The sequence below is a fragment of the Uranotaenia lowii genome, chromosome 1 (genome assembly GCF_029784155.1).
Source record: "Uranotaenia lowii strain MFRU-FL chromosome 1, ASM2978415v1, whole genome shotgun sequence".
In the NCBI taxonomy this organism is placed as follows: Eukaryota; Metazoa; Arthropoda; class Insecta; order Diptera; family Culicidae; genus Uranotaenia; species Uranotaenia lowii.
The window spans coordinates 168442487-168567943 of record NC_073691.1 but is presented as its reverse complement, the minus strand read 5'-3'; the positions used below and the strand labels follow the sequence as shown (position 1 = coordinate 168567943).

Sequence of the window (125457 nt, the reverse complement as noted above, 5' to 3'; positions counted from 1 at the left end):
TTTACTCTTTTACTCTTTTACTCTTTTACTCTTTTACTCTTTTACTCTTTTACTCTTTTACTCTTTTACTCTTTTACTCTTTTACTCTTTTACTCTTTTACTCTTTTACTCTTTTACTCTTTTACTCTTTTACTCTTTTACTCTTTTACTCTTTTACTCTTTTACTCTTTTACTCTTTTACTCTTTTACTCTTTTACTCTTTTACTCTTTTACTCTTTTACTCTTTTACTCTTTTACTCTTTTACTCTTTTACTCTTTTACTCTTTTACTCTTTTACTCTTTTACTCTTTTACTCTTTTACTCTTTTACTCTTTTACTCTTTTACTCTTTTACTCTTTTACTCTTTTACTCTTTTACTCTTTTACTCTTTTACTCTTTTACTCTTTTACTCTTTTACTCTTTTACTCTTTTACTCTTTTACTCTTTTACTCTTTTACTCTTTTACTCTTTTACTCTTTTACTCTTTTACTCTTTTACTCTTTTACTCTTTTACTCTTTTACTCTTTTACTCTTTTACTCTTTTACTCTTTTACTCTTTTACTCTTTTACTCTTTTACTCTTTTACTCTTTTACTCTTTTACTCTTTTACTCTTTTACTCTTTTACTCTTTTACTCTTTTACTCTTTTACTCTTTTACTCTTTTACTCTTTTACTCTTTTACTCTTTTACTCTTTTACTCTTTTACTCTTATACTCTTATACTCTTATACTCTTTTACTCTTTTACTCTTTTACTCTTTTACTCTTTTACTCTTTTACTCTTTTACTCTTTTACTCTTTTACTCTTTTACTCTTTTACTCTTTTACTCTTTTACTCTTTTACTCTTTTACTCTTTTACTCTTTTACTCTTTTACTCTTTTACTCTTTTACTCTTTTACTCTTTTACTCTTTTACTCTTTTACTCTTTTACTCTTTTACTCTTTTACTCTTTTACTCTTTTACTCTTTTACTCTTTTACTCTTTTACTCTTTTACTCTTTTACTCTTTTACTCTTTTACTCTTTTACTCTTTTACTCTTTTACTCTTTTACTCTTTTACTCTTTTACTCTTTTACTCTTTTACTCTTTTACTCTTTTACTCTTTTACTCTTTTACTCTTTTACTCTTTTACTCTTTTACTCTTTTACTCTTTTACTCTTTTACTCTTTTACTCTTTTACTCTTTTACTCTTTTACTCTTTTACTCTTTTACTCTTTTACTCTTTTACTCTTTTACTCTTTTACTCTTTTACTCTTTTACTCTTTTACTCTTTTACTCTTTTACTCTTTTACTCTTTTACTCTTTTACTCTTTTACTCTTTTACTCTTTTACTCTTTTACTCTTTTACTCTTTTACTCTTTTACTCTTTTACTCTTTTACTCTTTTACTCTTTTACTCTTTTACTCTTTTACTCTTTTACTCTTTTACTCTTTTACTCTTTTACTCTTTTACTCTTTTACTCTTTTACTCTTTTACTCTTTTACTCTTTTACTCTTTTACTCTTTTACTCTTTTACTCTTTTACTCTTTTACTCTTTTACTCTTTTACTCTTTTACTCTTTAAATTTTTTTAAATTTGAAATTTAAAAGTTTCTTCATTTCTCATTTTTTGAAATTTGTCATTTGAAATTACAAATTTGCAATTTGCAATTTGAAATTTGAAATTTGAAGTTTGAAATTTGAAATTTCTCAAGAATTATCGCTGATTTCTTTATTCTGATTTCGCATTTCTCATTTCTCATTTCCCATTTCCCATTTCTCATTTTTAATTTCTCATTTCTCATTTCTCATTTCTCATGTCTCATTTCTCATTTCTCATGGCTCATTTCTCATGGCTCATTTCTCATTTTCCATTACTCATTTCTCATTTCTAATCTCTCATATCTAATCTCTCATATTCCAGTCCTTATTTCTCATTCTTCGTATTTCATTTCCTAATGTCTCATTTTTTATATCTCATCTTCATTTCTTTTTATAACTCATTTCTTATTTCCTGTAGAATGTTACTTTTAATAGCTTTAAGAAGTGTGCTAAATAAGCATGTTTCCAAAAAAAAGTTCTCATTTCCTAATTTCTTATGTTCTAATTTCCCATTTTTTATTTTTTTATTTCTGATTCCTCATTTCTTATTTCTCAAATCTTATTTCTCATTTGTCAATCTCATTTTGCATTTCACGTCTCTGATGTGTCAATCTCTTTTCCTATTCCTCATTTTTTCTTGCTCGTTTCTGGCTTTCTGATCGTTTCTGGCTTCTGAATCTACGGTCATCATCTTCAAGCGTAGCTAAATTTTTATATGATTGGCTTTAAATGTCTTAATTGCAGGGTGGCCACTCAAAAGCAATTTTCAATTGCCCGCATTTCTCCCGCATGGTCTCACGAAATTCCCGGTTTTATTCAACACAAAATTCCGAATATTCATTTTTGAAACCTTTTAAACGAATATCGATAAGGCTTTCTTTTAGTGGTAAATGATCTTTAAATGGTTTTTGTTTCAGTTAGTTCACCAATTAACCTACAAGTCATTAGATTGATACGCAGATTTATTTTTAATTTCTAAAACTATGTCACTCGATTCGAAAATGTTGAGCACTTAAGTGATGCTTGTCAACAAGTTCTTCTACACACAGGTCTAAACGAATTTTTTTCGCAATATTTGGATAGTCTGCAATCACATCGGGATTGTCGCCCGATAAATACCGAGTGATGGGATAAGACAAAGGAGATCGTATAGCCATTTTATTCAAAAATATGTCTGCTATTTCTGAATACAAGGATATCCTTGTCGGAAACATGCCTAGACCCTTTTGCTTCCTTAATTGCCGATTTAGTTGAGAATCCAATTTCCACGCTTCTAGGAGGTGAAAGATTTATTTCTGAGAGTTCAATCCAATAAGTGTTTTTGATTTTATGTTTAGTCGTTTAGGCTTTACAACTTTCTCCATCAATGCTCTTACAAGCCCGGTAAAATCATCGAAGAGAAACGGAACCATCGGTGCTTCTGTCTGATACTCGCGTAAAAAGGACTCAACAGTCGAAGCGGTCGTAACAAAAAAACTCAATTTTGGTCCCAGCAAATTATCATCTACAGCTTTAGCAACAATGTCGATCCTTCGACCGGGAAATCGATGGAAAACTCCGCCTAAAATTTTGATGGTTTTCCTTAATATTTTTCTCCTCTTGTTTTTTTACTTCGTCGACAAACCGTTTGAGATGCGGTAGCATTTTGGCAGCTCGTTCTGCAATGCGTTCATTTTCCACCCAGCGAACGTCACAAAATTTTAACGGAAATGTAGTTGAATCCGTTGCTGTAGTATAATCTGCCCTCAAAAATTCTTCCAAATTCCATTCACTTTTCCTCAGTCCCTCCTTGAACGAGTTATGTACAGTGTGAAGTCCACAGCTCCCAATGGTGAGAATATCGTACGCAGGATTAGAAGCAAGTTCTTGAACCTTGCTAGTGACCATCCATGGAACACTGGATCACTCGTTTCAGTAGATCAGGATTTTTCGAAAAACATAGTTCCACGCCATTCAGAAGGTCATTCGAGCGCGTCGACGAAAAGAATGTAGAACCAACATACCTTGCTTCAACTAGATTTGTGCTTTGATTCCAGAAACGCACACCAATATCCATTTGTTGCTTCTGCACAATCTTTTTTAACGTTTCGTCAAACCCTTATACGAACTCGCTGCACTTTCAACTTCATTGAAAAAATAGGGAATGTGTGGAATCAAATAGCTTATTTGTGTTCTTCCCATTTCCATTCGATTAGCAATCTGGCTGTCCGGGAACATCCTTTTGTTGTTCATTGAACCAAGTTGAAACTAATCGAAACTGATCCAGCTCGTCAAGAGGATTCGTTTCGACCTGGTAGAAATCGGTCAAAGTCAGTTGGTGATCAACTGTCAATCCATTTCCACTTGTTTCGAGCTATTTCGACAAAACTTCATTGAACAGACTTTCAGTGAGCCAAAAATTCCCGACTTTTCGAAAAAATTCCCGGCTTTTTCCCGCTTTTTTCCCGTTGGATTTCAAATCCCGTCTTTTTCCCGCTTTTCCCGAATGGGTGGCCACCCTGTAATTATTATAACTCTGTACTATGCTAACACCCAATTTTTACTTTTTTTGCAACCAAGATTCAAAAATAAGAATTGATTTTTCAAATATCCGACGTTTCACCCAGTTTTTATGGACTTTCTTAAGTTAAGTAGTTTGTTGATTTTTGAACGGGTAAAACGGATTTACTTTTACCCTCGTTCGATATCCGATAGAAAACCTAACCTAGACTTAAACCTAACCTCAAATGAGAAGAGAGAAAAATAACTTACCGATAACATCGGACACGGTTGCATCGGACGCCACCCGGATGCATTTGGTAGCGACCTTCTGTCCTTCGTCCTGAAAGTAAAACCGCATCACCCCATGGAACTCCAGGTTCTGCAAAAGACAGGAATACAAATGTTGGAAAAAAGTATTGTAAATCTAAAAACAAACAACCGCCACCTACCTCGTTGGGTTCCGATAGGGCGAAGATATCCAGCCGGACCGTGTTCCATTGCTGGATGATGGAACGGAGCGTTTCTCGATCGAACATTCGTTTTTCGCTCCCGGACATTACGTCCGGCTCCCTGGATGCTTCCGGGGCCAGGAACAATCCGGCCCACTATTTGACAAGGCTGCTGATTGCCGGCTCAGGTACTGCAAGACCGGAGCCCCACTGGTATGCCGAAAACGGGGGGCATTTGGGCCCACAATTTGGAGCAGTCGTTCACGGAATGGAGCTGTTCTTTTTTATCTGAAAAAAATAGTAAAAGAAAATAAAAATTAATGAAACCGTTGTTGAGATAATGACATCGATCCAATACAGAAAAAGTTAAACTTATTTTGGTAAAATCAAGTAAAAGCGGATCCAAAAGATTCAACGTTTCTTCAATGAATTTCTCTTTACTCTACATTGACCGTGTTTTTTTTTGTCAAAGTGCTTCCCAGAAGGTTTGCTTCGATAGAAAAAAAACCTGCAAATAGAAGTGTGGAAAACCCCTTTTCGCTAGAATGTCTACCCAACAAGTTTCGGAATGATTGAAATTTATCGCTGGAAAGCAATATCCATAAAGTTCTTTTTCCGTTTTTTTCCGGTAAGATTTCGGTGGTGGAAAACGTCAATCCAAGAACCGCAGAATGGAAAGGTTCACATGGTGATCCGGAACGTACGCATTCGTCGAGAACAAGGTCGATAAACAAAGCAATTTGCTCAGGTAGTTGGTACATATTAATCCAATAAAAGAAACCCCAAATATGGAGCTTGAAGATGTAGGAAAGCAGAATAAAAAAGCCGCAGCTCCAAACCAGTGGAAGTCGATGTGTTTGCCATCGGAACACGATGAATGCAAAATTTATGTTCCAAACAAACTGTTTGCCCAGATTGGACGTGGGTGCTGCTGCACATAATATGTCACATCATGAGTGAGTTGAATATTGAATATTATTGATTGGTTTATTTAAGGACAAATCTTATCAGAAAAATTTTCTTTTTTTTTTAAATTTTATATGATCCATAAGAGTTTCGGTTCGAAAAACATAACACATCTCCTAAAAAATAAAAAGTAAACTGTCAAATAAGGACAAAACATCTGTTACTATGATTTATTTCTGACTTCGGACATTGTTTTTCATTCTAGATGCGCAAATCCGCATAACTTTTCCAGTTATGTGCTGCTTATCCTGGTCGGATTCGAGCCCGATGACGATGTCTTTTATGTCTTTTATGTCTTTTATGTCTTTTATGTCTTTTATGTCTTTTATGTCTTTTATGTCTTTTATGTCTTTTATGTCTTTTATGTCTTTTATGTCTTTTAGGTCTTTTAGGTCTTTTATGTCTTTTGTGTCTTTTATGTCTTTTATGTCTTTTATGTCTTTTATGTCTTTTATGTCTTTTATGTCTTTTATGTCTTTTATGTCTTTTATGTCTTTTATGTCTTTTATGTCTTTTATGTCTTTTATGTCTTTTATGTCTTTTATGTCTTTTATGTCTTTTATGTCTTTTATGTCTTTTATGTCTTTTATGTCTTTTATGTCTTTTATGTCTTTTATGTCTTTTATGTCTTTTATGTCTTTTATGTCTTTTATGTCTTTTATGTCTTTTATGTCTTTTATGTCTTTTATGTCTTTTATGTCTTTTATGTCTTTTATGTCTTTTATGTCTTTTATGTCTTTTATGTCTTTTATGTCTTTTATGTCTTTTATGTCTTTTATGTCTTTTGTGTCTTTTATGTCGTTTATGTCTTTTATGTCTTTTATGTCTTTTATGTCTTTTATGTCTTTTATGTCTTTTATGTCTTTTATGTCTTTTATGTCTTTTATGTCTTTTATGTCTTTTATGTCTTTTATGTCTTTAATGTCTTTTATGTCTTTAATGTCTTTTATGTCTTTTATGTCTTTAATGTCTTTTATGTCTTTAATGTCTTTTATGTCTTTTATGTCTTTTATGTCTTTTATGTCTTTTATGTCTTTTATGTCTTTTATGTCTTTTATGTCTTTCATGTCTTTTATGTCTTTTATGTCTTTTATGTCTTTTATGTCTTTTATGTCTTTTATGTCTTTTATGTCTTTTATGTCTTTTATGTCTTTTATGTCTTTTATGTCTTTTATGTCTTTTATGTCTTTTATGTCTTTTATGTCTTTTATGTCTTTTATGTCTTTTATGTCTTTTATGTCTTTTATGTCTTTTATGTCTTTTATGTCTTTTATGTCTTTTATGTCTTTTATGTCTTTTATGTCTTTTATGTCTTTTATGTCTTTTATGTCTTTTATGTCTTTTATGTCTTTTATGTCTTTTATGTCTTTTATGTCTTTTATGTCTTTTATGTCTTTTATGTCTTTTATGTCTTTTATGTCTTTTATGTCTTTTATGTCTTTTATGTCTTTTATGTCTTTTATGTCTTTTATGTCTTTTATGTCTTTTATGTCTTTTATGTCTTTTATGTCTTTTATGTCTTTTATGTCTTTTATGTCTTTTATGTCTTTTATGTCTTTTATGTCTTTTATGTCTTTTATGTCTTTTATGTCTTTTATGTCTTTTATGTCTTTTATGTCTTTTATGTCTTTTATGTCTTTTATGTCTTTTATGTCTTTTATGTCTTTTATGTCTTTTATGTCTTTTATGTCTTTTATGTCTTTTATGTCTTTTATGTCTTTTATGTCTTTTATGTCTTTTATGTCTTTTATGTCTTTTATGTCTTTTATGTCTTTTATGTCTTTTATGTCTTTTATGTCTTTTATGTCTTTTATGTCTTTTATGTCTTTTATGTCTTTTATGTCTTTTATGTCTTTTATGTCTTTTATGTCTTTTATGTCTTTTATGTCTTTTATGTCTTTTATGTCTTTTATGTCTTTTATGTCTTTTATGTCTTTTATGTCTTTTATGTCTTTTATGTCTTTTATGTCTTTTATGTCTTTTATGTCTTTTATGTCTTTTATGTCTTTTATGTCTTTTATGTCTTTTATGTCTTTTATGTCTTTTATGTCTTTTATGTCTTTTATGTCTTTTATGTCTTTTATGTCTTTTATGTCTTTTATGTCTTTTATGTCTTTTATGTCTTTTATGTCTTTTATGTCTTTTATGTCTTTTATGTCTTTTATGTCTTTTATGTCTTTTATGTCTTTTATGTCTTTTATGTCTTTTATGTCTTTTATGTCTTTTATGTCTTTTATGTCTTTTATGTCTTTTATGTCTTTTATGTCTTTTATGTCTTTTATGTCTTTTATGTCTTTTATGTCTTTTATGTCTTTTATGTCTTTTATGTCTTTTATGTCTTTTATGTCTTTTATGTCTTTTATGTCTTTTATGTCTTTTATGTCTTTTATGTCTTTTATGTCTTTTATGTCTTTTATGTCTTTTATGTCTTTTATGTCTTTTATGTCTTTTATGTCTTTTATGTCTTTTATGTCTTTTATGTCTTTTATGTCTTTTATGTCTTTTATGTCTTTTATGTCTTTTATGTCTTTTATGTCTTTTATGTCTTTTATGTCTTTTATGTCTTTTATGTCTTTTATGTCTTTTATGTCTTTTATGTCTTTTATGTCTTTTATGTCTTTTATGTCTTTTATGTCTTTTATGTCTTTTATGTCTTTTATGTCTTTTATGTCTTTTATGTCTTTTATGTCTTTTATGTCTTTTATGTCTTTTATGTCTTTTATGTCTTTTATGTCTTTTATGTCTTTTATGTCTTTTATGTCTTTTATGTCTTTTATGTCTTTTATGTCTTTTATGTCTTTTATGTCTTTTATGTCTTTTATGTCTTTTATGTCTTTTATGTCTTTTATGTCTTTTATGTCTTTTATGTCTTTTATGTCTTTTATGTCTTTTATGTCTTTTATGTCTTTTATGTCTTTTATGTCTTTTATGTCTTTTATGTCTTTTATGTCTTTTATGTCTTTTATGTCTTTTATGTCTTTTATGTCTTTTATGTCTTTTATGTCTTTTATGTCTTTTATGTCTTTTATGTCTTTTATGTCTTTTATGTCTTTTATGTCTTTTATGTCTTTTATGTCTTTTATGTCTTTTATGTCTTTTATGTCTTTTATGTCTTTTATGTCTTTTATGTCTTTTATGTCTTTTATGTCTTTTATGTCTTTTATGTCTTTTATGTCTTTTATGTCTTTTATGTCTTTTATGTCTTTTATGTCTTTTATGTCTTTTATGTCTTTTATGTCTTTTATGTCTTTTATGTCTTTTATGTCTTTTATGTCTTTTATGTCTTTTATGTCTTTTATGTCTTTTATGTCTTTTATGTCTTTTATGTCTTTTATGTCTTTTATGTCTTTTATGTCTTTTATGTCTTTTATGTCTTTTATGTCTTTTATGTCTTTTATGTCTTTTATGTCTTTTATGTCTTTTATGTCTTTTATGTCTTTTATGTCTTTTATGTCTTTTATGTCTTTTATGTCTTTTATGTCTTTTATGTCTTTTATGTCTTTTATGTCTTTTATGTCTTTTATGTCTTTTATGTCTTTTATGTCTTTTATGTCTTTTATGTCTTTTATGTCTTTTATGTCTTTTATGTCTTTTATGTCTTTTATGTCTTTTATGTCTTTTATGTCTTTTATGTCTTTTATGTCTTTTATGTCTTTTATGTCTTTTATGTCTTTTATGTCTTTTATGTCTTTTATGTCTTTTATGTCTTTTATGTCTTTTATGTCTTTTATGTCTTTTATGTCTTTTATGTCTTTTATGTCTTTTATGTCTTTTATGTCTTTTATGTCTTTTATGTCTTTTATGTCTTTTATGTCTTTTATGTCTTTTATGTCTTTTATGTCTTTTATGTCTTTTATGTCTTTTATGTCTTTTATGTCTTTTATGTCTTTTATGTCTTTTATGTCTTTTATGTCTTTTATGTCTTTTATGTATTTTTTGTCTTTTATGTCTTTTAAAGGGTGATACGGTCAAAATTTGGTCAAGGGAAAACGTGTGTAAATCGGTGAAATCGTTTATTTAAAAAATCAAATTAAATTTCTTTTTCAAGTTTAATTAGTATAAAATTCAGGGAAAATATTCAGTTAGACTTCCGCTTTTCCAAATCCGAATTGCAACCTTGTCCACCTTCTTCGCCGCAGAAAGCCAGTTTTCCTTGAACTGCTGCTCGTTCGGCCAAAACAGTACGGAACAACCGTGTTTCTTCAGGAAAGGCAGCAGACGTTTATTCAAACACTCTTTCACGTAAATTTCTTGGTTGACAGTCCCGGAAGCTATGAAAACGCTCCTTTTCAAGCCACAGGTACAGATGGCTTGCCAAACCAGATATTTCTTCGCGAACTTTGACAATTTCACGTGCTTGAAAATATCTGCTACCTTTCCCCTTCCTTTTGCCGTATAAAACTCCTGTCCCGGAAGCTGCTTGTAGTCGGCTTTGACGTAGGTTTCGTCGTCCATTACCACGCAGACAAACTTCGTCAGCATCGTCGTCTACAGACTCCGGGAACGCGCTTTGGCCGTCGTATTTTGTTTATCATCGCGATTTGGAGTCACTACCTTCTTGTAAGTCGAAAGTCCGGCTCGTTTTTTGGCTCGATGCACGGTTGTAGAGTTTGAAGAGAGAGGTTAGGGTTTTGCTTGAATCCGGCAACTCTCTTTGCCGTCTCAGCGGCTTCCGGTTTTCGATTTCCCCCCGATCCAGACTTCCTGGCTGTCGACAAACGTTCCCCAAACACTTTAATTACATTTGTAACGGTTGATTTGGCAACTTTTAGCGATTTTTCCAGCTTTACGTGCGAGTAGCTCGAATTTTCGCTATGCGCGAGCAAAATTTTGATACGCTGCTCTTCTTCCTTGGAGGGTATATTGACAACTAGTGAATTCCAAAATCGAAATAGGATCAACATTCTACACACCTCCAAAATGAGGGGTGTTCAGGTTTTTTAAATGCAAAATTGAAAAAAATACTTCAAGTTGATATTGACCAAATTTTGACCTTATCACCCTTTATGTCTTTTATGTCTTTACGGTTCGTGCAATTTAAGATAAAGAGAATGGTAAAAGAGTATTATTTAACAATTTCAGGCAAACTCAGTGCTTCAAATTATTTATAAGTAGAAATAATTGGAACTTTCAAACGAGAATTAAAAGTCTAATTTTTGCTTTCGACATCGAAGATTCCAGAACTGAGATTCCCGATTGAACATTTACCTGTTGAAAACTAAAAGTTTAAACAACTTTAAGTATATTATGTTGCTATGGAGGACGGTAATGACGTCTCGTAATCTAGCTTTCTGCCAAGACAAAGTGGCCGGTTTTTTCTCTTCCAAAAAAAGTTGACTATCGAGTTCTAGTTGACAAACAGCTCAGGCGAGTTTCCATAGAACTCCCTGCTCGGGTAGGTAGTAAACAAATTTTGTTTGTGCCGTGTCGACGACGCAAAGCATTCCTGAAAGGTAAGACACGAATATCTTAGGAGCTTAGGAGGGTGCTTTATGGCTGAATCGAAAGCACTTTGCAGTTTGTTGTGCCGAGATAAAATATTTGTTCCCGGCAGCAAAACAAAAATCTAAACTAGAAATGTTATCAGCGCCGATCGTCACTGGAACATTTACTTCTTCTGGGATGCCGTTTGTAGTGGGTATTTGTTTTTTGAAGTTTGTCCACTCTGTTTAGCCAAAACATTTCTATTGAAGAAAGAAGAAATGGATAGAAGAGGAAGTTTGCCGGCTTTCCTAGAAGAAAAAAAAGCATGCAAAGCATTCTTGCCATTAGGTGCCTCCCCCATATAATGACGGTGCCATGGAATTCCGATTCAACTTTATCGCTAACTACCTTTGACCGTCAACTAATTAGACGGGACACTGTTGAGGTGCTTTTAGAACAGTAACGGAATAGTGGGACGAGGATTGTAATAAACTCTGTTGAACGTTTCCTACTTCGCTCCCAACCTTTCTGCTAACATCGTTCCAAGTGCCTCAACGGTGGAATTAAAAAAAACAATTTGTCAATTACTCATAACAATGTTTTATTAGTTTTTCCACTTTTGTTTGTGTTTAGATTAGTTTGATTCCACTTTTGAAATAACACTTATGAAAATAAAGTTCATAAAATGTTTGAGACCCCTTCCCTTTACTGGAAGAGTGTTTCCCAAACAAAACGAAACATTTTTGCATAAATCGAGAGCTGCTCAAGCTAGACCCTTGGCATGAGAGGGTGGACTGAGTCGATTTGGGTTCATTTTTGAATTTCGCAAACCCTGGGGTCTAAACAGCTTCGTTTTGTTTTTAGACTCATCTATGAAGAACCCCTCCCTCTTTGTTTCTCCACAATCGCGGAGGGTGTAGTCCCAAGTGATCATAGAAAGCTTTCTCGTACCCATATATCACCCCATGATAAATTTGGATCCATTTGCTTGATAAGTTCTCGAGTTTTGCAATAATTGTATGCGAGGCCCCTCCTTTTTTCTAAACCCACACTGGAAAAAAGGAGGAGTCTCAAACTATCTTTCAAATATATTTCCTACCCATATACTCTCGAATGCCAAATTTGGTTCCGTTTGCTTGACAATTTCTCGAATAGCAAAAAATCGTATGGGAGAACCCTCCTTTTTTTCTGAATCCACACTGAAAAGGAGGAGGAGTCTCAAACCATACTATAAATATTCTTCCTACCCATGAACTATCGAATGCCAAATTTGGCTCCGTTTGCTTGATTTATTCTCTGCGAAAAATTGTACGAGAGTCCCCCTCCACGCTTCCTATTTTCCCAAACGAAAAAGGGAGGGGTACCAGCAGATCCATGCCAAATTTGGTTCCATTTGCATGATCGGTTCTCGAGTTATATCGAAATTAAATATTAAAATCAATTATTCAAGATTTTGACTTGATGTCCAAGCATAAAAAAACGCTTAAATGTTATTTTAAAACACAACAGACAGACAGACAGACAGACAGACAGACAGACAGACAGACAGACAGACAGACAGACAGACAGACAGACAGACAGACAGACAGACAGACAGACAGACAGACAGACAGACAGACAGACAGACAGACAGACAGACAGACAGACAGACAGACAGACAGACAGACAGACAGACAGACAGACAGACAGACAGACAGACAGACAGACAGACAGACAGACAGACAGACAGACAGACAGACAGACAGACAGACAGACAGACAGACAGACAGACAGACAGACAGACAGACAGACAGACAGACAGACAGACAGACAGACAGACAGACAGACAGACAGACAGACAGACAGACAGACAGACAGACAGACAGACAGACAGACAGACAGACAGACAGACAGACAGACAGACAGACAGACAGACAGACAGACAGACAGACAGACAGACAGACAGACAGACAGACAGACAGACAGACAGACAGACAGACAGACAGACAGACAGACAGACAGACAGACAGACAGACAGACAGACAGACAGACAGACAGACAGACAGACAGACAGACAGACAGACAGACAGACAGACAGACAGACAGACAGACAGACAGACAGACAGACAGACAGACAGACAGACAGACAGACAGACAGACAGACAGACAGACAGACAGACAGACAGACAGACAGACAGACAGACAGACAGACAGACAGACAGACAGACAGACAGACAGACAGACAGACAGACAGACAGACAGACAGACAGACAGACAGACAGACAGACAGACAGACAGACAGACAGACAGACAGACAGACAGACAGACAGACAGACAGACAGACAGACAGACAGACAGACAGACAGACAGACAGACAGACAGACAGACAGACAGACAGACAGACAGACAGACAGACAGACAGACAGACAGACAGACAGACAGACAGACAGACAGACAGACAGACAGACAGACAGACAGACAGACAGACAGACAGACAGACAGACAGACAGACAGACAGACAGACAGACAGACAGACAGACAGACAGACAGACAGACAGACAGACAGACAGACAGACAAGTAAATATAGCCTCAAAACGTTTATCCAGAGCTTGTTCATTAGCAATTCCGATTGGTAATCGACATATTACACTAGAAAATATTAGATAAATGAAATGAACAACTTGAAACTTATATCGAGAGCAAACCTAGAAAGTTCTACTACCTACAGGATGTTGTAAAACACCTGTCAACAAATTATGTCTGACACCTGGTACACAAAATCCTCAAAGCTATCTAGCAACATATGCTACACCTTCTTGGGCATGAGCTAGGATGAAAAATTAGTTCATACACCCAAAGAACGATTCCAATGCCGAAAACGCCATCCTGAGTTTCTTGCCAATTTGACATAAAAAGATGTCCCGTAACGTAATTCATTAATGAATCGATCCCGCCCGAAAACAAAATGATGATTCATATTCCGAGAGAAATTTTTTTTCAATGGAATCCACCTGATTGCAAAGTGTCTCTGTTCAATCGTCTGGTGCAACCCCGAGGGCCATTGTCAAACGGGTCTTATCCGACTCAAATGTTCCGTAAACAATGCCCATATCTACTGGCCATTTGACAATGGAGGGACGATCGCCATTATCGTTGGAATTTCCGGCCCATTGAGCCCATCTGCTGCTGCCATGTAGCCAAAACCCCGATGTGGGTCGTGTGAGTGAATGTTTTGGAAACTGCGATAATTTTGATTGGAATATTCGGTTCCCCATTGTTGAGGGCTGCTTAGCCTCATTATCTTAACGTGAGAATGGCCGCCTAGTATAAAAAAAAACTGTTAGACATGGTTGGAATTCCAATGAGTAATTTAAAAAAAATTGGAATTTGTTGCACGTAAAAGAGTTGTTAAAATCGCACAAAACAACTACCCAAAGGAAAACAGATGGAAATTATTTTTAAGTCGACGCCTACTCGTAAAGTGGTTCATCAGAAAAAAAAACTGTTCAAAGAAAAAAAAAAAAAGCACACTGCTACATCAGCATAATTGAGTTCATAAAGCCCCGGGAACATAAAACACAACCTATCAATCACCAGTTCCAGGAGCCAGACGGTAGGATTGCACTTTCTGTACAGATGTCAATTGAATTATTCCATCAAGTTGAGGAATTTGCTTGTAAAGTGGATTGATTAACATTTCCACCCGACAACATTCAACTTTCGATTTTGATCCAAACTAAATCGATTTATCAGATCGGAGTGGTTTCGATTGAAATGTGGAGTAATAGCTGATGTTATCTTAGTTGGCACCTACAAGTCCCAGAAAATGTAATCTACATGTATAAAAATGAATGTGTGTCTTTATGTCTATTCCCTAGACTTGATCTCCTATTGAAGGAGACTTGATTTTTTATTCAGGAAGCCCTAATCCTTGTAAAAAAAATTAAACAAATCCCCAATATAGAAAGTCATTTGACTATTTTGGTCATGTTTGTTCTCATTTCACAACTTATAGCTGACAGAAGAAGAAAATTCTGTAACTGTCTCAACGCTATTAACATCGCATACTTAAAGGCGCTATTTTCTATAATTAAGAAAAAATTAATTATGTTAGCCCTTTTCTTCAGACAATTTTTGGATAAACATTAGTTTTTGGATAAATATTAGTAATCTCGTAATCAGCAAAGATAACGATCAATTCAGAAGAAGAATATACCGTTTTTAACTCTGGGGATCAATTATACCCATAATCAACATTTTAGAAAACTTTTTCTGAAAAAGGTTGGGAGTTTTCCATTGCTTGAAAATATGGTATTTTGAACTTCATATTACGCTCGAACGATTGATATATTGGAGGCAACTTTTTTAAATAATTTTTCATGTAAGTAACATTTGAAACTGATATGAAAAGATCTTCAAGTTACATTTTGTGAAATTTTTCAAATAAAATTCAATTACCCAAACAATTATTTTGCTAAAAATTTTGAACTGCAAGTATTGTTGTTTTGCTCTTTTTGGCACATTTTTTTTAGTACATTTGGTCTTTGTAAGGCATTCCAGTGTCGAGATATAGCTAAGGAATCAAATATCCCCAGGGATCAAGTATCCTCACTCTCACCTATATAATTAAATGGGCAATACAAATCAGAAGAGTAAAAAATGATATAATATATAGGGGAGAATGAGGATACTTGATCCCTGGGGATACTTGATTCCTTAGCTATATCTCGAAACTGGAATGTCTTACAAAGATCAAATGTTCTAGAAAAATGTGCCAAAATGAGCAAAATAACAATGCTTGTAGTTTAAAAATTTTTAACAAAATAATTGTTTGAGTAATTGAACTTGGTTTGAAAAATTTCACAAAATGTAACTTGAAGATCTTTTTTCAGCACTTTAAAATGTTCCTTACATGGAAAACTTATGAAAAAAATATTTGTTCCAATGTATCAATTGTTCGAGCGTAAAATGAACTTCATAATGTCATATTTTCAAAGCAATGGAAAACTCTCAACTTTTTTCAGAAAAAGTTTTCTTAAATGTTGATTATGGGTAAAATTGATCCCCTAGAGTTGGGTACAATTGATCCCCCTTCCAAACGGCATATTCTTCTTCTGAATTGATCGTTATGATTGCTGATTACAAAATTACTTATATTTATCCAAAAACTAATATTTATCAAAAATTGTCTGAAGAAAAGAGCAAAACTAATTAATTTTCTCTTAATTATAAAAAATAGCACCTTTAAGTATGCAATGTATTAGCGTTGAGACAAAGTTATAGAATTTTCTTCTTATGTCTGCTATAAATTGTGAAATGAGAACAAACATGACCAAAATAGTCAATTAACATTCTATCTTGGGGTTTTGTTTGATTTTTATACAAGGATTACGGCTTCCTCAATAAAAGATCAAGTCTCCTTCAAAAGGGGATCAAGTCTCCCCTAACTTCAGAAAAATCGCAATTTTTTTACTCCCACGAAAATGCTTCGAGTTCATCAACGGGTTCAAGTATCGTTCAAATTTTTGAAGCATAGAAACTTGAAGTTACAAGCTGTCAGAAAATGTCAAAGACGGCGAGTTGCTAAATTTTTCCAAAAAAATATGGTGAAAATAAGAAAAGGGGATCAAGTATCCCCACTCTCCTCTAATCAATGTGTACGTTAAAAACTTTTTATTCTACTTACAGTAATTTTTCGTTTCAATTGTCCAGAATGTTTTGTGAATCTATGAAACTGTCTTGAAGAAATGTTTGACAAACACGATCCAAGAATGGCAGCTTTGAAAGGACAAACAGCACTTCTGCACCACAGCATCAAACAAGATCACTCATTTAACTTGGAAAGGACCAAAATAATCGATCGACATAGATACACCTCTGGACTTCAAACTCTTGATATGTTTCACATCGTAAGGAAGGGTAACACTGTTAACAAAAAAACTGATACCAGTCAGTGTGGCCAGCAAATTTACATTTTGAAATTCCCGGTTTTCTCGGTTTTCCTTAATATATTTCATAATTTCTCCGGTTTAAAATAACATGAAGGAATCTGAATATCAGTTTTTTTTACCGAAGAATTAGATATTTATGTGTGTGAATGTTTGTAGGGATATTTTACAGAAAATAAAATATTAACAAATTAAAATGCTTCAAGAATGCTGATGCTGATTCAAGAAGATATTTTTTTGTAGAAAATAATTCTAGTCTCCTGCGAAATCTCGTCGAATATTGCCTTCTTATTCTCAGTCTTTGACAACAGCTTCTCTTTTTTTTTAAAATTATTCTCATGATTTGGATTTGATAAAATATTGCTTTGATACAACGCCATGTGACCTTTTATTTCAAGTTGAAGCTCCAATAAAAAAAACTGTTTATTTCTTTCTACCCTTTTACTGGCTTCTTATATTTGAATTATAATCATGAAAAATTAATTTCGGATTCAAATACTGATCCAAAAATCAATACTGAATTTCTTATTGGGATTCATAATTCGAATTTAAATTTATATTTTAACTTCTGCTGTTAGCTCAAGATTCATGTTAGGTGGAATTCAGTTTTTTGTTGGATAACTTTAAACAGTAATGCGTAACTAGAATCTGAGCTCTGGGTGCAGGATTCTGGATTTGCAATTTTAATCAAAAATTCAAGAATTTTCAGTCCGGTCCCAAAAATATATGGGTCATTCCATGTCAAGTGTGCACATCGAAAAAAAAATTTATTGAAAATTTGCCAAACTTGGCCGAAAGACTTTCTGAGGCCTACAAAATAAATCCTCAATTTTTGAGAATGATCCGCCCACCCTTCGTCATAAGCCGAAGATATTGTTTTACTTTCATTCAAAATATTATTTCAAATTTTCTTTAGTTATAATACAAATCATGAAAACAAAAAATCTGTTCAAGCATGGAAGATGTGTCTAAAAATTTCGAAGATTGTTGCACTCTAGTGAAACCACTGAGCACTGCGAGTAAATTACTGTTAAACAATTCAACTTATATCTTTCATATCTCGAAAGCAAGAAATATTATACTAGGATTTCGGTTAGTTCTTACGTAAAATTTTCACAAAAAAACAATGAAATCATAAAATTCAAGAAAAAAAATACTCTCCTTGCGAAAAATAAAGTTTTATTTTTAGAGCAATATTTTGACGTTTGAAACGTCACTATTTCAGAAAATGAATAACATCAATTGATAGGTTTCAATAAAATCTACACAACACATATTTTGTCATTTTGGTATGATTTTTCAGTCCGGAGATATAGTATTTTAAAAATTATGAATTTTTCAAAATCGTGAAAAAAAGAAGGGAGGGTCCTGGAACGAGGGGTGGGCGGATCATTCTCAAAAAATGAGGATTTATTTTGTAGGCCTCAGAAAGTCTTTCGGCCAAGTTTGGCAAATTTTCGATAAATTTTTTTTTTTTTTGATGTGCACACTTGACATGGAATGACCCATATAAATATATTTATGAAAACTTCAAATTTGAAATTTCGATCCAAATTTTCAAAACCTTGCTTAGGGTGAAATTTTTCAATTCAAGATTTTTTGTAATGAATTCTAATTAAATATGTTTCCAAAACTCATAATCATTTGATCAGTTTTTTTTTTACATTTCATTTCTAATGAAGAATGCGATTATCAGTAAAAGCGCAAAATTTATAAATAACACAAACCAAAAAGTTTTATTTTACTAGATTTTTTTTAAAATTTAGTACACTAGTTTACAGCATTTTTGGACTAAGTAAACTGAGGATCATTTCTAATGGAAATCGGGCGCTAAATCCGAGAATGAAATTCAAAAAAAATCTCAGTAGAACAGTTTTTGAGTTATGCCCCAAATATGAAATTTTGGAAAAATAAAAAAAGTACTTGAACTCAGATTCAAATATCTCGGACTGCATTACATTAATTTGAAATCTCTTTTTTGCATATTAGAAGTGAATGAATTTGCTATCGATCATCTGAACTTCATTTTTACGTATGATCAAGAGTATTGTTGATATTAGTGCTTTATGATAGAAAAAAATATCGAAAACGTATTTTTTTGGGGAAAATTTTGTTTCAGGGAAAGTTTGAGACCCGATGGTAACATTAAAAAAACCTGATTTTTTATTGACTTTAAATGCGAATTCAAAACGAAGATTTCATATGATTATTTATCAAAACCAGTTGAAAATTGAAGAAGTTATGGTAATTACAGTAATTTTAGCATTTTTGTGCTAATGAAGTTCAAAGGGAAGAAAAAAGTTTTTTTTTATGAAAAGCCAGTATTTTTGTTCCTCTCGAGAAAAATTCCTTAAAATCCTATTGACGTTTGAGACTCCAGCTACCCCTCCTCATGATCTGATTTTTCTAAAATTTGGCATGTGATCTTTGGGTAAGCTAAGAATAAGTTTTGACTTGGAGCGAGTGAGATTGATCACGTTTAAATCTTTCTATACTATGATTAGTACACTGCGATTCGTTAATTTATTCAAAAATGCTAAAATTACTGTTATGGTAAAGTAGCCATTACTTCTTCAATTTCAACTGATTTGGATATATAACCATTTGAAATCTTCGTTTTGAATTGGCATTTAAAGTCAATAGAAAATCAGATTTTTTAAATGTTACCATCGAGTCTCAAACTTTCGCTGAAACAAAATTTTCTCCAAAAAATGCGTTTTTTATATTTTTTTCTATCATAAAGTCACTAATATCAACAATACTCTTGATCATAAGTGAAAATAATCGAAAGCAAATTTATTCACATCTAACAACATAATGCAATTTCATATTTGGAGCATAACTCAAAAACTGTTCTGTTGAGATTTTTTTGAATTTCATTTTCGGATTCAGCGCCCGATTTCACCTTAAAAATAAAGGTCGGTTAATAAAGTTCACAATTTTTTTTTCAAATTTTGTAAACTAGTGTTATTGATGAAAGTGTCCGTGTACATTCGCATTCCCAATTCAAAATAGCCGAAAATTGGTCAAATTCATTCGATTTTTTGGTCGGACTCATCGAAACTGTTTCCCGTACATTTGAAATATTTTCTATACAATTCTGTTTAATTTGAGTTTTGATTTAGCATAGCGTGTCTCTGATAAAGTTTTGAATAAAATAAATTTTAAGCCAGTTGTAAGAAAGGTGTAAAGCATCAATGTCATGTTTCGAAATAAGAGTTCAGGGCAAAGAAAAACTATCGACATATGAATGCAATGTTACCAAAAATTTTGATTTCTTAAATAAATTTCTTTATTCATTCATCAGATTCATCAGAAATTTTTCTGCTACGTTCCGTTATTTTAATATACAGAAACACAGAAACAACAGAAACACTGAAAAACAGCGTTGCTGAGCAACGAAATTCCGATTTTTGAAAAAAAACCTTGATTTTTCTCTATATTGTAAAGTGTACTCCGAAATGTAAAGCTTCTGTAAAAAAATATGCTTTTGTTGAAATGAATGCACTTGAGAATTCAAAAAAAAAAAAAAAAAAATATTCACACATAATTTTGCCCGGTTTTGATTTGAGATTCCAAGTTTTTTTTCCCGGTTCGCTGGCCACTCTGAATAGTACCACTTATGTTTTTCTTCGAAAATCAAGATAATTTCTTAAAATCACTGTGTAAATGTAATTGACAATTCTTCTACGAACTATTTCAATAGATCCCTGCATTTTTAGACGTTTTGCAGCATTCCAAAGGTTTTAAAGGGGTTCTTAAGAAGTGCTCCTCAAGTACTAAGGAATTTGCCAATTGAGCTAAAACGCTTTATAAAACTGCTATTTTTCTTCATTAACATGGCCTGCAATGATGAAATAAACATTCTTGGTTCATTTTTAATCATAAAATACAGGTTGGAATTAAAAAACTTTGATTTTTCCAGTAAACCACACTTTTTCCAGTTTCAAGTCGTAGATGGCAGCACTATCTTGCAGTTAAATCCAAATTAAATCTCAATATTGATTTTTCTTGTTTATTAAGGCTAATGTTCATTATTTCGAGGTAGTTTTCTAACACCGTTTTGTTGGAGTTCACACTGCAGAAAGTTTTTCCGGTTTTGAAAAAATAACAAGCACAAGAATATACCTACGCCAAAATTCCTGTTCATCTCAACTTTCGATTCAATAACAAAACCTTTAGAATACTATAAAATACCAAAAAATGCATTTATATATTCAATTTTGTTCGTAGAATCATTAATATTAACTTTTACATAGTAAATTTTTAGGAATACTCTGGATTTTTGTTGAAAAGCACAGGTGGTACTATTCTTATTTCGCACCCTTTTTCAAATTTTTGGTCCTCAGCGCCAATGCTTCGTCCAAAAAGGAAGTAAACTTATGCTTGATTTATCCGTTAAACAATTTAAACTACAACTAGAAGAAAATTTCGGTGATTTTCAAGCATTCATATTTTAACAAGCCAAACACATAGTGGTACTTTTCTTGTTTCGGTCGCTGTATTCCTTTAAATTATTCATGTTTGACATCTGTATGAGAGAGTTATGAGCAAGGTGGTTCAAATAATCCTTGATCAAAAATCACTCCGTTACCCTATTATCAGTAGGCTTTTGAACGCGAGGAGCTCGAGAATCGAAAAAATAAACTATCAATTAAGATATCCCAAAAATTTTATTTACGCTATTAAAGTATAATCCAACTTGATTTTCTGAATCAAAGATCAATAGTCATTTGATTAAAAAAAAAATACTTGGATCACAAACTTTAATCACTGCTTTGGCGAAAACTCATAAACAACACATAAAATGGACTACAAAAAAAAACTAAAATAAAACAAATATATAAATATATGAAATAAGGCCGAAACAAATTTCAAATCCTTCTATTTTCACTTGGAGTTGAAACATCACAAGGGGGGAAGAGGGCATAGTCAAAAAGTAATCCAAATTTTCAATAAATTAAAACAAATTGGATAACAGCTTGCATGCAACAAACTTGCATGAAACAACTTGCAATCGACATTGTACAAAACTGAGAAGATCATTCGATAATTTACTTTAGGTCGAAAATTTAAAAAAAAAAAAAGTTAAATACATAAATTAATACAATCCCCATTTTCTACAATTTTACTTTCACTCTTAAAACTGTTTGAATTTTCGAAAAATTTATCAATTTTTTCCATGAAATACCTTCAACTTTATTTATTTCCCCCTTCGGAATTTTTGGAGGTATCACAAGGGGGAAATATGGATTGAAATTTGCCGCAATATGAAGGGAAACATCCTTCTTGTTACATAAATAGCACTTTAACATATTTTCATGTGTATATTAGCTCACCAACCACTCTACCAGAAAAAGCCACGAGAATTCAATCTGATTATGATCCCGCAAAAACTGAGGGGTGTTTTAATTGAGATGCTTAAAAAATAATATAATAGAATACCATATTCCCAACAAACCGATGGAGATACCAACTGAGAAAAGGCTGGGTCTCGAAACCACTGGCGCAAAAATACCGCTGTACTGTCTGGATAGCAAATGGAAGTTGAAAAAAAAACCGGAACAACACGATGAGTTTTCATAACGGACTGTGGGCTTACGGGGGATGCAAAAGCCCAGGTAAAAATAAATAGAATGCAGAACCACAACCGGTCGACGGAAAAGTTCAGCATAACCTTGGCAACTTTGACATTTCGCTTCATTCGCCGTAACTGATATAGTATAGGTATCAGGACGAAAATGAAGCCCGGACATCGACGTGGAATTTCCCCGGCGTCTGTAATGACTGATGGAAAACAGAGAACATCGAGATAAGCTTCATTATCGTTCGACCGATGCAATCAAACGGAAGTGATTGATAAAATAGTGTACGCAGTAGGGGCACCTTCCCAGGATGCTATTAATGTAATAATGGCAATAATGAATTATTCAACGAGAAAGTTCCTCCGTTGAGACTGGACCCCGCAAATCGAAAAGTAATTGATCTCTTGGGAAGAGATGTCAGAAAATATACAAGTTTATAAAAAGTTTTATGTAAAATGTCACATTAAGACATTTTACGGCAATTAAGGATACAAGAATTAGAAAAAATCAATACATGGCGACCGTCAAAAGCCTTCAACGCTTGTGATTCAAATAAATTACACAAAACAAAACCCGAAATATGAATCTGAAATCTGAATCCGAAATCTAAATCTGAAATCTGAATCTGAAATCTGAATCTGAATCTGAATTCTGAATCTGAAATCTGAATCTGAAATCTGAATCTGAAATCTGAATCTGAAATCTGAATCTGAAATCTGAATCTGAAATCTGAATCTGAAATCTGAATCTGAAATCTGAATCTGAAATCTGAATCTGAAATCTGAATCTGAAATCTGAATCTGAAATCTGAATCTGAAATCTGAATCTGAAATCTGAATCTGAAATCTGAATCTGAAATCTGAATCTGAAATCTGAATCTGAAATCTGAATCTGAAATCTGAATCTGAAATCTGAATCTGAAATCTGAATCTGAAATCTGAATCTGAAATCTGAATCTGAAATCTGAATCTGAAATCTGAATCTGAAATCTGAATCTGAAATCTGAATCTGAAATCTGAATCTGAAATCTGAATCTGAAATCTGAATCTGAAATCTGAATCTGAAATCTGAATCTGAAATCTGAATCTGAAATCTGAATCTGAAATCTGAATCTGAAATCTGAATCTGAAATCTGAATCTGAAATCTGAATCTGAAATCTGAATCTGAAATCTGAATCTGAAATCTGAATCTGAAATCTGAATCTGAAATCTGAATCTGAAATCTGAATCTGAAATCTGAATCTGAAATCTGAATCTGAAATCTGAATCTGAAATCTGAATCTGAAATCTGAATCTGAAATCTGAATCTGAAATCTGAATCTGAAATCTGAATCTGAAATCTGAATCTGAAATCTGAATCTGAAATCTGAATCTGAAATCTGAATCTGAAATCTGAATCTGAAATCTGAATCTGAAATCTGAATCTGAAATCTGAATCTGAAATCTGAATCTGAAATCTGAATCTGAAATCTGAATCTGAAATCTGAATCTGAAATCTGAATCTGAAATCTGAATCTGAAATCTGAATCTGAAATCTGAATCTGAAATCTGAATCTGAAATCTGAATCTGAAATCTGAATCTGAAATCTGAATCTGAAATCTGAATCTGAAATCTGAATCTGAAATCTGAATCTGAAATCTGAATCTGAAATCTGAATCCGAAATCTGAAATCTTAATCTGAGTTTTGATCTGAAATATTTCCACTCGATATTTTAATTTTTATCGTTGCCATCTTAAGGTTATGATCTTTTTTAAGTTATCAAAACGTCTGTACTTAAATGTGATTAAACTCATAATTCTGGGTTATAGTTACAACAAGAACAAGTTTCCCACCTTGAAATTCTATTTCAAATTTATTTGCCAATTATTTGAGTTCAAGGGACTTCACACATCATCTCAACCTGAAATCGTGCGGCACTTCCGTTACCCAATTCACCATCAATCAAAAGAGCAATGCTTCCCAAGCGGCTGATGAGATTACTGAAAATTAAATTTTCGAACATTCACATATGTTTATCGCATTCCCGGTATGCTACCTGACGCTAGATCGGCTCGACTCCCAGTTTCGATCTGAGCAAAGAATACACGTTTCCATGAAGATGTTCATATGAAAAAATTAATAAATAAATTTATCTCGTCAGACTTGTCTGGCAATAATGTTTGAAAAAAAAAACACTTTCCTATAATATTCTCATTAAAATTTTAAATTAAAAAAATATTTTTTTAAGCATATAAGTTATAGAAAAATGTAAACTAAAATTCGTCAAACACTAATAGAAAATTAATTTAAAAAATTTAGTAAAACAAGTTTAAATAAAAATAAATGGGAAGGTCTAATCAAAACACAGAAGCAACAACTGCTGGATTTAAGCTGAAAACTCAATTGAAATTCGCCTCACGTACCTATAGGGGTACTTTTGAAAGTCTCAATGGATTCAGCGCGGTTCACCAGAATGGGAACAGAAGAAGGTTGAGCAAATAGTTAAAGTCCCCCCACTCTAGCGCTAGTCAAGGCAAGGGTTCGCGGAGGAATGTAAAATGACATATCGGTACGTGCAGAATTGGCACCCGAATTCACGCATTCATAATTCGGAATGAGAAAGTTTTCGAGTGGAGTTAGGACGATAATATTTGTTGACGTCTTGTCTGCCGGTTGTTGGATTTGATTGAAGAGTTTTGACGGAAAACTATTTAGGATGCAAAAGCAAGCAAATTAAGGCTTTAAGCGGAGATTCAATTAATGGTATAAATGGATTTGTTTATTTGAAAAAAACATAGAAGAGAAGTTAAGCAGAAAGCTTGAAGTCTGAAAACAATTTTTACTTAATATCAACATAGCAAGTTAAGTTCACAATTTTCTCGAAAACAGAGATATGCACACAATAAAATATCATATTCTAGAAGACTGATCCCAAGCTTTCGGCTCACCCAAAGAAGAGGTTGCAAAATTTCTTTGCCAATCGGAGCTAACTATATTCGTGCCGAAAGTGAGCTGAAATGTGCATTGTGCCAAAAATGATTCAAGCGAATCCAAAAAGTTTTTATTTTTAAATATGCCCAGAGTCAATAGATTACTGTTATGATGTGCATCTAATTAAATTTTATCATTATACACCCAGAACATTTTTGTTAGAAAAACTTTTTTCCCTCAAGAGTGTTCACTTTGCGATGTTCAGAAAAGTTTTAGACCACTTTATTCCCCATCACCAAAAAAAAAATCATCGAATTATGAGATGGATTATTTTTGGGTTTGGGTTTTTGGGTTGTTTGTTTTTTCAGTGTAGGATTTACACTTACTTTTACCTTCAATTATTACAATCGAAGCTTTCATTTCTTCGAAATCAGTAAAATAAATTCCACGAAGCAGTTTTTGAATTAAAGATTGGAAATCTACACTGAAAAAATAAACTACATGATTTTCAAAAAAACCATGAAAAGTTTTTGTATGAAAAACTCCTTTCCCTTTAAAGAGTGATACGGTCAAAATTTGGTCAAGGGAAAACGCGTGTAAATCGGTGAAATCGTTTATTTAAAAAATCAAATTAAATTTCTTTTTCAAGTTTAATTAGTATAAACTTCAGGAAAAATATTCAGTTAGGCTTCCGCTTTTCTAAATCCGAATTGCCGGGTCTTACGCTTAACCCCTGCCATCAGATTTTGTACAGCCACCTTGTCCACCTTCTTCGCCGCAGAAAGCCAGTTTGCCTTGAACTGCTGCTTGTCCTTAGCAGTTTTTTTAGGTATTCTTTAGGTTCTGCTTGACAAAAGCCCAGTATTTCTCAATTAGGCGGAGCTCTGGCATGTTGGGAGGGTTCTTGTCCTTGGGAACCACCTGTACATTGTTGGCGGCGTACCATTCCATGGCCGTTTTACCGTAATGGCAAGATGCCGAATCCGACCAAAACAGTACGGAACAACCGTGTTTCTTCAGGAAAGGCAGCAGACGTTTATTCAAACACTCTTTCACGTAAATTTCTTGGTTTACAGGAAGCTATGAAAATGCTGCTTTTCAAGCCACAGGTACAGATGGCTTGCGAAACCAGATATTTCTTCGCAAACTTTGACAGTTTCATGTGCTTGAAAATATCTGCTACCTTTCCCCTTCCTTTTGCCGTATAAAACTCCTGTCCCGGAAGCTGCTTGTAGTCGGCTTTGACGTAGGTTTCGTCGTCCATTACCAAGCAGTCAAACTTCGTGAGCATCGTCGTGTACAGCCTCCGGGATCGCGCTTCGGCCGTCGTATTTTGTTTATCATCGCGATTTGGAGTCACTACCTTCTTGTAAGTCTACAGTCCGGCTCGTTTTTTGGCTCGATGCACGGTTGTAGACGATACACCCAGCTTATTTGCGGCATCTCGGAGAGAGAGGTTAGGGTTTCGCTTGAAACTACCGGCAACTCTCTTTGTCGTCTCAGCGGCTTCCAGTTTTCGATTTCCCCTGATCCAGACTTCCTGGCTGTCGACAAACGTTCCCCAAACACTTTAATTACATTTGTAACGGTTGATTTGGCAACTTTTAGCGATTTTGCCAGCTTTGCGTGCGAGTAGCTCGGATTTTCGCGAAGCGCGAGCAAAATTTTGATACGCTGCTCTTCTTCCTTGGACGGCATTTTGACAACTGAAGAGTGAATTCCAAAATCAAAATAGCAGCAACATTCTACACGCACACACACACCTTCAAAATGAGGGGTGTTCAGGTTTTTTTAAATGCAAAATTGAAAGAAATACGTCAAGTTGATATTGACCAAATTTTGACCGTATCACACTTTAGGAGAAAAATGCCTATTAAAATATCTAATCTTGATAAAATTTGGTTCTCCTCTTCTTATCGGGTTTATTGTACGTTTTTATTCGTTCCTAATGGGAAGTTTGAAGCAATAAATACGGTTCCAAAAAATAAAATTTTAGTTTTTTGCAACACTATGGCATCTGGTAACTCTAATTTTCTGCAATTTGACAGTGTTGTCAGATTCTTTCATGGAAAACAGACAGCTCTGTTATCAACGTGATACCTCTCTCTTAACTTGTATCGCTCTGCTGTCTTGGGAAAAATTCCGAAGAAGTTTGTGTTACATTACATCAGAGGTAAAAAATAAACATTAAACCCAAATACAGTGACATACTCCGAACAAATTTTCGCGTTTGTTTATTACAACAATAAATCAAAACCCGGGTACCTCAATCTCATTTTAGAAATCTTTTTTAAAAAAAAGTTTGAAGTTTATATTAACCAAAGAGGAAACTTTGGACGTTTTGAAATTTAAAAAAAAGGTTATTTGACACACCCTAATTTAAAGAGGTGGTAGCATGTTTGCTGCATCATATGTTATTAAGTAATTTGCTGAGACCAAAGTCTAGGTGCTGCTCAAAGCCATGATGCTTCCAAAACACCAAAGCTTTCCAAATAAGGGGAACCATCAACATCCGGTGCTTCCAAAAGTCGCAAAATACAGAAGCCAGTTAGATACAGTGCATGGAAAGCTGGTATAAACTATCACATTTAGTCAAGGGTCACATCAGCTTTAAGCAATTCGATTTAGGTCAAATATTGAATATTTTGTCAAATCAATAAAAGTACAAGACCAATGTTGTTTCCATCGAATCAGAACGATTTAGTATTCAATCAACCGATTCCAGGCTCATTGATCGCTTACGGGTGGTTCGGAAAGAAGGTAGCTCAATTGAAGCAAAACGAGCAGCATCTTCGCACACTGTTTGCTGTTGAGGCGTGTCAGCTTCAGCGTATAAATAATTTCAGCATAAGAATGGCCCGCCGCCGCATACGTGAATCTTTTCTGAATGCACACAATCGTTTCAGCAGTGATTCCGTTCCACTCAGTTAGGGACGCATCGAAGCGTGTCTGCTTGTTTCTAGGTCTTCAATCTGGATAACCCTAAACTTCCTAGCTAAAATTGTCCAACGAAAAAAAGTTGCGAAATCCATCCCGAATTCATTCATCTTTAATTTCTGATTCCGGTTTTTTTATTTGTTATTTTGAATGAAAAGCAACCACGGTTGACAGTTTACGAGATTTGGCGATGGTGCGAAGCTTGCGTTGCGCCCAAAAGTGAAGAAAAAAAGTAAACAAATCGGGTTGGTTTCGATTTTCACCTTTCCGAAGCTGATCTAAAGGAAAAAAATCCAAACACCCAAAAAGAACTCTCGAATCGTAAACTGTTGTGGCTGCATGTTTGAATTTCGATGTTTCCGACATCGGATTTTCATTCAAAAGTTCCGGTTGAAAATTGTTCAAGCGGATCGAAAATCTGTTCAAATGATTTGGAGGTGTTCGCTGTTGTTGCTTGCGAATTCTTCTGAAGAAATCCGACCGAATCTGGCGGCTGTGTGACACCCAAATAAAAAAAAAGAGACACATTTTCAATATCGAGTTACAAGCCCTTGGCTACGGGGCCCTTCTTTCTGTTTGGATGGATTTCAACTTTTTGATCTTTATTTTGACTGGTTCTTTTAAATTGAAATTAAAAAAAAAGCTTGTAAGATTGAAACGGAATTGGATACATTTGTTTACCAGCTTATGACATTCCATATCGCCAGTTATCGAGTTTATAATTCATTTCGTTGTGCGCCGGTATGTGTTTCGATTCGGAGAAATTACAGATTTCAAGTGTGACGGAAATAACAAACTATCGACAGGACCGATTTTTACCAATCGTTTTGGATTTTGACCTCAGAAAGTCGATGGTGTTCTGGAGTTATTCCAATAATGTCTATTTTTATCCTGCTAGATGAAACTTCTCTTCTTCTCTTAAGTTTTTTTGCACGAGCTCTGAGACTTGAGATATTATTCATAACACATAAGACATGAGACCTGTGCCTTGAGAAATGAGTCATCAGACAAGAGACATAAGACTTAAATCATGAGATCAGCAGAGACATGAGACCTGAAATCTGAGACTTATCACCAGGGTTGCCAACTGTTTTCCGAAGAACTCTGGAAGATTTTGAAAAAATGTCTGGAAATGTCTGAAAAAGTCTGGATACCTTGGTTTTGGGAAGGTGGTGACCTTTTTGTTTTGGTCGCTAGATCCCAATGTTGCAGATAGGCTTTAATAGTTTGTTTCTGACACTATTAGTTACGTGTTTTGTTTGACTCTCAACTTACATACATCTTCGAAGAATTTGCGATTATTCATAGCTTTCAACCACTGCATTCATAATCCATAAATTCTAATCATTTTCTGCCATATGATAGCATGACCATTTTGAATTTTCATAGTTTCTTGGTACAATTAATGTCCTAAGCCAAAAGTCTGGAATTGTCTGGAAGAAATGTCAAAAGTCTGGAAGTCTGGAATCCTGAAAAAATGTCTGGCAAAAGCCCAAAAAGTCTGGAAGATCCAGAAAAAATCTGGAAGGATGACATCACTGCTTATCACATGAAACATGTGAACCTCTACCTGTTTTTAAAGACTGGATAATCTGGCCTTGAAGATGTTACTAGCGACGTGTAAACTGGAGACGCGCTTCGATTTTTAAGTAGGTTTATAAGATAGCCCTCGAGAAGCTGACCGTAGTAAATGTTTTGGCAAAAATTCAATCTTATACACCTCGAGCAAAGTTGTCAATTGGTGACAAATCTAATCAGTTTCTCGGCTGGCCAATAAATACTCACTGAAACATTACTGTAAGTTAAGGTTGCCAGAATTTTTTCAGCACGTATCCGGGCCGGACAAATCCGGGAGGATTTGGGAGGACCCTGTCTCAATCGGATCGAGATCTAATCTTTGCCTAATCTTACACTGGTCGACTAGTGGTTTCCTGGCTTCATCTTTTGTCGTAATTTCTTCGAGATTTTCGATACGCATGCGCATGCGCACGCACCTCCGCCTTCTCGCTTAGAACTTCCTTGCTTCCGGCTTTGCTGCTTCTTGGGCTTGGGGTTTGTTTTCGTAGCTCTCTCCTTACGGTGTTTAGGCGTCACTGTTTGCCATTCGGAAGACGCTCTCTCGTAGGGCCTGTCGTCTTTGCTCTCCAATTGGCTAGGAATCTGTCGAACCATGAGGTCTAGGGCCCTCTACTTTAGGGAGGTCTTGGATCACCTGGCAACCCTCTTTTCCTCTTTTTACTCTTTCTCCTGTTCCGTTCCCAAACAAGTAGCGCTTTTAGCGCATTCAAAAATAACCATAGCGTTTACAAGCTGGTTCTTGACCTGCACATGAATGTTTTGCTCAAAACCAAGCTAGTCAAAGCCTTCATTTCTATCAGTGCTTCAGGAATTTCCTTCTTCTCTGGAGAGCTGACGGGCTCTCTTTTTGCTACCGCTATGGAGCCTTCTAGAGTTCTAGTCCCTTGTCTCCCCAGAACTCATATGGGTCCATGGAACCAATGGGTCGACTTGTTACATACGCCGTTAGCCCTAAACTCCACCTGGGGCCTCAGACCATTTCCCAAACCGTTAACTGCCCTAAGGAAAAACTTCGGAAGAGGTCTAATTCACGCCTACGTGCTACTCATGCAACACTCGCTTAGAAGTTCATATTTAAATTAACTATCACCCTGACCGGCCGAGATCATCTTCACGTCGTGGTCCAACCGCGACGTTGATTGTTTAGCGTAGTTCATTTGATAGCTTCGGACTCATTAAGCTTAGTAAAGTTACATAAGTTACGTTATCCTACGTTGATCGCAATTTGCGTCAGTCTCCAATTCCTCCAGTAGTCATTATCCGGGCGAGGCCATCACTGACTGCCTGCCATGTGTTGATGTCATTACACATCTTCTGAAACATGTCACCGCATGTTAGGCAGACCGGCGAGGCCACATGTCCGAATGTAGAAACCCACTTGGACATGTTTTCTCTCCATCCACTCCTTGATACCTGGGATCAAACGATGGGTTCACCTTCTTCTTTCTAAGCTGTCCAACAGCTGCTGCCAGTTGGCCATGGAGCTATCTCTGGCTTGTGTTCTCACGTTTTGCGTGCCTCTATTTTCGTAGCAATAGGAGTCCTCCACCAACAAAACCGAGCTGAGCCTGACTCCCGCTACAACGCATGCAGCCCCCGACGAAACGGTGCGGTATGCACTGATGACCCGCAAATTCATTCGCCTTTGTACACTGTTCAGCTTCTGCTGGTTACACTGGATGTTAAGACTAGATTTCCAGGCTGCCCCTTCATACCGAGAAGGGTTGAAGAAACTACACTCGAAATTATCCTTCGCTGACTACTTCGGATCCCCGAGTTGTTCGCCATTATTCTCGTGAGTGCGGCCGCTGCTGTTGCAGCCTTCTTGCACACATACTCAACGTGGTTTTTAAAGCTGAGCTGGTCGTCAATCATCACATCCAAATATTTAAGCTCACGTTTTGATTCGATAGTGCACGATCCAACTGTAATCCTGGCTGTTTGCGGTGAAATCAGGTGCATCCACCTCTCTACCACTTCTACAGCCTCTGAAGCTCTTAGCTGGACGATTTCTGTTGATTAACCCGTCACTAGTAGCAGGACGTCGTCCGCGAAACCAACCAACTTTACTGCCTCCGGCAGGCTCAATATCAGCAATTCACGTAATATTCCACAGGACCCGACCCAGTATTGACCCTTGCGGTACTCCAGCTGTAATATCCATTTCCTGAAATCCTTCGCTCGTCATGTATTGTAGCTTGCGGTTCTGGAAAAAGCTTTCTACTAATTTGCAGAGATGTTTCGTTATCCTCATTTTTATAAGCGAAGCCGCCTGCCCAGCTGACACTATTGAAGGCGTTACGCACGTGCAATGTCTCTACCGCACAAAAACGATCCCTTCTTCTCTTCTCGAGTCTGGCTTTATCAGCCGTTTCGATGACAGTTCGAATGGTGTCGACTGTGCATCGCCCTTTTCGAAAGCCGAATTGATTGTTGGACAATTCGTCTTCGCCCTCAGTGTACCGCTGGATACGATTCAAGATCATCTTTTCCAGAACCTTTCCAACAGTATCCAGCAGGCATATTGGCCTGTATGCCGATGGGTTACCCAATGGCTTTCCTGGTTTGGGCAACCGAAACAGCTTCTGCCGTTTCCAAATCTCTGGAAACATCCTTTCGTCAATACAAATTTGCAGTGACGATCGGGAGCCTCTCCCAGCTGAAGGGATTTACGGTACTAGCGGCCAGCTATTGATATTATGTTGAGAGAACGGCTCTCTCGTTATTTCCCTCAGTTTCTTAGGGCACATTTTATGTGGTGCGCTACCGCTTTTGTTTTTACCACGATTATCCTGTAGGCATCACCCCATAATCGGTCATTGGCATCGAGACAAAGTTTCCTTAAGGATGCTTTTTACTCTCTTTAATTGCCTTGCCGAGGTTTCTTTTCGCATTTTTGAAAAGCGGCCTGTGGAAAAGTGTAGTCCTCGCTCACCCTTCAATTACTTGTCTATCTGGGAGTAGCAAATGTGATATCTACAATGGATTCACGTCCCTCTCTATGGTAGGTCCTAGAATTACCTACGTTTGCCGGGTCCACACTCCTGGGCCCACGTATTGAAATCCCCCGTGATAATAACGGGGCTGCGACCTGTCAGCACCTCGACTATCTTATCCATCGCAGCGCTAAATTTCTCCAAGGTCCACCTCGGTGGAGCGTAGCAGCTACACAAGAAGATCCCATTCACGAAGCCTTCTTCAGTCGATGTGACCACTTCTTGTATGGAAAACTTTCCCGTCACCCTTATTGCGGCCAGTTTGGCACTATCGGTCACCCAATATATATCATTCAGGGCCTCATAATAGGGGTCTGCTTCTAACGCTATGTCTAGCTTCTCTTCCACGGTCATCTGTCGCAGAAGCAGTTGTGTCTCGTGACAGTGGTTGAGGTTGAGGTTGATTTGGATTACTTCCAAGCCCTTGGTATCGCTGCTAGCGCCTGTTGCTAGGCAGAGCACCTTGGGTTGCCAGTTACATGGTCACCAATGCAAATAAGACACTTCGCCGGCTTACTGCAGCTAGCCGCTATGTGACCAGATTCCCCGCACCTGCAGCATAATCCTCGTCTGTTAATTCCCTTGCAGCCTTTGATGTAATCAATATCAACGCTCTACTGTATTATGCAAGAATGGAATAACCGGATCCTGTCTCCAATGGATTCGTCCGTACCTGATCGAAAGAACGCAATACGTCAAACTGGAGAACGTGAGATCTAGTACTTTCTCGGTCAACAGTGGTGTTCCACAAGGGAGTTCCTTGGGACCACTTCTTTTCATCGCTGTTATGAACGAATTTCCTGAAGTGCTGACTGATGTGTTCGCGCTGGTTTATGCCGATGATTTGAAAATGTTTTTACCTATTCGTCACCCGAAGGATTGCGTGACTCTGCAAAACGCCTTGCACAGATTCACAGAGTGTTGCAGAAGATTTGGCCTAAAGATCAATTCCTCGAAATGCAACGTGATAACATTTTCCCGGAAAATAAGCAATATCATTTATGAATACCGCTTAGAAAACGATTTCATCATTGCTCGGCAAAGCTCAGTAAAAGACTTAGGAGTGGAGTTGGACGCGGAGTTAACTTTTTCAAAACACATCGAAAAAGTTGTAGCAAAGGCCAATTCTATGTTCGGAATGTTTAGTAGAATCTGTCACGAGCTGGATAATCCCTACACGATTGTTTTTATCTACACTGGATTAGTTAGGACCGTCATTGAATATGCCGGCATTGTGTGGCGACCGTACTACAACATACACAACAACAGACTAGAGAGAGTTCAGAAGAAGTTTTTGAAATACGCTTTGAGAAACCTTGGGTGGCAAGCAGAAATGCCGGAGTATCGAGTCTTGTGCATACTGGTAGGTTTGGACACGCTGGAAACCCGAAGAAAATCGATCGACGCACTGTTTCTAAAGGACTTAATCTATGGAAGATATTACTCGCCGTATTTATTATCTTGTATATCTCCGTACGAAGGCCGCAGCAGTTTACGAAGCGTAAGGCCGTTTCAACTAGCTAATCGCATCCAGAATTACGCCAGAAACGAACCAATGTATCGAATGATGGCATTTTACAACACAAACGTCGATAATATTCAACTAAGCATGTCCAGAGAACAAATCAAAAGTAGAATTGTGCAGTGCTCTTTTACAAATTAACAATTGCTGTAGTTATTAAGTGTCATTTATATTATAGAATAAGATAAAGGGCTGAAGCCTAGGATCTAATCAATAAAAAACTAAAACTACCGTACTCCATGCATCGAGAGCATACCTAAAAGATCTAGGTTTGCAAGCTATCTGTACCTGTGGCTTAAAAGGCTCGTTGCAACCGGGACCGTCAACCCGGAAATTGACGAAAAACTGCGTCTTCAAAACCTTTCCTGAAGAAACATGACTTATCTGTGCAGTTTTGGCCGGATTGAGCATCCTCCCATTATGGAAAAGGCAATGAAGTAGTATACTGCTAACTACATCCAGGTTAGGCCCAGGGAGCTCTGCGACGTAGTTCTACCTCCCCGTGGTGCAGAGTGGAAACGTGTCTACAGACTTGTCACCTGTAGATGTACGGCCAAGAGAACTACACGTCACACTTGGTACAGTCAGCTGCGACGGGCTGCGTGCCGAGTGTGGCAAAAATGTGGTGCGACTGGGCACCTTGGTACCAGTGCTCAGTTGCAGGAGGAGGGGTCGTAACGTGTATCGGGTAGTCGCGACCCCGATATGCGGGACGACCAAGTGTTCGAGCGGGTGTTGGTCGAATTCGCGCGTCGGGTGGTCCTAGCCCTGATTCGCGGATATGGCCGACTCACGACGAGCAGAGGGGCCTTGTGCCGTAATATGTGGCGCCCATTAGATGGGCCTCAGTATGAGTCTCGAAGTGTCGAGACGGAGGAAAAAGTGGGATGTGTGGTTATCTCCAGACCCGAGGAGAGGCGAGTTGTTCTCGTCTCGAATTGGGTCAAGAGACGGAATGATCGAGGGCTCTCGAGACACGAGGAGAGGTGGGTAGAGTCGCCTCAATTCGTGTCAAGAGGAGGAATGTGAGAGGGCCTCGAGTCACGAGGAGAGACGGGTCGTGACGGCTCAAATTGTGACAAGAGGCCATATGTGGGACTCGAGTCACGAGTAGCGGCGAACGGACTGCTAACCCGTAAGTCGTGAATCGTGACAAAGAGTGGTTGAGATTGCTGGTGTAGTACGTATAAAACGAGTATTTGCCGTGGAGCGCATTGCGCGAGTATGGTCTCCCATCATGGGTAAAGCCTTCGTTGCTAGGTCCGGATGGGAATTATGGCCAGAGGCCCCAGGTGGATTTTATGGCGTAGGGGTACATAGTATCATGAGTCGTCCAATTGCACCCATGGACCCAGAGTAGCAAACTGGGGGGACGCGGTGGCTCGCCGTGCCTTGGAATGCAATCCGTAAAAAGGATTTACCACCTGGGTGATCAACTAATAAAAAAGGTTAGGCCCAGGGAGTAGACTGACCCCATCGACGGGGGGCTGTCGAGTAGAGTGAGTCCGACCCCACGGTTTGAAGTAACAAAGATAAGACAATACCTTCTGCGTAGCGGATGCCGTGGGTGCGCCGCGTTCGTGCGTAGGATGCTCCACCTTCGGGGAGTATCCGAGTAGAGCGGTTCTCAACGACTTGACCTTTTCGCAGTGGAAATCGTTGGGAAAGGGTTATTCCACGTTCGGGGAATACCCACGGGTAGAGTGGCTCTCGGCGCCGGGTGAGCCATTCGAGTCGGAGCAGGATGACGTCTTCGTCGGGAATCATCCGAGTCGTTGCGTTAAGTCCCGCGCGTGTGCCGTGACAGGCGCGAGTCTAGGATAAGCTGCTCTCGATCTGGTACACGACGGGCAAGGTGGCAAACTTCGAACCCTGAAGATAAGAGGTCGGGCTTCGAGTCGTTAGAGGAGAGGTCAGGCCTCAAACCTTCAGGCGGAGAGGTTTGTGTGGTCAACCCCGAGTCTTTATGATAAGAGGTCGGGTCCCGAGTCGTAAGAGGAGGGATCAGGCCCCTTACCAACAAGAGGAGGGGTACAAGTGGTCACCTCGAGTCATTACGAGAAGAGGTCAGATTTCAAGTCGTTAGATGAGAGATCGAGCCTTGAATCGTGCAGAGGAGAGGTAAACCTCGAGTAGATGCGAGGAGGGGTCGGATCTCAAGTCGTTAGAGGAGAGATCGAGCCTTGAATCGCGAAGAAGAGAGGTTTGTGTGGGAATCTCGAGTCACTGCGAGGAGATGTCGGTTCTCAAGTCGTTAGAGGAGAGTTAAGGCGTCGAGTCGTAAGGATGAGAGGTTTTGCTGAAAGTGGTCTCGTTAATGAGTATTGCATTGAAGCGCATTAGCGCGAATAGACCTTCCACTATTGAAGCATAGTGTACTAAACAGTTCGAGGTGGGAACCAGGTCTGCGGCCCCAGGTGGAGTTTAGGGAGTAGGGCGTAAACACGGTGTATATCATGAGTCTCCCCATTGTACCCATGGACCCAGAGTAGCAAACTGGGGGGACGCGGTGGCTCGCCGTGCCTTGGAATACATTCCGTAGACCGGGATTTACCACCTGTGGTTACCAACTAAAAAAAAAAAGGTTAGGCCCAGGGGCTCTGGGCTGGTAGTTCCACCTCATCGTGGTCCAGGGCGGAAACGTGTCTGCAAGTCCGGCGTATTGCAGATGTACGGCCAAGAGAACTATCACTAAACCCACTTCTTCCGTCGACGGATCTGCCAAACCCGCGCGGAAGAAGTGGTGCACCCGGGTACTTAGGTACCAGTACTCGGGTGTGAGGGTGAGAGTCCAACAAGCTTTCGGGGCGTCATAGCACTGAAATGCGAACGTGACCGAAGGGAGAGCGATCGCCAACTCGTTTTGCGCTTCGGTGGGTATAGACCCGACTCGCAAAACGAGTAGATGCGCAAAGTGGTGGCCAATGGTGGGCCGATCACTTCGGGACGTGTTTTACACTTCAGTGTCAGAGAGGCACAGTTAAAGCCGGAGGTGTCAGGGTTCGACACACGTTTCGGGAATTGATGCGCCCGAACCGCGAGTGCGACCTGATGAGGGCGGTCTACAGCTCGATATGCGCTTCGGGTGAGTCAAGCACACGACTTGAAGATTGAGTAGTTGCGCTGAGTGGTGACTTAAGTCAACACTACTTGTGAATTCGGAGGAGCCTGTGTCCTACACGTGGCTTAGGAGGCTTACCCCCCCCTGACCCGCGTGTTCGAACAGAGAAAGTGTCGGCGACAACTCGCTTTGTGTTTCTGGACTTCCTGGACTAGATCCACAAAGCTTGTAGTTGCGCTACATGGGGACCTCATTCACACGATGAGATGTCGGATCCTAACTCGTCAGAGGAGGGGCTGCGCATCAAGTTGTGTTAGAATGAGGTATTGCTGACAGAGGATTCGGGAACGAGAATTGCCTTGGAGCGCACTGGCGCGAATTGACCTCCCACTATTGAAGCAAAGTGTGTCAAACAGTTCGAGGTGGGAACAAAGGTCAGTGGCCTCAGGTGGACTTTATGGCGTAGGGGGTACAGTGTTCCTTAGCATTGTATTATAAGTCGTCCAATTGCACCCATGGACCCAGAGTAGCAAACTGTGGGGACGCGGTGGCTCGCCGCGCCTTGGAATGCAATCCGTAAAATGGATTTACCACCTGGGTTAACAACTAATAAAAAAAAAAGTTGTGCCCAAGGACCCTTTGAAAAAAATTTTCTTTGGATATTTAATGACATATTATTGAAAGTGCCTTCAAAAATACTAGAAAATGAGAAAAAACTAAATTGTGAAATTTACACAACGCAAGAGTATCTTAAGGAAAAAAAAAACTCATACTAGCCCAACCATTTCCAAATACCCAAGTAAAACTATTTGAGGAACCTATTCCGACAAATGAACGAACCGAACGAGACGGTTCGTTGCGGGACATTGTAAAACCTCATGTTAGATAAGTGAAGTTTTGGTAAACATCAAAACCGAGTCGCTCAACCTGACTCTCGACAAGCCGGTGGGAACGATGGGCATAACAGAAGAGCACACATGTTAGACGAACGACTTTCGAGTTCGAGGCCGAAGGTAAACAACAGACCGAGAGGGGCCGAGCAGCGGATGTGTTATTTATTTGTTTCGAGGCGAACCGAGGGGATCGGTCTTCGGTGGAAAGCGAAAGCGCTAACCGCGAATCGTAGGGTGGCACCCCGACTTGTCTCTCTCTCCCTCTATCTGAGTGAGATGGTGTTGTGTCGTCGTCGTTGATGTGGTCAAGATATTGCCATGCCACTTGTCGTGGACTTGCTTAATCGGTTCGGACTGCCGCCGGAAGCGATTACCAGTGATTGCATGTTACACATGTACTTAGGGAAAGATGCACAGACACTGTGCTGCAGATTGATGTGTGATTTTGCATCTCCCGTTCGAATTTCCGCCTCCCCTGATTGAAGCTAGCTCAAGCAAACTGTCTCGAGAGAGGGCTCAAAGAAGGAATAGTTAACCTATTTTGCAGCCTTCAATCAAACGAAAGGAGAATTGCTTGAAGACCGGTTGGTATTGAGGGACACATTAGCTACCGACACGGTTCCTTGTGACTTGCAGAAGATATTATTGTTTTAAGAGAACCATAATTGAGTGTTTTCAGTTTTCAGATGGGACAAACTTGGAAATAATGAAAAATAATGAAACTAATAGGATTTTTGGTTGATTGCCTGTTGGAGCTGTTTGAACAAATGAATGAAATTATTTAAACAATCCAACCCTTAAGCATCCCCATAAATCCGGAACCCTAGTGCCATAAACTACCCTAGTTGAGTGGCTTCCACCGCTCTGACCGGACGGTCGTTCGGCCAATTCAATGGCTTTCTGATGCATGGGAACTGGTTCCACACATTCTTTCATTACCTACCGAAGCCGCCTGCATCACCTCCACACTGCATGCTTGATTGGTCCAAACGAATGGAGGCAACGTGAATTGGAACGGTAGTAACCTTAGTACCTAACTGCAATTGCCCCGATGACCGACCACATCCATGCACTTATTGCATGGATAGGGGTCTGCTTCTAACGCTATGTCTAGCTTCTCTTCCACGGTCATCTGTCGCAGAAGCAGTTGTGTCTCGTGACAGTGGTTGAGGTTGAGGTTGATTTGGATTACTTCCAAGCCCTTGGTATCGCTGCTAGCGCCTGTTGCTAGGCAGAGCACCTTGGGTTGCCAGTTACATGGTCACCAATGCAAATAAGACACTTCGCCGGCTTACTGCAGCTAGCCGCTATGTGACCAGATTCCCCGCACCTGCAGCATAATCCTCGTCTGTTAATTCCCTTGCAGCCTTTGATGTAATCAATATCAACGCTCTACTGTATTATGCAAGAATGGAATAACCGGATCCTGTCTCCAATGGATTCGTCCGTACCTGATCGAAAGAACGCAATACGTCAAACTGGAGAACGTGAGATCTAGTACTTTCTCGGTCAACAGTGGTGTTCCACAAGGGAGTTCCTTGGGACCACTTCTTTTCATCGCTGTTATGAACGAATTTCCTGAAGTGCTGACTGATGTGTTCGCGCTGGTTTATGCCGATGATTTGAAAATGTTTTTACCTATTCGTCACCCGAAGGATTGCGTGACTCTGCAAAACGCCTTGCACAGATTCACAGAGTGTTGCAGAAGATTTGGCCTAAAGATCAATTCCTCGAAATGCAACGTGATAACATTTTCCCGGAAAATAAGCAATATCATTTATGAATACCGCTTAGAAAACGATTTCATCATTGCTCGGCAAAGCTCAGTAAAAGACTTAGGAGTGGAGTTGGACGCGGAGTTAACTTTTTCAAAACACATCGAAAAAGTTGTAGCAAAGGCCAATTCTATGTTCGGAATGTTTAGTAGAATCTGTCACGAGCTGGATAATCCCTACACGATTGTTTTTATCTACACTGGATTAGTTTGGAACTAACAGATAATCTAATCGAAAAAAAAACCTTTTTCAAATTTCAATTTAATTGATTTTTCTTCAAAACAAATCACAATTTCAAAATTCATTGGCACAGTTCGATTTTCTTGCCTTCGAATTTAACCACTTGCTGCAGGAAGCTCGAAGCACATATCTAACAAGTTTCCAGACTTCAGCTAGAAGGCGCTTCAGAATTTTAGAACCAATCAGATACATTTTCAGGGTGTCGACTCATATCTGGTAATAAAATTCCCTGATTTTCCCTGATTTTCCAGTCGTTGTTCCAGAAAATTCCAAGTTTGAAAAAAAACCTGAGGAAGCAACTTAACTTACTTACTTACTTAATGATCCCGCGCCGATCCTCCGGTGCAAAGGGCCGTGGTAAAAGACCTCCACTGTTGACGATCCGGAGCCAGCGACTTCACCTGGTCCCAGTCAAGATTCTCGTCGACAGTTCGGATTTCAGCGGCTAGGCTTCGCCGCCACGAGTTTCTGGGCCTGCCTCTTCTTCGATGACCTTCTGGATTCCAGTCAAGCGCCTCTCTGCAAATCTCGTTTTCATCTTTTCGCAGCGTGTGCCCAATCCATCTCCACTTACGTTCCCGAATCTCGATTTCTAGCGCCCTTTGATGACACCGGCGATGTAGTTCCTCATTCGAGATCCAGTTGCCAGGCCAACTTAAAGTTATCTATATATATAAAAAGCAATTTCTGTGGGTTTGTTTGTTTGTTTGTCCTCTATAGACTCAGCTGTTTTAAGAGCTAGCGAGCTGAAATTTGGCATGGATGCTCATTAGGACCAGGAATGATGAAAAATGTTTTCAGATTTTCGGATGACCCCTTCTAAAAGGACAAGACAAATATTGTTTTCGCGATATTGACGTTAATATTCGTCGGATTGTGATGAAAATTTGCCCATGAGGGTTTTGAGAGATGGCCAATCGATTTCAGGTATTCAATTTTGGGACGGGGGTTAGCCAAAGGGGTCGTCCATATCCACTGTTTGATGTTTTTGCGATATTGGCGTTACTATACATTGGATTGGGATGAAAATTTCCTCATAGAAGTTTTGAGTGCCAAAAATCGATTCCAGGGGATTTTTTTTTATTATCTGACGGGTTTGCGCCGGGGGTCTTCAGATTTTCCCCAAAATTGAAAATTTGGATCATTTTTGCAACTTAAAAACACATGTATTTTTTCAGATTTCTAACATTTTTTTTTTGAGTTAGCTTCGGTTAGATTTTTTTGTAAATAAAAAATAACCATTTTTCAAAGCTACATAACTCTGTTGTTTCTCAACGGAAATTATAAAATAGCACATCAAAATGCATTGCAATTTTATCAGCTTTCCAAATAGAATAGATGAAAAAAATTAAATAATGACCTTCAACATGAAAAGTTGTAAATAAACTTTAAATGGCGTCTAAAATTACCGTCTGCACCACCGAATATTTTGCAAAAAATACCATTGTGTAGCTTGATTCATGATGCAACTTTCATCTGAAGACACCAAAGTGGGCCATTAACACCTTGAAGAGTTATGAAAGAAATAATGACAATAAATCTCTTTTTTTGCATCTGAAACAAACGATGTTCGAACAACTGCACTCACATATGGAGATAGCAAGCACTTCTAACAACATGGAAACAAAAGAACTTACCAAAGCAGGTAAAAAACACTATTTTTCGTCCTTTTCAGACTGCCCTTACTCGCATAACAGTCCCACATGACTTTTCGTCATTTTAGGTCAACACAAGGCTTCTACATAAAAGACTCAAAAAAGAGGTTTTGTTCTAGAAATTTCGAAAAAAAAAATCAATTCGTGGCAATCTTATATGAAATATACCTGAATAACAGTCCCATATGTGAAATACCACGGATTTGGTTACTTTTCAATGTTTCTTTCGGCGAAATAGTCTTTGGTTTATTGCTTTGAATCATTTAAACATTTTTTTAACTCACTTGATGTCGAATGATGCACACTAGTTTTCGAAGGCAGATCTGACTTTCTTAGGAATGACTTCCTGAGCGAAAAACTATCGGATGCAACCAAAAATCGTAAAAAGATTCAACTTACAATGTGGAATTCATGATATATTTTTGCAAAAGTATGTTTCTTTTTCTTACAATTGCATTTAGAAGTTCAAAAATGATCAAATTCAAGTCTTAGAAAGTAGCTTGGTGAGAAAAATATATTCTGTATGGGACTGTTATGCTAGTAGATTCGAAAAAGGTTTCAAATATGGTCGATTAACAGTCCCATAATGAATAAAAATGGTGCTCTCGACCTTACCAATAACCCAATTTCGAAAATTTCTGGCCTAATGATTTATTATGACAACCGAGAAACGATTTTCGTTTATGCTGAAAGTGGTGGTCACAAGTAAAAAATATATTCCAAAACAGAAAAAGCTGATTGTCTCGCTTGCTTATTTTTGTATATGGGACTGTTATGAAAGAAGGGCGGTAGATTGTTGCAGCTTAACTGACTTCATGTTATATCCAAAAATCTATCAACGTATTTGTTTATACCCAGTTTTGCACCAGGTCACAACAAGTTATGCACATTTTACTGTCATTTTTCGAAGTTTATGCGGTAAGTTTTGCATCCTTAATTTCCCAGATTTGATTTAGAATGGACGGTGGAACACTGAAGATTCGTGTGTGAGCGATCGAGGTAGCAAAACGCTGACGACGAATTATGTTCGTTCTAGTATGGTAAACCTCAAAACTGGGCGAATGTAGAAAACGAATAGGGTAAAAGTATCATATTTCCATCATTTTACAGCCTGGGCTGGCCATACTGAGCTCTTTGATTATTTCTACAAAATTTGTGCCACTTTCTCATACTTTTTTGATCAATGGGAAAGAATTGTGGTGTCCAGTGCTTAGCTCCCGATATAAAAACTATGTATAGCACGTCTATATTTCATTTTTTTAATCACATTTTTGTGATCCCAAACACAGGAACTGAACCTTCTACAATTGGCATTGATTATGCTTCACAATGATCTTTGATCGAAAAATTAATAAGTTACATAGTATGTGACCAGGTTGTAAAAGCAACATTCCCATTATTAGTTATATCACTTAAACAATACGATACTCAAAATTTTGGTTAAAATTCAAAGTCAGTTTTGTTGCAAACAATCTACAAAGCACGAGGAAGTAGTGTTTTTTACCTGCTTTGGTAAGTTCTTTTGTTTCCATGTTGTTAGAAGTGCTTGCTATCTCCATATGTGAGTGCAGTTGTTCGACCATCGTTTGTTTCCGATGCAAAAAAAGAGATTTATTGTCATTATTTCTTTCATAACTCTTCAAGGTGTTAATGGCCCACTTTGGTGTCTTCAGATGAAAGTTGCATCATGAATCGAGCTACACAATGGTATTTTTTGCAAAATATTCGGTGGTGCAGACGGTAATTTTAGACGCCATTTAAAGTTTATTTACAACTTTTCATGTTGAAGGTCATTATTTAATTTTTTTTTCATCTATTCTATTTGGAAAGCTGATAAAATTGCAATGCATTTTGATGTGCTATTTTATAATTTCCGTTGAGAAACAACAGAGTTATGTAGCTTTGAAAAATGGTTATTTTTTATTTACAAAAAAATCTAACCGAAGCTAACTCAAAAAATAAAAATGTTAGAAATCTGAAAAAATACATGTGTTTTTAAGTTGCAAAAATGATCCAAATTTTCAATTTTGGGGAAAATCTGAAGACCCCCGGCGCAAATTGTCAGATAATTAAAAAAAATCCCCTTCAGGTATCAAATTTGGGGTCAGCCAAAGGGGTCGTCCATATCAACATGTTTAATGTGTTTGCGGTATTGGCGTTATTATACATCGGATTGTGATGAAAATTATCACATGAGTGTTTCGAAGGACGAGCAATCCATTCCAGGTTTCAAATTTAGGATCAGGGGTCGATCAAAGGGGTCGTCCATATCAACCTTTTAATGTATTTGCAATATTGACGTTATTATACATTGGAATGAGTTGAAAATTTCCACATAGGAGTTTTGAGGGATGCTCTATAGCTTTCAGGTTTCAAATTTTTAGTAAGGGGTCGGTAAAAGGGGTCGTCCATTTTATCTATAATTCACTGTTTTTGCAATATTATCTTAATTGTGCATAGGATTGTAATGAAAATTGGCACATGGGAGTCTTATAGTAAAGGTTTTTGATTACAGGTATCAAGTTTTGGATCGTGGTCGAAAAAAGGGGTCGTCCATGTTAGATGTTCTCTGATTTCGCGATATTGTCGTGATTATGCATCGGATTGAGATGAAAATATGCACATGGGTGTTTTGAAGAACCAGCAATTGATTTAAATTATCTAATTTTAAGTAAGGGTTCGTCCATATGAATTTTTCACTATCTTCGCGATATTTTGGCTAATACAGATTGCCTTACTATGCCGCCGACCGTGGCCTAAAGGATAGCGTTCAAGTCTCCTAAGCCTGAGGTCATGAGCACGAGTCTCGATCACGGCACACATACTACTATTTCTGTGGGCTGGTGGTATTAGCATCAGTACGATGCTAGCCAATAAACCCTTGAAATCCCATGTACGGACGTGGGATTCCGTTTTTAGTGTCCCACGAAATTGGGTTCCAAACGGCGTCGAAGGATTCGAAATAGCAGGAACAATTTTGGTCATCGGGTGCTAGCTGGGGTGCGAGCAACCTTAGCGGAGATCGGGTACCCAACCCCGGTGGATGCTTTGGTCGCATGCAGACTGAGATAGAGGGCTTCGTACGCGTCTGTTCTCCATGTCAGGGGCGGCGTGCGGAGTGCAACAACGTCCTGGTGGTGTTCGGGACCCAAAACAGCAACATCACGACGGTCCTCATGCGAGATAGTGGGGTTAGCTGCGGGCCTTGCGAGCCCGTGACTACAAAAAACATAAGCAACGAACAACTTTGGTCATCAACTTGACCAGCGATGGCGGAGCAGAACAAAGGCCGAGAAGCGAAACTAAATTTTCGGTTGGAGGCACGTCTGTTGCACGCGATTAGGTTTTCAAAGTCTTAATCCAAAAAAAAAACCAGATCTCTTCAAAGAAACATGAAGTTTCACTAAGATCCTATACGTGTGTGTTCGTTTTCAATCGAGACGGAAATTCATGCACGCAAGCTTAAAGAACAATCGATTCCTGATTTCAAATTCTGAATCAAAGGACAGAAAAAAGAACGTCCATATAAACTACTCAAAATGTTTGCAGTAATTTAGTTATTATACATTCATATTAACTGTTTTATATTTTTACAATAATTGCATGATTATGCATCTGAATCAAAACTGAAATCTGACAATCAAAAATGTCTTCAAATATACTGTTTAATATTTTATGCAATGTTGTATTGAAAATGCATCCCAATTTCCATTAACACACTCTTTACATATTTGAAATTTCAAACGAAACGGAGTTCGTACGGGATCAGCTAGTAAAAAATATACTTTCCCCGAAAATAAACGCACAGAAAGCTTTGAGTCAAGAATACTAATTTATTACGATAATTTTAATGGAAGTATTATTTGTGATATTAAACATTTTAAGATAAATCAGCCAGTTCGGATCCACTTGTAGAAATTCTTATGATTTCAGCATAACAATTTTCTCTTGCAGTTATCAGCCTTCTTCTGTGCGTCTTCCAAAATTTTCCTCCGTTTCACCTTAAGCGATTTTGCTTCCGCTTCTCGATGACGCTTCATCAGCTTTGTTTGATCTGATTAAAGAGCTTCCTTTTTGCGGCGATCTTTGTCTTCCAAATACAGAGCATGTGAATTCCGAACTCTCTGAATAAGTTTGTTTGAAATTTGTACTGATTTTATCTCTCCAACATCAAAAACAGCATCATAGATTTGTTGTTTAGCCACCACTGATTCTTCACGCATATTTTCGAAGAGACATTCGGAATTTACTGAAAAACCACGTTCAACATTCGCGTTGCCATGTGAAAGACAGCAGATCATTTTGAGGATGTTGAAGAATTCTGGACACTTGGCATTTGCTAGCACTCCATTCCAAACATGATCCAGCCTTTCTTTGCTACGGTCATAATTATCAAATTTATCGCCTCTGGCAATCACTCTGGAATACTGTCGTACTGCAAAATCTGCCGAGGATCCACTAATGCGTCCAGTATCTGTCAATATAGTCAAAGTTTTCTGAAATCGTTTTTTGGCCAAATTTGGGTTTCGCTGCTGTTAACTGCCGGATCAAGGCAAGAGGCGTCCTTGGTCAGAGGATAAGTTAATTTCGATCGCTTCATTAAGTTAAGTACAATTGCTTCCTTTGCATTCCATACGCAATTACATTCCTTTGCATTCGATACGAAATTGCAGAACTTGCTTTTCACTGAGCTTATGACATTTTTTCATAGCATTCTTAGTTTCATATCCGAGAACAATGTCTTTCGATGGTAATCAAAAAATCAAAGGGCTAACGATAATTACATGAGCAACGTTCACTGAAGTTAATTATTAAGCAGAGAATAAACTATGACGTTTCAATTTCTTCAAATAAAATCAGGATCATTATTTTTTCCCTGATTGGTGGAAAAATTCCCTGATTCTCCCTGATTTTCCAGGTTTTTCCAGGTAGTCGACACCCTGATTTTGTAGAACAGTTTTCAGCCTTCAATATACTCTAGACCAGGGCCGTAGGAAGAACCGACTCATGGGGGGGGGGGGGGGGGGGGGGTGGGGCGGTGTTTTATGGCAAATTTTAACCTTTGATTTTTTGCTCAACAATTCACGAATACAAAAGAAAATTAAAACAAATTATGTTTGTAACAAAATGATTACACATTTTTAAGTACTTTGACATTAAAAGTTTTCGTATTAAATCGTAACTTTAGAAAATCTGTCCTAAACCTAAAAGGTGAGATAAATTCACTATTATCGATGGTTAAAATCTTTGAATTTGTTTAAAGTCAGGTAGATTAACCTTAGTTGATTAAAATAAGCTTATCAAGCTTTTCTTTAAAAAAAACTTATTCTATACCCAAATCAAACAAGCCCAATCTACCAAACTATATTGCAAATTCAAAGATTTTAACCTTCGATGAAAATAATCAAATTAAAAAAAAAAGTAAGAGATAAAAATCATCAGTTTTTCGGATCAAATTTTCAAACCATCGAACTGCGAACCAAATATGAGATATCTCGTTTTTCCGCTTGGCGCTAGTATGCTCTATTAAATTAAACGTTATGAATCTAATAATGAAACCTCATTCTACAAACTTTAACACAACAATTCCCGTTACTCAAATATCTCTATTTAATTAGCAGAATTTTGTTTATTGATTTCTGAAACATAAAATGCCGAATTTTGGTGTCTTTATTGATATTAAACATTACACTGGGAATATATAAAATTTTGTGCAAATTTTTTAAGGTGATGATGTTTCTTTATCAGCAAATATTTTTCATAAAGAATCAATTCCATAATGAAAATCCTGTGAATGATTTTTTAAAATAAAATTGGGTTTATTGGATAAAACAAAAAAACCCAAGTTCTATCTTTTATTTTTGATTTTCTATTGAATTTTGTTTACAAACGAATTTTGTTTAAAAAATTGAAATCTGGAAATTGACTTGACAAGCAATCTTAACACATTAAGGACCGCGAGAAATCTATGACGATAAACATGCTTGGCATCGCTCCTCAGATTTGCCCGTTCAGAGTAAGAGCGTGTATTTTTTTCGCTGTGCTCTTCCCAAACGGGGAATCTTTAAAAAATTCTCAGTTACCTCCAGAGCGACCAAGCGTCCACCCAAGTGTGGGCAAGAGAAGCAAGCAAACTGATGAAGTGCATTTTCGGTGCAGATAAATTCGTTCGCACTCGGGCGAAAGAGAAGCTTTACAAAAAACTCAGTTTGTCTTCATCGGTTGCGTCTGGATCGATGTTTCGAAGTGCGTCAGAATTTACAATGCAGAACATAAATCTAACGGAACTAAATTAATAACGCCAAAGGTAGTAAAGATAGAATGCTGATGTCTTCGACAACATTGCTCTGTATAATAAAGCGCATATTTTGATATGAAATATAAAGTTTAGAGGTCCACCAATAGCAAGATATAAATCATAACTTTCTTGTTTAGCATTTTAGAGCTTAAATTTTTTCTACAAAGTTATTTATCTCAATAAAATACACAACTTTGCTTAACATGTCAAAGTTCTACAATCTTAACCCAAGGAGATACGGTTAAATTAAAAAAAAAAACTTGAAAAATGCTTTACAAAACGTTATTGTTATTATAGCGCTATTTTTGAATCTCTCGACTTTAAATTTTATATCAAAATATGGGAATTAACAACTTTGCCCAAAACACCTATCTTTTCATTCCTGAGCGAGTTCCTTTAGATTGATGTTCTGCACCAGGACCAATGATTACACATGCTACGAAAGCTTTCTTCGGTCGAATATTAAAAGCGTAGCGGTAAAGGAGGATAAATCCTAAATTTTACGATTTGTGAAAGTTTTGCAATTTTATTCCTAAAATTTGTCCCAGATCCCTGCGTAATTTTCACGGTTTGTTTAATAGACAAAGATTTTTGGATAATTTTAGTAAATGTTACTTTGCGAATTCCTGCTTTTGTAAATTAATGCTACCCAAACCTAAGTATACAGCAATTTGCGGATGCCCGGATATTGTGAAAAAACTACTTGGATTTTGCCCAGTTTTATCCACATTATTTGGAAAATGAAACAAGAAAATCGAATTCAGTTTAAAATTGTTTGTCAAAAATTGGATTTGTGAAAGTTTGTTTCATCAAAAATCAAAGCAAAACTTTTCTTCGTATGCTTTAAACATAAATTTAACACTGCTGTTACTGTTACTGTTGCGACAAAAAAATGTAAGTCGTTTTTCTTCACTAGATAAATGTCTGGAATTTCCTCAGATTTGGCCGGATATTGCTCGGTTTTTGGAATGGAGAATTTCAGATTATTTACCCGGTTTTCACCATGTTTTTCAAATAATTTGCCTGGAAGTGCCCGGCCCGGCTACGTACAAAAATAGTTCATACATAAACCTACATTGGACCTCTTCAACTGATGCACTGTTCCGCACTGCATTATGGCTTTTTTGAAGAAAACATTCCTGCATTGAAATCTTTCTGGCTTGATACACTGAGCTACTCAGCAGCGTCGCTAGAGCACAATTTTCTAGCCAGCTCCTTCTCTTTTCTGTAGAGCGAGCGACGTCCACCCGACCGTCAGAGCAACCGCAATCGGGCGCACTCGGCAAAAAGATTTGTGAACGTTGATCGGCTGAGCAGTGCACTCGGAAACCGAAATGATAAAAGTGTAATTCGTTCTCTGCTCTGTTCTGTTTGCGAGGTGTTGGACAAGCATGACGATAAAGACCTAAATTCGGCATTCTTTTTTTTCAGAAGGACCAAATTTACAAGTTAAACATTTTAAAGTTACGGCATATGTTGTGTTCAATTTTGTCGAATAAAGTTTTACTGAATTTGCCCATTCGAGTCATATTTCAAAGTGTAGCACACTGTTGGCAACCAAAAAATGAGAACTCTCGTATTTGGTCCGCAATGTGTTATTTATGTAGATTGTAAAATTTATTTAGAAGTTAAACCTTTTTCTGAATTTCGAATCCGCATTCTGACTCTAAATTCTGAACCTGAATTAAAAAATTGCGCTTTGAATCTGTGTCCGAATTTCAATACGATTTCTGAACTGTATAAAAGATTCGATTTCTGGATCATATTCCAGCTAAGTTTTAGAGCCCTCATTCATGAATCTATTATATATATTCTGTAATAAAGGTTTCATTTAAATTCATTATTTAAATTATTTATTTTAAATCTGTTTTGTGAAACAGAATTAAAATATGAATTTACAAGGATCTGAATCTGACTTATCAATTTAGGATTGCTATTCCGAAGCTTTGATTTTTTGAATTTTGTGTAATAATAAAGTGTAAAAACTTCGAATTTGAACATAAAACAAAATTTCTCTTTTTTCGTATTCGGAAAACTAATATCAAAATATTGCAGACACATATGATCTCGAAAAACATGATTTAATTTTTTATGAAATGCAAAACCAAATTTGAACCAGGATTTCAAAGCAGCTTTTTATTTTTAATTTCTTAAGATTATTCCATAACTGAATACAGAATCCGAAATACGAGAATAGGAATACAATTTTGTTTATGGGAATTATGGAATCAGAACCTCCGAAATTGGTATTATTTTATTCAAATTTTAATATTCAGACCTGAATTTCGATGAACAAGTGAGAAAATTTTGAAAAAATGTAGCAGAATTTCGGAATTTTTGAGGTTCAGCATTAGTTTTTAGTCAAGAAGGTTACTTTTGATTAACCTTACTCTATTATCATAATTTGGTTCTAAATTTAAAATTTTGAGTGCAGAGTCGAATACATCGCTTGCTGTTTTGGATCCTCATTGGAGGCTTAACTCCCAAACCCCCCCCCCCCCTCCCTTGTTCCTACGGTCATGCTCTAGACAGTCAAGCCCAAGGGTCCTATCTGGTTCACCTTTTGAAATAGGGGTTTTCATAAGTTTTGTCGTCCATCAGAATGACTCGTAGCTAGCAACACAAAATTGCGGGACATTTCAGCGACATCCGATTAGCTTTTCGCTTACTAGAAATAAAAAATTCTGGTATGATATTTGACTTCTTTGATAACCCTTAATCGTAATTGCCGATCATGAGCTTCACTCCAATGCTTGATTTGAACTTTTCGAACATTTTTGACTGTGTTTAATTTTTTTTTCTTTTTGATAGGAGTTTAACCCGTTCAGTTCATTCTTCCTCGGACTGTGTTTAAATACTTTTCCACCACTCACACACGAATTTTTTCCTTTGAATAATCCATGGTTTTGTAAGCTATCGATTTGATAATGATGGATTTTTAAGGAAACTGTGCAAATTTTTTTTTTCTTTTTTTCTTGCATCAATATCTCAAAAACACGTAAATTTTTTATGTCCGATTACTTGTAAATAAGCTATCAGCAAAAGAAAGTGTCCGATGTCATAAAGAACTACCGTCAAACGGGGCATCATGCAACAGCGGGGTTCGATGCAACATTTCAATAACACTACATTGAATCAATTTTTAATTTAATGAATTGTAATAAAGTTATCTTTTAATGATAACAAAATGATGATGACATAATTTCTCGCATCTTAAGCTAGTTGTCTTAAGTTTTTTATTTTTATGTAAAATTTAAAAAATCGAGCAATAAATGTAAAAATTTTAACATTTTTTTATGCCGAAAAAAACTTTACCCAGTATGACGGATCGGCTTGATAAAATTACCTACAAACTTTTTACAGGTTTCCTCATGTTATACCAACATTGTTTGTGTAAAAATATTTTTCGAACAATCACCCAATTTTTTTAAATGAATATTTTTAAAATTCAGTTAGGTGTCTCGGGTTAAATGCAACAAAATGCAAATCAAAGAAATACCTGGTAAATCTCGTTTCCATGTGCTGGAATATGAATGTTTTGCATCACGCGTTTGTAAACATTTAAATTTCATTCATCCAAGCATTTATTTTTATGATTTCAGCTTGTAGAATTTTTCGTAGTATTATTTAACCCCTAAATGTATGCAGCATCCTTATTTTCAGAAAAAATGTGAAAATTTGTTTTTACACACCCAAAAACAACTGCAATTGGTGTTGTCATGCGTGATGGTGTTTAAGGCATCGCAAATATATTAAAAACTATGAATTTTCGTACGTGTTCATAAGCTTTTTCATTAAAAACAAAGTTTGTTGCAAGTTACCCCATTTTCTAAGAAGTGTGAAAATCGCATGTTTTTAGAAAATTAAAAATAACTGAGGAAACCAATAATTTTTTTAACTACGCCAATTTGATGCCCCAGCATCCTTAAAACTTTTGATGCATAAAGGATACGATTAACTGTGAACATAAGTTTTTTAGAAGCCATTGAAGTTGAAAATTGTTGCATGTTGCCCCAGTTGACGGTATTTAAGCTTTACATTTTATAACGGTAACCAAATTTCTGAAATGTTTAGTGTTTCAAATGTAAACGACCGCGGTCAACAAATTCCATGTAAACACTCAATGGAACAAAAAAAAAGTTAATTGGTGAAACTCGGCCCAGAGAATTGATAGTTACAGCTTTTTGAGTTTGAAAGACGGACCTTTCTTTGACCATGGGCTGATAACAACATCACACGGTGCAGACAATCAATACAAGTCAATTTAAAATTAACTTTTTCATCAATGAGGAATTGATCTATTTTAATTGAGCCCCAAACGGGCTGATAAAAGAGCTGTTATCTTATCAAAATTTCCGTTCAGTCGGACACAAATAAGTGCGCTTTAGGGGCGTGCCCCGTTTTTTTTAAATATGATAGCTATCATCGGCACAAAAACAACATATTAGATTTTTTATCACTCCACCACAGTTGACTAGCGCATTCAAGCTATTTTCAATTTTGAAATTTGACCGTATTTTGTCCCTTATTTTGTTTCAGGTAGCGAGCATGTCACTTTGTGTTATACAAACGTATTTTATTGGGTTTGATTTGTTTGTTTAAAAAATGGCATTTTTCATCATTTCCGTTAGTTGATCGGCTGGTTTGCTTCGAATTCGCTTGAAACCACAAGTTTTTAAGGGGGCAGCGGATGACCCGAAAAGGCCAAAATTATGAAATCTGAAATTTTGGTTAAAAAAGTGTTGTGTAAACTTGAAAACAAAGAAAAAAGGTTTTAAATCATTTGAAAGAGAAAAACAGGCTTTGGCCAACTTTTTCCACGTCGCTTCCACAGATCGTCAGCCTCCTCAATTACCAGACATCAAATTTTTCAATTTTTTATTCCATGAATATTTCCGGAAAATACATGCGAGACTTGTCAACGAAAAGGTATCATAGAAAGACGTCGAAATTTGAGGAGCGACACTCAAAACAAATGATGCTTATGTTAAAATAGTAATTAAAACCTACCAATTTGAGTATAATCGATCATTGATAACTGATGAACTTCAAAAACAAAATCTGATTTTGATCCAATCAAGAATTCAGATTTTGTCTAGATATTCTAGATTCAGAGATACCTTTCATTAAAAATATTAAATTCTACAATTTGAAGAAATTTTAAAATATAACATTTCTGACACTGTTGAAAATTTTTTTTTTAAATTTTATATAAAAGATTTTAACTTTTTTAAAAGAACATTGATGAATACTGCAAAACGTTAGGACTTATGATTTCAGAAACTTCGAACATTCCAGCCTAAAACTGTCGTCAAAATTTGGTGACCTTTTTTTTTCTATGATATTTTTTCTCAAAATGCATGAATCAAACAAATTAAAATACTTATTATTTTGAAATAGTATTTGATTATTCATTTCAAGTTCGTTTTTCTAGTTGAATAGAAACTAGTTTTTCGTGTTAATTAGAAACTGTTGAAAAATACATCCTAAAATCTTTCAAATGTTGATTAGGATTTGAATAAGCACCAAAATAGGAAACTTCATTTCATCGATGGTTGAAATCTTAAGTTTGCATCAAACCAGGTGAACTTAGCTTAAGATTGCCCAGAAGTTCTGCCACACGTATCCGGGCCGGCAAATCCGGAATATTCTATTTAAAACCTGGCAAAATTCGGACATTTAATTTTAAAAATTTTAAACCTTAACCCGGTCAGTATTCGGAATATTTAATGAGAAAAAAATTCAAGAGCTATTCAAAAAAATCAAGGAAAAAAATCGTTAAATTTTTTTTCACAGATCAATACAACAAAATTTTGAAACTCCTCAAAAAATCGTTTCTGTTTATTTTAATAAATATAGCTTGTAAAATTTCATTTTTGGGCGACAAAATTGAAAGTTATAATGATGCGACAAAATGTGAAAAAATCCGGATAAACATTGTTTTTTTAAACAAAACTTGGGCGGCTTAATCTTTCCCTATTCTTTTAAAATAAAATATCCAGACAAGTCCGGGTTAAACCGGAAAATCTGGCCAGCTTAATTTTACTTATTTGATTTGAACAAACAATAAGTTTTTTTTCTAAGAAAGCCTTCATTTCGAAACAATGTTCTAAAAATAAATCAAATTTTCAAAGATAAAAGTAAACGACTAAAATTTTAAAGTACAAATCGGATTTATGCAAACTCGATTTAAGTAAAAATTTTAAGTTTGAAATTTGGTTCTTGAAAATACTGCAATATTAATAGTGTTGAATAATACGCTAAAAAGGAATTCCCAGAAATTTCTTGAAGAGAAGATACATGTTTCTTTATCATCAATTAATTTTCATTAACACTAAACATACCGACACTTTGTATAAACCTATTCATACCGCAAGCTGTCAAATGACGGTTTACACTGTTTTCGCTAAAACTTTCTTGTTTCTCAACCGATTTCTTTAAAATTTATAGTTTTGGAAAACCTATAATGTGACTCAAATATGTTTCTCAGATAATTTTCAGCTACAATCAATTATTTCAAAGTTATGTTAAGTCCAAGAATTTTTTTATGAAAAACATGCTTCGGGAAAATTGCTCTAAATCTGCTCATCAGTGCTCGAAAAAAATTTCACTTAGTGCAAGAGAAAGCTGAAGTTAGAAGCTATATGTTGTACATATGGAAATTTTTATCAAATTTTTTTGATCATGGCCACAAAAAATGTAAAAAAGTTGTGTAAAACCCGTACTTTTCAATCAATCAACCGCCAAAGCTTTTCCTGTTAGAGTAGAGAAATTTCAAAAAATGAATTGGAAAGTTGACGTAATTTGTCACATTTTGGCATCTTAAGATTTTTTAAAATACGAAATACATAATTTATGACGAATTTTCAAAGGTAGCTGTTTTTCAAACATTTCATCAATTCGGTTTTTTGATACAATTCCTACACCTAAATTCAGCTTTGCCCTAGATTTTGAGTATGTTTTCGTGAGGTTTAGGCAAAAAAATTATATGCAAAAGAAAGAAAATTTCATACCGGTTCATATCAATTCCCGTGGAAGGATTTTTTTGCAAAATGAACTATAATTCTACATAACTTTTGTCATATTCAGTTGAATTATGCAAAAGAACTGTCTTCGGTTAAATTCTCAAATCGAAGTAACAATCAGAATTATCATCCTTCAATCTCTTGCAATTAAAATCCTTATCGAAATAGTTATCTTGATAATTTGATTTCACTTGTGGAACTCATTTACATGTTGAATCTGAGTTTTGAAGTTGAATTAACAAATTGAATTATCAATCTGTTTCGGAATTTCAATACGTTTTCTGAAATGTACATAAAAACGGTTTCTGATTTTAGAAATATGAGCCAAGAAATGAAATCAGTTTCGAAGCCCTTGAATATGAATTCATAATATGAATTTCGATGTTTTGGTTTTCAACGATTATTCTTTATTTCAATAATGTATTCCGACTTGCAAATCTAAATTTAAAAAAATAAAAATATCGAATGATGAATCTATATCGCTATTTTGAAGCTTTGCTTTGTTTGATTTTAAGCATAAGTATAAAGTTTATGAATTAAGAATCTAAATATGACATTAAAAACTAACTTCTCAAAAACTTTTTTTTTTTCATAACCGGAAAAATATTAATTAAATGTAAAAAAAATGCGTTTGAGTTTCGAAAATCATGAATCAAATTTTGTAGGAAATGTAAAACCAAATTAAAACGATGATTTAAAACACATTTTTTTTTATTTCAATTTTTTATGATGATTGGAACCGAAAACAAGAATCCTAAGCTGGATATCTAATCCGAAATTTTGAAATCACAAAAACAATTTTCATTTTGATGGTAAGGACCAGAATAAAATTAAGTATTAAGAGATGTACTATTCATAAGTGAAAAAATTTGAAAATCTGTAGCTGATTTCTGAACCTGGGATTAGTTTTCGAAGTTTTGAAATCAGTTTTGAGTCAAGATTGTTACCAACCTTACACCGTCCTCAAAATTTGATTAAAAATTTATAATTTTGAGTGTTTTGTTTGTAAGAATCGACGAAGAGTGAATTTGTAGTGTTCACTGAAATAGATGTCAGGTGAACAGTTAGGAAATCACAAAAGAAGTGTTGCCACTATAACGGATGGATAATCCGACATATCCATCGCAACTGTAACCGTACTTGATGATATGACTTGACGAGAATAAAGATGATTGTTATCAGTTTCCGATACAAAATAGTATTTCTTCTTTTTGATATCACAACAAATTTGTGTGAACCATGGAAAATAACCGTGCTTATGGCAAAAAATCGTATAAATAGAAGTCTTGTAAGAGAAACACAGATAAATAAATCCGCGTAAAACACCTTAGTGTACTTTCTAGGAATAACTTTGACTGATGATATAAGTATAAGTATGTCTCAACAATTAAGCATTTTCTAAGAGTTTCTTAAATGTCCCGCTTTTTTCTAGAAATGTCCCGCTTTTTTCTGAAAGTTTCTGGTAAGCCTATTTCAACTGTTTTTTTTTCAGGATTTTACGCTTCATTATCTCCGAAAAAAAAATCGAGTTACCGAAAAAAAAATTGTCTTGAAAAAATAAAAAAGAAACTTGCTGAGTGCACTTCAAACTGCAATTCGGTTAACAGAAGTGAACCGCAACCCAAAACAAACCTAATTGTTACCGGAATTGGAATTCCCTCGAGAGAACACTTCCGTGTTTTTTTTGCAAAGCATCCAAAAGCAGCTACGTAGACGTCAGAAACCAGGAAAAAAAGCGCTCAGAACCAGTCCAGAGTGCGGGGCGCCCAGGGGGCCTTGCAAACAAAACCTGGATAGTAACGGCCGTGCGCCGGAGCCCAGAAAGGGTCATCGCTCGTACAGAAAAGTGAAGTGGTTGCGCGCACCCATTGATGAATCGCTACTCAACTCACACACCCGAGTTCCGGGGCGGCCAAACAAATGGAAACAGATTGGAGAGAAAAGAATGAAGAAGGGGAAAAAAACCGGGCAATAGCTCAGTCTCGCCGATTCGTTTCGTGTGCAAGTGGAAGATGAGGTCAGGGTTAAGGGAAAAAATCGCTTGGACCCGTTTGTAAGGTTGTTTTTTGCTGTTGTTGTGCCTTCTATTCCCGGTAAAGGTGTATGGGAACACTGTAGGCTGATGGCAAACTTAAATACCGCGAAACCGTTGTTCGCATCATCATCGTGGTACCGTGCATACCTTTTTATTTGCTGGTGTCTTCGAGCTTTTTGCACAAAGATCTGCTCCGAGGTTCCTGAAGACGTCGTCCGTTGGTTGACCGATTGCGGTGGAGTAAGAGGGAACAGGAAAGTGTGAACCAGTTCTTCAACGATATGGTACAAATCTGCACGCAGATGACAACGATGACGGCGACGACAACGACGACGTATATGAAATCAAAACAGGAACACACTCGAGACGTTAAGTCGTTGTTTCGTCCGCGTTACACACTAGATTGGGGCTTTCAATGGAACTTCTTTCCAGCAGGTACGTTGGATAAATGGAGCACACGTAATTCACCAAGTTGAACAACCGATTTATGGCATCACTTTGATACTTTCTCTGATGATTTGTACACACGGCGAGACTTGTTTAAAACCGAAAAAAAACTCGTAGCGGTAATCCAATTAATACATTCACACATGCGCGCGCATACTTCTTTCGTCGAGTAGGTAATTTTTCGCGTAGACACTTCATAGATTCCCAAGAGCCAAAGAGACTAGCATCAATTAGGCGATTATCTTGATTCTTTGGATCTTTTCTTTTCCCACCCCAGCACCAAACTAGGTTATCACTGATTTCACGGCATTCCACACATCCGGTGATACAGATTTTTCAAAAGCATTCAAAATGTGTCGTCATCCAAACAGGCGATTTAAATTGACCACAACTCGCGAACCTTTTCTTCGCTGGCTTCAAATAATCCAACCCATGTGTATGAGGTCATCTCGTTGGAAGCCGTCGTCGTCTTCCAAACACCACTACCAAACTACTGTGACTCAGCACAGTTTATATTTTATTTCCTTCTGCAAGCCTTGACGATCGGGTTTTGCAAACCTTGCACATTCCTTCCTCTGTACGATTATTGAGGAAAGCGACAGCGTTAGCACAATTAATCCACTCGATGCAGCAACGCCCTTCGCGATAGAACAACTCCAATCAACAATCACCCACTAGTGCTCACTGAATAGTAGGGACACCTCACCCCCGAAAAAAAAACAAGCACTACAATCCACAGGAATCCAGTAGGGAGTAGGGAGAAAGGTGGGTTAGCGGCACCTGATAATTTATCCTATAGGCTTCTTTCGATTCACAGCCACGATCCGCTATGTCCGACTGACGGCGACGACACTTGATTCGACCACTCTCGACGGCAAACGGCGCGACCTTACCTGCTACGCAACACGGCAAATACTAACTTGGCCAAGCCCAAGTCCAGGGCACCTCGGTTCTCATACACAGAGGCAGCAGCAAGCAACCTTTTACGACGACAACGGATCGTGGTCCGTCATCATGACAACGACGAGTCGACATCGTCGTAGTTAGGTTCCCTCTACGAAATTCCATGCCGTCAGCGTCCTCATACGACATATACCCATTTCGGTTGTGTTTAGGTATTTATGCAACGAACGCCAGCCAGGGTAATCGAGGTGCCACGCTCTCACAAACACACCGACCCATCCTAGAGGGACCCTTTTCGATCGGCGGATGTTTTGTGCGGCTGGCTGGTTGCTTTGCTTGTTTAATTGTTTCATTTCTTTCCCCCTGTCTGTCTGCCTAGTGCCTGTGCCTGCCTGCCGATCGCGGTGTCGTTTGTTTGTTTGCAGCGATGGCATTCGAACGAACGAACGAAACGAACCAAAGAAACAGTGATGAAGGCAGAGCGACAGACAACACTCGGGAACTCGGGAGCCTGCACTATCGGCATTCGGCAGAACACGTTCGGTGAAGTTTTGTTGATTTCTTCATCGTCCCTCGTTCGTAGTTCGAAAGAGAGACTCCTCACCTCATTTCGGTCGGTTCGGTACCTACCTGTTTGGGTGAAGTTGCGAAAGCACCAGGTGCCAAGAACCGAACGACGTTGTTGCAAAAAAAGGTAACAAATAGCACACACTGATGATGATGGGCCCAGAAAGGTGGTTGGGCAATGGAGAAAGAAGTCAGATAAACACACTACAAAGTGTACCTCGAAGATAACAGTTTATTGGCAAGAGTGGGTAATTGGCAATCGTTACGGGACCGGACTGGCAACGCTGCTGCCAAGTGGAAGCTCCGTCCGTGATTTAGTCCGCGTATTTTTAAATTTTTCCATGAATTTTAGTGATGTTTTTTTAAATACTGTTCCGAAACATGGTATTAAGCTTAAAACTAATATTTGTGCTATGTGCTTGTTGTGTATTTTGCATTGTGAAAGTGATATTTTGCTTTAATATTTGGAGTGCATTTTCGATTATGAAGCCATTGAGCAGATTGGGGCTTGGGCTTCGCCCCCGGTGCGTTGTAGAAAATGGTTATGGAACATGGGACTTCCAAGGGAGCCGAGCGGAAAATGCTGTTACTCATTCAAGATAAGTGGATTATATTTATTTTGCCATTTAATTTGATTTATATTTTACACTTAAAGATTGAAAATTCATCCAATCTGATTTTCGTAGCACACCGCGAAATGTTTCTTTCGGGAAATATTTCACCGTCCATATTGCATCCAAGCTTGTACACAAGTCTAAAGCTCCTATGATACAAGTTAAAGAACAGAGGTACAGCTGGAAAAGCTCAAAGTGTCTGAGGTTGCATCATAGCAAAACTTGTATCGAAAATAGAATGCAATTAGAAACAGCTAATGCGATATGGTCAATCCGATAGTAGAGACACCTTTTCTTCGGAATTTGAAACCGGAATTGAAACGGAATATGTGTGTGTGTGTGTGTGTGTGTGTGTGTGTGTGTGTGTGTGTGTGTGTGTGTGTGTGTGTGTGTGTGTGTGTGTGTGTGTGTGTGTGTGTGTGTGTGTGTGTGAGTGTGTGTGTGTGTGTGTGTTATATATATTTCAGCATATTGGGCTACTAGATTACTGCTGAAGCTTTTATCGGATTGCAAAGAAGAATAGTTTTCTCTCTCTTTTTCTCTTTCTCTCGCCGCCTGTATAATGGGTTAGAACGTTTTTTGCTCGTTAGGTCGTCCTTTCTCTTCTCGTTTTAAACGCGTGATAAAATTCGGTAAGTTGCACCGGTGTCAAGTGCATTGTACGTATGACAATGCCACGTTACGACGTTTTTTGCTCTTCTAGTTTTTATCGCGCGATAATCTTCGGTGAGTTGCACCGGTGCATTGTACGTGTATGACAATGCCACGTTAGGATGTTTTGATCTTCTCGTTATAATCGCGCGGTAAAATTCGGCGAATTGCAACGTTGCAAGGTACATTATACGTGTATTTTTTTTTAAAGTTTATTTGGTCCTTAGGATTTTAACACCTGGATGTCATTCATCCCTCTTTTATTATACGTGTATGACAATGCCAAGTTAGGACGTCTTGCTCTTCTCGTTATAAACGCGCGGTAAAATTTCGTGAGTAGAACATGTGCCAAGTGCGTTGAACATGTATGACAGTGCCACGTTAGAACGCTTTGCTTTTCTCGTTTTGAGCGCGCGGTAAAATTCGGTGATTGCATCGGTGGCATTGTACGCGTATGACAATACCACGTTAGGACGTATTTGCTCTAAATAAAACCGCGATGTACTCGATAGTGTGCGACGCGACGATCACTAAATATTTAACTTTGCTTTGATCACATCCCTTTCCAAAGGGAATCCAGATCTTATTTTCCTTCCCCACTAACAAACCACCCTTCCTGTGACGACCGTGGAGATTTAGAGGTGTATTCGGTCTCTAGTAGCAACGGAAGTCGAACTAACAATCCTTCCTTTTCCCCCGATGAACCGTAAGGACGTGGCCGGCGCCGTTATTGACCATATAAGATCAGGAACCTTCGAAACGTGTACACAGAAAATGGTTAGCTAATCACAAGCCCCATTTATTTGGATCTATGTACAATTTTGATGGTTCTTGTCAATCACGGAGTAGCAACTACTGAAATGTACGGTTTATCTAAGCTCAAGCTCAAGCTCAAGAGTGGGTAATTGGCAATCGTTACGACTCAAGTGAAGTGTACGCAGTGTTTTAGGGAAAATCGGCTGTTATTAAAGCGTTACTTGAAATGCAAAGTCCACTTAATTATAAAAAATGCATTTCCATGTCAAAAGTACAAGTTGTCAATTTTCTATTACCTATGAATACAGGGATGAAACTTTTCAAAATGATGAAGATAGTAAGTAAAAACAATAATCAACCTCAAACATTGGGACGTTTTTGAACAAATTTAGAAATGTCTGATTTCGTCGGACGCTTTTTAATCGGGCATGATCGGTAATCAGACGTATTTGGGAGAAGAGTCCTAAGTCAGTTTCATTGAATGATCGTACGTTTTGTTGAAATAATTCCAAAAACTCAAGTTTTTATATTGACATATTCCAAGCATCTCTCAACTAAAGGGTGATACGGTCAAAATTTGGTCAAGGGAAAACGCGTGTAAATCGGTAAAATCGTTTATTAAAAAATTAAATTAAATTTCTTTTTCAAGTTTAATTAGTATAAAATTCAGGAAAAATATTCCGTTAGGCTTCCACTTTTCCAAATCTAAATTGCCGGGCCTTACGTTTAACCCCTGCCATCAGATTTTGTACAGCCACCTAGTCCACCTTCTTCGCCGCAGAAAGCCAGTTTGCCTTGAACTGCTGCTCGTCCTTAGCAGGTTTTTTTTGGTCTTCTTTAGGTTCCGCTTGACAATAGCCCAGTATTTCTCAATTGGGCGGAGCTCTGGCGTGTTGGGAGGGTTCTTGTCCTTGGGAACCACCTGCACGTTATTGGCGGCGTACCACTCCATGCCCTTTTTCCCGTAATGGCAAGATGCCAAATCCGGCCAAAACAATACGGAACAACCGTGTTTCTTCAGGAAAGGCAGCAGACTTTTATTCAAACACTCTTACACGAAAATTTCTTGGTTGACAGTCCCGGAAGCTATGAAAATGCTGCTTTTCAAGCCACAGGTACAGATGGCTTGCCAAACCAGATATTTCTTCGCGAACTTTGACAGTTTCATGTGCTTGAAAATATCTCCTTTCTCCCTTTCCCCTTCCTTTTGCCTTATAAAACTCCTGTCCCGGAAGCGGCTTTGACGTAGGTTTCGTCGTCCATTACCACGCAGTCAAACTTCGTCAGCATCGTCATGTACAGACTCCGAGATCGCGCTTTGGCCGTCGTATTTTGTTTATAATCGCAATTTGGAGTCACTACCTTCTTGTAAGTCGATAGTCCTGCTCGTTTTTTGGCTCGGTGCACGGTTGTAGACGATACACCCAGCTTATTTGCGGCATCTCGGACAGAGAGGTTAGAGATTCGCTTGAAACTACCGACAACTCTCTTTGTCGTCTCAGCGGCTTCCGGTTTTCGATTTCCCCCCGACCCAGACTTCCTGGCTGTCGACAAACGTTCCCCTATCACTTTATTTGGATTTGTAACGGTTGATTTGGCAATTTTTAGCGATTTTGCCAGCTTTGCGTGCGAGTACCTCGGATTTTCGCGATGCGCGAGCAAAATTTTGATACGCTACTCTTCTTCTTTGGACGGCATTTTGACAAATAAAGAGTTAATTCCAAAATCAAAATAGGAGCAACATTCTACACACACACACTTTAAAATGAGGGGTGTTCAGGTTTTTTAAATGCAAAATTGAAAGAAATACGTCAAGTTGATATTGACCAAATTTTGACCGTATCACCCTTTAGAGAACAGATTTTTATTTTTCATTATTCAAAAGTAAATTGCACAGTATGAGAAAGGTTGTTTCTTCAGCTTAATTTTCCATCACAAGATTTTAAGTTACGTTTTTTTTTAAATTGATTGAAATTTAAAAACTTTACTATGAAAAAAAAATATTTTAACAATTTTTTTTTTAGGAATTTTTGTTTTAAGTTGTCAATCGCTCACCAAGGTGATATTCCATGCCACAATACCCTTATCCCCAAATATTGAGCGTGGATTTGTGGAGGGATGGCGTACAGCCCGTCTCCGCAAAACAAATCATCACATGTGCTTCACTTCCTTTCCCCCTATCGACTGCACGGACTTGGCCGGCGTCGTTATTGGTTCATATTAAAGAATAAGATTCTCAAAATTGATGAGAATGTATTGTAAACCTTTCATTTGGTTCATTGTGCAATGTTGATTATCTCGAGCCAATCACGGAGTGCAACCATAATGCCATTGGCCAGAAGAGGCCGCAGGTGGACGTAGTTGATAGCAAGCTCAAACTTAAGCTCAAGCTCAAACACATTCATAAGATTTTCATAAAAAAACAAATTTATAATAAAATTATTCTAAAAAAACTGTCCTTTATTGAAAATTCCGCCTCAAAGAGTGTTACTAAAAAATCCAAATCGAATCTTGGAACCACATAAAATCTCACACATGAGACGTTTAACTGAATAACAAAATTACATAAATTAAAATACGTACTAGCGCAAGGTCCCTAGTAAAATTTGTACCAGTTTATGTTCTACGGAAAGGGGTCTCGCAACAAACCTGAAGTTTGTATGGAATTACGAGGATTTTGTTCGGCATGATGAAAAAAAAAACAGTTTTGACCAATAATTTTAGTCTTGATCAACCAGCTTTTGTTTAAATTTTAGTAATTTAAAGCTTTAATTATGGCAACATTTCATTTGAAAAACGCTTTATACGCTAAAAACGAATGCAATCGGGCCAATCTTGTAAATTAACATAAATTTTGGTTAATTAAAAAAAAAGTGACAAAAACCGTTCGATTTTGGCAACACTAAGTGTACGGACGTGTAGTCAAAATGAAATGGGGTTTGTATACAAAAATGGATTTCTGTCTGTCTGTTTTGTAAACGGAGAAAAAAGACCACAGTTTTTCTAATTATTTCAGCTGATTATACCAATTATCTAATCGTAGTTGATTTTTTCGCATTCAACTTTAAATATAACAGACACAATTACATACTGATGATTGAATTTGGGCAATCAACTGTTAATATAATCAACTGTAATGATTCAATTGTTAATATGATAGATTCAACTATATATGTATGGTTGGTTTTGGGCATTCAACTATAAATATAGTAGATTCAACTATACGTCCCTGATTGACGTCTCACATTTAACTATAAACACGATAGATTCAATTGTAGTGGTATAATTGATTTAACTGTAAATATGATTAATTGATCTACAATTGTATGATTGATCTTAGTAATTCAACTATAAATATAATAGATTCAACTGTAGTGGTATAATTAATTAAACTGTAAATATGATAGATTCAACTGTAGTGGTATAATTGATTCAACTGTAAATATGATAGATTCAACTACAAATGAATGATTGATTCTCTAGGTATCAAACTATAAATATAGTAAATTAAACTATGTTTTTATGATTAAGCTGAATACTACAGACTTCATTCGTGTTCATCAGCCAAAAAATATATAAATCGTAAGTGTGAGACCAGTACGTGGTCCCTGCAGCGATCGTAGTGCTGTTTTGAGGGCTCAGCCGGCATTCCCTGACATCGGTGGCAAAGCGCAAGCGTTCTCCGGCGATGGGGATACATTTTCCTCTACCAGTTCCTGGCAGCGGTCGTGTAGTAGGCCGACAGTTCCTGGAATTGGGAAAGGTACACCTACTCTGGTTGCCCGCGAAGTCGACATTCCTTTTCGTGATCCTGGCAGGATCCCACAGGAAACTAGCATTGGTAAGTCAGCGTATGATAGATTGATGTTATGATATTGAATGAATTTCCCCCCCACATGTTCAATCTTCACCGGGTGCAGAAGCACAGACTTCTGAGGACGGTTAGTTAAGACGCACAATTTGCTGGGCAACCAGCTGAGAAACCAGGACGTGGATATCGGGTTCCGGTCAGTTTTTTAGAATCGTGGCGGCTTAAACGAACTAGATGCCAAAATAATAAATTAAAAGAAAATAAAACGCAGCCATAAGATTATTCCGACAAAAACATCTTAAAATATGATAACTTCCAATATAAACAGAATTTAAATTTACAATATTTATAGTTGACCTCATTGAATCAATTATAGAAATATAATTTAAACTATCATATTTATGATTAAATCAATTATATTATTATAGTTGAATCTGTCAAATTTGTAATTAAATCAATCATATTATTATAGTTTAATCTATCATATTTATAATCACATCAATTATATTATTATAGTTGAATCTACTATAATTATTGTTGAATGTATGACATCAATCGTACATTATATTTGAATCTATTATATTTATAGTTGAATGCACAAAATCAATCATTCAACTATAGTTGAATGTATTTTATATATTGTTGAATGTAAGAAATCAATCAGATTGTCTATTATATGTATTGTTGAAATTTTCATAATTATAGTTGGCCGAGAAGCAATCAGATATATGATTGAATATAAGAGGATTATTGTTGGAAATACTATACTTTTTCTCCGTGTATAGACTTGGAGAAAACTGAACCGATTCGCTTGAAACACAATAGGCACTTGCAATGATATAGGATTTGTCTATGTACCGTGTGACCAACATCTTTTTACTTAGTGTTAGTGAATCTCGTTTTTAAGCTTTTTTCCTCAGATTTAAGCTTTTTTTTGCCTTGAAAGCATTGGAGACGAAAGTTTAAATCGTAGGAAAAATGTTTAACTCTGATAGATGTGCTCCACACGGAATCTATAGCATTGCAGGGGAGTGTTGAAACATGACAGGTGGATGCTTCTGAGCTCGGAGATTGTTTCTATCCCATTCGAAGGGGGGAGGGAGGGTGTTCAAAGACTAATGTTTGCATAACTCCAGAACCGATGAAGCAAATGGTTCCAAATTTGGCATGGGTGGATATTTGGGCACGAAAAATGAATGTTTTTGTGAATGATTGCTATCCCTCCTTCTTTCCAGAGGGGAGATAACAAGAAAAGGAGAAACTTTTTGCATAACTCGAGAACTAATCGATCAAATGGAACCATATTTCGCATGGGAAGGTAATTGAGTACAATAAATGCTTCTAAGAATATTTCGTGCCCCTCTCTTCTTTCAGTTGAGAGATAGGAGAGGAGAGGGGGAGGCTTCCTTGATATTTTCGCATAATTTGGCATGGGAAGGTTTTTTAATAGGTTCATTTCTATGATTATTTGAAGCCCCTTCTTTCTTCCAGTAAGTGGATAGCAAAGGAGACAGAATTTGGCGCTGATTCCAATTATGCAATTAGAGATAACTTGGGAAAATGGGTAAAAATTCATTCAATCGATTCCCGATCAGGAGATAAAAACTAAATAATATCAAGATGAGATATTTTGATACTATTATTTTCCTATCTTAATCAGGGGTGAGCAACCCGCGACCCGCGGGCCGCATGTGGCCCGCGAGACCCTTTTTTGCGGCCCGCGAAGCTTTTTGCTAATTTTTATGCCTTAACTTTTTTAACAATGGATTGTTGGGAAAATTTATATGACTTGATCAAATATGCACTTATCTGCATTTGCCCACAATCAGTCAAATTGTTAACTTTTTCTGACAATTCAAGCATTTATAATGTTCTGTTCAATGCATAAATGCAATATTGTTTATTGGCGTAACATAATATTGGAGGTTTTTCTTTATACAGGGTAAATTTTTCCTAATTATTTCCACTTTGAAAAGCAAAATCCATCAAAGTAAATCGGAAGAACAGCCAAAAATCGGAAGCTACGCATGATCAAATGAATTTCGAAGTCCGTTGCAGAAGTCATTATTTTCGTATCAAGCAAAAATAAAGTAGTATGATAAAAAATGTTCTCAGCGCTTTTTTTTCAAATTATTTCATCCAATTCGGTAAAATGGCTTGTTCTGTTAGCATCAAAGTTATCGACAAAAATTATTAGTTTTTGATGAAAACAAACATATCTGAAATTCTGTGATTCGATTCAAAAGGCCTTTCTTTGCGATTATCTGTGATGCTTTTTTTTCAGTAATTTGAAAAAAATTTATAACAAACATTGATAAATTCAGTTATTTAACTTCTAATTAACTCATTCCAAATTACCAAATTAATAATATAGCTTTAACAATCCTATCCCAATGATATCTTAATAAGATTAAAAATTATAAAAACTTGGATGAAAATTCCAGAATCAATAATGTAAAAATATGCGAAATTGAACATTTTTCTGTGATTTCGATAATTTTGCTCAACGGTATGCAATGATCCGATACAGAACTTCGATTAAAAAAACGGGGTTATTTACCGGTTGTAGATACAAAAAACCTAGGCTTTGAGAACCAGTTTTAATTCTAGGAAAAAAAAATCACAGAAAGTCAATTAGCGATTCAACTTCCAACGCTAAGAAGACGGTGATTTCTTTGAATATATATTTTGCACACGATTAGTTATCACTGTGGAAAGCTCCAGAAATTTTTTAAATGAAAGTGATGACAAATAGTACCATCGGTTTTAACAAGAATGTTGTGAGAACGAATGTTCGCCAAGAAGTACTATTAATAAAATTGAGAGAGTTTTAAAATATCAAAGATTCAGTGATGTAGTATGGGGTATTTAAAAAGTCGTGCTGAATTTCTGTTTTTCAACACGTGAATTCGTTTTATCTTTCCTTTTTCAGATTTCATTGAGCCAAAAATTTGTATTTCTAAAATATGACGTGAAACTCTGTTAATTATAAAAAAAAAATTCAAGTGCGGCCCGCCGACAAAATTTCACCCCTGATCTAAATAAATTATTATTCAGTACTCGTAGGATGTTAAAGTATCACAAATTATATCCAAAAATCTATGCGATCGTAGCTAAATTATATCAGTTTTAGGTATGCTCCTTTCAAGATTATATCTCGTTCAGATAGCATAGTTTGATATTGAGCAAAACAAATCCTATCTAAATTATAACTTATCAAGATATGAGTGCTTCGAGAAAAATTTCTTCTGGAATGTCAATAAACCAAATTATTTGCTAAAACCATGCCCCATTTTTGGTTTCCCTAAATTTGGATTCAATTTTATGGATCTGTTGAGCGAAACTCATTAACGTACGGTTTGGGCCGTTGACTTTGATGTCCGTGTTTCATAAAAAGTTGCACGTATATCAAAATATGATATAATCATTTTATTTTAGGACAATCCGAAAAAAATCTTTATCATTGAAAATTAGCTCAACCCCATTCAAGTCTGTCAATCAGAATAAGATATATTTCAGATTGGAGAAACTTTAAATCGAAAATTAAGAGTACTTAATTATAACTGAATCAGATGTAAATATCTTGGTGAGATACGTTTGAGTTATTATTTTGATATGCTCTCCTGATCGGGTTTGTGTTAAGTCATTTCAGCATATAATTTGCGAAAGTCCCTAAAAGGAAATTTTTACTGAGTTTTTCCAAAAGTAAATCGGTACAGAAATCATGAATGAAATCATCATCATGAAAAGTTTTCTTTTGTAGCGGCCCTCCACAAAGCCTACAATACAATTTAGTAACTGCTGATGAAAAAAGACATTTTTCAAGTTTTTTTCGTGATTGGAGTTGAGCAATTCCTAGGTTTTGACTAAATATACCCGGATTTTTGGTCAAAATTTTGGAATCAAATGCCCAGATTTTGCCTGGTTTTAAGATAAAATAGCCTGGAAAAATTCTGGCAACCTTGTGCATGTAGAACTATTTTGCTTTTTCTAATTTAAGCGTTGGTGGCTCAAAATGTGAAAAAATCTATTTTAACATGCTGTGACAATAACATGGTGGCGTCAAAAATTTCTCTCAAACAATGTTATGGCAGAGATTGGGCTTCAAATCAGTTGGGTGATCAAAGTTTCCCCAAAACATGAAATCTTGTTTTTCGTTATTCATTCAATTATAGCTACTCAGAACGTTCGAAAATTTTGCAAGAATTGATCAGGCTTAATACTTATTACCACACTAGATATTTTTCAATTTTTCTAAAACTGATAGGTGTTTTGTGTTATAAAATTTGGCATTTTGCCGTTTATGTATATTAACCCAGATTACTGCTTTGATTGAAGCCATAAAATTATCAAAACCAATTTTTCAAAAAAAAAAAAAAAAAACAATTCAATAATGGTCTACATTTTAACCGGTATCTGAGTAGGAACGAACAAAAATTGATTTGATTTTGGTGGCGTCAGGAATTTGTATAGGAGCAAATGTTAAGCAAATAGACCGAATGTCGATTCATTGTTGAAAAATCATAAAATCAGATTGAAATAACGTAAAATAGTGAAAATTCTAATACCTTACTCTCAAAGCTCCTAGTTTTTGCACCATTCGTAACTCTTATCCTACATGCCTACTGTCCTCTTTTTGTTAATAATTTTGTTCCGGCCTGTTTCACTGCTCCAGAACTAAAAAAAGACCCGTGACGTCTTAGCTTGTTGACTATCTAGAATCAAACCAATAGTCAAAGTGGTTCAGCAACAGCATGAAGGGGTGCAACGAAGCTTGAAAACTGGAACTGTTTCCAAAGGAAGACGCCTCGAGTATCGCGACGCCCGTCTTGAACACTGAAAAGAAACGACAACGACGCCAACTATTTCCCGAATCGTTCCAGTCCGATCGGCTTGACTGATTTGCTAACTGATTCCCGGGTTTCAAAACGCCCTCAGGTATCCAGGCGCTCGTCTGGCTGTCTTGCCGCGCCTTACCTTTAAACTTTCGTTCATTCGACGCCGCCGTTTGGTATTTCCCTGTCTAGTGAATAGCAAACTCCTAACCGAACCAAAACCCTGGGAGTTTCTTAATGGCAGCAAATAATGGATATGCAATATAATTGGAAATGCTTTCAAGTGTGTCGGTATTCGTGAACTTTGTTTAGTCGATTGCGCGGCACCAGAGTCAGTTTTCCTGCAGCCCGGCTAGCGAGCTGCTTCCGGAATGTGAATTAGGGAGAGGAGGGTATTCGGTTTCTTGAATGGAAAACAGACGGCGGCGGGGATTGTTATTGTTGCTGCTGCCATTGGGTGGGAAAATCGGCCCAGTTGAATGAACATTTTCACGCACGTAGATACCCCTACATGTTGTATTGCATAGAATGGAGACGAAATTAGCGGCTAATGAACGTTGAAAAGAAGGCAGAAACAAAAACGGGATGAGGGAAGGTACTAAATTTATTGCTGTCACATTAGTGATTTTAGAATTTATTTCATGGAAACAAATTCGAAACAACAATGGCTGTTTTCATAATAGGAGTTTTTTTTTTACTTTTCCTTCTCGTAGTTTGTTGCTTAATTAGGCATGTTGAATTCAATTAGCACTTAACATCAAATTTGAACAGAATCGGAAATTCTGAATTTGAAAGCTGAATCTTGAAGGTTCTATATGTATCCGAAATCTGAATCTGAAATCTGAAACTGAAATCTGAATCTGAAATCTGAATCTGAAATCTGAATCTGAAATCTGAATCCGAAATCTGAATCTGAAATCTGAGTCTGAAATCTGAATCTGAAATCTGAATCTGAAATCTGAATCTGAATCTGAAATCTGAATCTGAAATCTGAATCTGAAATCTGAATCTGAAATCTGAATCTGAAATCTGAATCTGAAATCTGAATCTGAAATCTGAATCTGAAATCTGAATCTGAAATCTGAATCTGAAATCTGAATCTGAAATCTGAATCTGAAATCTGAATCTGAAATCCTAATCTGAAATCTGAATCTGAAATCTGAATCTGAAATCTGAATCTGAAATCTGAAATCTGAATCTGAAATCTGAATCTGAAATCTGCATCTGAAATCTGAATCTGAAATCTGAATCTGAAATCTGAATCTGAAATCTGAATCTGAAATCTGAATCTGAAATCTGTATCTGAAATCTGAATCTGAAATCTGAAATCTGAATCTGAAATCTGAAATCTGAATCTGAAATCTGAATCTGAAATCTGAATCTGAAATCTGAATCTGAAATCTGAATCTGAAATCTGAATCTGAAATCTGAATCTGAAATCTGAATCTGAAATCTGAATCTGAAATCTGAATCTGAAATCTGAATCTGAAATCTGAATCTGAAATCTGAATCTGAAATCTGAATCTGAAATCTGAATCTGAAATCTGAATCTGAAATCTGAATCTGAAATCTGAATCTGAAATCTGAATCTGAAATCTGAATCTGAAATCTGAATCTGAAATCTGAATCTGAAATCTGAATCTGAAATCTGAATCTGAACTTTGAATCTGAAATCTGAATCTGAAATCTGAATCTGAAATCTGAATCTGAAATCTGAATCTGAAATCTGAATCTGAAATCTGAATCTGAAATCTGAATCTGAAATCTGAATCTGAAATCTGAATCTGAAATCTGAATCTGAAATCTGAATCTGAAATCTGAATCTGAAATCTGAATCTGAAATCTGAATCTGAAATCTGAATCTGAAATCTGAATCTGAAATCTGAATCTGAAATCTGAATCTGAAATCTGAATCTGAATCTGAATCTGAAATCTGAATCTGAAATCTGAATCTGAAATCTGAAATCTGAATCTGAAATCTGAATCTGAAATCTGAATCTGAAATCTGAATCTGAAATCTGAATCTGAAATCTGAATCTGAAATCTGAATCTGAAATCTGAATCTGAAATCTGAATCTGAAATCTGAATCTGAAATCTGAATCTGAAATCTGAATCTGAAATCTGAATCTGAAATCTGAATCTGAAATCTGAATCTGAAATCCGAATCTGAAATTTGAACTCTGAACTTTATTTGAAACCTGAATCTGATTTTGATATTTGAATCTGAAATCTGATTCTTAAACTTAAAATACCTACATCTTCGACTTGAGAAATGTTCTTGCCTAAAGTCATTTTGCTGGATAGCCGTTTTTCAAAACTCTTGTGGCTTCATATGGAAGGTTTCTGAGTTGCTTTAAAAAATAAATCAAAATTAGCTTCGAACGACATGTTAATTATTTGAATGTTTAAAAAGAATCTTGAGAATAATTTTTCGCTAGGATAGTCCAGTGTTTTTTTTTCAAAGGTGGTTCAATTTTTTTTAATAGTCACTGATAGTAGTTTCCCATCGCATGGTTATAAAAGTTTCTTCTACGATTTGAACTTATACAGGTCACAATCAACGATATGCTGTCTTATTGACATCATAACTAATGCAATTTTCTCCAACTTCCTCTAGGTGCCAATTCCGATAAAGTACAGAACACAGATCAACGCAAAATTCATCGTCAACCGAGCTCAGCGAACCTTGAAGAAGTTTTGCGGTTCCCAGCAACTTTTTCTACCTTCCGAGTTTCGTTCTACCTGCTTGAGCTCGGAGTTGAAAGAAATCGTGTGCTGGTATTTGTGACTGAAGAAACGAACCTACGGAATAAACCCACAATAATCTCCCTCAAGTGGTGTGCCTTGGAGAGGAACGAAACCTTGCTTCAAGGGCCCGGCCGGCGACGAAAACGATGGTACCCCTCAGTGTTTTCGCAACAAACACTCGTCGTTTAATTCTTTGACAATGCAAAATGCCAGCAGCAATCCCTCCTGGAAATTGGCTGGAACCCAAAAAGGGACCCAGTCAACATGAAAGAAAACACACAAGGGTTGTTCCCGCGGGAAAGTAGGATTCGTGATTCGATTTTAGGATAAGCTGATTTTGACAGGAAATTGAATAATGAACGTTTAATGATGTCAAACGCGTTGCCAATCGTAGTTTAGGGGATCTATGAAAATAAATAATGACGTTGATTATGGCCTGAATAGCTTTAAATTTAATTTACTTCTATAAATGAGAGCATAGCATAATGAAAATATCATGAATTTATCGAAAAAGATACAATGTTTCACCAACGGGGCTTGAACCCGCGATCTCAGCTTCAGTACAACGGCGTGTTAACCAATTATACTACGTGATCAGCTCAAACGAACGTTACATATCGAGCTCCGACGACCAACTGCTCACCTCTTATCGAAACAATATTTTAATTTGTATTAATTTCTTATAACAGAAAAAGTGGCATAGAAGATAATTGAAAACAAAAATTGAGAAAGTTTAGTTTGACGTTTACGTGGGAATTTGAGTAAAAATCTCCCAATAAATTAACAGGGTAGCTTCCAATGAAGAAAGGCATTTACTACAGGTTACACAAATTAACAGTCCTAGACTTTTTTTAAGATCAAAAAGAAGAGATGATTCTCCCGGTCACTTACTTCTGACTTCCTTAGCATTTTTCCTTTTTTATTGAGAACGATAAAAGTATGTATGGTGAACAAGCTCAACAAAGCAATAGTAGCAATCACTAGCACAACTGATCATACCTGTACCAAGGTTTTTTTTTTGCGTCCTCAGCAGAACTTTGCTGCAAACATTCGAATCAGCCTTTGGTTGGTTCGCTACCAATTCAAACTCTATAACATTTAAGAAATTTGAATCGTTTTCATTACCTCTTAAAGTAACTCTCCGGTGAATTTTCCTTCCTCGCACACTTTGCTCCCAAGCGGAAAACCGCCAGGTGTCAGGCGCTTTCTTCTGTTTCTTTTCCTGTGGTTGTTGTCACATTCGAACGCTTTGCGCGATTCACTCAACCGTACCGTTTTCCACTGGTTTGATGAGCGCACACACTACTTTTCCCTCAATAATATCGCCGCCTGCATCCAGCGAGCCCAACGGATTTCATTCCACTCATACACACAAGCTCTTTCAAAAACAGCAGAAAACCTTTTGTTTTGCTATCTTTTTCACGTTGCGCAAACTTCCCGTTGCATGACACACACTATCGGTGTTTCGGCCTTATCTTTTTCTACACAAAATCTCACACTCTCGTTTGAATCGACTTTACTCTTCGCTCTCGCGCTCTCTCTTCAATTTTAACTTTTCTTCTTCTGTGTTTGTGTTGTTTCTCTGCTTTGCTTCTCCGCTCCTTCTCTGTTTCTTCACGGCTTCTGCTGATGTTGATGTTTATTTACGCTTTTGTTGTTTTCTGGTGCTGGTGTTTTTGTTATTCTTGCAACCAACTGATGGAATTATGGATAAAAACAGGATCACACACTAGGCTAAGAGGAGAGAGAGAAAGATCAACTCCGTCAACCATAAACACACTGGTCAGAGCGAGAGAAGGCACATGTAAAAGAGACGGCACCAAATGCGCTACCTTACCCAACCATCAACGAATAATAGAAAACCCAAAACGACCCGTTTGAACACTGTCGTCGTCACACTGGCCGAGTAAAACCATTAAAAATTTAGCACGAATTTCACAACCCGGCGCCACGCGACGGGTCCCGAAAATAGCCGGAGAACACGGCCCACAACCGACGCAACCCGCGACAACACTTTTCGCTCGGAACTGAACCCGTTTTCACCGCAAATTCGAGCAAAACAATACGGACAACCATCCGACGGTATGGCAGCGCCCTGGAATCCGATCGTACTTTGACGTCCACCTTGAAATTGCTCGGGTAACTGCGCTAGTGGCCGCTAGGGGTGATCTTTTCCGGCCGGGCTACCATTTTGCTTTGTTTTTCGTTTCAAACGTAACTTCGATCACTTTAATCAGCTGACTTTTTTTGTATAAAATGTTGGAGCTCGATAAAGATTTATGCACCTTAAAATAAAAAAAAACTCCGTTTTGAGATAAAATATGTTAAATGTTAAATAAAACACATTTGTATGTGTAGCATTTTAAAATGAGCGTATTTGTTACCTAATATGTATTAAAATTTGTATCAGTGTAAGAATGACAGGATAACGATAACGGGCGTTTAACGACAAATATTTTCATCGTTTTAATTTTAATTCCGTTGGAAAAGCACTCTCGATCCGAAAAGCGAGCAGTAAACACGTTAAAGTTAAAGCTACAAAAATAAAACGTTTTTCTTCTGCAAAATTATCCGAGAGTTTCACCGGTTTTCCGCTAGTACCGGCTACAAACATCAGAAGTGGGGTCTGGATCGATGTAATCTGGATCGTCCGGTAGTCTGAGCGTGAGATTTCTTGTTCCGGTAGAATTCCTGGTGTCTACCAATCGGGTGGCGTAGCCCCAGCGACGTGTCAAAGACGAGCGAAATGCCGACGAGAAAGGAAACGCGGCGAAGTCAAGTCAGCGATGGCGAACGAGGTTCAGATGACCAATTCAATGCAATTTATTTTCTTCTTCTTTCTTCTAGTCGCCGATGCTATTTATAGCACGACTCGGAACTGCGTTATCGACAGCTCCTATTAATGGTCCAGTAACTGAGACTATATTGACCAGCGGTATTCTTTTATACTCCGGGGAGTTTACAATCATTTTATACTCCGTAGAGTTTACAAATTCTTCATTGTTCTTGTGTTGTATTACATTTTCTTGTGTTCATTTTAATGTCCGTAGACGTACAAAGTTTTTTCCTTAACCTAAAGTTGGGGGGCGGTGGGATTCGATCCCTCAAAGTCTGACTTACCAGTCAAACGCCCTAGACAATTGCGCCAGGCACCCACCCCAATCCAATTTATTTTATGACTCTATCCCTTCCCAAATTTCTAAAAACATCAAAACATTCAGAAAACATCAAAAATATATGTTAAAATGTTTTCTTTTTCATGATTCGTTCTCGTTTGAGCTTTCATTACGTCGTATGAAACCTCTGAAGAATTCAAAGAAAACTGCTGCAAAAGTTATGAAAACAACTTTAAAGTTTCTAATACTTATTTTTTTAAAGTGAGCAATATCTTATTATTAATTAAACCCCCTCTATTCTTGCTGTCGTAAAAATCGTACAAAATATTAAACGTGGAAAAATATTTGATATTTGAAAATAGTTATGGAATCGCGAGTAACTCCTCAAAAAAAAATATTTATTAAGAGAAAGTGATGTATTATGTATTGTAGGCATCCCAGATTTCCCGGATTTATTCAGACATAAATGGGTTTTCAAAGTTAAGTGAACTGGACAAGTTAAGCAAACTATGATCTGGCTCAAACAGAAAACTCAAATTGGTCTAAATTTTCTTTAGCTATCTATATCTGAATTGTTTTTTTTTTGTAGTTTTAAAAACGGTTCGAACGTTGTTGACAAGTTACGGGGAAAAATGAAAATTTGAGGTGTTTGGTGTTGGTCACTTTGTTAAAGTTTTTTTTTTCGAAAAACCACTGGATTCTGCTTGAATTGTTCTGATTTGTGTTAAAAAAATCAAAACCAAATGTCCAGATTTTGCTAGGTTTTGAAAAAAGTTGTACTGATTTGCTCTTCCATTAAAAATGTGGGAGAAATTCTGCAGTTCTTATTCTAGGGGGGCCCCTTAACCTTATAACATAGTGAAACTATTAGAGTTATTATTTCACTGGCCCCCCTGACTTGTTATATTTACGTTTTAATTACAATTTTCTCAATTCAATTCTTTTTTGGCTAGATCTCTAGAGCTCAAGGCAGATTAAAATAATGTTATATTGCTTCAGGGCATTTTATCTCAAATTTTGCAGGTTCGCAATACCGGCGACAGGTGGGAAAGTTAGCCAGAGAATGATCGGATTTTTGTTCTAAGTGTCATGACAGTGTGATAAGTGCTGAGACTGTTATTACAATTGTCACGAAATTCGGTTCGAATATTGATCCAAATGATAAACAAGGTTTAGTCCACAATTCCAAAATTCATGCAGCTGAAGGTTAGTGCTATTTTGAAATTTTGGATTTTTTTGCTGCCTTTTCTTTTGCCTTTTCCTTTTTCAAGCGATTATACCATGTCAAATTTAAGACTTTTAAGACTTATTCCATGTTTTTTTCACATTTCCGTAATAGAGGTACATATATACATTCTACATACAACTTAATAAAAACACTTCCGTTCGCGTTAACAAATGTCTTAAATCTGATTTTTATTTTCAAAGCTTACTATGTGTTGTGGCCATGAAAAGCCATTGGACTGTAGGACGGAGGGGCCTTGGCGAAACTACCACTGCTTGCCCTTTCCCCTTCTGGGATTGGGCTTTGACAACCCCTGGTGATTGCCAAACAGTGCAGGCAGGTCCGCAGACTGTCTGCCTGGGGGCCAGGCCGAGACAATGTGAGCGCTTGGGAAAACTACCACTGATGGTCCGCTCCCCTCGTGGGATTGGACCTCAAGAGACAACCACGCATGGTTGTCCCATCAGTGGAGGCCCAGGCTCGGGGGATCTCGATCGCCTGGTTGACCGAGATCCAAAACTCGTTCTGGATGGGGCTCTGAAAAGAGCCGATTGTGGCAGCTGGACCCGGGAGCAAGGCGACGGAGCGAAGTAGCGGAAAAAAGCACAAGACACTCTTTCGTTTTACTTTCTGTTTATTTTCTATTTACTTGTTACTACTATTTACACTATTTACATTTCCGCCGATCTTGACGGTTTGGCGGTTTATTAACGAATGACTCCTAGGCAACGAAGAATGCGCCCTTAAATAGGCTGTCGAGCAAGCACACAAGCACGTGCTTACGCCAAATGGAATCGCCTAGAACATTCTAGGCGCTTTCAGCGAGAGCAGCCGTCTTGCTCTCTCAGTGCGGTACTCTCGCGTATTTCCTTCGTCGTTCTCTCCAACTTCAGTCGACTGGTCGGACTGAACATACTCCCCACCGGAAAGTGAGAAGTTGTCCTGGTTGGTGGTTGTCGTCAAACTCTGCTGATTCGAAGGTACCAGGATACTCGCCACCAGAAAGAATGATCGCGAGGGATGGCCTCGGCTGCTGGAAGAATTATCTTCGACCTTTCTGGAACCTTTCGGCCCTCGCGAATGCGCCGCTGCGTGATGACTTGTTGTTGCAATCGCTTGTGATTGTGGGAATTGTTCTTCGATATGGCAGGAACATGGAAAATAACTGGTTTCGTGGAAGCACCACTTTTTTTAGGTTTCCTCGCCACCAGAAAGAATGCTCGCGGGGATTGCCTCGGCTGCTGGAAGGATTATCGTCGACCTTGGCGGCCCTCGTGAATGCGCCGCTGCTGGATGAGGCTTTCGTGGAAGCACCACTCTTTGATAGCTTCCTCTGTTGATGATGATGCTCTTGAAGAAGATCACTCCTGGCTGGATCTTCTTCCCCTCCGGATTGTGTCGGTTTTTTGCTGCACCGACCTCGACCTTGGTGTGGAATTCTGATAGTGCCAGCATGTTCGTCTTGTGGATGCTTACTTCCTTCCCGCTTCGCTCGCCTACTTTGTTGCCCGATCCACTCCACACACACTCATGACGGAGGTATTCCGTCGGAAGGTATCGGCTTCTACATCCGGCTCGAAGGACCATTTCATGTTGGGCCATGAACAACCTTTAGTGGACGTGGGACGGAGCTTGGAAAACAACCACCGATGGGACTCATTCCCCTCATGGAAGTGAGTCTCTCCCAGACAACCTCAGTTGTTGTCTCATCGGTGGAGGCAAGTCCTCGGACTGTACCTGGAGGTCAAGGCCGCGACGACAAACTCTTTCTTAGGTGGGGCTCTGAAAGAGCCGATTGATTATGGCATCGGAGCAAGAGTCAGGTGGAGCAAAGAGAACACTAAAGTTTACTGATGGCGTTGTTTCATCTTTATTTTCTCTTGAACTATTTACACTTGTATACTTTCACTAATTTATTATTGTTGTATGAGACGAGCAACGCTGACTGCTGCTTCCTTCTGGTGGCCTTAATGCAGCCCACTGTTGGCTGGCTCTCTTTCTGAGCCGCTCTCGGCTCTCCCACGATGATGTTGCTCGCTCGAAGGTTGGATTAAAACTCACCCCGCGGGGACGCCACCGCTTGCTTTTATAGCTCTCGCTACTTGGCGTCGCACAACGGGTTTTCTCCATTCTCTCGGTTTCTCCCATTCTTCAGTCCGCTTGGTGGACTGAACACTATGACTGTAATATAAATTTTTTTGCTAATATGTTGCTATCTGTTTCCCTCTTCAGCTGTACTTAGCTGTACAATTCTGCAGATTAGCGACTTCCGTTCGATATGTTTCTGCTATTCGTTTTACTCTATCCTGCACACATCAATACAAACTTTTTCTCGAACTGCTGATTTTATGCATATTTTTCTTTACATTTTGTTTGTTTAGTATTATTTCCATTTGTTCCCTACAAGATACTCCACAGCGGCGATTTCAGGATAAGCTGCTCTCGACCAGCACACTAGGGGCAAAAGTTGGCGAACTTCGAGTCCTGGTGATGAGAAGTTGTGCTTTGAGTCGTTAGAGGAGATGCCAAGCTTCGAGTTTTCGGGGGGAGAGGCTTGGGTGTTCGACCCCGAACGATGAGAAGTCGGATTTCGAGTCGCAAGAGGAGCGATCAGGCCTAGAGTCAACTAGAGAAGAGGTATGTGTGTTTATTTCGAGTGGTTACAAGGAGAGGTCCAATCTAGAGTCGTTAGGAGAGAGATCAAGCCTTGAGCCATCCCTTCGGCTTTCCTGAAATTTTGGCGACATCACACTAGTGTCAAATAAGGGTTAACGGGTTCGGGTTCAACCTCCAGTTTAAACACTTTTCACGCACACTCGTGCACCGGTACAGTTCACATTGCCGTACACAATATACACACGATCATGGTGTTAGTGAAGCTACGTTTGATATTCAATGTTTAAGTGAATTAAGTGCAGTTTTACACTAAGCTTGGATCCCATCTTGCTGATCGGCAGTACCATAAAAATTGTGTTGGCTATCTTGATATTTATAGATCTTTGGTCATGTAGAGGAGAGGTAGATATGTGTACGTTAACCTCAAGTCATTGCATTGCGCGGAAGGGTCGAATCTCGAGTCGTTGGAGGAGAGATCAGCATTGAATCGCCAAGAGGGGAGATTTGTAAGGGAACCTCGAGTCATTGCGAGGAGATGTCGGTTCTCGAGTTGAGTCGAAGAGAGTGGAGCGCGCTAGCGCGAATAGTCCTGTTTGCCGCTGGTAGTGTTCGTGACCCAAGTAACATTTAGAGTTTTATAGCAGGCTTCTAGACAAAGTTATGGTTTTATAAGAGACTTGAGGAGTCAAATAAAACTATCGGTTTTACTTGGGTGATGTTATGATGGTTGATTCTCCAACACTTTTCTGTTTCTACCTCTAAAACGACCATGTGTGTCGACCGGCTACCCGTTTTTTTGTACCGAGAGCTTTTGAGGTTAATTGTCCCGTCTCATCTGTACACGCTCAGCAAGTGTGCGTAAGAAATGCCAAAAACCACTCTATAGATTTCCCTCCCAGTATTAAATGAAGAATAGCGCTAAGCAGTTCGAGGTGGAAATAAAGATCGGTGGCCCCAGGTGGACTTTATGGCGTAGGGAGCACAATCTTACTTTTAATATTGTATCATGAGTCGTCCAATTGCACCCATGGACCCAGAGAAAGCTGCAAACTGGGGAGACGCGGTGGCTCGCCGTACCTTGGAATGTGATCTGTAGAAAATGACATACCACTTTTTGTCAACAATTAATAAATCAAACACTTCGTCACTCCATTTACCAATCACTATTCTTGGCAAAAATCCTAAGGAATGAAATCGACTGTTGTTGGCTACTTTTTCGTTGGACTATTTATACTCTAGGAAGGGTAACCTGAATGGTTTTCATTGGAGTCATTGAGGAGGTAGCAAACAGCACTTACTGTTCTGCAAAAGCTAGCTTTCTACGATATCATCCACTGTTTGACTTAACTGCGCAATCTGCAAACATCGCCAACGTATTGAGTCCAGTTTCATCGCTCAACCGAGAAACGATAACCAGGATATCTATGGTTTCCTTTTGCCTAGTGTTATCATTGAGACATCTAATCAACTAATACCTGTAGTAAAGTAGCTGTATCTAATTGACTCATGCTTCAAAAGTATACTCACATGAACAACCTTCATAACAGGAAAAAAAAATTACGGTATCTTCTTTCTTCCAAGGTGGGTAGCCAACATACATAAATACAGAGGATTACTCAACTTTCTTCATACATTAGATAAATTTTATATTTCAACAATATAACAAAAATAATAACATGCAAAACATTTAAAAATCAATCTTTCCACCATTTTAATCCCAGCTCTGGAATGAGTTCTGATCTGCATGACACCAAAGGATTGCTGAAATTCAGTAAAAAAAACTCTTATTTCTTTTCATCCAATACCCAACATAAATCAACGACACCAACCTTTCAGGATGCGGCAAACTAAAAGCGTCAACGGGTATTTCGAAATGTTTCTCTCGATCAGAGTTGGCACACAGAACTCCAGCCAGGGTGATCCGCTGCAACTGCTCCAGCTGTGGTTCGGTAAAATGACCCGGATTTATTTTTGGGCCGTTGCTGTAGAAATACCGATCGCCTTCCTTGAGCCGGGAAAACTGATCCGCAATAATTTCGGCAAATGTCTTGCCAACCACTCCACCAGGGACCGGTCGCTCCAAAACTCCGCCCACGAAAAGGTCCACGTCTTCGGCATTGGCGTACAATTTGAAAAGCTGTGGGCCAACGACCGGGCCAAAATCTTCGAAGGTTCGGGGTGCCTTGTGACCCCCGAGCCGCAGATAGCTGTTGTATGGTTGTAGCGCGTGATCCCGGCCCCGTTGAATGTTGATGGCAACCAGATCTTTCCCATACGGTCGATCTTCCTTGGGGTTCAGGAACCGGGTCAAGCTGTGGGTAAACATGTCGTCCGCTTTTTGCATCGGCTGAAGTGCGAGGCCACGGAACAACCCGTCGATGTAGCCCGGTTCCCGGAGGTCCGTAGGCTCGAAAAACGTTTTGTGGGTGTCAACGATTCCCGTTGGCAATCTGAAAAATACAGTGGAATGGACGATCTTATACTAACAGGACTGAAAACTCCAACGAAAAAAAAAGTTGAGTTTGATAAATTATTGTTTCTGTAAATATATCTAATATGTTGTGAATGTTGCTATCGAAATACCAGTATCAGAACTTTTCTTATACCGTGGTAGAATTAAAGGGAATCTTTCGATTGTTTCTATTCAGTATAAATATCAGGTACTCACTCCAGTTGTCCGGGAACGGTCGAGTGGCCAAACCGGAATGCTGCCGCAGCAAATTCACTCGTGATGGCCGGATTCAGATGTGGATCGTAGAAATCGCTGTAACCTTTGGAAGCGTACAGATTATACTGATCCATCATCTCGGGTCCAACAATTTTCGGCAGATATTCGGTAAAGACAATGTGCTGTAACTCTGCCCCCACAATTCGGCGGGCCTCCTGGAACAGAACCTCATCGCTCCAGTGTGGGTTCAAATCTTCCAAGATGCCGGCAATTCGGTTGTGCTCCCGTAGAAAAAGTGTGTGCACTGCCACCAGCGATATGATTTGATTAACTCGATCGTCACCAACTTTGAAGCACATTTCCGCTTTCTTATCACATGCTCCGGGACTGGTGTCCTCCGGTGGCAATTCAATGTGATGCCTACGATGTTTCCTGGATTTTAGTCTACCTCCAACATGTGTCCTCAATTCGTGAACTTCTTTGGGTGAGTTTCCATATATTCCTGAACCATCGATAAAACTTGTTACCGAAGAAATTTGTCGCCCATGCCCGATTGGACAGTCCTTTCTCGAAGCTATGGCGGTACGTACAAACTCCAGACATTTCACTCCAAATTTCCCGTAGAACGGGTCCTTATAAGAAACTCGAATCGGAAAGCAAGCCGGGTGTGGTACAGCAAGGCGATGGCTTCCATCATCGAGGCAGCATTTAGCTTTCTCTGAGTAAACCTTGTTTTTGGTAATGTCATGGACCAAAAACTGCCCAAATTGCATCAACAGCACGTTGAACTTCTTATGGGGAACGTGCAAGTCGGAAAACAACTGAGCGGAAATGCTGCGGACACTGGGCAAATACATCCCCCCGATCGAAACGATTCTTGGAGCCCAAACTCCGTCCGTGTAAGCCGGGGGCAGAATCCGCTCTATAGGGTAGCCAGCAGAGCCCCAAAGGCTAGCGCCGGGACCAACATTGTTGCAGCGTCCATCGTACCGTCGATAGCGGCGCTTCTTCTCCTTACACTCTCCTCCGATGACGCAGCGCTTCGAGCGGCTCAAGTTGTTCTCGGTAGCATTTTGCCTGAAATTTGTCAAGAAAAATTCATGGAATGAAATAAACATTAGATACGTGGAATTTGAAAGAAGTTAAACCCAAACAAAAATTACGAACAGTAGAAGGTTTTACAACCCTTTTTTTATGACAACTAAACACATTATGGATCGTGAAGATATCTGGGCTGAGAAACACCAAAATTCGGCACTATATTTCTCAAAAATAGAGGGATCAAATTCGACTAAATGCGAATTAATCAGACTATGCAGCGTAGCCGGACCATGTGACATAATCCGACCATGCAACATAATCCAGGTCAGACCTTGCCACATAATTCAACTATGCAACATAATCGGTCCAAGCAACATAATCAGACCAGACGCATCAGACGCAACCAATGTTCCGAAAATCAATCATTTTCGATTAGCCATGCTTTACTGCATTCTGAACCAAACAATCGGAGCAGTCAGTTTTTCCTTCTTCAACCAAACCATATAAACAATCATGCATGACAACGACGCTTCTGTATTTGAAATATTCCCGCAAAACATGATGTGGTCAAGCAGGACGCAGACTATCAGCAACGAATGTCTCGATGGTGATTGCCTTTCTTGATGGTTTTCAACCTTCTAGGATCCACAACTGATATGTATCAGTTCTGAGCGATGCGTAAAGATTACAATATGATTTTTAATTTTTCGCGTTGCGTTAAATTATTACTAGGTAACCGTAATGAACTGTCCAACATGTGCGACGGCTGTATTTCTGTCCAGCTGTCCAACATGTGGTATTGGTATTTCTTCAGATTTTCCTTCTGAGACATTCATGATCGTCTATCAATAACGAACATTATGAACAATGATGCGAGCATAGGCGTTAGCAAATTATTTTTAGAACAACGTTCAAAACTTATAATCAAGTATGTCGATAACCGTTGATTGACCACGTAACGAATAGTAACTGTAGCCCCCGATGGGGCATGGTATTTTGTATGTATCTAGTTAGTGTTGATGTTTGACAAATATTCAATGGATACGTTCACCACGTGCGTATCACAGCACTCGGAGGTGTAAGTATTCACAAAATCGGATTAAGCAATATTTTTGCATTTAAGTTTACAGTTATATTATAAGTCTTAAAATATAATACGATTCGAGCGAATGGCAATAGAAATACATAACCCATCCCAATCCTGAGTAAAATTAGCGTGTTGTTATTATTACACCAACATCGGTTAAAATGCGCCAAGCGTGCATTTTCATGTTAAGAGCACCCACAAACGAGGAAAGCAAACGCAACGTGCAACAAGAGTTGTCAAACGGGCCACGCGGAACATATCCGCCATTTCGTTCAAAGCACCGTCGTGAACAGACGGAAAAAGTTCCTCCGGAATCGGGAATCGGGTGTCAGCTATCGGGAACCACGTGGATCGTCGAAAAAGCAGGTAAGCCCCCAGAAACCAGCTCTAGAGCGTGTTCCCGACAAGCCGAAAGGAAGTGTTTCCCAACATCGATGTCGTAGAATTGGGCGAAGAAAAGAAAAAGGTAAGCACTACCTTGCAGTGCACCAACCATTTCTCACTAGAAAAAAATCTGCACCTAGACAGAAATCCGACGATACGAGCCGGCCATAATAGGCGTTATAAAGGGAGAAGAAAAAGGAAAGAGCCGCACAAACACGTTGCGTAAATTGTACGAACTCAACCCGTAGGCCAACATTTTAAAGCGTTTTGTTTGCTTCCTCAGGGTTCTTTTTTCCCCCTCATCTTCAACCGCCTTCCAGCGCGGCAATTTTGGGCAGTGGCACGCAAGCCGATCAGCCGAAGGAAAATCAGCAGTCCCCTGGTAGTCCCCAGGTGGGGCCACAATCGCAGGGCGAATCCACAATCAAAGGCGGAGGCTCCAATACTGCTGACAATCGACGCCCCTGGTGAGGGGCGGCTTTTTTTTTTAGTTGATCACCCAGGTGGTAAATCCTTTTTACGGATTGCATTCCAAGGCATGGCGAGCGACCGAGTCCCCCCAGTATGCTACTCTGGGTCCATGGGTGCAATTGGACGACTCATGGTACTAAGTACCCCTACGCCATAAATCCACCTGGGGCCGCAGACCTGGTTCCCATCTCGAACTGTTTAGTACACTATACTTCAATAGTGGGAGGTCTTTTCGCGCTAATGCGCTCCAAGGCAATACTCATTAACGAGACCACTTTAAGCAAAACCTCTCCTCCTTACGACTCGACGCCTGAACTCTCCTCTAACGACTTGAGAACCGACATCTCCTCGCAGTGACTCGAGATTCCCACACAAACCTCTCCTCTTCGCGACTTGAGGCCTGATCTCTCCTCTAACGACTCGAGATCCGACCCCTCCTCGCATCGACTCGAGGCTTCCTCTCCTCTGCACGATTCAAGGCCCGATCTCTCCTCTAACGACTTGAAATCTGACCTCTCCACGCAATGACTCGAGGTGACCACTTGTATCCCTCCTCTTGTTGATGAGGGGGCCTGATCCCTCCTCTTACGACTCGAGACCCGACCCTCATCATAAAGACTCGGGGTTGACCACACAAACCTCTCCACCTGAAGGTTTGAGGCCTAACGACTGTGTGCGGATTCCAACACTTGGCATGCGGTCAGCGATGGGTTCACCCGGATCATGACTGCCCTGCAGAGGAGCTGCCGGGGGGTTTGAGGCCTAACGACTCGAGGCCCGACCTCTTATCTTAAGGGTTCGAGGTTTGCCACCTTGCCCGTCGTGTGCCTGATCGAGAGCAGCTTATCCTAGACTCGCGCCTGTCACGGCACACGCGCGGGACTTAACGCAACGACTCGGATGATTCCCGACGAAGACGTCATCCTACTCCGACTCGAATGGCTCACCCGGCGTCGAGAGCCACTCTACCCGTGGGTATTCCCCGGACGTGGAATAACCCTTTCCCAACGATTTCCACTACGAAGAAGGTCAAGTCTTATCCCCGCAGCTTCTGTCGTTGAGAACCGCCCTACTCAGATACTCCCCGAAGGTGGAGCATCCTACGCACGAACGCGGCGCACCCACGCACCCAGGTATTGTCTTATCTTTGTAGCTTCAAACCGAGGGGTCGGACGCACTCTACTCGCCAGCCCCACGTCGATGGGGTCAGTCTACTCCGACCGATGTCCGGTCTTCTATATCCCCCTTGGCTGGCAACCCTAGGACTTTTGACCCGCGGATTTTCCTGCCCGTTGTGTGCCAGATCGAGAGCAGCTTGTCCTGGACTCGCACCTGTCACGGCACACATTCGGGACTTGGAACGCTACGACTCGGATGTTTCCCGACGGTGACGACATCCTACATCGACTCGAGAGGCTCGCCCGGCAACGAGAGCCTCTCTACCCGTGGGTATCCCCCGGCAGTGGTTAACCCTCTTCCCTCGAGATCCGCTACGAGAAAGGTAAAATCTTATCCCCGCAGTTTCTCTCTTAGGAAGCGGCACTACTCGGATACCCCCCGACATTGGGGTATCCTACACAAGTTCGCGGCGCACCCCTGACCTCGACCACGCAGAAGATGTTGCCTTATCTTTGTAGCTTCGATCAAGGGATCAGACGCACACTACTCAGATGCTCCCCGTCGATGAAGTCATCCGTTGGTTCCAGCTCCTCTGCAGGGCAGTCATGATCCGGGTGAACCCATCGCTGACCGCATGCCAAGTGTTGGAATCCGCACACATCCTCCGTACGACGTTATCTGCTGTCGTGTCGGGTTCACAGGCGACAAATATGGAAGTACGTACTGCCGCAAACCTCGGACAAACAAACACCACATGCTCGGGTGTTTCCTCTTCGTCACCACAATCTGGGCAATATGGCGAAGCCACATGTCCAAACCGGTAGTGGTACTTCATGAAGCATCCATGACCAGTCAGGAATTGCGTCATATAGAAGTCCACTTCACCGTGCCTTCTTCCTATCCAGCTCCCGATGTGCGGGATCAGACGATGGGTCCACCTTCCTTTCGGTGAGGGGCGGCTGACGGCCGAAAGAGCAGCAGAGGTACCAAGGTGCCATCCAATCGGCCCCAGGTGAAGGGCGGCTGAATGCCTAAGAATAATTAAGGCACCATAGTGCCATCCAATCGGCCCCAGGCGTAGGACGGCTAAAAGTCAAAGAGCAGCAGAGGTACCAGTATTGCCATCCAATCGGCGCCCCTTGCGAAGGGCGGCCGACCATTGAGGCGTAGGCTTTATCAGGGCCACCAGATCGGCGGGCCGGCCGTAGGCGGCTGTAAGCTGGAAGGCAGCACCAGCAGTTCCATTCTATCGACGCTCCGCAAGAGGGATAAATGCAGGACAGGCGAAGTACCGAACAAAAGAGGTCCGTTCAACGAGCAGGCATCCCAGGTGAGTACACGCTAATTTGGGAAATGTGGGAGTGTGTTGCCGAAATGTGAATATTAATCAAAGTCGATTGAAATCATTCTTTTTATTTATGTGGCATTGACCACGATCTGCCTTCATTATAATATAACCCGACTATGCAACATAATCCGATTAAGCGACATAATCAATGAGATTTTTTAACCATGGATTTTCCGTTATTGTTAGGTTTACAAACATATGGAGTATCAAAATTTCCTATTTTGAACATATTTATTCTTTGGCTAGGTGAATGAAAAAAGGTTAAATTTAGCGAGTAAAATGGGTGGAGAAAAATCACCTCTGCTTCTCGGTAAATATTCCCTTTTTTATTTTCCGTGTTGGACAAAAATAGACTCTAGGTCCAAAGTACGGTCACTCACCCTACGCCTTATTGTTAAGCGGGCCATACATTACACTAAATTTGTATAAATGCGATGAAATTCTGTCGCTGCGATTTGCATCGGGGATGGCACTGCTTGAATGAGTGCGCTGTCGGTTTGAGTAAAATCGGTTGGGATCGATATTTTTTGTGGCTTGGCATGGTGTATGGTGCTACCTGTACAATTTACTCAGCCCCAGTCCGTGGTGGAGAAAATATAATCAAACAGTCGTCGTGTAATCATCGAATTTGCACACGCCATTTGTGTAATGTATGGCGGCTTTAAAGTAGAAATTAGATCTTCAAAGAAACATGGAGATTCACTGCGATCCTATGTGTGTGTTCTATTTTTATTATATTTCAATGGCTGTAAGTGGATGTATTTGTTTCTTTTTCAAAAACACTTCCGGGTGACCAGTATTATACTGTTCGATATGGCCATAGTGTTGGGGATACGGAGATATATTTAAATTTTTACTGGAAAATTCAGTGAAAATGCAATGATTTGTCAAGCTATATGTATGTGTGGCATGCATTGCAAGCCGTTAGTGACCATTGACACAATGAATACAGCTGTTTACGTCCGAGAGCGCCTAAATCGTCGCCTGCTGCCCATGATCCGCAAGCATGATCACCCAGTACTGTTTTGGCCGAATTTAGTATCATTTCACTACTCAAATGACACGATGGATTTATTATAATTCAATCATCTGACAATAGTGTCTCCATGACAACAATATATTGAAAAACTTATATAATTCAGTTTTTTTAACTATTTATCAATGAGATAAGTTCACGTAATCTGCTAGAATTCCTTATCCTTGATTTGTATACAGCAGTAGTTGTGTTAAAGTCAAAGTCTTCGTAGAACCAGTTGAAGATTCTGCACATCATTCGAAGAGGTTCACCTTGACCATAGTTAGTTCGATGAAAGCCAACACGGATAAAATCTCGGCCTCTTAACATCCGTGGACCAGCGTTGATGTTAATTTCACGAAGTAAGGTGGGGCAGTCGGTTTCACAATCCAGTATTTTCTTCAGAAATACAGCTCGGGCTGTTATACGGCGTTCCTGAAGAGTCTCCATTCCAAGCAACAGGCATCTCTGGCTATATTCGGGAAGTTCATACTGATTGTTCCATGGTAGAAATCTCAATGCGTATCTAATAAATCTAGCTTGGACTGCTTCAATTCTGTTCGACCAAAACTTGGAACTAGGGCTCCATACAACCGAAGCGGTTTCCAGAATTGATCGCACTAACGAAAAGTAGAGAGATCGCAGGCAGTAGGGGTCACGGAATTCTTTGGAAATTCTGGTGATGAAGCCAAGATTTCTATTAGCCTTAGCAATTATCGCCGAGTAGTGTTCACGAAAAGTCAATTTTTCATCCAAGATCACTCCTAAGTCTTTAACAGACGTGCAACGTTCAATGGGGGAACCGGAGATATTGTAGGACCATTAAATAAAAGTTGTCTTGCAGCTGAATGAAACGATAGCACATTTTGGAATACTAATAGCTAGGCAGTTGACGCAACACCAGTCATTAAATTCGTTAATGTAATGTTGTAACATCTGGCAGTCGGAAATCGTTTTTATCTTACAGTAAATTTTTAAGTCGTCTGCATAGGCCAATCTGCACTCCTCAGGAAGCAGTAGAAGGACATCGTTGAAAAAGATGGAGAAAAGCAGCGGACCAAGATTGCTGCCCTGAGGGACCCCAGAAGGATTCCGGAATTCTTTCGATTCATATGATCCTATTTTTACTGACACTTGTCTGTCGCTAAGATACGATTCCATCCAGTTTAGAATAATGTCTGCAACACCCAATTTGCCAAGTTTAGCAAGCAAAATTTTATGGTTGACACGATCGAAGGCTGATTTCAAATCGGTGTATATCGTGTCGATTTGGTAACCTTTTTCCATACATTTCAGAGAAAATGATGTGAAATGAGTTAAATTCGTGTTAATAGATCTTCCGGGGAAAAATCCGTGTTGATCCGTGGACAAGTAAGACTTGGCTTTGTACATCAAGCTTTTAGATAACAGAATCTCGAGTAGTTTTGACCCTGCGCATAACGAAGTGACTCCTCTGTAATTTTTAACATCCTGCTTGTTTCCTTTTTTGAATGCAGGGAACATAACCGATTTTTTCCAGAGAACAGGACAGCAAGCAGACGATAGAGACCGATTGATTAAATAAGCCAGAGGTTTACATATGTTGTTGGCACATCTTTTAAGCACAATGGTAGGAATTCCGTCCGGGCCTGGTGATGCAGATGATTTCATTTTGGTAATTGCAGTGAGGACGTCGTTTTCGGTGTAGACAGGCAGCGTAATGTTAGTAGAGCCAAAAGGTACAGATTCGAGAGCCTTCTCGAGTTGAGAATGATCAACGTTCGATGCAATAAAAACACTCGAAAAATGCTCGGCAAAAAGCTCACATTGTTCCGCAGCAGAATTGGCCGTTTTTCCATTATAGTGCATTTTCGCTGGAAGACCACTTTCTTTCTTCTTCTCGTTCACGAAGCTCCAGAATGCCGTTGGATTTTCCTTCAAACTATGTTGTTTGTTAATCAAGTATCTCGAATAGAGTGCTCTATTGTATCGTCGATACTCATTACTTGCTTTTGTGAAAGCATTTTTCGATTCAGGACTGCGATGGTTCGAATAAAATCTCAAAGCTGATGCGCGCATACGTTTAAGTAATCTCAGATGGTGGTTAGACCAGAGGGGCTTGGGACGTGGGCGACGCACGGGAACTGTGTCGCGAAAGAGTTCGTTAATTGTCGTCGTGAACCAAAAAACTGCTGAGTCAATATTCTCCGCATTTTGTAAAAAATCCCAGTTGGTTGTTTGTAGAAGATTATTTAAAGAAACAAAATCTGCCTTTTTAAAATTCAGCGGGAGCGTTTCCATCGGCTCGTAAAAGCTTACAGGGGAATGAAATGAAATTCTTCCGGAGATGGCGGGGTGGTGTTTGTCTTCGGGTACTAAAGATTCTGCGGCCCTCCATATTTGAAGATTTTCGAAAGCAGTGCGATTAGTTAGAATTAGATCAAGGATGCGATCATTGTGATTTTTGATCATGTTAACTTGCAGAAAATCGAGCAACGAAATGCTATCAAGCAATAATGCGCTGGCATTAGAAAGCGAAGATTTCGATGGGTCAGAAAACATAAATCCTTCAGGATGTGCCGACCAGACTAGATTAGGCTGGTTGTAATCACCAAAAATAATGTGAGCATCATGTTCGTCCATTGAGTTCACCACAGATGTCAGAGTGTCGAAATGCAATCTCATTGACGATTCTAAATTTGCTATATCTGGGGATAAGTAAACAGCACCTACCCAAATATTCTGCTGCTTGCCGTCGATTTTCACCCACAGCTGTTCGAGTTCGGTGGAGCGAGAAACGACGCATTGAGATGTCAGCCTATTTGACACAGCTATCAAAACCCCGCCACCGAGTTTTTTCCCGGTGGATATTGGGTCTCTGTCGTTGCGATAAACTGAGTATTCGTGTCCGAAGAGTTGTTGGGAAGTTATATCGTCACATAACCAGGTTTCGGTTAGAACGATGACGTCAAATTCATCGTCTCCGATAGCTATCCAGAACTCCTCGATCTTGGTGCGGAGTCCCCGTACATTCTGGTAGTATAAGCTTACCGAACCAGGTTGATTACAGCCAATTGCTGTCAGTGCGGATCTCGGCAAGGATGGGATGACCGGAGCTGGAGCGTTCGGAGCGTCAACTGTTGGAGAGTGAGTGCTGGGTCGTCTGGGCGAGCTCGCACTCGACACTCGCGGCTGCAAATGATGATCATTTAGGGAGGATGCGGAATCTGAGGCTTCAACTGCACATATACTTATTCTCACATTACCTGGGAGACCAGGGGACTCAACTGGTTCTGATGGTTGCTACGAAGAATAGTCCGTTTTCTGCTTCGTCCACTTCAGTCGTTTCTGGTAGGTTGGACAGGAAGCACTCCACGCGGCGTGATCGATGGGCAAAATATTTCGTGTTTCAAGATTGTGGGTGTTTGAGAGTACGCAATTAATGCACCTAAGAAACGTTGACTGGCAGTCGGAGACGTCATGCCCTTCACTGCACTTGGGGCAACACTTCGGCTTTCTGCATGCGGATGAGATATGGCCGTATTCCGAGCATTGGAAACAGCGTCGAACATGCACAAGCTCAGTGACGTTTCACCGGTCCCAACCAAGGTTGACTTTTTTATATTTCAGGAGGGTCTCGAAATTAAGAACATCTGGCTCAAGTACAGCAAACATTTGGTGTGTGTTATACTTATACTGGGCATATTTTATAACATTAATCGCTGAAGGATTGGGAATGTTGTTTTGCCGGATCAGAAGTTTGGTAAATTCGGCCTCGGTTATGTCGTTAGAAATACCAGAAACTTTTATTCGCGGCTTCAGTGGGGCTTGAATGACAGATTCATAGTTGTCAGCTAATTTCTGGGTGATGGCTTCACGTAGTCTTTGTGCCGATACTTCAGATGCACAACGAACGGCAACATCACCGCTTGGAAGCACTTTTGTGTCCTTAACTTGCAGGTCTACTGGGTTCAGGTTTTTTCTAAGATCTGTTTTTGTGAGATCTGCATCCTGAGGCTTTTTTGACCTTACAATAACTGTTTGCTCGATCCGTGCGAGTTGCTTCGATTTAGATGGCTTGGTTCTTGGAGTAGGAAGGACATTGGAGGAGACAACGCTCGACACAGGAGTTGTGGGGCGTTTCTGTTTTGTGGAGGGCACTGATAATAAGCGCTGTCTTCCAGAGCGCAAAATACCAGCCTTGGTTATATTTTGGTTGGTCGCAGTGTTTGGGTTTAACGGGGTGTGCACTATGGCAGGCGGATTTACGTGACCTCGAACAGCTTCGGCGAATGTGCGGTGAGGCGATTTCCGTGCATCATTGGGCTTGTTTTGGAATTTGTTGAGGATGGTGGATTCAAGTAGTGCAAATTGGCGGTTCATATCGGAGCTGATCTGGGTGGTGATTTCCGTTATCAGAGATTGTTTTAGTGTGCTGGAACCATGGCTGAGAGATTCGCAGCAATCCGTGCAAAAGAATTTGATAGAGCTATTCTCACTGAGTGCAAGTAGACCGGCAGATGTGAGGCCAGAGCAGTTGTGATGTACAAATCTACCGCAGCCCCCAAAACAAGCGATGCATTCTTTTTCATATGCCTTTTTTTTACACGAATAACAAGCAATCGGAGACGCCATCGCTCGTCATTGCTTTCGAGGCTCAAGCCTCGGATGGTGGTTGAACTCAGAATTCAGCGATTGAAAAAAGTATCTGACAGTGGATGTTCGGAGCTATTTTCATAAGTTGCCGATAGTTTTCACATTAATCGTCACTTTCGTACAATAACTTGCGGTAACGACGTAGGAATACTGCGAGGAATTATAAAAATAATATCCGACGAAAATTAACTTGCTTTTAATAGGCAGTGTTGCCAGAAAACTGGATTGGTACTAATCCAACAAAGTGCAGATCGTACAGAATGAGATAAATCCGCCAAATTGTCCTCTAGCGAGACCGATTGAAAAAGTTGTCAAAGCCATCGCAAATCAGTCTGTACTGAAATTTATGAGCATTCAAGCAAAATTCTATCACTGGCCTACGATTGACTGGAATCTAATTTATGTTAATGCACTGTAAGCGAAGACTATAAAAACATAAAAGTGAAAAAATTTAAATTGCGCTTATATTGTTCATGTTAAATAGGGCGTAGACATAATGGGACACTTCATAAAACATGAGGGTTTGAATGTCCACATTTAGCCTTTAGAAGGCTTTGAAGCTCTTGATATGCTAAAACACATTTCAGAGGCGAGTTTACTAAGCAAACGACTCTAATAACACTGAAAAAAAAAAACTGAAATTGCAAAATATTTTCGCTGAAGCCATTCACTACGGATTCGGATATGCATATTAAACCACCAACCCATCCCCCCCCCCCCCCTCTTTCGCGTTACGGCAAAAATTTGCCACAAAAGTTGTCCTTGCACGTCGATGCAAATAATCAAAAAACAATAACCATGAATGAAAAGTTCCCTCAAACACAGACGGCAATCAAAAAGCGCTCCAGAAAAGTTTTCCATGTAAACATAATTTGGTCGACGCCAACCGTTTTAGGACGAAGCGCGAAATCGAATAGACTGTACCCAAAGCAAACATTTTTCCCGATCCGAAATGGAAATACACACACAATAAATCACAAGACAAATACCGCTGCCATTAAAAGATTATTATTATTACCCTGCGAACTGGCCATAATCCATCGGCGGCGACGAAGAGATCTCTCTCTTGCGGTTTGTTTTACGATCACCACCGTCCAGTTGATGATCCGGGTCCAGGGTCCGGGGGACGATGATGTGGGCCGGAGGTGGCCATTTTCCCAGCACCGGGCAGCAGACGCGTCTCGCATTTTGTTTTTGGCCGGCACATCGGCGATAGGTTTGTTCCGGGCCATGTGCGAGCCATTTGACGTTTATCTGCCCCTCGGCGGCCAACGTGGTACATCTGAAGGAAGGTACACACCAGCTGCCGGGAGGACATTCGTCGGAGGCTGCGGAAAAGAAAATTGAGGAAAATCCTATAGGTATATTGAACATAGTCGATGAATAAATTTCTGTCCGGTGGGACGTTCCAAGAGGATGGAAAACGCGCGCCAGCTTGTTTGATCTGTAATCTATATATCTTTGAAAATTTAATTATAGAGTATGTCCGACCTTGGTCAATGGAAAGACCAATATGGTGTGATGGGCACTAAGTCAGGAGCTTCTTGCTGCAGGCGATCGACACCGAGACGCAATTTCATAATCGGATTATTTATTTGCACATGCCTAATAATTCTCAATGCTACGGTGGAAAATTAAACAATCATCATGGTTTTTGTGTAATCTTGTACTGGGTAACGTTTAAAGATTTTTTTTCTATTAAATCGTTTACACGATTTCTGCTATTGGAAACTCTGCCAAAATTTCACTTAAGCCAAGAAAAATCTTAAAATAAAATTAAACGCAATAAAGGGTGATACGGTCAAAATTTGGTCAATATCAACTTGACGTATTTCTTTCAATTTTGCATTTAAACAACCTGAACACCCCTCATTTTGAAGTTGTGTGTGTAGACTGAAGAATGTTGCTCCTATTTTGGTTTTGGAATTCACTCTTCAGTTGTCAAAATGCCGTCCAAGGAAGAAGAGCAGCGTATCAAAATTTTGCTCGCGCATCGCGCAAATCCGAGCTACTCGCACGCAAAGCTGACAAAATCCCTAAAAGTTGCCAAATCAACCGTTCCAAATGTAATTCAAGTATTTGGGGATCGTTTGTCGACAGTCAGGAAGTCTGGATCGGGGGGAAATCGAAAACCGGAAGCCGCTGAGACGACAAAGAGAGTAGCCGGTAGTTTCAAGCGAAACCCTAACCTCTCTCTCCAAGATGCCGCAAATAAGCTGGGTGTATCGACTACAACCGTGCATCGAGCCAAAAAACGAGCCGGACTATCGACTTACAAGAAGGTAGTGACTCCAAATCGCGATGATAAACAAAATACGACGGCCAAAGCGCGATCCCGGAGGCTGTACACGACGATGCTGACGAAGTTTGACTGCGTGGTAATGGACGACGAAACCTACGTCAAAGCCGACTACAAGCAGCTTCCGGGACAGGAGTTTTATGCGGCAAAAGGAAGGGGAAAGGTAGCAGATATTTTCAAGCACATGAAACTGTCAAAGTCCGCGAAGAAATATCTGGTTTGGCAAGCCATTTGTACCTGTGGCTTGAAAAGCAGCATTTTCATAGCTTCCGGGACTGTCAACCAAGAAATTTACGTGAAAGAGTGTTTGAATAAATGTCTGCTGCCTTTCCTGAAGAAACACGGTTCTTCCGTACTGTTTTGGCCGGATTTGGCATCTTACGGTAAAAAGGCCATGGAGTGGTACGCCGCCAACAATGTGCAGGTGGTTCCCAAGGACAAGAACCCTCCCAACACGCCAGAGCTCCGCCCAATTGAGAAATACTGGGCTATTGTCAAGCGGAACCTAAAGAAGACCTAAAGAAGCAGCAGTTCAAGGCAAACTGGCTTTCTGCGCGAACAAGGTGGCTGTACAAAATCTGATGGCAGGGGTTAAGTGTAAGGCCCGGCAATTCGGATTTGGAAAAACGGAAACCTAACTGAATATTTTTCCGGAATTTTATAATGTAAACTTTGTAGCCTTGTGTTATTTTTAAAAACGTTTTAGAATGTGATGTAGAGCATTTAGAAAAAACAAGAAATTCTAAATAAAATTGAAACTGAAATTGATTTCTTGAAGAATATTTAATATCTGCACGACATTTTGTAATTCAAAATTGTTAGTAATGAAGTAGATCATACAAGGTTTTAGATTTCGTTTTTCTAATTCTGATGACCACCGTGAGTCATCAGGCATGGCTTCCGTCTTGTTGATGCATAAAATTAGTATTCGATGAATTAATTTTACTGTAAAAATTGTTGATTCCATATTCTGAATTTGTTTGGTTACACTTTTTAATAAAAATCTATTCTGAAGACCAGGTTTTTTATGTCAAGTTTAGAAGTTTCAATACAAAAGATTGGTTGAATTACAAATCAAAATTAACAATTAAAAATTAGTTTCAATTCGTTAACGGCATATATTTATTTAATTATTTACATAGTATTCCGTCTCACGACATAACTTGACGAACATAATTCCTAAAATTCACTCGGTTCATAGCAACCGTTCTCCAATTTCTTGGGCGGCATATATGTCATGTCGTAAAATTAAATGTCTCAATCCTAGGGTGGTTTGAGACTAATTTCCGCCAGAGGCGAACAAAATTTCTGACTTTCTTGTTAACACTTATTTAATACCTTTTAAGAACAAGTAATTTTAACCAACTACGATGGAAATTTTACTTGGAAAAATCTCTATGGGGAAGAAGCCTTGGAGGCACCCCCAAATCAAGTCCGATTTAGCTGAAATTTTGCCCAGGTCACTTCTTTGGGCCAATCTCTAAACTATAAATAGTCGGTCATCGAGATTCGATGATGAAATTTCTCCTATACAGCAATTGCCATTATGACATCACAGAGAAAAAAAGACGACAGTTGTTCCAATTATTCCAGCTTGTTATACCAATCATCGAAGTGTAGTTGATTTTTCCGCATTCAATTATAAATGAAATAGATTCCACAACAATCTGCTAACTTACCTTCTGCGATCAACTGTAAATATAATAGATGCAACTTTAATGGAATAATTGATCAAACTTTAAATATGTTCGATTGAACAATAATTGTATGATTGGGTTTAGGCATTCAACAACTATAAATTTCTTTTTGAGCTTATGCATTCAACTACAGATATAATTCAACTATGAATATCTGATTGAACAAACCATAAATATTATGGATCCAACTACAATTGTATGATTGAATGTCCTTATTCAACTATAAAAATCATAAATTTCACTATAAACGTTGTATACAGTCAATTTTTTTCAATCAGTTTGATTAGACCCTCAATTTGATTTCCCATGCCAAGGAGTGTAGTGTTTCGGCAACAGAAAAAAACATCGACAAAAATGAAAAGCATTAAATAGAAACTTTTGAAAACACATTCCTTATCTTTAAACTTGATACAAAATCTGATCAACTTAGTCTATTTGAAAATATAACAAGTTTTTACGAGAAAGCCTTTAATTTAAAAATACTTATTTTATGCTCATCAAATAAGCTCAATGTATCAAACTTTCGAGTAAATTCAAACATTTAAGTCATTAATAATGATTAATCAAATTTTCGAAAGTAAAAGCAATTGATTGAAATTTTGCCAGTCAAACCTGATTCTTTCAAATCAAGATCCAATATCAAGTTTTACGTTTGAAATTTGGATCTTGATTAAATTGCAATAATATTTTTTTGAAATAATAGATGAAGAAAATTTAATTCTCTGCATTTTTTTTCTAACGAAAAGTTTACTTGTTTCTTTATAAGAAATGTTTTTCGAAATAATAAATTCCATTATCAGAATCCTGTGGGTTTTCAAATAAAGAAATAAGTTCCATAACAAAATAAAAGATGCATGTTTTCAAAAGATTTTTTTTAAACCAATGTGCATGAAATGCATTGTAAATCGTCAGCAAAAAAAAAATTAAAGTTTTTAAGTTTTATAACCTTTTAACTTACTTAAAAGGAATAGTTGATAAATGATCAATAAATTCAAACTGAAATCTCTTAGGAACTCAACAAAAAATATTTGGTGAAATTCGGTCCAACGGTATTCAAATTACAATTGTTTGAGTTTGAAGAATCGAGCTTTTCGACCTTGGCCTTTATGTGTTAACAAAAAATTATCTAATGAGAATAAAACATAACTCAATTATATATTTTGAGTTAGTCAAAAAATTACAAAAAAAAATTGCATAAAACGTTCGATTTTTGCAACCCAAAGTGTCCAGGACTGTTGTTAAAATTGGAAGGGCTCTGTATTTAATTTCTCATTTAGTTTTATCGAATCGGATCAGAACTCAAAATTTTTTGAGTAACATAACACATCACTTCTTGACATATCGTTGTGAAATTTATGTTGAACTTTGACTTAAAAAATCATCTTGACACAAAAAATCTGTGACAGATTTATGTGACGATTTCTCATGAAATCGTGTCATTCAAAAACCAATCGAGTCGTTTTAACAATTAACCTAACATTTTTTAAAAATCCTGCTTCGGGTTTTTTTTTCTAAAAAAAATTCAAAGTTCTTATTTTTAAAAAGTCGATTGACTAACATCTTCAAATTATTCATCTCTTCCTATCGGTTTCGTGTGTTCATTTTTCCTAACACAGTCGCTTAAAATAGAGCACTGGATGGTGATTCTTTTCGTTTGTCAATTAAAGTCGGAAAGCTTCATCAAGTGGCATATGTTTCACACTGTTTTCTTCGAACTAACTCAGATGTCCTTTCATCATCAATTTTGCTAGTGCTACTCACCACCATCAATTTCCGGGCCATTGTCAAGGTCGTTTGTCGCCCCGGGAGAACCGGAAGTTGTTCCAAGGACCGAAAGAAAGGCGGCAATTGCCACTTGGAATCCGGTTTGGGCCTGTAATTTCATGCTTCAGATTGCCTGCTGGCAAGTGAATTTGTCATGCATGCAAACCCGGTCCAAAGTTAATTTTTATCTTCTGAGTATCCTTGCCCTTATCTTACAAATCGTTCAAACTTTCTTTCACTGGGGAGACTTTCAACAGCTGGGATCTTCTCGGGTTCACTTCATAGCTTGTGTGTTTTTTTTCCTTCTCTTGGCAGCAATTTTACTTGGAAAGCGTGCAGATGACTGCACGTTGAAAAGTGTTCCCTCGTTTGAAGCTGTGTTATTTTGCATAAGCTGTCTGCAATCTGATTGTGAGTGATGGCTCTCGAGCTTACTGTATTGGTACGAGGGGAGACGCAAACTTTTGCGTTAAATTTTCAATATGGTTCAAGCAATAGTAGACACAATTGAAACAATAGATGGAAGAGTCACTCTCGAAGAGAAGTGTCAAGGTTAGTAAATCTAAGATATTTGACATTTTGTTAAATTTTCTACATTTAATGAAACATTTTTTATCAAATTTTAGTAATTTTTGAAATTTTTGTAATTTTTGTTTTTTTTTTAATTTTTGTAATTTTCTAAATTTTTGTCATTTTTGTAATTTTTTTCAATTATGTAATTTTTTTAATTTTTGTAATTTTTGAAATTTTTGTAATTTTTTAATTTTAGAATTTTTTGTAATTTTTGAATTTTTTGTCATTTTTGTAATTATTTTTATTTTTGTAATTTTTGTAATTTTTGTAATTTTTGTTATTTTTGTGATTTTTTCATTTTTTTAATTTTTGTGATTTTTGTAATTTTTGTAATTTTTGTATTTTTGAAATTTTTTTATTTTATAAATTTTTGTCATTTTTGTAATTTTTGTAATTTTTTTAATTTTTGTAATTTTTTCATTTTTTCATTTTTGTCATTTTTGTCATTTTTGTCATTTTTGTCATTTTTGTCATTTTGGTCATTTTTGTCATTTTTGTCATTTTTGTCATTTTTGTCATTTTTGTCACTCTTGTCATTTTTTGTCATTTTTGTCATTTTTGTCATTTTTGTCATTTTTGCCATTTTTGTCATTTTTGTCATTTTTCTCATTTTTGTCATTTTTGTCATTTTAGTCATTTTTGTCAGTTTTGTCATTTTTGTCATTTTTGTCTTTTTTGTCATTTTTGTCATTTTTGTCATTTTTGTCATTTTTGTCATTTTTGTCATTTTTGTCATTTTTGTCATTTTTGTCATTTTTGTCATTTTTGTCATTTTTGTCATTTTTGTCATTTTTGTCATTTTTGTCATTGTTGTCCTTTTTGTCATTTTTGTCATTTTTATTTTTGCCATTTTTGCCATTTTTGTCATTTTTGTCATTGTCAGGTTCTAAACGCTCTCTTAGGGGCTGGATAGCATTCTCTTCAGCCACTAAAATGAACTTCAAAGTAACTTTTATTCAAAATGATCTCTAGTATCTTTAAATTTGTTATTCTTATGAAAAATCCTTGAGTCCTCAATTTGTTTTTAATTAGCTTCGAAAAAATCGAAACATTAAAGTTGAAGCAGAGCTGAAAACGTCAAACAATATACTATTAAAGCTCTGTGTCTGGATAAGTTTTTGGCTTGATTGTTTGCAATACAATTGAAGCTGGGCCGGTTCCAGTTTGCGTTTTTTCATTTCCGGTCCAACTTTTTTTCGTAAGTGTTCGTTAGCTCGCAATACATTCACAACGAGACAGATCCTCGGTAAAATCCATCCGGGATCAGTCTCCACGTTCGGCTCCCACCGGTGAAAGGGACTCACGGTGAACGTCAATAAACCTCTTTTTTAACCTGTGTATTTCTATCATAAAAAAACGGTATTTAATTTTACAACCGGTGAAATTTACTCCATTTTCCGTCGAATTCAATGAATTAAATTCGGTTTTTGCGGGGAAGCGTGATGGCTACCCATTTATTGTCGGTTGGTTTTTGCGCCATTCTTCTGCTTTTTGCGCCCACTTGTCGTGCAGGAGGAAAATTTTCCACTGATGTGAAAACTGAGCTCAAAAAGCCATTATCGGGTGAGTTAATAAAGTAGATTTCGCTACCACATCGCAGGAAATGTTTCCGCCAAGCCCTAATTGAATTATAATTTGCAGCAGTATGTGAGGAAAATGAGACGTGCGTCCCGTTTTCGGATTGTACGGCGCTTTTACGAGAGGGCGCAGAGCCTTGTCGAATTTCCGGTTCCGGCAGTGATAATTTTGGCTACTGTTGCCCCACAAGGCTAGCTACCCGGTCTGTGGCCAAACGAGCCATCCTCCAGGATGATTTCGAGCACGTGTCGAGCAATGCGCTGCTAGAAGGGCGCCGTCAATTTGCCGAGAAATGGCAGAACGTCATCGAGCATGGGAAATCCATGACGTCCAGTTCAAAAACTCGGCCGGACTTCCATCAGCTCCTACAGCCCTCGGAAGCCGATATGGTTCAGGAAGCTCTGGCACATCACCATGACATTGACCTTGACCGGGTTCCGTACGAAGCCGTCTACGCCAGCAAAGCCTTTGCCGATGCGCTCAACTGGACCGTGGAGGAAAGGCAACACACGGAAACTTTTGCTAACCTTCCCCGGAACCGATCCAGGCGCTGTTTACCCCCGGCCGATTCCTGCAATCCTCAGGCCCGCTTCCGAAGCTTCGATGGAAGCTGCAACAACCCACACCCGGACCGAACCCGGTGGGGCGCGGCGGGACATCCCTTCGAGAAACTTCTGCCCCCGGCCTACGAGGATGGTGTTTGGGCACCCCGGTAAATAATCTTGAATCCAGATATCTCTCGCTGTGATAATTTGAATGTTACGTTTCCTCCATCCAAGTTTATAAGGATTTCACTAAAGGTCGAAGTGGAAATGTTGATTCTTATATTCCACGAACAAGAATGATGAAACTTTTTTTAAAGTCGGAAACCAAATTCAATGCGAAAATTCTCAGTTCCAGTTTTTGAAAAGTTAACTTTGAAATTTTAAATTTGAATTCTGAATCTGAATTCTGAATCTGAATTCTGAATCTGAATTCTGAATCTGAATTCTGAATCTGAATTCTGAATCTGAATTCTGAATCTGAATTTTGAATCTGAATTCTGAATCTCAATTCTGAATCTGAATTCTGAATCTGAATTCTGAATCTGAATTCTGAATCTGAATTCTGAATCTGAATTCTGAATCTGAATTCTGAATCTGAATTCTGAATCTGAATTCTGAATCTGAATTCTGAATCTGAATTCTGAATCTGAATTCTGAATCTGAATTCTGAATCTGAATTCTGAATCTGAATTCTGAATCTGAATTCTGAATCTGAATTCTGAATCTGAATTCTGAATCTGAATTCTGAATCTGAATTCTGAATCTGAATTCTGAATCTGAATTCTGAATCTGAATTCTGAATCTGAATTCTGAATCTGAATTCTGAATCTGAATTCTGAATCTGAATTCTGAATCTGAATTCTGAATCTGAATTCTGAATCTGAATTCTGAATCTGAATTCTGAATCTGAATTCTGAATCTGAATTCTGAATCTGAATTCTGAATCTGAATTCTGAATCTGAATTCTGAATCTGAATTCTGAATCTGAATTCTGAATCTGAATTCTGAATCTGAATTCTGAATCTGAATTCTGAATCTGAATTCTGAATCTGAATTCTGAATCTGAATTCTGAATCTGAATTCTGAATCTGAATTCTGAATCTGAATTCTGAATCTGAATTCTGAATCTGAATTCTGAATCTGAATTCTGAATCTGAATTCTGAATCTGAATTCTGAATCTGAATTCTGAATCTGAATTCTGAATCTGAATTCTGAATCTGAATTCTGAATCTGAATTCTGAATCTGAATTCTGAATCTGAATTCTGAATCTGAATTCTGAATCTGAATTCTGAATCTGAATTCTGAATCTGAATTCTGAATCTGAATTCTGAATCTGAATTCTGAATCTGAATTCTGAATCTGAATTCTGAATCTCAATTCTGAATCTGAATTCTGAATCTGAATTCTGAATCTGAATTCTGAATCTGAATTCTGAATCTGAATTCTGAATCTGAATTCTGAATCTGAATTCTGAATCTGAATTCTGAATCTGAATTCTGAATCTGAATTCTGAATCTGAATTCTGAATCTGAATTCTGAATCTGAATTCTGAATCTGAATTCTGAATCTGAATTCTGAATCTGAATTCTGAATCTGAATTCTGAATCTGAATTCTGAATCTGAATTCTGAATCTGAATTCTGAATCTGAATTCTGAATCTGAATTCTGAATCTGAATTCTGAATCTGAATTCTGAATCTGAATTCTGAATCTGAATTCTGAATCTGAATTCTGAATCTGAATTCTGAATCTGAATTCTGAATCTGAATTCTGAATCTGAATTCTGAATCTGAATTCTGAATCTGAATTCTGAATCTGAATTCTGAATCTGAATTCTGAATCTGAATTCTGAATCTGAATTCTGAATCTGACTTCTGAATCTGAATTCTGAATCTGAATTCTGAATCTGAATTCTGAATCTGAATTCTGAATCTGAATTCTGAATCTGAATTCTGAATCTGAATTCTGAATCTGAATTCTGAATCTGCAATTTGAATCTGAATTCTGAATCTGAATTCTGAATCTGAATTCTGAATCTGAATTCTGAATCTGAATCTAAATTCTGAATCTGAATTCTGAATCTGAATTCTGAATCTGAATTCTGAATCTGAATTCTGAATCTGAATTCTGAATCTGAATTCTGAATCTGAATTCTGAATCTGAATTCTGAATCTGAATTCTGAATCTGAATTCTGAATCTGAATTCTGAATCTGAATTCTGAATCTGAATTCTGAATCTGAATTCTGAATCTGAATTCTGAATCTGAATTCTGAATCTGAATTCTGAATCTGAATTCTGAATCTGAATTCTGAATCTGAATTCTGAATCTGAATTCTGAATCTGAATTCTGAATCTGAATTCTGAATCTGAATTCTGAATTCTGAATCTGAATTCTGAATCTGAATTCTGAATCTGAATTCTGAATCTGAATTCTGAATCTGAATTCTGAATCTGAATTCTGAATCTCAATTCTGAATCTGAATTCTGAATCTGAATTCTGAATCTGAATTCTGAATCTGAATTCTGAATCTGAATTCTGAATTCTTAATCTGAATTCTGAATCTGAATTCTGAATCTGAATTCTGAATCTGAATTCTGAATCTGAATTCTGAATCTGAATTCTGAATCTGAATTCTGAATCTGAATTCTGAATCTGAATTCTGAATCTGAATTCTGAATCTGAATTCTGAATCTGAATTCTGAATCTGAATTCTGAATCTGAATTCTGAATCTGAATTCTGAATCTGAATTCTGAATCTGAATTCTGAATCTCAATTCTGAATCTGAATTCTGAATCTGAATTCTGAATCTGAATTCTGAATCTGAATTCTGAATCTGAATTCTGAATCTGAATTCTAAGATGAGTTAACCACCGTTAATTAATTTTGTAAATTTATTTTTTTCGGCATATCGGTGAAAAGTAGTTCTGAAATTGATAAAGATGGATAGAGAAGTGAGGAGAAAATTTACAGATGTTGAAAAGAGCGAGAGAGCATTTTTGCGAGGAAACTTATCACCGATATGCCGAAAAAAATAAATTTACAGAATCTGAATTCTGAATCTGAATTCTGAATCTGAATTCTGAATCTGAATTCTGAATCTGAATTCTGAATCTGAATTCTGAATCTGAATTCTGAATCTGAATTCTGAATCTGAATTCTGAATCTGAATTCTGAATCTGAATTCTGAATCTGAATTCTGAATCTGAATTCTGAATCTGAATTCTGAATCTGAATTCTGAATCTGAATTCTGAATCTGGATTCTGAATTTCATTCATTATCTTGTTTCTAAATCTGAATTTCGAATCTAGATTCCGAAGCTAATTAATATGTTCAACTTTCATTCGAATTTGAATGCTGATGTTTCTGTCTCGTTATTTTTGGATTTATAATCTGCAGTTTTGATGCTCCCGTTTCTACTGATGAAGTCCAACCAGTTTAATTTTATGTTCCCAGATAAATTAGTGTGGGCGATGTTCAAATGAGCAGTTTGATTCTTTATTTGTTTCGGAATTGTGTGTTTCCAAACGGGGAAATGTGACTACTCAATAACCGATTTACTTGTTCCCACGCAGCATTCATTCCGTTACCGGAAGAAAATTAGCAAGTGCCCGGACTATTTCGGCCCACCTGTTGCATGACCTGGATCGGCCGCACCACCACCTGAACCTATTGCTGATGCAGTTCGGCCAGTTTATTGCCCATGATTTCACCCGCAGTTCCAGCATCAAAATTGGTAAGTCCATCCTAAATGTGAGCATGATTGCGAATGAATTCCATTGAAAACCGTAGTTTATTCAGCTTATTAGCCTTTCAAATGCTTCACAACCTTTCCCAAAAGATGGCGCTCGGCGAAGTTTTTTTTTTGGAAAGCTGCCTATAGTGTCAAAGACGATGTATTTTTGGCGAACGTCATCTATTGAAAAGTCCAGCAAAGGCCAACCATTTAGTCTTTTGCAAAGTTAATAGGTATACATAAACCAAAAACAATTGCCTTTCCCAGGTGACGAAGCGATCGAGTGCTGTTCGGCGGACAGTTCCCGAACCTTGCGAGGGCACGAGTCCCACTTCGCCTGTCTCCCGATCGAGGTTAGCCCGCACGATCCGTTCTACTCGAAGTTTGGCGTTCGGTGTTTGAACTTCGTGCGGCTCTCGCTGGCTGCCGAAGGTCATTGCCGACTGGGCTACGCCAAACAGCTGAGCAAGGTCACCCACTTCATCGACGGGTCAACGGTGTACGGATCCGAGGAGCGGCACGCGGCCTCGTTGCGGTCCTTCCATCGGGGTCAGCTGAAGGATTCGTTTCCGGTGGGAATCGAACTGTTGCCCCCGAATCGGGATCCCTCGGTTTGCGAACCATGGGCGAAGGTTTGTTTCGAGGCCGGGGACGATCGGGTGAATCAGATCGTTTCGCTCGTTCAGGTCCACGTTTTGTTTTTGAGAGAGCACAACCGATTGGCCAAGGTTCTGAGTCATGTGAATCCACACTGGGACGACGAGCGGCTGTACCAGGAGGCTAGGAAGATTGTGATTGCCGAAATTCAACACATCTTGTATCACGAATATCTGCCGCTGGTCATTGGATGGGAAAAGGTCAAACAGTACGGGCTGTTGGACGACGATTATGGCCACACGCAACATTACAGCCATAAAGTAAAACCAGTCGTACTGGCTGAAGTCTCGGGAGCGGCATTCCGATTTGGGCATTCCACTGTCGAGGGACATTTTCGGTAAGTGTTAACTTGATGAACTGTATGTCTGAGTTTTTTTTAAAACAAGTTGAAAGACAACAAAAAACGTTGCCAATTGGTAACAGTTAGATGAGCAGTTATTTGAAGGATGATTTCGTTGAAAAAAATTGATTAATCTGAAAAAAATTTCATTGGTATGCAGCAAAAACATGACAATTTTAACATTTCTTTACCACAAACATTTTTTAGATTTCTTACAATGGATCGAGTAAAAAAGTCAAAAAGTCAAAATGTTAAAAATCAAAGAGTCAATAAGTCAAAAAGTCAAAAAATCAAAAAAAAAAAATTAAAACGTCAAGAAATGTCAAAAATTTAAAAAATCGAAAAAAGTCAAAAAGAGTCCAAAAGCGTCAAAAAGATTAAAAAAGAGTCAAAAAGAGTCAAAAAGAGTCAAAAAGAGTCAAAAAGAGTAAAAAAAAAAGTCAAAAAGAGTCAAAAAGAGTCGAAAAAAAATCAAAAAGAGTCAAAAACAGTCAAATAGAATAAAAAAAATCAAAAAGATTCAAAAAGAGTCTGAAAGAGTCGAAAAGAGTCTAAACGAGTCTTTACCACATAAAAATAGTCCAAAAGAGTCTAAAAGAGTTTAAAACAGTCTAAAAAAGTCTGAACGAGTCCAAAAGAGTCTAAAAGAGTCAAAAAGAGTCAAAAAGAATCAAATAGCGTCAAAAAGGTTCAAAAAGAACCCAAAGAGTCGAAAAGAATAAAAAAAATCAAAAAGAATCAAAAAGAGTCAAAGACTGTCAAAAAGAATCAAAAAGAGTCAAAAAGAGTCAAAAAGAGTCAAAAAGAGTCAAAAAGAGTAAAAAGAGTCAAAAAGAGTCAAAAAGAGTCAAAAAGAGTCAAAAAGAGTCAAAAAGAGTCAAAAAGAGTCAAAAAGAGTCAAAAAGAGTCAAAAAGAGTTAAAAAGAGTCAAAAAGAGTCAAAAAGAGTCAAAAAGAGTCAAAAAGAGTCAAAAAGAGTCAAAAAGAGTCAAAAAGAGTCAAAAAGAGTCAAAAAGAGTCAAAAAGAGTCAAAAAGATTCAAAAAGAATCAAAAAGCGTCTTAACGAGTCAAAAAGAATCTAAAAGCGTCAAAAAGAGTCAAAAAGAGTCTAAAAGAATAGAAAAGAGTCAAAAAGGGTCAAAAAGGGTCAAAAAGAGTCAAAAAGAGTAAAAAAGAGTAAAAAAGAGTCAAAAAGAGTAAAAAAAGTCAAAAAGAGTCAAAAAGCGTCGGAATAACGTCAAAAAGATAATAATTCAACTAGTCATAAAGACTAAAAGCGAAAAAGTAAAAAAGTAAAAAAGTAAAAAAGTAAAAAAGTAAAAAAGTAAAAAAGTAAAAAAGTAAAAAAGTAAAAAAGTAAAAAAGTAAAAAAGTAAAAAAGTAAAAAAGTAAAAAAGTAAAAAAGTAAAAAAGTAAAAAAGTAAAAAAGTAAAAAAGTAAAAAAGTAAAAAAGTAAAAAAGTAAAAAAGTAAAAAAGTAAAAAAGTAAAAAAGTAAAAAAGTAAAAAAGTAAAAAAGTAAAAAAGTAAAAAAGTAAAAAAGTAAAAAAGTAAAAAAGTAAAAAAGTAAAAAAGTAAAAAAGTAAAAAAGTAAAAAAGTAAAAAAGTAAAAAAGTAAAAAAGTAAAAAAGTAAAAAAGTAAAAAAGTAAAAAAGTAAAATAGTAAAAAAGTAAAAAGGTAAAAAAGTAAAAAAGTAAAAAAGTAAAAAAGTAAAAAAGTAAAAAAGTAAAAAAGTAAAAAAGTAAAAAAGTAAAAAAGTAAAAAAGTAAAAAAGTAAAAAAGTAAAAAAGTAAAAAAGTAAAAAAGTAAAAAAGTAAAAAAGTAATAAAGTAAAAAAGTAAAAAAGTAAAAAAGTAAAAAAGTAAAAAAGTAAAAAAGTAAAAAAGTAAAAAAGTAAAAAAGTAAAAAAGTAAAAAAGTAAAAAAGTAAAAAAGTAAAAAAGTAAAAAAGTAAAAAAGTAAAAAAGTAAAAAAGTAAAAAAGTAAAAAAGTAAAAAAGTAAAAAAGTAAAAAAAGTAAAAAAGTAAAAAAGTAAAAAAGTAAAAATGTAAAAAAGTAAAAAAGTAAAAAAGTAAAAAAGTAAAAAAGTAAAAAAGTAAAAAAGTAAAAAAGTAAAAAAGTAAAAAAGTAAAAAAGTAAAAAAGTAAAAAAGTAAAAAAGTAAAAAAGTAAAAAAGTAAAAAAGTAAAAAAGTAAAAAAGTAAAAAAGTAAAAAAGTAAAAAAGTAAAAAAGTAAAAAAGTAAAAAAGTAAAAAAGTAAAAAAGTAAAAAAGTAAACAAGTAAAAAAGTAAAAAAGTAAAAAAGTAAAAAAGTAAAAAAGTAAAAAAGTAAAAAAGTAAAAAAGTAAAAAAGTAAAAAAGTAAAAAAGTAAAAAAGTAAAAAAGTAAAAAAGTAAAAAAGTTAAAAAGTAAAAAAGTTAAAAAGTAAAAAAGTAAAAAAGTAAAAAAGTAAAAAAGTAAAAAAGTAAAAAAAGTAAAAAAGTTAAAAAGTAAAAAAGTAAAAAAGTTAAAAAAGTAAAAAAGTAAAAAAGTAAAAAAGTAAAAAAGTAAAAAAGTAAAGAAGTAAAAAAATAAAAAAGTTAAAAAGTTAAAAAGTTAAAAAGTTAAAAAGTTAAAAAGTTAAAAAGTTAAAAAGTTAAAAAGTTAAAAAGTTAAAAAGTTAAAAAGTTAAAAAGTTAAAAAGTTAAAAAGTTAAAAAGTTAAAAAGTTAAAAAGTTAAAAAGTTAAAAAGTTAAAAAGTTAAAAAGTTAAAAAGTTAAAAAGTTAAAAAGTTAAAAAGTTAAAAAGTTAAAAAGTTAAAAAGTTAAAAAGTTAAAAAGTTAAAAAGTTAAAAAGTTAAAAAGTTAAAAAGTTAAAAAGTTAAAAAGTTAAAAAGTTAAAAAGTTAAAAAGTTAAAAAGTTAAAAAGTTAAAAAGTTAAAAAGTTAAAAAGTTAAAAAGTTAAAAAGTTAAAAAGTTAAAAAGTTAAAAAGTTAAAAAGTTAAAAAGTTAAAAAGTTAAAAAGTTAAAAAGTTAAAAAGTTAAAAAGTTAAAAAGTTAAAAAGTTAAAAAGTTAAAAAGTTAAAAAGTTAAAAAGTTAAAAAGTTAAAAAGTTAAAAAGTTAAAAAGTTAAAAAGTTAAAAAGTTAAAAAGTTAAAAAGTTAAAAAGTTAAAAAGTTAAAAAGTTAAAAAGTTAAAAAGTTAAAAAGTTAAAAAGTTAAAAAGTTAAAAAGTTAAAAAGTTAAAAAGTTAAAAAGTTAAAAAGTTAAAAAGTTAAAAAGTTAAAAAGTTAAAAAGTTAAAAAGTTAAAAAGTTAAAAAGTTAAAAAGTTAAAAAGTTAAAAAGTTAAAAAGTTAAAAAGTTAAAAAGTTAAAAAGTTAAAAAGTTAAAAAGTTAAAAAGTTAAAAAGTTAAAAAGTTAAAAAGTTAAAAAGTTAAAAAGTTAAAAAGTTAAAAAGTTAAAAAGTTAAAAAGTTAAAAAGTTAAAAAGTTAAAAAGTTAAAAAGTTAAAAAGTTAAAAAGTTAAAAAGTTAAAAAGTTAAAAAGTTAAAAAGTTAAAAAGTTAAAAAGTTAAAAAGTTAAAAAGTTAAAAAGTTAAAAAGTTAAAAAGTTAAAAAGTTAAAAAGTTAAAAAGTTAAAAAGTTAAAAAGTTAAAAAGTTAAAAAGTTAAAAAGTTAAAAAGTTAAAAAGTAAAAAAGTAAAAAAGTAAAAAAGTAAAAAAGTAAAAAAGTAAAAAAGTAAAAAAGTAAAAAAGTAAAAAAGTAAAAAAGTAAAAAAGTAAAAAAGTAAAAAAGTAAAAAAGTAAAAAGTTAAAAAGTTAAAAAGTTAAAAAGTTAAAAAGTTAAAAAGTTAAAAAGTTAAAAAGTTAAAAAGTTAAAAAGTTAAAAAGTTAAAAAGTTAAAAAGTTAAAAAGTTAAAAAGTTAAAAAGTTAAAAAGTTAAAAAGTTAAAAAGTTAAAAAGTTAAAAAGTTAAAAAGTTAAAAAGTTAAAAAGTTAAAAAGTTAAAAAGTTAAAAAGTTAAAAAGTTAAAAAGTTAAAAAGTTAAAAAGTTAAAAAGTTAAAAAGTTAAAAAGTTAAAAAGTTAAAAAGTTAAAAAGTTAAAAAGTTAAAAAGTTAAAAAGTTAAAAAGTTAAAAAGTTAAAAAGTTAAAAAGTTAAAAAGTTAAAAAGTTAAAAAGTTAAAAAGTTAAAAAGTTAAAAAGTTAAAAAGTTAAAAAGTTAAAAAGTTAAAAAGTTAAAAAGTTAAAAAGTTAAAAAGTTAAAAAGTTAAAAAGTTAAAAAGTTAAAAAGTTAAAAAGTTAAAAAGTTAAAAAGTTAAAAAGTTAAAAAGTTAAAAAGTTAAAAAGTTAAAAAGTTAAAAAGTTAAAAAGTTAAAAAGTTAAAAAGTTAAAAAGTTAAAAAGTTAAAAAGTTAAAAAGTTAAAAAGTTAAAAAGTTAAAAAGTTAAAAAGTTAAAAAGTTAAAAAGTTAAAAAGTTAAAAAGTTAAAAAGTTAAAAAGTTAAAAAGTTAAAAAGTTAAAAAGTTAAAAAGTTAAAAAGTTAAAAAGTTAAAAAGTTAAAAAGTTAAAAAGTTAAAAAGTTAAAAAGTTAAAAAGTTAAAAAGTTAAAAAGTTAAAAAGTTAAAAAGTTAAAAAGTTAAAAAGTTAAAAAGTTAAAAAGTTAAAAAGTTAAAAAGTTAAAAAGTTAAAAAGTTAAAAAGTTAAAAAGTTAAAAAGTTAAAAAGTTAAAAAGTTAAAAAGTTAAAAAGTTAAAAAGTTAAAAAGTTAAAAAGTTAAAAAGTTAAAAAGTTAAAAAGTTAAAAAGTTAAAAAGTTAAAAAGTTAAAAAGTTAAAAAGTTAAAAAGTTAAAAAGTTAAAAAGTTAAAAAGTTAAAAAGTTAAAAAGTTAAAAAGTTAAAAAGTTAAAAAGTTAAAAAGTTAAAAAGTTAAAAAGTTAAAAAGTTAAAAAGTTAAAAAGTTAAAAAGTTAAAAAGTTAAAAAGTTAAAAAGTTAAAAAGTTAAAAAGTTAAAAAGTTAAAAAGTTAAAAAGTTAAAAAGTTAAAAAGTTAAAAAGTTAAAAAGTTAAAAAGTTAAAAAGTTAAAAAGTTAAAAAGTTAAAAAGTTAAAAAGTTAAAAAGTTAAAAAGTTAAAAAGTTAAAAAGTTAAAAAGTTAAAAAGTTAAAAAGTTAAAAAGTTAAAAAGTTAAAAAGTTAAAAAGTTAAAAAGTTAAAAAGTTAAAAAGTTAAAAAGTTAAAAAGTTAAAAAGTTAAAAAGTTAAAAAGTTAAAAAGTTAAAAAGTTAAAAAGTTAAAAAGTTAAAAAGTTAAAAAGTTAAAAAGTTAAAAAGTTAAAAAGTTAAAAAGTTAAAAAGTTAAAAAGTTAAAAAGTTAAAAAGTTAAAAAGTTAAAAAGTTAAAAAGTTAAAAAGTTAAAAAGTTAAAAAGTTAAAAAGTTAAAAAGTTAAAAAGTTAAAAAGTTAAAAAGTTAAAAAGTTAAAAAGTTAAAAAGTTAAAAAGTTAAAAAGTTAAAAAGTTAAAAAGTGAAAAAGTTAAAAAGATTAAAAGTTTAAAAGTAAAAAAGTAAAAAAGTTAAAAAGTAAAAAAGTAAAAATTAAAAAAGTTAAAAAGTTAAAAAATTAAAGAGAAAAAAAGTAAAAAAGTAAAAAAATTATAAAAAATTCAAAGTTTTAAAAGTTAAAAGGAAACAAGGAAAAAGAAAGGTAATAGTAAATAGTAAAAAAGTCAAAAAATAATTAAGTTACAAGATTAAAAAGTAAAAAAATACATTCAATTAATAAGTTGTAAAGGAAAAGAGTTCAAAATTAAAAAATTTAAAAACAGAAAAAAATTTAAAAGTGCAAATTAAAAAAAAGGTTAAAGTAAAAAAGTTTAAAAGCACAGTTGATAAAATGTCAGAATTCAGAAATTCAAATTTCTAAAAAGGCAAGAATTTAAAAGTTAGATAATTACAGAACTTAAGGTCATCAAAAAATCAGAAAATAAGAAAGTCAGTAGTCAAAATGCCAGAAAGATAGAAAAAGAGGTAATAAGATAGTAAGAAAGTTAGAAAGTCAGGATGTTGAAAAGTCAGAAAGGCTCAGAATGTCAAATAGTCAGAAAGCCAGTTAGTTATAAAGTCAGAAAGTCAGAATTCCAGAAAGTCAGAAAATCTGAAAGTCAGAAAATTGGGAAGTCATAAAATTGGAAAGTCAGAAAATTGGAACGTCCGAAAATTGGAAAGTAAGAAAATCGGAAAGTCAAAGAATCAGAAAGTCGGAAAGTCAAAATGTCGAAAAAGAATTTCAAATTTAATGACTTTCTAATTCTCTAGCTTTCTGACTAATTCTCTTTCTATCTTTCTTGCTCTCTTACTATCTTATTATCTGACTTCCTAATTTTCTTGTTCCAAATTTGTCTAACTTTTCGCTGTTTTTCTTTCTCTTTTTTTTACTTCTCACTTATTGATTTTCCCACTTTTTGACTATCTAATTTTTTTGACTTCCTTGCTTTCTGACTTTTTGAGTTTTTCACTGTCAGCTTTCTGTTTTTTTTTATTTTTCTAGCATTTTGACTTTTGGACTTTTTGATATTTTGACTTATGGATTTTTTTACTTTTCAACTTTTTGACTTTTAAAGTTTAAGATATTTAGATTTTTTTGACTGTTTAATTTTTTTATTTTTTATCCTTTTAATTTTTTTAATTTTTTAATTTTTGATTATTAGACTCAAAAAGTCAAGAAAGTCAGAAAGCTAGAAATTCCGGTAAAGTCAGTAAGTCAGGATGTCAGAAAGTCAGAAAGTCAGTAAGTCAGAGTCAGATACTCAGATAGTCAGAAAGTCAGAAGATTAGAAGGTCAGGAAGTCAAGTAGATGAAAGTCAGATAGTCAGTAAGTCAGAAAATCTTAAAGTCGGAAAGCCGGAAAATCCAAAAACCATAAGGTCAGAAAGTCAAGAAATCTGAAAATCAGCAAATCAGCAGTCGAAAAGTCGGGAGGCCAGGAAGTCTGAAAATCAGAAAGTCGTAAAGTCAGAAAGTGAGAAACTCAGAAAGTCAGACAGTCAAAAAGATGGAATGTCAGAAAGCTAGATAGTCAGAAATTCTTAAATTCAAAAAGTCAGTATAAATCAGAAAGTAAGAGAATCAGAAAATCGGATAGCCGGAAAGTTAGTAAAAAAAAAATTCAGAAAGCCAGATAGTTTAAAAGTCAGGAAATCAGGATGTCAGGATCAGAAATGTCAGAAAATCTGAAAGTGGTAAAATCGGAAAGTCAGAGATTTAGGAGGTCATAAAGTCTAGTAGTCTGAAAGTCAGATAGTCAAAAAGTCAGAAAATCATAAATGCAGTAAAGCAGAAAGTAAAAAAAAAAACAAGTCAGAAAGTCTGGAAGTACGAAAGACCAAATATAAGAATGTCAAAATGTCAGAAGTCAGATAGTCAGAAAATTGAATATCAGAAAGTCAAAAAGCCAAAGAGTCAAAAAGTAACAAAGTGAGAGAGTCAGTTTATTACAAAATCAGGAAGTCAAAAAGTCAGAGCGTCAGCTAGTTAGATAGTAAGCAAGGTGTGTACCGTATGCTAAATTCCCAATTCAGCCGTTTTGACCATTTTGGTTTTGCAACTGCGGGACTCATGGAGTTTGTTTACCAAAAAACCACAGAATCGCTGAGCAAATATTCTTATGTTTGTAAACAATTTCATTGAGCGCCACGCTACTACTTACTGTGAAAGTCGGAGAACATTGTGTTTCTAAAAACCTTGATAGTAAGAAAGCTCATAAGTCAGAAAATCACAATTTCCAGTCGGGCAAATGTCATGTAGCAGATTAGTCAGAAAGTCAAAAAGTAAAAATGATAATATTTCACAGAGTTGAAAAGATAAAACCGTCAAGAAGTCTGAATGCCGCAAAGTCGTTAAGCTTAAAAGGAACATACAATGTAGGGCACGTTAAGCAAAATAGACAGATACAAAGTCATCATTGTATTGTACAACTTCGTATACTAAATGAAACTCAACCGTTCTCCTTAGACGATAACTCCTGACTGAATTTTATTTGATTCCAATTCTCTACACGTACATAAGCACTGTTCCTGTTTGAATAGCATACATTAGGTCTGTTCAATGATTTCAAGTTCTTAGTATCCTACAATCTTATCATACAGTCACTTAGTCAAAATCGAATTATGTTGGAAAGTTTGAATGCTAAAAAAACAAATATTGAGGATTTTTTTTCTTAAATATGAATCAGAAGGTGAGAAATCTAGAGAGAAAATCAACAGAAAGTCAAAAATTCCAAAAGTAGCTGATTCAAATTTTTTTTCTCTTGAATTCCAGAATCCACCATCGGCACCAGCACACCGAAACGGTTCCCATTCACAAGGTATTCGATGACCCATCGCGGGTACTGCATCCGACAAGTTTCGACGATTACATCTACTCGTTGGGTAAACAATCGCAGCAGGAGGTGGACCCCTCGGTTACCCTTGGCTTGACCGGGTTCCTATTTGCCGGTCGGTCTCCATTCGGCACCGATCTGGCCTCGTTGAACATCCAACGAGGTCGTGATCATGCCCTGAGACCCTATAACGACTACCGATCCTGGCTGGGATTGCACCGGATTCACAGCTTCCACCAGTTTGGACCTAGCGGTGCCAAATTGGCCCAGGTTTACGAAAGTCCGGACGATGTGGACCTCTGGATCGGTGGGCTGCTGGAGCCGGTCCACAGCGATGGTATTGTGGGCGAGACTTTCGGGCACCTGATCGGGGAACAGTTTGCCCGGCTGAAGTTCGGCGATCGCTACTTCTACACCGAGGGCCCTAAAACCAATCCGGGCGCCTTCACCGCCGGGCAGCTGGACCAGATCCGGAAGGTATCGCTGGCCAGCATTATCTGCGCCAACGTTGACAAACGATACGATTTCTATCAGGCTCCTAATGCGTTCCTGAAATCGAGCCATACGAATGAGCCGATTCCTTGCCCGCACCATAGGGATATCGATTTCGGGCACTGGAGACACCAACACTAAATTAGGGAAGGATATGGCGTATGGTTCCGTATCCTAGGGAGAAAAATATTCATGATCTGCTTCTCTGTTTTATATGTTTCTATATATAAATCTTTGTGATTAAGTGTTTTTTTTCGTTTGTGATGAATAAATGTTGTAACATAAATATGCACACAAAAGTTTTCAGTTCACGGACACTAATAACCCTTATTAAACTTCAGGTATTCGGTGGCAGTTTAAAGCAAATCTGAGCCAAAAAAAAACCACCGATTACGGTGGTCAAGTCATGCGCAAGAAAATTGGACAAGTGAAATGTCGCAAACTATCTCAATGGACTTCGAAACGCCCTGCGGCCCACCCTTGGCACAGCTCCAACCAAAAAATTCCTGCGGTATTTAGTAAACGTTTGAAAGTTTTTTGATTGGAACTGTGCTAAGGGTGAGCCGCAGGACGATTCGCAAAATTTTGCGACATTTCACTCGCCCAAATTTTTTGAGCGCGACTTGACCACCGTAGTCGGTTGTTTATATTTATGGATAGCTTTTTGAACTTGTTTACATGAATTCCGGTCTGTTTTATTTCTTTCTAGACGAATCAGACATCCAAATAAATCTTATTTTCCATTTCTTCAACCGGAACCATTTTTTTAAGCTCACCGTTAGATTTTCTAGATTTATATATTTTGCTCAGTTGGTAGAACACTAGTCAGCTGAGACGATGTCAGCTGAGTAAACATCAAACCTCGATGCACCGTATAAAGATTTCAAGGACTGTCCGTCAACTCAATTATTCCTTCATTTTTTTCATAATTTTTCCATTGTTCAGAATAATGTTCAAAAAACAAGATTTAAAAATCATAAAAGCCAACGGATATTTTTTAAAACAATAATACACATGAAACTCAAATCAGCTTTTATGCTGCAAAAATTAATCGACACCGACAAGAAATAAAAATTTCCAAAAATAAACTCCGGGAAAGCCCCCTTTTTAACACTTGTAAACCTGGGAACGATTTTTGATAGAAACAAAAACAAAACATTACTTTTGGGAGCCAAACCTTTCGACGGGATACGGCAAATAACTAGGGTGCGCGCAGAACTCCGTTTGCCCCGAACGATGTAGATTCGACGAAACTGTTTGTTTTAGTTCCGGCATGTTGATGGATCGGTCCATTGAACAGCTGAGGTTGAAATTATGTTTATATTGGCAGAGCTGTGTCGGAAAATCGGAAGCTATTTGGCATCATTCAACTGGGCAAACATCATGCTGCCCTGCGATCCGCGGCCCAGACAAATCAATAGTCAGGGTAATGGATGATGGACAATTTTTTAACGAAATTAAATTTACAGACAGACAGACAGACAGACAGACAGACAGACAGACAGACAGACAGACAGACAGACAGACAGACAGACAGACAGACAGACAGACAGACAGACAGACAGACAGACAGACAGACAGACAGACAGACAGACAGACAGACAGACAGACAGACAGACAGACAGACAGACAGACAGACAGACAGACAGACAGACAGACAGACAGACAGACAGACAGACAGACAGACAGACAGACAGACAGACAGACAGACAGACAGACAGACAGACAGACAGACAGACAGACAGACAGACAGACAGACAGACAGACAGACAGACAGACAGACAGACAGACAGACAGACAGACAGACAGACAGACAGACAGACAGACAGACAGACAGACAGACAGACAGACAGACAGACAGACAGACAGACAGACAGACAGACAGACAGACAGACAGACAGACAGACAGACAGACAGACAGACAGACAGACAGACAGACAGACAGACAGACAGACAGACAGACAGACAGACAGACAGACAGACAGACAGACAGACAGACAGACAGACAGACAGACAGACAGACAGACAGACAGACAGACAGACAGACAGACAGACAGACAGACAGACAGACAGACAGACAGACAGACAGACAGACAGACAGACAGACAGACAGACAGACAGACAGACAGACAGACAGACAGACAGACAGACAGACAGACAGACAGACAGACAGACAGACAGACAGACAGACAGACAGACAGACAGACAGACAGACAGACAGACAGACAGACAGACAGACAGACAGACAGACAGACAGACAGACAGACAGACAGACAGACAGACAGACAGACAGACAGACAGACAGACAGACAGACAGACAGACAGACAGACAGACAGACAGACAGACAGACAGACAGACAGACAGACAGACAGACAGACAGACAGACAGACAGACAGACAGACAGACAGACAGACAGACAGACAGACAGACAGACAGACAGACAGACAGACAGACAGACAGACAGACAGACAGACAGACAGACAGACAGACAGACAGACAGACAGACAGACAGACAGACAGACAGACAGACAGACAGACAGACAGACAGACAGACAGACAGACAGACGGACAGACGGACAGATTCATTTTTATGTTTTTAAACTTTTTAAAATCTTAAAAGAAAGGAAACAATCAAAATTTCTTAATTTTTTTCTCCGTAAAAGTTTAAATTACCTACAATCTTGAGGAAAATTGAGTTTTGTATAAAATCTTTAATATTATATCTTTAAAAAAATGGCCAAAAATATTTAAAATATTTATTTTGAATTCATTTAACGAACTTTTAATTTCAAACTCATACCTTAAGTTTCAAACCGTCCCCCAACCCTCTGTTTCTTCCTTACTTAACTCATGGATGGCAGCAAAGATGAACAACTCAACAGGTGTGTTTACCCTCTGCTCTGCTTGTTGAACGATTCAAAAACGAAGGATACCGAACAGAAATGCCAAGTTGATTGAAGGTTGAGTCGATTTCGGTATTTTTTACTGAATTTCTCAGGTCCTGATCTTCCGAATATTCTATTCCAGTTCAGAATTCTGGCCGGATTTTTGTAGGAATTTTGAATAACCATTTAATTAAGTACATTTCAATTTGATTTTTTTTAGACATTTTTTTTTATCATATTAAAAAAAAATTCCTTGATGATCTGACCTGATTTAATAATTTTTTTAACGAAAACTGAGTACTGAACATCTTAACCCAAGAGGGCATTTTAGTATCCCTCTAAGCAAACAAGTTATGAACTGTCGAATAAGGGTCTGTCTATTAAAAAAAACAATTCAACTCGCAACATTGCAAACACGATATTTTGACAAATATTTCAAAATTAGATTTTTTCTTTCGTAGAAGTTTCTTTTGGGAGAGTTAAATATTAACAAAGAGCAATATATTCACGTCTGAAATTGAAAATATTGACAGACCCTGTCTAATGATCATCCTCCGAAGGGTTCATCCGTTGAAAAACAATGCTAGGGCGCAAACTCAATAGTAAGCGGAAATTTATCCCATCTGGGTGTAATAAGGACTGTTCCTCGAAAAAAAAGTGCCTCTGGAGAACAACTTTCGATTGTGTGGATGAGAAGAAATCTTTCAGTCGAAATACCTAATAATGTATACCTTCTATTGATAAGTGCCATATTTGGTGACAATCTGTTATCGTTATCGTTAAACTTCGTCAATTTTCATCTACGCAATCAAAAGTTATTTCTTAAAAGACAGTGTTGCATTTTATTCGAGTACATTCATAAACGGCCATGTTGCGGTTGAGGGGCAAAGTTGATTGTTCATTTTATGGAGTACTGGATTCATTAAGCAAACAACTGCCCCTTCACAGCCTCTACGGTGAAGTTGAGGGCATTTGAGAATGATTGTTGAGCTTGTATTTTTGCTATGCTTGCAATTCATGTCGATCTCAGTCATAGAAAAAATGAGAAAATACTTCAAATACTTGAAATCCTAAATTTGTTTTACATATGTCATATAGAACTTTTTTATAAGGATTCAGGCTGAGCAAGATATGGAAACATAGAGGCAACTTTTTTTGTTGAATTATATATCTTGTTTGAACCCTCATCCGTCTCTGAAATTTTGATCTGTTACAGTAGACTGAGTCGATTTGGGGTCATTTTTGAATTTCTCAAACCCTGGGGTCTTAAAAACTTCGCCTTGGTCTAAAACTCATCCATGATTTTTTGTAGAATTTTTAAGTAACATTTAAATGAGTAAATTTGAACTTTTATGTTTGTATGGGAAAATTGAATATTTTGTACTGAAAAATCTACAACATTTTTGTTTCTTCTGTGGAACCGAACCAGCTGACAGTTTTTGTGCCAATTTATAAAATTCTTAAAGGAAATTTTTCGCTTAACAACTTTGTCGAAGACTTTAACTTCGTATCTTATTAGACAAAAAAAATTATTAACTATTTAACAGAAATATGTCTTTTCGCATTGATAAACAATTAATTCATTTGACATCACTGCTGGAGCTTCGCGAAGTATTGCATGAAAAGTAGTAATGCAATACCTCGCTAGGCACCCTGCAGGGATGTCAATTGAATTTATTGTTTATCAATGCGAAAAGACATATCCCCATCAAACACCTAATAACTTTTTTGTCTGGTAGATCTTCTGCCATGTTTTTGACTATAGCTTTGGGACATTTTCCTGGGTAAAAAAGGGCAGTATCATCAGCAAAAAGTTTTGGTGATCCATGCAGCGGTAGGTTACTTATATCATTGATGTACAAAAGGAAAAGGATGGGCCCTATGTTACTGCCTTGTGGAACTCCAACTTCAAGTTTTCCTTGTTTCATCATCTATACGGACAAATTGTTGTCTTCCTGAAAGGTCTTCGACAGCATTGCATAGTTTTACAAGGCGCATACTTTGAAATAAAATATAGAGTCGAGGGGTCCACCAATAGCAAGATAAAAAAGCTAACTTTTTTGTTAAGCATTTTAGAGCTTTAGTTTAGTTTCTACAAAGTTGTTTATCTTAACAAAATACATAACTTTGCTCAACATACCAAAGATCTACAGTTTTATTCTAAGGAGTTACTATGAAATTAAAAAAAAAACCTTGAAAAAACAGTTTTTTAAATCTGAAACGTTGTAGGTAAGACAAAACCATTTTCAGTCTTCGAAACAAAGTTGAAAAAAGTTAAGATCTACAATTGTTTAGTACATTATGATGTGTTTTGAAATTGCTGAAGCGCTGTAGAAAGCATTTAGTGAAATATATTAACGATTTTCAAAGAAAAGTTTATCGTATTTCGCAAATTTTCGCACCATCATCCAATGTGGATTTTATTTTTGGTGTTAAGAGGAATCATTACCATATAAAAGTAGCGTAGAACTCGGTGGAACTCGAAGCAATTTTAAGATTGAAAATATAGTATTTTGTTCACAAATATCACTATTTTTAGACACTTTATTAGTTTCATAGTTGCATTGATGCAATTTACTTGCAGATTTTGAGAATAAGAAATATTTAGATGATTTACTCGGTTTCCCGCTTCAAATTTATTAAAATGGTCAAAGATCCTTGATTGAATTGAGTTAGTAATCCAACGAAAACCAGTGTGCAGTGGTTTCAAGCGAGGAGTATCAAGTTGACACTCAAGGATTAGGGAGTTTTTTTCCTGGGTGCATCCATAAAAAAGTATTGATGCAAAATAAAAGATTTCAAGAATTCATTGAGGGTCTCCGAAGATTTTTTTTATTGGATGCACCCGAATAAAGTTACAAGCCGCCAAAAACAGTGTCATATTGACACTCAAGAGCGGATTAAAGGGTGATACGGTCAAAATTTGGTCAATATCAAATTGACGTATTAATTACAATTTTGCATTTAAAAAACCTGAACACCCCTCATTTTGAAGGTGTGTGTGTGTGTGTGTGTGTGTGTGTGTGTGTGTGTGTGTGTGTGTGTGTGTGTGTGTGTGTGTGTGTGTGTGTGTGTGTGTGTGTGTGTGTGTGTGTGTGTGTGTGTGTGTGTGTGTGTGTGTGTGTGTGTGTGTTGTGTGTGTGTGTGTGTGTGTAGAATGTTGATCCTATTTTGATTTTGGAATTCACTCGTCAGTTGTCAAAATGCCGTCCAAGGAAGAAGAGCAGCGTATCAAAATTTTGCTCGCGTATCGCGAAAATTCGAGCTACTCGCACGCAAAGCTGGCATAATCACTAAAAATTGCCAAATCATTCGTTACAAATGTAATCAAAGTGTTTGGGGAATGTTTGTCGACAGCCAGGAAGTCTGGATCGGGGGGAAATCGAAAACCGGAAGCCGCTGAGACGACAAAGAGAGTTGCCGGTAGTTTCAAGCGAAACTCTAACCTCTTTCTCCGAGATGCCGCAAATAAGCTGGGTGTCTCGTCTACAACCGTGCATCGAGCCAAAAAACGAGCCGGACTATCGACTTACAAGAAGGTAGTGACTCCAAATCGCGATGATAAACAAAATACGACGGCCAAAGCGCGATCCCGAAGGCTGTACACGACGATGCTGACGAAGTTTGACTGCGTGGTAATGGACGACAAAACCTACGTCAAAGCCGACTACAAGCAGCTTCCGGGACAGGAGTTTTATACGGCAAAAGGAAGCGGAAAGGTAGCAGATATTTTCAAGCACATGAAACTGTCAAAGTTCGCGAAGAAATATCTGGTTTGGCAAGCCATCTGTACCCGTGGCTTGAAAAGCCGCATTTTCATAGCTTCCGGGACTGTCAACCAAGAAATTTACGTAAAAGAGTGTTTGAATAAACGTCTGCTGCCTTTCCTGAAGAAACACGGTTGTTCCGTACTGTTTTGGCCGGATTTGGCATCTTGTCATTATGGTAAAAAGGCCATTGAGTGGTACGCCGCCAACAACGTGCAGGTCGTTCCCAAGAACAAGAACCCTCCCAAAACGCCAGAGCTCCGCCCAATTGAGAAATACTGGGCTATTGTCAAGCGAAACCTAAAGAAGACCTAAAAAAGGACTAAGGACAAGCAGCAGTTCAAGGCAAACTGGCGTTCTGCGGCGAAGAAGGTGGACAAGGGTGTACGAAATCTGATGGCAGGGGTTAAGCGTAAGGTACCGGCAATTCGGATTTGGAAAAACGGAAGCCTAACTGAATATTTTTCTTGAATTTTATACAAATTAAACCTGGAAAAGAAATTTAATTTGATTTTTTAAATAAACGATTTCACCGATTTACACGTGTTTTCCCTTGACCAAATTTTGACCGTATCACCCTTTAGGGTTAATGTTATTTTTCAATGTTCCTACATGGTGGGTAAATCTGCTTGCAATTTTTTATTCTTCAGTTTTCATATTTAGGCAAACCTTGATATTCAGGAGGAATTGAAAATTTTATTTGAATTTAAAAAGTTCGTAAATTTTCCGAAAAACTGATAGCGAACCTCGATTTTTATCCAGATGATCATATTTCATTGGCAATTTTCAGGAAACCCGAACAAAATAAATACTGATGTAAATTACAAATTTCAAGGAATTCAATTGGCCATAATTAACGAAGGTCGTTGATTGGTGAATCCCGCATTCCAATGTTCACAACCGGTAGCTGTATCTGATGGAAGCTTGCATTGCCTTTTCGCTTTCCGGAATTTGGCACTGGAGCGAAGCCTTCAAATGGGATGCACCATTGCATTCGTGTAATACGGTCGACATCGATAGGAATGGCTGAAATTTAGAGCAGAATTCATCGAAATAGGTATAGTTAGGATGCAGGAATCGAGCTAAAATGTGTTAATCACGACTGTGTCGGTTGCAAATGTTGCAGTCACAACTTTGTCAATGGAAGCTGTCACCAAAATGGAAACCGATGCATTGTCTAAGGCAGAAACCGGTTTAGTTGTTCGGCCTTAGCTTTATTATTCCGCATCGCTTCATTGTCCAAACACAAAGTTTCATGTGAATGGGAATTTAATTTCATTTTTCCTCGAATCAACAATCAATCAAAAGACTAAATATTCTGATGATTCGTTCGTAATTCAAATGATAGTAAGTACATTCGTATTAAATTCGAAAACAATTATTGGCCCTACTCAGGTTCGAATGATGTTGAAAAACTTTTTTAAATTTTTGTTAACCATTTGAAATGCGATTTGTTGTCATTCATTTTCTTCTTTTCAGAGGTGGTCCTTTCCTACATTATCTCGGATAAAAAGGGTTCTAATGAAGCTTCAAAAGCCCAATAGGTCCAATGATTCTTGTTCAGTGCTTTTGTTGAAATTTATTTTTCCGATAGGTCTTACAGCATTGAACTAGAGACCGTATTTTCTTTTTTCGCAGGGATTTTAAAACCCCTTTAAATTTACGACCTTCTCGTTTTAAAAATATGATAATACTACAGTGACCGAAATAAGAATAGTACCAATATGTGTTTTGCTTGTTAAAATATGAATGATTGATACCTAATCACCAAAATTTTTCTACACTTTGTTTTGAATTGTATAACGGATAAATCAAGCATAAGTTTACTTTTTTTGGACGTAGCAATTGGCGTTGAGTACCAAAAATATGAAAAAAAAGTGTGCTAAATAAGAATAGTACCACTTGGGTTTTTCGACAAACACAAGTTTATTTCTAAAAATTTACTGAGTAAAAGTGAATAATCATGCTTTTATGAATAGATTTGAAAGAGATTTGAATAGATAACTGCATTTTAAGAAGTTTTCTTGAAATTCAAAGGTTTTCAAAGGTTTGAAAAGGGGGTTTAAGAGATGCTCCTCTAGCTTTAAGGAATTTGATATTTGAGTAGTAATTCTTTACCAAACTTTCATTGAAATCACGTGAATTGATGAAACAAACATTCTGGGTTTATTCTGAATCAGAAAAAAGCAGCTTGGAATTCAATAACTTAGATTTTGTCTGTAAACCACACTTTTTCCAGTTTCAAGTCGTAGATGGCAGCACTATCTTGCTGTTATTTCCAAATTATGTTTCAATATTGATAAAACAGGTTTGTTTATGCTTATATTCATCATTTCGATGTAGTTTTCCAACACAATTGTGTTGGAGTTCACGCTGCATAAAGCTTTTCCGGATTTTCAAAAAATCACCAGCACAAGAATCACCGACCTTGGAATAATATTTCATCAAATTCGAATGGGAATATTTTATTTAATGACTGCTCTGCAGGTTATTATATTGTTGAATATCCTAATGGGCATACTTGTTGTTATGAAATGAGAATTCATTCCGTGATTTGTGGAACCCCCAGCAGTTAGACGTGCTAACGGTCTAACTACTCAATTTCTCACGTCTCACTGCTACACCGTCAAAGCATAAGAGTGAGATCCAGAGAGCCGAACTGGAGTGTGTAAACAAACGGCAATAATGTTAAGTCTTAATCCAACCACAATCGAGCGCGTACGTGATTTTTACAACCCGTCCGAAACCCCTAATTGGGAGAAAAAAAATTGTTCCCCCACGGTGGGAAAGGTACTCTAAGTAAAGTAGAGTGTTTTTTTTTTTGGAGTGAAGTTAAGTGGTGTGAAGCTAGTTTTACAGTCCACTAGCAAGTTATCGAACATTTTTGGTCCATTCGAACCAGATTGATCAGTGCAAATTTGGACAGTTGAGTAGTGCTATAGCGAGCCTTTTGTTAGTGCCGAACATTTTGTGCTGCTGTGGTCGCACCAATTGTAATTGGTTGGCGACATTTTGGAAGCGCACAAGAAGAACAAAGCGCTGTACGTGTGGAGGATCGCCATCGCGGATTCCAACAACCAGCATCAAGCCGCTAGAGTTTGGGCCTAGCGAGGAAGAAGGCAGTGAATCCCAATCGGAGTTGGTGTTTTGGATTCGGAGTCGGAAAACTTCGGATTTTGGAATGCAGCCGACAGTGAAGGAGCTGATGGGGATGCCAAGGAGTCAGAGGCAGCTAGGAAACGGCGATTGCAGAGGCAGGCTGCTGAGCGTGAAGCAAAATTCGACGAGGAAACGATGGAAGTCGAAGAGCAGTACTGTACCGTAAAAGCAGCACTCCTTGCCCTTCGTCCGAAGAAGAGCGAATCGAATCGAAAAGTTCTTCTGGATCTGCAGGAAGAGCAGACAC

The 125457-nt window shown here is 37.1% G+C and overlaps 2 protein-coding genes and 1 long non-coding RNA gene across 4 annotated transcripts; 1 reads left to right on the top strand and 2 right to left on the bottom strand.

Moving 5' to 3' along the window:
• Positions 1 to 4308: 4308 nt before the first annotated feature.
• LOC129747801 (uncharacterized) lies at positions 4309 to 74767 on the bottom strand. Its single transcript, XR_008737584.1, has 3 exons — positions 73776 to 74767; positions 4488 to 4775; positions 4309 to 4417 (listed from the first exon to the last, which is right to left on the bottom strand). It is a non-coding gene; the product is annotated as an uncharacterized LOC129747801 (long non-coding RNA).
• Positions 74768 to 81232: 6465 nt separating this feature from the next.
• LOC129739027 (chorion peroxidase-like) lies at positions 81233 to 99552 on the bottom strand. The gene is made up of 5 exons (XM_055730402.1): positions 99133 to 99552; positions 94394 to 94703; positions 82276 to 83352; positions 81437 to 82057; positions 81233 to 81368 (listed from the first exon to the last, which is right to left on the bottom strand). Exons 1-5 carry the CDS (start codon positions 99254 to 99256, stop codon positions 81302 to 81304), a joined length of 2199 nt encoding a protein of 732 aa, XP_055586377.1. The 5' UTR covers positions 99257 to 99552; the 3' UTR covers positions 81233 to 81301.
• Positions 99553 to 100930: 1378 nt separating this feature from the next.
• Positions 100931 to 115684, top strand: LOC129739026 (chorion peroxidase-like). Of its 2 annotated transcripts, none has more exons than XM_055730400.1 (5): positions 100931 to 101271; positions 101353 to 101998; positions 105409 to 105569; positions 105837 to 106563; positions 114846 to 115684. In XM_055730400.1, exons 1-5 carry the CDS (start codon positions 101151 to 101153, stop codon positions 115537 to 115539), a joined length of 2349 nt encoding a protein of 782 aa, XP_055586375.1. In that variant the 5' UTR covers positions 100931 to 101150; the 3' UTR covers positions 115540 to 115684. The 2 variants fall into 2 exon arrangements, with proteins under 2 accessions (XP_055586375.1, XP_055586374.1); XM_055730399.1 differs by having other exon boundaries at positions 100932 to 101271; positions 101350 to 101998.
• Positions 115685 to 125457: the final 9773 nt, after the last annotated feature.

Coding starts and splice junctions, on each gene's coding strand:
- LOC129739027 (XM_055730402.1), bottom strand. CDS start 99,256: ATGAAATTACAGGCCCAAACCGGATTCCAAGTGGCAATTGCCGCCTTT. Junction 83,353..94,393: donor GATTATGGCCAGTTCGCAGG/GTAATAATAATA, acceptor GACAAATTTCAG/GCAAAATGCTACCGAGAACA. Junction 81,369..81,436: donor AGTTTGCCGCATCCTGAAAG/GTTGGTGTCGTT, acceptor ACTGAATTTCAG/CAATCCTTTGGTGTCATGCA.
- LOC129739026 (XM_055730399.1), top strand. CDS start 101,151: ATGGCTACCCATTTATTGTCGGTTGGTTTTTGCGCCATTCTTCTGCTT. Junction 101,272..101,349: donor GCTCAAAAAGCCATTATCGG/GTGAGTTAATAA, acceptor TATAATTTGCAG/CAGTATGTGAGGAAAATGAG. Junction 101,999..105,408: donor GATGGTGTTTGGGCACCCCG/GTAAATAATCTT, acceptor GTTCCCACGCAG/CATTCATTCCGTTACCGGAA.